The sequence below is a fragment of the Lichenostomus cassidix genome, chromosome 1 (assembly GCF_008360975.1).
Source record: "Lichenostomus cassidix isolate B80296 chromosome 1, HeHo_3.0, whole genome shotgun sequence".
In the NCBI taxonomy this organism is placed as follows: Eukaryota; Metazoa; Chordata; class Aves; order Passeriformes; family Meliphagidae; genus Lichenostomus; species Lichenostomus cassidix.
The window spans coordinates 86,710,634-86,854,812 of record NC_139479.1 but is presented as its reverse complement, the minus strand read 5'-3'; the positions used below and the strand labels follow the sequence as shown (position 1 = coordinate 86,854,812).

The 144,179-nt window shown below is 41.0% G+C and overlaps 1 protein-coding gene and 2 gene segments (V, D, J or C); all 3 read right to left on the bottom strand.

Moving 5' to 3' along the window:
- Nucleotides 1-36,280: 36,280 nt before the first annotated feature.
- LOC146445120 (ephrin type-B receptor 5) lies at nt 36,281-100,950 on the bottom strand. Of its 2 annotated transcripts, none has more exons than XM_085067807.1 (17): nt 100,805-100,950; nt 82,074-82,292; nt 72,161-72,225; nt 68,953-69,649; nt 57,610-57,765; nt 56,284-56,622; nt 47,647-47,771; nt 46,466-46,628; nt 45,571-45,685; nt 42,757-42,812; nt 42,522-42,641; nt 41,877-42,124; nt 40,820-41,035; nt 39,641-39,790; nt 39,300-39,493; nt 37,914-38,069; nt 36,281-37,000 (listed from the first exon to the last, which is right to left on the bottom strand). In XM_085067807.1, exons 2-17 carry the CDS (start codon nt 82,165-82,167, stop codon nt 36,892-36,894), a joined length of 3,003 nt encoding a protein of 1,000 aa, XP_084923933.1. In that variant the 5' UTR covers nt 82,168-82,292; nt 100,805-100,950; the 3' UTR covers nt 36,281-36,891. The 2 variants fall into 2 exon arrangements, with proteins under 2 accessions (XP_084923933.1, XP_084923922.1); XM_085067796.1 differs by lacking the exon at nt 100,805-100,950 and adding an exon at nt 100,320-100,736.
- Nucleotides 100,951-127,342: 26,392 nt separating this feature from the next.
- On the bottom strand, nt 127,343-133,855 carry LOC146445119 (T cell receptor beta chain MC.7.G5-like). The segment is given in 5 exon segments: nt 127,343-127,657; nt 128,481-128,587; nt 129,689-129,706; nt 130,081-130,416; nt 133,775-133,855. Coding segments are annotated over 5 exon segments (525 nt in total).
- A 3,460-nt stretch (nt 133,856-137,315) lies between these two features.
- The window catches only part of LOC146445116 (T cell receptor beta constant 2-like), a 54,907-nt gene continuing 48,043 nt past the window's right edge, over nt 137,316-144,179 (bottom strand). Inside the window, 5 exon segments of the C gene segment in view lie at nt 137,316-137,630; nt 139,387-139,493; nt 140,588-140,605; nt 140,980-141,315; nt 143,255-143,307. Of these exon segments, the coding sequence occupies nt 137,604-137,630; nt 139,387-139,493; nt 140,588-140,605; nt 140,980-141,315; nt 143,255-143,307 (541 nt within the window).

Below are 144,179 nucleotides of genomic sequence, written 5' to 3'. Positions count from 1 at the left end.
GCCTTGAACAAGTGGAGTGTATCATGGATATAAAGCTGCATTAGTCTTGGAGGAGTCATGACTTTCACAGGATATTTATGCATAAACAAGTGAAGGTCTGCTCCACATCAGTGGCTGAACTGCCATTGGAATGGTGATAAAGGACTTGAGTTCATACTGCCTTGACTTGACTCACAGAAAGGGAAACAACTTCTGTAGACAGAGATGCCAACAGAGTGAGGATGAGCTCCTGCTACAGATAACAGAGCATTGCTAACTCCCAGCATTCATTCTGTCTCATCCAAGCAACAAAGAACGTCTGAAATATTTCCTTTGTGAAAGGACAGCTTGGAGGAATCTCTAGCATCCCTTAAGCTTGCTCCAGAGTTGTATGTATGATTTATTTTTCATTTGAAAAAACACAAGAATCATTCCATCTGGAGATGTGGTTTCAATTATTTCTGTTCTTCTACTGCTCTGTGGTATCCTCTTTGCCAATTTTCCTTTCCAGAAACTGTTTCTTCTTCTGTTTGTCAGACAATACACCAGACAATAGACATTGTTTCACATTGTCTATTGTTTAATAGAACAATGTTGGGGGGCCTCCAAGCATTATCAACAGTACCCAGTACTTAGAAAATAAAGGCAATGGTTGCACTTTCAAGCTATAACTCAATATAAGTAGGTGGAAAAGGAAGGAAAGAATCAATGACTTGATATGTCCAACATTTCCCATGTTTGCTAGAATAGGAGTGTGAATTATTTGCCTTAATATACACTGAAATCCTGGCACAGCAGAGATCCAAGTAAATGGGATTAGGATACATTCTGAAATTTCCACTTGTGGCTGAGTTTTTCCTGATCAGCATCCTTGGCCAGCCCACGGCTAAAATGAGCAATGAAAGCTGAATCTCATGATTCTCTCCCAGCTCAGAGACTGCCAATACATATGTGAGAGAGGGATGTTTCCCAGAGACATGTAGCAAATGTGACAGGAAACCCTAAAACATTGTGACATGAGGATGGATCCAATGCATTTCATACATCAGATTTTGCCAGGTCTTTCTCTTTCTGTTTTCTGCTTAAGGCATAAATAGGAGAAAACAACAGTCCTCAGTAACTGGTCTGCCAGACACAGTGTGAAGTATTGTTTTGGCTTAACCTTAAAAAGTCTTAAAGATAAAAGCAGAAGATAACAGAGGATCAGAGGGGTTAAAGGCAGATACACTATTTATGTTTCTCCCTGTGAACTCAGTGACTCCAAAGAATGCAGAGATGAAAAAAATCCTGCACAAGCTTAAGAAGGTAAAAGAAGAAAATAGCTTTGATTTCTCATTACAGGCACACAAGTGGCCACGAGGACATGGAATGAAACAGAGAAATGCAAGCAAGAAAAATAAATGAATGCGACTCCTGGATATTCCCACAGTGCTTACTAGAGACAGCAATTTCCTTACAGAAGATTAAAAATATGAATGTTTCCCTCTAGATAAGGAGGTACAGGACTCTGAGCTTTGGCATTATTCATTTCTGTGTGCCTGTCACTTTGTGAATATTCATGCCTGCACACTCATGTGTATGAATTCACTTTCAGCTTCTGTAATAATATTTTCCTTTCTGTACTTGTGAAATGTGAATATCAGTCTGGTGGCAGTCTTTTAGGGATACCTTTATATCCTGATGATGGTTTTAGCTGAATGGAGCCAGATTAAAAGATTTTTCTCATAATAGCTGCCTAATTTACTTCATAAACTGTCAAATTATAGTTGACAGTTCCAGTACCTGTTCATGTTGGGCCATGTTAGTGTTCAGATCTCCCTGCTTCAAAGAGAAACAACGTGTTAATCAAGCTTTGAGGAAAATATGAATGCTGCAGAATAATAATGAATAAGTTGAACTGGAAAAAAAAAGAAGAAGAAATTAAATGCATTTAGTAAATTCAATAAAATAGGACTCAGAACTGCAAAGTTAACTTTGAAGTTAAGTGTGGGAAGGAAGAGAAAATAGAATGTGTATAAATATATATATATATATATATATATATATATATATATATATGTGGCTGCTGACTGTGCTGAGCTATTAGAGGGGTAATGGAAGAATGAAATAGAGAAAACAATGAATTTACATTTCTCCATAATTCCAATCTTTCACATCTTTGATAAAAGTTGCTTTGTAAATGTAAAACGTCTTGAAAACATTGAGCTTTTTCTCCTAACATACAACTCTTCTGCAGCATCTGTCTCTAATAGAACAATGTCAGAATTGGAACTTTTAGGCAACAGATGAAACTCATCAAAAGTCCTGTGCTATAGAGCTCCTATTCCCTGGCTGTTCTGCTAAAAGCTTTCATTTATAAGTAGAAGCATATGCAGATGTACAATGCTGGACACATGCTCCCAATTTGTGATGACATCTTGGTCTGTAAGACCAAACCATGTGGTCAGTTCAGCTGAAAACCTTCCTCATGTTTGGTTTCAGGAGTGTGCAAAATATAGCAGTCTTTCATCTACTTTCCTGTCAATTTATCTTGACTGTTGAGTTGCCATTAACATTTCACATTTCTATGTCCTTAGCCATGCAAAGATGTCAAAAGAACTGACATATTGTATGGAGTGGAATATAATTATTCATCCCAGCAATAGTCAAATTCAAGGACTTGAAAAGAAGACTCATTTCGAATTCCCACAGCTTAGAGAGAGCTTGCTTTTAAATCAGGCACACACAATTTGAAGACCCTTGAGTGTGCAAACTAAATAATGTCCAAAATTGCACAAGAAATTACTACTAGACCTCAACACAGAAAATTGCATTTCAGTTTGCTCTTACGTGTTCCAACAGAACTGTCTTCCCATCATGACCTTCTACAGCAATGTGGTGAGGTCCAGTTTTACTGAGATTTGGTTTTTTTGGGCTTTGTGGGGAGTTAGGTGATCTATAATGAGACTGACTATCACACTCATTAGAAATGAGCATTTCCTGCACCACAGCATCTGACTGAACACAGCAATTTGGCACTTTCCAGGGGCAGCAGGTGGGGTTAAGTTGTTCAATGGCAGTTTTTCATGCTGACAATGCTCTCTTCAGTCCATAAATACCCAAATACTGTACTGTACAATCCTGGCTCTTGCTCAAGATTGTTTTTCCTGTTGGACATACATGCAATTGGTAGGGCTGCTGTGCTTGCTGGAACGTTCTAGACCTGTTTCTCATACAGACAACTCTGTCTACATGGAATCTTTAAGGAATATGTCTTCTACAGTTTTCTATAGCCAGATCTTGGTTTTTAATATTAACAAAATTCCAGACACCACTGATGGCTATCAGCTTCCAGCTGTACTAGGCAAATGATGCTAACAATGCATAGCTAAGTGAATAAGTTTCTCTATTTAGAGCAGTGATGTCCTAACAATTGTTCAAGTGAGGCTGTTTCCTGCAACAGCCCCTTTGTATTTGCCTTGTCTAAAGCCTCGTTGTCCAGGAAAGTGACGCAACTGAAGAACACATTAAGATGCTTTTCCTTCATTCCTTTTATACGGGTGATGTCAGTGTTTGTTCACCTCATTATATTTAGAGCTTGTTTTCAAGCTGGGAGGTATGTTAGCCTTTTCTTTTGTTAGTGCAGAGAGGTGAAAGAGTCAGTGGTGCTAAATTATATGTACTGTGTGCCAGAAAGGGTCATGGAGTTTGATTCTTCCCTCTAACACCCTATACTACCATATCATCCTGTTCATGAACTTACCTAGCTTTAAAAAAATCACAGAAGCAGAAAAAAAAAATCATAAACAAATGCAGGATAATGAAAAACATACAAACAATTACAATGGAAACCAGGCATGTTTCTACACACAAGGCCATCTGCTTGATTCCAACTAAAAACTAAAACTGCTCAGTGAATTCCTGACATCGGGCAGTGTGCTTCCCTTAACTTTAATCATGTAAACACTAGGCAGCTTCTCAATGACAGGTTTTCTCAAAGATCAGTAGTGGGAGACTGCTCCAGAAAGGAATTCAGCCTGCTTTGAGTGCCTCTCTCAGCTATAGAGACAACTTGTTGGCTCTCTGACTAGTGACATACAGATATCCACAATTTAGACTGGATGCCTGCCCCCACAGTGTTGAGCTTCAAGGAAATTTCTTTCCTTACCACTCACTTGCTTAGCACGATCTCCCTGTGATAAGATATTTTTTACTTTTAAAAGATGCATGTGTGACCAGTCTGTATTAACCACAACTGCAAGTTAGAGACTTTAGTGACCTCTGAAAGCAGAAATAGTTAGAGGTGCACATCTCAATTTTAATTTTTCTGCAAGTAGTCTACTTTTTAACAGCAATTTCATCTGCTTGAGAGCCTTTTCTATGTTACAGTAAATATTTAAACAGCTGCATTTCAATCAGAACTACAACAGCATTGAGATACTGCATAAAACTTAACGTTTCATGGTTTTCCTTTCCATTTCTCTATAAGAGAGGTTTATTGTTTTTCCCCCTTTTAAATGGAGGCATAACACATCTAAACAGGTGACATATTTGAGATTCCAGTGAAAGTGTCCATTTTTTTCATATACTCACTTCAGATAAATTGCAGTTATAGAAGAAGAAAGGAATTCAACTCTGTTGCTTGCCTCAGTATCACTTTGGAGATCTGCCATCTGCTTTGACCCCAGTAGCCTCATTTGCAATATGAACTGAATGCTTTCAGATCACAAAGTTGGGGCTGCTTTTCAATCAGAAATCCTGAAGGGATTTTTAACATGTCAAAAACACTTACTGGAAATTGCTGGGCCTGTGGTAGCTCAGTTCTAAAGCAGAACATGATTCCATAAGTATGAGGTTATTATTTACTGTAAGAAGCCCCCTTCCAAATGAGATCAAAGTTTCTAATACTTTAACTCTCTAAAAGCTAAATGAGAGACTGTAGTTACATTGACTTTCAGGGTTATTTCCTCTTAATATTCTTAATTCTTTGTTGTTATTATTGTTGTGGTGGTGGGTTCATTTGTTTGCTTTGTTTGGTTTTTTTTAATTCTTTCAGAACTTTGGAGCTCTTTTACTTCCTTTTTTTTTTTCTGGGCTGTGTCTTCACTTCTGTTTAATCACTAAATATTTTCCTTGTTCTGAAGGTCTTTTGCTTTCTTAAAATCCCCCCATTACTCATGTATTTTTCATCCTCTCAGCTTTCTCTTTTTATCCTCAACCCATTATAAGAATGTTACTTTAGCTTGTTCTTCTCATCTTCTACTTCAGCAAACAGCAAGAGTTGCAAAGGTAACCTGAGTTATCAATATGGCCAGAGCTTCACCCCTTTTGGGAACCTGGCCATAGTGATTTTCAATTCTGTTATTCAACTGTTGAGTATGGTGTCTAGAGATAGTGCTTGAATTCTCCAGAGAAGGATTTGTGCATATCACCTTCTTCATTCCATTGTTATTCCTGGAATACTTTTTTAATGAAGAACAGTTTGTCTATTTGAGGTATTTGTTATTTCCATGCTTTAAAAATGTCAGTAAGCCTGTCAGAAGGGAAATCCATTACTACCTAATTTCAAAAACCACCACGATTGAATATATTTAATTGTTTTCCTATCTGTCATATTTTACAAGGCTTTATTTTATAGGTTGACTACATTTGAAGAACATGAAGCAAAATTTCTTGCCTCTTAGACCTCAGGTTAAATTGTAAAATAACATTTAATGTGGAGCTAGGCATTTTTAATTTTCAAATAAAAACGTTGACTCAGAGATGGGTCTACCAAAGAGTAGATTATAAGTAAAGAGTTCTGTGTGTGCTCCATATTTAGGGTTCACTTACCAAAGCTGAACTACACTGGAAAATATCTGAACAAGAAATTAATGAAATCAGTATCCTCAAATATGGTTAAAAGGGTCTGGGAGGAGGGCCACAAAGATGATCAGAGGGATAGAGCACCTCTCCTATGAAGACACGTTGGGAGAGCTGGGGTTGTTCAGCCAGGAGAAAGGAAAGCTCCAGGGAGACCTCATTACAGCCTTTTAGTACGCAAAGCTTATAGAAAAGAGCATGAGTCACCTTCTACACAGGCAGATAGTGACAGGATAGGGGGAAATGGTTTTAAATTAAAAGAGAGAGACTTAGACTCAACATTACAAAGAAATTCTTTACTGTGAGGTTGTTGAGGCATGGGACCAGGTTCCCCAGAGAAGCTGTGGATGCCCCATCCCTGGCAGTGTTCAAGGCCAGGTTGGAGGGAGTTTTGAACACCCTGGTCTAGTGGAAGGTGTCCCTTCCCATGGCAGGGAGAGTTGGAACTGGATGATCTTTTAGGTCCCTTCCAACCTAAACCACTCTATGACTTTATGGTTCTATGAAATATGAAATTTTTCACTTTTGACTGTGTTTATAAAGGAAAGGGAGAAAATGGAATACAGGAATGAATTTTCATATAAAGTTAACTAACTCATGATAAAATCCTGAATGAGAGAAAGTTGTTGTTAGTGTGTTAAGAGACAGTACCATAATCCACTTGGACTTAAACATGCATTGCTAAATCCGTGGCAAAGCATATCTCCCTACCTTCTGCAACAGTTGATCAACGCAGCAAATTCAGTATGTAATTAATTGATACTCTTTCTTTGCCATGCACGATAACTCTTAGGCATTCCCTACATCTCTTGCCTACGGACACTTGCAAATACTAAGAACATAAAAGTAATTTACCATGGTAGTGTTTGTGATTATCATTGAAGATTGGGAGCTAATTGGTCACACTAAGACAAATAAAATTTAGTGTTAATGCTCCTATTTTGTATAAGATGGAATTGAGATACAGAACTGAAGTGCCCAAGGAAGTAGCAGTACTTGGCAGCATAGCTGCTGTCAAGTTCATGTCACTTTAGTATATACCTGAGAGAAATATGATGAAAAGAGACATCTTTTCCTCAATCCAGCCTACGGCACTTACTGGATGGGCTCAGATCAACTTCAGGGCCATCCAGAGGGGCCTCAGCAGGGTGGAGAAGTAGGCTGACAGGATCTTCATAAAGTCTAACAAGGGCAAATGCCAAGTCCTCCACCTTGGGAGGAGCAGTCCCATGCACCAAAATATCATGGGAGCCACCCAGCTGGGAAGCAGCTTTGCGGAAAAGGACCCTGAGGTTCTGTTGGACCCCAGGTTGACCTTGAGCCAGCAGTGTGCCCTTGCCACAAGACAGGTTGCTTAAGCAAAGTATTACCAACAAGTCAGGGGTGATGATCTTTCCCTTCTCTTCAGCTCTGGCAAGGTCACACTTGGAGATCTGTGTCCAGGTTTGGACTCCCCAGTACAAAACAGACATGGACATACTGGAGAGAGTCTGGCAAAGGGACATGAAATTGATAAAGGGACAGGAGGATCCCTTGTATGAAGAGATACTGAGATAGCTGGGACTTTTCAGGCTGGAGAAGAGAAGGTTCTGGAGGGGATCCATCAATCTGCACAACTACCTGAGGAAAGGAAGCAAAGAGAACAGAGCCAGCCTCTCTTCAGTGCTGCCCAGCAACAGGACAATAGGCAGTAGGCACAATATGGAACCCCAGGAAATGGACATTTCTGAGTAAAGGTAATGGGCCAGCTCATACAAAGATTGATAGAGAGTGAGAGGGAATTTGTTCTGAAATGGCAGGACAGGATTTTACCACTTCTAGCCCTTTTCCTTGTCAAAAGCCAGACCCTTGATATTTAATTGCTTTTCAAGGGACTCTTCTTCAGCTAAGAGGACTAAAATAAATTATGTTTGTCTGATATTTCTATTAAGAGCTCCTGAGATCACAAACATCACTGCTGTCCCTAAAGGAAAAGCTGGTCACAACCACCAGCAGAGCAATGAAACATAAGTTTGCTGGTGTGAACACATGTTCCTACCTAACCTGAAACCGAAATTAAGAAGACCTTTATGTGAGAAACATGACAGGCAGCTGTACAATACTGAGTTACATAAGTTCCCCTTTCCCCTTCATTCACCTGTTTGGACAAGGACAGATCCCTTGTCCTGACCACCCCAGAGGCAAGGAGGCAATAGAGGTTTATGTTCCCAGTCACTAAGGTTCTCACTTGTTCATAGATATCTCCCTCCCACTGGGCAATTCCTTTGAGAGAAAGAATCAGTCTTATGTCCACAGGGGCAGAGAGACTCTGAGTTCATGGAGTTTATCCTCATGCACTTCAGCAGACAAGCTGTACCCAGAGACCTTGCTCCAGCCAGCCTGCCAAACCTGCAGCAGATTACAATCAATCCAACTCATTCTTCACAAATCTAAACTAGGTTTCTTTGATTTCTGGTCATGATTAGAGGATGAAGGTGCCATCCTTGGTTTATGCTGACAGCTAGATGATACTGTGGTTTTGTTATGTCTTTTTAGCAGGAGACCTATAATCTGTAACCTGTAACATCAGTTTTGGGTTGGTGTGCTTTTCATGCTCATTCAGCTGAGTAGCATGAGAGACACGAAATGACAGACTCATATCCAGGCCCTCACATGTTTTTTTATTGCCAATTGAGCATGATCAAATTTTCATTTGGGGAAATCAAGTGCCTGCAGGGATTACTAAGTAGGCATAATAAAAATCTGCATTAAAGAGATATTATGGAGATGGCTCTTTTTCAGTCACTCTGCTGATATACTTTTGTTTTGATGACTCAAACAGGGGAAAAGAACATCTGAAGATTCCTGAAGGGCATGGGCAGCTGTTACCAGGACTGGGTTTTAAGCATGTGGATGTGGGGTTGCTATTGATGGAAAGAGACACAAGAGAGAAGTTTGCCTGCAACTTAAAGCAGAAGAGCTTCAAGAAAACCTTTACATTCACCTTTCACCAACATTGTTCCTCCTTCTGCAGTCAGGGTTAAAAATATACCTGAAAGAGAAAGAAAGTGAAAAGAAGTGGAGGTAAAATGGAGCCCCTGTCAATCTTTGGTGCCTCTCTTATAAATCTGCTGTTTCTCTTTGAAATCTACAGTTGCAAATATGTTCTGGAAGTCCCATGTGGAGTATAAACAAGACTATGGGGAGCACAGTAGATTTCTTACAGGCTCTGAAGAAAGCTGCCTCTCTTTATAAGAGGAAGTAGTTTGGGAGAGAGCTGTGTGCTTGCTGTCTTTCTCTCAGCAGCTCTCCATCAGGCTGTCTGTCCCTGAAGCTCAGCCAAGTTGCATCCTTAGCCAAGTGTTGCAATTCCCTGCCACTCTTCTGCACCAACATCTTCTGCAGAAGCATGTTTCCCGTTTGGGTAGTCTTATCCCAGGTGGAACGGGGCTAGAACCATTTACACATGAGAGGAAAAAAGAGATGGACGTGACAGACTGAGCTCAGCTGAGGAGGGCACAGAACCATGGAGATGGTCCTGCCTAAGTATCATGGGTTGCTCTGGAGCTCTTTTTTTGTACCACTTACAGGGTGAAAGAACTCAGGTCAGGTGTCTGGATGAAATCAACCAACTGCAGCACAAGGTGTATGTCCAAGGCTTGCTGTACCTGTTTTTACCTACCTGATGTTTACCTGTTTTCCTCCCTAAATTTCGACCCTAAACTTGCCCTAAACCTGCTGTTTCCAGACATCTTGGAAACAGTTCTTCCTTTCATATATCGTTGGGTGTTAGGAAAAGGGCATTCCAAAGATGCTAAAAGCAAACTAAAGGACACTAAAGCTCAGTGGCATAGGTAATTTGGCAACTGAGAATTCAGCAGCTCCAAATGATGAGGGAAAGCACAGCAGAGATCACAGGAATCTCTTGCCATCACTAATGGTTTGTGGTCTCAAGGGAGCCATACTTTGAACTTTGTTCCAATTGCAACCAGAAATTTAGTGTGTCACACCCATGATTATCACATATTATCTCTTCTCTGCTGAAATATTTGAGGAGAGGGACAAATTTTTAAAGCATTTTAAAATTGTGTGACTGCAGAGAAGAGTAAAACAGAGGTTAGAGGAATGTTCCACCATCCCCATGCAAGGTCCTAGGGGAAGAAAGTAAGCCAGTGAAAACCTGTGTAACCCTTTTAGCTGTGTAGACCTTTTGTCAGGGCAAAAAATATTTCACAATGCTAGTATAGTACCTGCTGTGGACCCTGTTCTTGTGAGGTATTTGGGGAAACTGAGCACTGCAGTGTGGGTGACTATTTCCTGTGGGTGGCCAAATAGGTGAATCACAGGACTGGCTTGATCAGTTATTTATTCTATTAAGGCTCAGGGTGTGCATACTGTAATTTTATTTGGTTTAATCATGATTAAGGCTCTCACCCAACGAGCTCATGAGCATGGAGGCAGTAAAACTTGGCTCCAGAACTGAAGTCCAGAGGGCCAGTAATTGTACAGTAACCAGAAGGTTAGCAACTGGAAACCTTTCCTCCAAGCCCTCCTACTCTATTACCAATTAATGCCACTGAATTAATGAACTGTTCAAAGCAAATAATGAAATCAATGGAATGTGTCTGAAAACAGGAAAGGGGTGAGATGTTAGAATACTTTCATTGTTAGCAACTTCATTTTTAAAGTTTTGGCCTATTTAAGAGTAGGAAGAAAATAACAATGGGAATATTGTAATGCTTAGGGCTGGAAGCAGCCACAAGCTGAATGAGAGAAGTGAACAGTTACAGAGCCAACATCCTTCAGAAAATTTTTCCTGTTGCAGCCTGTAAAAGAGTTTGGCCTTGGTTATTTCATCTCAATAAATGTGAATATAAGAATGGATACAACAACTTATTCAAAGCATAAACAAAATGTGACATGAGGCAGAGTTTAATTTGTTTGGTTTAGGAAAATGAGAAAGTGAGAGGATGTGTACATAGAGGGAAGATTTCCTAAAACAATGAATGAGAAAGTAGAGGATGATTCTGTCCTTCATATAGTAGAAGAAATCATAAAAGGTAACTAAAACAAAATTTGCTCTATATAGCAAATGCAATTTGCTGCTAGCACAGTAAGATTTCTGCAGTGAAAAAATGAAAGTGTAGAAAATATAGAGCTTGCATTTTTCCTTTGTTTTGTTCAGGGGGTTTTTTGGGTTTTTTTTTATAAGGTAGATTACATTCATACCAGTGTCCAGCAGCATGAATCTCCTGCGCACAGTGGGAGATGCGAGAGACCAGTTGAGCAGCACTCTCCAGGTGAAGCTCTGCCAGGAAAGGGACAGTTAAATGTCCTGCAGATTCTCCCATCATCAGTGCTGTTATGTGCTGGTTCACAGGACTCTGCCCCCCAACAGGCACACTGAACTGCCTTACACACCTGAGTGTGTATGTAAATTCATCCATGAGTGGATCTGATCCTGATGTTGGCATTTAAGAAGCCTCTGTCATCTTTCTGCCTCATATATGTCACTGTTCATTCTCTGACAGGACACTGAGTGAATGAGATGCCATTGTGCCACTGTATGGCCAAGGTTATGTTACCCTAGTTTCACAAAATAAAAAAGGAAATCATTAAAAGCATTGTGTAACCCTGAAATTTGATTGTGGTGAATTCAAGCCTTGGATAACTTGTTATACCTCTCCCCATTTTCAACTGTATAACTTGCAGGGTAGAGATTCCTTTTTCGTCAACTCATGTCCTCCAGTGGGTCTATCTTGATTAAAAGCTTTGACTATATCTTAAGTGATAACATATTGTCATTCTTGTTTGCATTAAAAATAGGACTAGGTTGATTTTCCCCAGGATTTTATTAATTTAAAATTATCATATGTACTTTGATTATTCACTTTCAAATTATCAGGTACCATTACATTATGTATATATCATTAGAAAATGCATAATACTTTTTTCAACAATATGTGCATTCCTGATGTAGGGAAGGCCAAGTGCTATCAGTTCATGTTTCATGTTACACCAAAGTTGTTTATTCAGATATCTAAAAAGCACCCCACTACCTAGCAGGAACTGGAATTTCATGTAGAACTGTCTGGGACATTCTTCTAGATGATTACACAGATAACATGCTGAGGAATGCAGCACTGCTAATAGAGTATTAGGAAAGTAGTCATTACCATAAATGACTGTATTTTTAAGAGTGACTTTTTCTAACAGCTTTATCTAAAGGGTTATTATGTAACACAAACAGCCCACAGCCCTTGCATTTTTATGAGGTAAATCCTACTCTCAGAGACACTGTCCAAACTCATTGACCTCAGTTAGCCTGTTCAAGTGGGTCTGAGAACAGATGACCTTTTGACCAGCACTCACCTCCTCTTCTGTTGTCTCATGAGGCTGCACAAATAGTTTAAGGATTCTTTCATGTTTGAAATACAGTTTGACTTTATTTCAAAATTAGAATAGAATTAATTCTTGTTGGAAGGTGGCAATCATCTATGGCAGTCATCTAGTCCAACTGACTGAAAGTTAAAGCATGTTATTAAGGGCATTGTCCAAATTCCTCTCAAACTGACAGGTTTGTGGCATTCACCCCTCTCTAGGAAGCCTGTCCAGAAGGATGATGTGAGAAACAGCATTGAAAACCTTCTTAAAATCCAGAAAACCTTCATTCACTGCCTTCCCTACACCCACTAAGCAGCTGATATTACAGTAGAAAGACAACAGATTAGTTAGACAGGACTTTCCCTTTTGAACACACTGACTGTGCCTGATGATTTCACTGTTTCATTGCTCTCCAAATGCCTTTCAATAGAACCCAGTATGATCATAATTTTCCAGGTACTGAGGTTAGAGTAACAGGTCTGTAGCTTCCTGGATCTTCACTCATACCTTTCTTATAAACTGGGATAATGTAGGTTAGTTTTCAACTTCCAGTCAGGAATGAATTCCCCAGACCCCCAAGGCCTTTGATAGATGATTTCATCAGGTAAATGGACATGCATGTTAAGTTCAGTAGTATTTGTATTGTGGAAGGGAACTCTGATCTAGTAAGGAAAATCGTGAGTTTTATTTGGAACTTCAGAAGATTTAAATTTTCATTACCATAATAGAGGGGTATTTGGAATTGTTCCTTAAAATTGTTTTAATCAAAGAGATCTAGAATTATGTACAATTATTTTAGTGATTCTAAACTTAGACTGACTGTAGCTTTTCTAACCCAGTATACCATCTGCTCTGATAGCCTGTGTTACATGGTTCTGAAGAAGCTAAAAGACCACTCACAGTTAATACCTTGGAAAATAATTTATCCACCATTAGCTTTGATTTTGAAACAAGGGCTGTGTTTTCAAGGTTTACTTAGATTGTCCCTAAAGAATTGCCCCAGATTTATTATTTTCAATAATACACTGAATATAACATGTTGGCAATTCTGATTCTGTTGAAAAGCAAGCAGATATGATCTGCCTTGTTACTTGTTCCATAGGAGATGAAGGGCTGAAGTAACAGATTGTCCATGAAGTAAATTTGGCTAAAATAGCTGCTATAGGATGCTCTGCTTGGCACTTATTCCTGAAAGGCTCATGGTGATTTAATGCTACCTTTTCTTACAAAACTCTGTACACTTCCAAAGCACAATGTTTATTTATTTATATCTGTGAAAAAGATCCATGCTTTTCTGGGATAGAATAGCTGCTACATGAGAGTTTGCTAAGACAGTAGTTCTAATCAATGTACTTCCTAAATTACATGTAGGTATGGAGAAGCAAGACAAGGAAAGCAGCAAGAGGAGAAAGGCTGTAGATAGGTTTGCTCAATTTCATTCCAGCTGAGTCCCCACAGCATATTCAGAGTAATGAACAGAAAGGCTGAAAGGAGACATTAATACATAAAGAGATTATGTGTTTTGAGCAGAAACAGATGTGCTGAAATGAGACTTGAAAGGGCTGCTGGCATCAACATCTTGCTTAAGATTCATCAACATCAGTCAGTATGTATATGTTGGAATTGTTCCTGATTGGAAACTGTATGGACTTTGCAGGATCACTTTGCAGAGAACACTTTTTGCTGCAAACAATGGCAGTGTTGGAGAGACACTTCTAGTCTTTTTTGTTATGACATGGTAAATGTCATTGTAAATCCAAAAACAATAAGGAAGGTTTTTTATTCATCTCGACCAACAGAAGAGTTTTTGATGGAGGTCTTCATTTCACTTGAAATGTGTACATATTTTACCTGTATATTATTGTTGTTTACATTGTGAACTTCACAAGTTTTATAAAGTTCTCTTCCCTGAAAGGAAGCAAAAATAAAAAAAATTCTGTAATACAGACTTCTGTCATCCTACTTTTGTTTTTGTTTTTTCGTTTTTTTTTTTTTATTATCCATAGGGAAGCCTTTAACTTCCAGGACTCTTGCAACTTGTTCGGCATCTATGATCAACTTATTCTGCAAATTCTTAAAAGTATTCACAGAAATTCTATTTGATTAGCAGCTGGGATGTATCCAAGGATTCTCTGCTAAAACCCCTGGGGTTCTAAGGAATCAGGTTATCAAGAAGTCGTGGCGTCACCAGTGATCTCAATGGAGCACAGAACATTCCCCAGCAGCAGAAATATCTGATAGTGTGGTGCTGCTGGTATGTTTAAGCATCCAGTGAGTTCTCTGAGGTAACAGCCACATGATCCAGGGAAATTGCTCTTGAACTCTGTGACTGGCCTGGTGACCATGAGGAGCAGAGCAGGGGTGCCTGCTGCACACTAGAAATTCAGTTCCTTTCTGGATCCAAAGCTAGACACGAACTGGAGGCTGTGGCTATTTGATTCATCATTCTGTTCATGATACAAGATTACAATCAGGAAGACAAGCTGATTTGGGAAGAGAACACATTATTTTCACAGTGTTTTTTATGTCAAATTCCCAGGGTGCTTTTCAAGGGTTACCCAAGTACCTCAGATTTAAAAGGACATGTCCTGTACCCAGAGCTGAGAAATCTTATAACTGGTTTGGGTCTTTTCCAAATCCAGTGTGTTGTGGGAAATAGCAAGTCTTTTCTCAAGGACCTTGCTGAGTGAAATGTTAGAGGATGAATGATGTGACTTAGTCCCATCCCAGACACCTGGTCGTTTGTAGACTCCACTGTTCTTCATTGGTGAATCTCCTTTTAGATGGAACAATAGCAGGATTGTGCTATCCCAGAGAAAAAGTGTAGGGCAAAAATTCTATTGGAGAGGTACAATCTACACTTGACTGAAAGCACTGTTGATAGTTTTCCCTCCTTCTTTCTCCCTTTCTTTTTTCTAAAGAAGTTTTGCCACAGGCCTATGGAAATATTTTTTATTGGCTACCCAAAAGGGCATCAAAAAACAAAACTTCAGACACATCAGTTCCATTGGTTGCCATTTGCCTTGGGTGCAATTAAATAACTGGAATTACTCAAGCTCAATAAGTGCCACTGTGTTTGTGTGTGTTTAAACTTTTCCAGACTCTGTTTGAAAATCTCTATAAAGGGGGAAGAAAAACAACTTAAAATACAGTTTCATGTATATAGGGAAATACCTAAAGTGGAAGGAATTAATCCTTTGGATTAATACAGCAATTGACCACATATGAACACAAATTACAGGGCTACAAATGGAGAGCAAACACTAACTGCTGATTTTCAGAATTAATTATTTTATTCCAGAGGGACAGAGAACCATTTCTACTGTGGTTTCAGTCAGTGCAGGGTGGTGAACAGGTTATGTGGGAAAACAGAAAACTCCAGGTCTATGCTTGCTTATAGCAGGACATAAGGTGAGAAGGCAGCAGATAATATCTGTGGATAAACCTTTTAGGAGCAGGGCATTGCTCCCGTTATTGTTTAGTCATTCTGCTGGGAAGATGAGAGAATGGGAAATGAGACCATATTCTTGTGCTCCCAGGTTCCCTTTCAGGTTTCACTGTGAGCTTAGTGTAAATCCAGATGACTTAAAATTAAGGAAAAGAGACAAGAAGCATGTCACTGCTGTTCACTGTGTTAACTGCTGCAACAAGAAACAAAACAAAGAGTAAAACAGAGGACTTTTATAAGACACAGGGTTTTTGGCAATCTGGATCCATACGTAGAGATGTCAATCTTGTGTGGTTGTTTTCCTGTTTTTAATAATACAGTTAAATAAGCCAAGATTATCAAAGAAGAAAGCTATCTGTAACAATGGACGGGGTGTGAGGGGGAGCATGGACACTGAAAACCATTTTGGGGTAGTAGAGGACAAAGCAATCAACATGACAGTCAGTGTGAAATTCTTGGCATGCATATTGAAAGTATTACGCAAGAGAAAGAATATAAATTGTTAATTAATATGTAAATTGTTAAAGCATCTGAAAAGCTAAAAAACTTGTTGACGGGAACCCTAGCAATGAATCGATGACTAGGGAAACATGCCTGACATTGAAAAGCTTAAAAAGTACAGTCCATATAAGCATTAAAATAAAAAAATAAAAAAGAGAAGTGGCATGTTATAAGTGTTAAGTATCTCCACAAGGAGAAAATGCCAGCTTGGCAACAGCTCTGTAAAATACTTGACAGCGACGTAACAAGAAGCAGTGGCTTGGAGCTTAAGCTGATGTTAATTTTAAACAAAAGAAGTGATATTATCTGTAACAGCAGCATTGATTAACCGGGGAACAAAATTCCCAACAAATGGTGAATTTTTAATCCTCAATACTTTCTTGAAGACAAGCTCCATCTAGACACCTTTACCAGACCCCTGGTATGAGGAGAGTTATAAGCATTTAAGATGTTTTGAAGGTCAGGCTGTGATTTTTGGGTTGCTTCTGGGCTTAAATTCTAACAATCTCGTTTATTTCAAAGAAGTTGTGAGCACAAACTCAGTACACATGAGAACAGGGGTGGAGAGGAAGGGTAATGAGAAAAAAGGAAGGTAGGAACAGCTACACAAAACCAAGAACAGAACTTATTATGTACAAGCATCACCTTCTGCCAAAACAGTGATAAAGCACATTTTGTTTTTGACCTTGTACTTGTCCTTCTATCCTGGCTAAAGCCAGAGGTGGAGAACACCCTGTGTTCTGAGGAGGCTGTCAGTGCAGTGCTAGTCAGCTGGAGAACTATTTAGTCAGTGGGAAAAATGCCTGTGCCTCATTAAACTGTTCCTTGTATGTGACAGCTGAAATAGTTTAGTGCTGAAATAGTTTAGTTTTAGTCTTTGTGCTGCCACAGCAGTGTGTCCTCCCCTGCTTTATAAATGGAGCAGAGTTCGTAGAATCACAGAAGGTTAAGGGGTTGGAAGGGACCTTAAAGATCATCCAGTCCCAAACTCCCCTGCAGGGCCATCTCCCATTGGACCAAATTACTCAAAGTCCCATCCAGTCTGGCTTTGAGCACAGCCAGGGTTGAGACATCCACAATTTCCCTGAGCAACCTGTGCCAGTGCCTCATCACCCTCCCCATAAAAAAGCTGCTTCCTAATATCCAGCCTCTGCTACGACTGGAGATCATCAGTCACATGAGGTGTTTTACTTGTACTTTGACTCTTTGAAGTACTTGTGTGCACCTTGCTGGGTTAATCATTGCATATGAAGTTACTTCTTATAAGATTGCATCAAACAGTGATAACCTACATATTTAAAAGATAATAAATCTAGGGAAGAATTTCTAGTCTCTGTTTAGATAGTATATTGTGAGAGAAGGGGTTGCCCAACCAGTGCCCAACCAGCTAAAATACACACATCATCACAGGCTTTTGTCCTGTTTCTGGATATTGTGAGTTTTAGGGACTGGGGCTAAGATAATTAGTGTCTGCTGTCTCATAACTCTTACATGCTCCTTTACCTCACATGTTAAAGGGATTTGCCTTGAAAGTCACAATTTAGGATTCTAGGCACAGCTCTGTGTGACAGAGACCATCCTATGTTTTATCGGAGAGTGGACTGACTACAGTAAAACCCATGCATGAAATAACTTTAATTTAGGATAAAGTAAAATCTAATTTTAGATAAGATTTCTAATTTCTGATATACAATATTTGATGATCTCTCATTTTCTAGCAATGTTATTTTGATCTGATCTGTGCTGTGACTGGGGATACCTGCAGAGCACAAACCAAAAGCAGACTCCAGTACCAGAGCCCTTTGGTCTCTTTTGTGCAGGAGCCCATAGAGCCATGCATTGAGCTGGTCACTCTTTCCTGAGAGAAATTCTGTGCAAATATATAAGTAACAGCACTAGTATAAGTGAAAAATGGACCAAAGACAGACCAATATTCTTTTGTGTTGCTGTAGAATTTCTCAATCAGCTTATTTTTCTCAGTATTCTAAAATGCTCCAAACTCATTTGCAAGCTCTATTTTCTCATTTGCAAAGGTAAAATCTCATCTTTTCCTTCCTGCATTTCAAGGTATATGTGCTAGCTTTCTGAGGGTTTATCTGATTATGGGTTTTTTTAAGCAAAGGACTAGACTTCCAAATTCAAGGCTGCAGCCTTGAATGCAGTAGATCACAAATTAGGAAGACAATAGAACCAGAAAGTGTGAAGAAACTCCCAGCGGGAAAGTTTTTATGCAGGAATGTTTGTGGTAGGTTAGGTGCCTGGGATTTACTCAGCTTTTTGAGCAGGTTTTCTCACCTGTAGTGATGTCTGTGCTGCCTTGGTTGCACTTAAAGTCTGCTCAGGTAGATAAGCTGGAAGACACAGTTGTGACATCAGTTTAAAATCCCCAAGTAGGATAATATTTTCAGCTACTCAGAGAGAAGAACAGCTGTGTTTGCTCTGAGCTTAATAGTTCAGCTGTTTGTAAGTGCAGCACACACAGAGCAGAGATGTGGAAGTCTTAGGACTATGCAGCCTGTGCTCAGAGCCATGATTGAAAATTGGTTTGTATCCCCACTGAGAAGCAGAATGTGTGTGCATCAGGTTCCTGGCATTGACTTGAATAGTTCTGTGATGTGTAAGAAAAAGGGTTCATGCATCTAGTCCCTTAAGAAAAGGGCTGAACACATTCATTCCTGGCCTTTGGCATCTTGGACAGGTCCACACTCACTTTCACTGAGGGAATACAAAAGTCTGAAGGTCTCGCCTGGATCACAGTTGATTGCAAACAAATATATATTCTGCAACTATAATCAGGCAAGTAGGATTCTGGCACAAATTAGTGTAACTAATCTCTAAGGGATTGGCCTAGATGAGTTTCCTTTTGTGTAGAATCAAACTTCTTAACTCTGTACCAGAAATATAACTCTGATTAAGTAAAGGGGGGGTCTCAGACCTCTGATTTGAGAAGAGTAGTTTTTATTTCAGAATTTCTGGAATTTTTCTAATTGTTGTTATTCAGAATAAATTGCCACAGAATTATTAGAGAGAGTATCTAATAAAACAGCAGAGCTTTATATTCGTTAACATGGAACCATCTTGGATTAAAAAAATAAAACCCAGTTCATGTTGTGTTGTTATGGCTTCTGAACCAGAACTGCTTCAAGGGGAAATGTCATTTCAGCAGGTTTGTAGGACATAGATATCAGAACTTTTCTATGTCCAAGTACAGAAAAAATAAATTTCTGTTTGACAGAGCATTTTCAGCAATTATTATCTTTATATTCAGCTGATTTGGTTTTCAGAAAAGCTGAACTCCTATGAATTCTGATGGAGAGCTTAGCCATAGAGAAATAGATATCAGCCATACAGAAAACTTTTTGCTATTTACAAGGGGTGCATGTCTGGGAACTCACTCACCATACTATGAGTCAGTGGAGAGAAATTATGCAGCAGCTGATGCTTATCATTATGAGATTGAATCACCTCTATCATTCCCTTCTGCTGCTGCCTGGAAAGTTCTATTGTGGCTTCAGAATCTTGAGAACAAACCCAAATCATCCGCTCATCTATGTATGTGATTTTTTTTTTTTTAGTTACAAAAGAATGTAATATGTTTTATTCAAAGGTGGCAGGATTTTTGTGGGGAGAGATGAACCTCACTGAACACTCTTTTCAAGGGGTCCTTCAGTGTCTCAGAATGCAAATCATTATGTACAGCAAGACATTATTTTCTTCTTAAAGATCTTTTGGGCAAGACTTGCTCTTCAGCTACCAGCCCTCCTTTCATGCAAATGGCTTCAGTCTGAGCAGCCTGCAGGAGTTTGTACTGAGAGGCTCAGGAGCCAGAAGTGTGGCACAGCTCAAGAAAATGTAACTAAATCAGGCAGACAAAGAATGTTACCTTAAAAAAAAAAATTATTTATGTTACAAGAGCTCTGTTAGCTGATGTAGTGTTTTCAAATGAATCAAGAGAGACTCATTGTCTGAGCCAGGGTGCAGTCAAGCCTGGGAATGAGAACCAGGTGTGCAGTTTTATGGACAAACTCCCTGACATTTACAGGTAGCAGCTGCATTCCAAGGTTGTAAATCTTGCCTCATAAAGTCTGTGCACTTTTTATACATGGGGTCTGATATACCCCCAGGTGTCAATGGTTTAGCTAAAGAATAGAGTTTAGGGGGGGTTAGGTGGATGTTTGTAGCCACTTGAACTAAAACCTAGTTCAGACGGCTTGTAATTAATTTGAGTTGGCAAATCCATGCCTTCTCCAAAAGGAGATATGCTGAGCAAGTCTTCATATGCCAAGTTTAGGCAGAGATGAATTTCCTCAAGCCCTCCCTGTACTCCACTCAAATCTCTGCTGCTGCCTTGTGTTCATTTATTCTCACTGCAGCAGAATGGCTGCAGCATCCTCACCACAAGCTGCCCACAGTCCTAGAGTGACCAGCAAGCCTGAGAATTTCAAGTTTAAATAAACATTTGGGGTAGTAATTTGGGTTAGGCCTTTTTGTGCTGAGTCAGACTATGCATCTCTCAGCTCAGCAAATTTATTTTTTAAGTGCTAGGAAAATAAAATAGACTGTTGCTCCTGTCCCAGACCAAATTCATTACATTTACTTTCAAAAACGTAAATCACCACCATATGCCATCAGATCTGCTGCCATTTCAATGCTGGGCTTGTTTTCTCCAGGACAATATCACTGAGTCTTTGGGGAAGGGAAGGGAAGGGAAGGGAAGGGAAGGGAAGGGAAGGGAAGGGAAGGGAAGGGAAGGGAAGGGAAGGGAAGGGAAGGGAAGGGAAGGGAAGGGAAGAACAGGACAAAAAAGAGAAAAGAAGCCTCTCCAAACTAAAGCACTGCAAAAATAAACTGTTCAATATATGTATCCTGCTGTTCTTCTCCTTGAAAAATCCATGTTGCTCAGCTCTGTGTCCTGGACAGAATTACATGTTTTTCTTTCACAGGCCACTAACACACCTGCCAGAAATGTTGTTGCCTAAACTATCAGCCAAGCCAATCCTAGCTGGATATCACAAGGCAGCTACCAAAGGGAACAGATGCTCTGTTTGTTCAAATAAAAGCAAGTGAAGTTCTGTCTTTGTTTAAATACTGTGACACTGTTATGTGGGATGACAGCCTCAAAATCTGGAAAGGCTGTCTCGCAGTCAAATTGAAATCATAATTAGTGACCCACCATCAGGCTTTAAGGATTGCTTTAAGGATTAATAATTAAACAATAAGAAGATTTCATAATGGTATGAATTTCCAAGAAAAGTGAGAGAATCTCATTGCTTGAGTCATCTAAACATGAATAATTGGTGCGTAACACAATCAAACATGTCTGGAAAGAATAAGTCTAGTGAGGCATGACCTGAGATTAATTGCTGTATTGAAAGGTAAGAAGGACAAAAAACCAGGGAGCTTCTCCTTTATCTCTTCTTTTGTTGAGTGGGACTTCATTACAGACTAGTAATAACATTTCAGAACATGGAAGTACCAAGTCAAGTGGTATTTTGATACTCTTCAATATAATTTTAACCAAAATAATGTTTCTTTACTAAAATTACTGGACTTTAACCACTCTCAAAATTTGGCTTTAGCAACCTGGGGAAAAAAAAAATCTGTAACAAAAGAATTTTGATTCCTGAATACTTTACAGGTAGTACATTAACACACACACACACACTTCTACAGCCCTGTCACAAAAGTTCACGAGATCTGTAAAACTATCCACTCTTATGTGAAATCTACATTAGAAATAATTCCTAATAATATATAATATATTTTACAGAAGTTTGATTAAATTTTTAATTAAGGGGTATTGCATTTACGGTGTCTTCACAAAATTTTAATGGTAGACTTAAAAATTCATTTTAGGCAATTTAGCATCATGAACATCCTGCTGAGACTAAAAACAGATATCATGTTAGGCACAGATGCAAACAATTTTAAGGCAAAGGTAGAATTATAGAGACAGTGATATTATCCTTAAAAAGATAAAGCAATAAAACTGGTAAGAGCAGCTTGAAAACACAGGGAACTAGAGAAAATAGTTAGGCAAACCTACAAGATTCAGGTAGAATTATAAGAGATCCTTCTGCACAAGTACAGCTCTGTAAGGCTGCAAAACAGTCCCCTCAAGCACATTAGCCCAAGCATTTGTAATCTAAAGGATTTAGACTTCCTCAGTGGCAGAAAATGTGAGTTTTGGACTACTACTAGGGTAGATCACAATGAAATGACATTCCAGACTTTCACATATATTTTCTTCTGACAAAAAATACTACCTTAAGCTTGACGTTTTCCAATTTTTTAATTTCCAGCAAGTTCATGTCCAAAATTTTAATGATTTTGTAATCAGCTGCCAGGTTTGTTTTTTTTTTTTTTTTTAAACTTATTTTATAAATATTTCAGACTTGATCCGAGTTAATTCTTGACTCTTTCTAGCAGTAACAACTGACAGGAAGGCCTGATCAATTTTTCTGAGGAACCTGCTAAACCAAGGAACACCTAAATTGCTGCCATCTACATTACAGGCTGTTCCTAACACTGAGGACATCACAGTCTGCATGGAGAGAGAAAAGATGCAAAGACTTCAGAACAGTTCCCTTTTCTCAGAAAGCATGGAGAAACACATGAAAAGAACTTACAAGACTTGGTGGAAGGGATTCTCCCCTCTTTTTGTGGGATACTAATGGAGTATCAGGACCTCCTTTCTACAATGGGTTTAGGGTAAACGATGAGCCCTACATCTTCTTTCAATGTTTTATTGAGATTAACATCCAAATACATGTGCGTGATACCTCTGTTTCCTTGTGCTGAAAGGCAGCAAAACAGAGGTCCTGGGTTGTGACTGCAGATGTTTGTATGACTCACTGAACCATTGAGGAATTATTACAATCATTTATCTTATCTATCTTTTTAATAAATGAGGTATTGCAGTGCTGGTAAAGACAAGTAGCTGACAGCACTACCTAGTGTTGTGCTGAGGCAGGGAATGATGAACAAGTGCTGACTATATATTCAAGCATACTCCAATCTCTTTACCCTTTTCAGCTCTTTCTTCCTTGTTTTCTGTATGGCATTTTGGAGATGCAGGTCAGAGAGACACAGCCCTTTTCATCTGTGGTTACCTGTTGACAAGATTTGCTGCTACCCCAATCTTGCCCTTTCAGCATGTTTGTCAGTAACTGCAGGCTTGACTTCTCAATTTCTTAAGCACAGCCCACCTCATTAAGAGCAGGCAGAAGAGTTTTCATTCCCTTCTTATTACAAGCATTATGCTGCTTGTTGTTAGCACATTTTCTTACAGTATCACCTTATTTTACTTAAGTTAATAAACTGATGAAGAAGAAGCTTCTTATATTATTATTTGGATTTTTTTTCATTTTGGCAGATTAAGCTGGCTGGGTCCTTACAGGCAGAACCCCTGTGGCTCTCAGTATCAAAGATAATTACAATGGGCATGCTGCCAACCTTTATGTTACTTAAAAATTATTTATTTCTCTTAACAATAACATCTTTATTTTCAAACTTTCCAGAGGGGTCACTATGTATTGTATTGAGCTGAAGCTCTCATGCTGGTATGGAGCAAGATGAAAGGTTTGAATCTTTAATTAGCATTCTTTTTTAACCCGAATTTCCTGGTTAGAGCAGAAGGAGGAGAATCAAAGAGACAGCTTTGTGTTCTGGCTGTGTATTTCCATCTGTCAGAAAGAAAGGATTTGGTTACTGAATTTTGTATTATGACAAGAATCAATGATCCAGTCTACTTGAGACTGGTTGATGAACTTGAAATGTGAACAGAAATCCAGAAAAAATGCCAGTAATATGTGTAATTTCAGCAAGGATCTCAGATGTCCTGTGCTGGGAAATGCTGAGGCCTGGCAGTGTAAGACTGGAAGGTAATTTGACACCTTGTACAAAGTCTAGTCAAGTACACTAAATTTGCAATAACCCTGGAATGCTGAATTACCACCTGAGTCAGAATTATATTTCCTTGGTGACATCTTCATTAGCTCCCTAGTCATGTAAAAGCTGAATTATAGATCTTCTGGTTATGCAAAATGTCTGATCTATAAAAGGTGGATCATTTATATGCATGTCTTGAGAGTTCTCAAAGTGTTTGCTGCCTTGAGAACAAAAACCTCTAACCACCTCTGGTTTGCTGATGCAGCAAAACTCATTTCCTGTAACAAATGTATTTATTTTAAGACTATGAATGCACAATTTTTATTGTTCCAGGCTTTCAGAATCTCCCATGCTCCAGGCCTTGGAGGATAACAAGCTATTCTGAAACTTCTTGCTTGTAAAATCTGTGGTACTCACCAGAGGGGTAATGCTCCTTCTTGCACTAGTCTAGGCTGTGATACTTTTTTGGAAGAAAATTACTGGGGCCTGCAGGTTTGGATAATGTGTACAAGACTGTGGCTGTAGCAGAAAACAAACTTGCCAAGGTGGAGGGGAAATGGCTGAAGGTTGGGGATTCAGCCCTGAGATGGTAAATTTATCACTGTGTCTCTAGGTGCAGAGAGAGGCAGCCCTTCCTGGGACTGCCTTGCAGGACAGTGTGGGTGTTGCTGGGCTGTGATGGACACAGCCCCAGAGCTTGCCAATGAAACAGTGACATCTGAGCTGGAAACAGCTATAAATAAATGAAAGGACACGATCAGGACATCCAAATGATCAAAAATGGTCCAGTACCATGTTAGGGATTCACTCAGGATCCCAAAGATCTGGTGAAAATTACCTACTCGAGGATGCTCTATTTATTTACCCATAGCTCAGTTTCTTGATACCTCTGAATACTTTGCTTTCACTCCAAGAGGTGAACTGTGTACCTATGCTGTCTAAAAACCCCATGTCCCTAAATTGTGTACTTATGATGACCTAAAAAGCCTGTAAGTCAATTTTGTCCTTGGAATGAATCCCTTTCTCAACTCTTTTTCTCCATTTTTTACTCCTATTATATTGGTCTGGATTGATAATTGAGAACAACAATATTGTGATCACCTCTGCAGATGTGTTTCAGTGCTGAGGGAAGAAGTATGGATTCAGATGATGCTTTTCCTTTCTGAAGCTTGTTCTCACAGATGTTGCTACACAGACCTGCCAGAGAAAGCAATGTAAACAGTCCTGGGGAATAGCCTTCACACTGAACAAACACAATTCATGAGAGGAGAATGCATCTGAAGTTCTTGTACATTCATGTACAAGAGCAGTGGTATTTATTTTGTGGGTTTTACCTAAATTTCAGGGGGAACACTATTTTTTACCCTGTGATTTTTTGGAGGGGGATGTCACTTTTTAGAATGCTTTCATAGGAACTCTGCATTGTGTGAGAATTGCATCCATCTATTTCAGAAAAAGTCTAAAAAAATGTAAGGAATATAGTGATTCATGTGTGAATCCTAGTTATGATCAATTTCCCATCTATAAATAAGGCTCTTCATTTCTCTGTGCTTCAGTTTCTCCATCTGTAAAAGATCATTAATTATTTCAGAGCCATAAACAAAGGCTAATTTGCCAAAATTTGGTGAAGTAACATTTCCAAGTACTCGAGATATTCACACAGAAACTATTATAGAAGTGTAAAAAGATGAATGGGAGCAGAAGTGGAATAAACAAAGTGCTAAACCACTTTAATGAGAAATGCTGACAGTGAATTTGTTCAATCTGAGTGGCAATTCGTTTCACAGATGTAATGTCTGCCTTTGGGTCCAAACAAATTGAACACTGCACGGATGAGAAACTAAATCAGATCTTATGGTCCTTCTCATAGGACAAAACCCAGACTGTCTTCTACAAAGTCACTCCTAACATGAAAATGAGATGAGCTGAGAATTTCCTGAGACTTGAAAGAAAGCTTATGCTTCATCTCTCTTGTTCCATGGATATTCATTACTCATTCTCATGGAAATGTTTGAAAATCCTGTATTTTCCTAAGCATCTCTAAGTTTTTCACTAATAAAATACCTGTGGCTGTGCTGTGGATTTCTAGCTGTTGAAGTGCTTCTGGCACATTTTAGATGGTGTGGGAGACAACGAGGAAATTGTGTGTTGCAGGAGAGATTTTCTTCACAGTGCTGTGGTGAAAGCCATCAGTTTGGTGAAGGTGATAATGGAAAAGGGAGGTGATGTCAAGAATCCTCGGGCCACTGAATAAGTTTTCAGACACAAATACTTCAATCTCATCTACTTTGGTATTCACCTGTGGGCTAAACTACTGTGTTGTCTTTATTTCTGATATGGGTGTCTTTGCATCTGTCCTCCTTTTCTTCCTCTTTCTTTCAACCTGTTGAATCAGTAGCTTGTCTGTGTGTCTTCCATAAATCCTGGCTTCAGAATTGCCCAGGAAGGCAAATCTTGTCAGAGAATTTTTCTGCAGAAGTTTGCCCTTCATTAAAAAAGGAAGCAGTTTTTAGTCTCTGTACCCTTATGGAACTGTGACCTGTGGGGAAATGCCTGTCTGAGCCTGCAGGCAGCCTGATACAGTGAAAAGAAGCACCAAACTTTAATCCTGTAAGATAACGGTACTGGCAAGAGCTGTTAATGACTTCACTGTCACCCATTACAACACTAATACAACTAATCTGAAACTTCATACCACATTTTCTCTTGTGCCCAAGACAGTCAGCACTTCATATGCAACTATGAAAATACTCTGCAACCTCAACTGTGAACAGAAATAGGCAATGCAAAGTCACGATGCCTGTGGAAAGTAATTCTAAACCAAAGTCAGCATAAAAACTATCTAAAAACCACAAAAGGGCAGACTGTGCAAATGTATCCATATTAATAATGTTTTCTTTTCAAATGGAACTGTTGTTCTGTGGGTCCAGATGTATTGAGAGGTAACATTTGACATCAGCCATGGCTTCATGGTTTGCCCCTTCAATTAATATAGATGGCTTTGTGGCAGTAATATTATTAATTTAAAATTCAGATGTCTGAAAGTATGTGTATATGAAATATTCATATAATTTCTTATCTACCCTTTTGAAATTGAAGAGCATTGCTTCAGAGTGCACAGACTTGTGATTTTCTTTCCAAAGCCGGCTTTCCAATTTCTTTCTCATGTGGATGCATTTCCTTCTTCCATTCTCTCCTACAGTCTTCATGTCATGTCACATCACAGCACGTCGCATCGTCTGATCTCACCTAATCATATGCTTCAAAAAAGCACATGACAGCCACAGAGAGCAAATGTTCAAAAAGGCCTCAGAAGTACAACAACAAAAAAGGGGGTTGAAAATTGATAAGCAAAAGTGTAGGCTGAGTATCAGGAAATATTTGTGATAGAATGGAACTGGGGATATAAAGTGTTAGGCACTTAGCAGACAAATCCCTGCTCACTTTAAATTAGCGTAGATAAAGAAAGGAATTATTATTAATACGCTAACACTCAGTAAGGGTCTCTCTTGACAGAAAATATCTATATGACTATGATGAAAAAACCCTCTTTGAAATGCTGGAACACCTCTGCTGCCAGGATTTGGCAAGGCGGAGATGTAAGATCAGCATAGTGCCTTGTTGCAGGAGAGAATAATCTTTTCATTATACAGTTAATCTGAATTACCCCTGAAGAGCAGAAAATCTCTGCAGGACAGGTGGAAAATAATGCAAATCAAAACCAATTTTTTAAATTTCTGTTTTAATTTCTTCAGATTCTGTAGCTTGCTTGTTGTATTGCTTCTTCCTATAATGTTGGGTTTTTCCCTTAAGATGCTACTTGGCTGAATTATCATTTGATAAAAACAGGAATAATGCAATAAGTGCCAATATTTTGTTTATGTTAGTCAATGAGCTGGCCACTGTATTTAGTAATTGTCAATACCACAACCTATGAGTGTAAGGAAATAAGTTTAGAAGAGAAATTTACTAATGTTTTTATACTGACAACTCCCTTCCTTTTCAGCCAAACATCTGTGTGGTGCATATATGTCTATGCCTGTAGTGTGTATATAAACGTGTATTTTCTGTTTATACATGACAGTACTATGTGTATATTACATTTTTACTACCATTTCTTTCCTGGGAATGTCAAAATCTACTCCTACTGAAACTAACATCATAGATCTTTCCATCCCATTGAGTTTTCAATGTTCTCCTTCAAAACTTACTGGTCCATTTTCTAATTTCCAATTGAGAAAGCATGAAAGTTTCCAAAAGAGGCTCACTTATCTCTCCATGTAGATGCTTAATAAAAGCAACTTTTCAGAGAGTTAGACATTTTTCAAATCAAATCTGCTACAGATGGTGGTCTAATCTTACTCTTGATTACTTCACTGTAAATATAGTGACATTTCATTGAAGTAAAGGCATTTTAAGTGAACCACTTTTATGAGGAGAAAGAAATCCATGTAAATAGAGCCATTATGAGGCTGATGAACTCCTTTACATCCTACTCACACTATAAAATAAGATTGAAGTGGGACGTAAGCCTTGCACTGTGCATGATGAACTTCTCTTACATGATGAATGCTAAGTAAGTACATCCACTCGGGTTCTGGTTTGCCCTGCTAATAGAGACCATAAGTAAGAGCTAAGATTAAAAACAGGAACTAAGATTGGTATAAATGATCCCTTTCCCCTTTTGTTTGTCCTTTCTAATGCTTGTAAATAATTTTTTTTGTTAGGTTTCCACTTGTATTTCATTATATGAAATTCTTTCTCTCCATCACCCCCAAATCAAGAAAATATTTCTCCTTTAACTCCTGCACCAAAATGCTGAAATGCTGAAAAAAAAACCCTGTTATAAATTATGCCTCTGGCTGCACGGCTTTGCAGAAAAGAGACTGGGATAATGATGGACCACAAGTTGAACATGAGCCAGCTGTGTGTCCTTGCCACCAAGAAAGCTAATCCTGGGCTGCAGTAGGCAGAATGCTGCCAGCAGATCGAGATATTTGATCCTTCCCCTCTGTTCAGCTGTGGTGAGGCACCACCTGCAGTCTTGTGTCCAGATCTGGGCTTCCAAGAGTGAGAGAGACACGGAGCTGCCACACAGAGTCCAACAAAAGGCCACAAAGACAATTTAGGGACTGCAGTTCCTTTCCTATGAGGTCAGGCAGAGAGACCTGGGACTGTCCAACATGCACAGAAGTCTGAAGGGAGTGTTTAAAGAAGGCAGAGAAAGGCTCTTTCAGTGGTGTCCAGTGACAGAAAAAGAGGCAATCAGCACAAACTAAACCACAGGAGGTTCCATCTGAACACCAGGAAACATATTTTACTGGGAAGGTGGTAAAGCACAGGAGCAGGTTGCCTAGAGACTTTGTGAATCTAGCTTTGCTGCATTTTCAATCATTCTGAGGCTCTAAGTCCAAAGCAGTTTCTTACTTTTAAAATTCTTCATGGATTCGCTTGTTGTTTGTGTCTTATGTTTTCTCTGCTCAGCCTGTGACATCTTCTTACTCCCTTAACATTCTCCTCTGAAGAAAATAAATCTTTCATGTGCTCTGTCTTTATTCTGCTATGACTTGATTCTTGTCAAAATAATTTTCTCTCTTTTTAAGGCAAAGCCCCTAGATTCCTCTACTGTTTTTGCCTTCAGCAAATAATTTTGGAATGTTGTGGGAATTTCAAATGAAGTGGTGGTGTGTAAATGGAGACATTTTCTGACACAGAATCCTCCTTTTGGATCATTTGAATGGTACTTTTCAACCTCATGGTGAAAAATATTCAGTCTTAGGCACTAGTACACTACAAACTTGAAAATGAAATTAGTTCTCCAGTTTACATTCATGGATTAGGGATAAATCTATACTTCCTTTTACCTATGCCACCATCTAAGCAGATGATTAAACAAGAGAGAGGAGATCCAAGAATGGATCCTTGATCTGACTTGGTATGCCAAAAGAATGAAAAAACAGAGGAGATTGGTGACTAGGATGTTATGGATACAATTGCTTAAGAAATTAGGAGTAGTTCAGTATTGTGGGATCTTGACTATAATGGATCAGTTTGAAGAGAGGACTGAAGGGGGTGAACATTATTTTTTAAATTTTTATCGTCAGATTAAAAGACTTGGTAATTAACATGGTTATCCCAAGTGAGGTATGGACAACAATGGAGTTCCTAAGATGGAACACACACATCACAGTCCTGTGCAACCCCAGCAGCACAGTCAGAGTTATATAACAAAAGACAGGATAATTTTACAGCATGGCCAGATCCAGATCCATGAAAAGACTTGAACACCTAAATGCCTGAGCCTGTGATCCATAGTTGCTCCAGCTAATCTATTTCACTGAGAGGATGTAATTTAAGAATTTCTTGACTGAGTTATTTTAGATGCTAGGATACTGCTGCTATGCTTACCCATCAGATCACACATATGTGACTTAGTGTTTATCTCATCTAGCTTTGCCCTGGCTGTACCCTTTAAGGGACCTGATAGTTACTCTCAAAGCAGACATGGAAAAATTGATAGAATACCAACCAGCAGTCATGAACCAGCATTTGGCAGGTGGTGAGGCCTGTCTTTGACATGGCCATTAGGGAGACACAAGTTCTGGATCACTTTCATTTTCAGGTGTTTTACATTTGTAAATTCCTAGTTGTAATTAAAAAATGCTATAGCAATATGGCCCAGGATTTGTAAATCCTCTGCCCTTGGATTTTCACAAAATGGAAGTCACAGGTTTATTCCTTATTGTATTTAAGAAGGGCTTACAACCCAGGAACAGGATTCTTCTGACAAGGTCCTGAACAAGCAAGGGAAAACTGTGTCTAGGGAGGAAGTGGCAGACACTGATACATTTTCCTTAATTCAGGTGGTTCTAGCGAATACTTACTTTGAGATTTGTATAACAAAGTGCTCATGAGATCAATCTTATGTTTTCCAAACTTTACTTATGGATCATTTCGCAGTCTACTGGATTGAAAATACTAATTAAAAACTGCTTAGAGTTGTAAAATGCCAATATGAAGATCCATTTTTTGAAAACTCTCCTCTAAGGGTAGTGCTTGACAGCTGGGAAAAAAAAAGAGTGCACTTTCCATCTACATAGAATGGGTTTCCTAAAAAAACACTTACGTCAGAAGGATCAGAGTGTCCTGATTGAGTCAAAGAACTCAATTGTGAAAGGCTTACTGTGATCTGTGGGTGAATAAGCAGCGAACAGTCAGTGTGAGAGGCTGGTTTCCTGTCCATGTAGAGTATTAGTGAGGCTGCTTTTGTCTGTTCTTCATATTCTCATCTTTGAAAGGAAGCCCAAAAATGTGATGAAGAAGAGAACCATAACAATGATGGGAGGAGCAAACAAGATGTGTGACAGGGGGGCATTTAAATATTTCATTTTTTTTAGAGTACAAAGAAGCAAATATGTGGCCCAATGATTGTGGAAAATGCAGAAGTTTCAGATTACAAACAGCTCTTTATCCAAACTGGGTAATATACAAAAAGTTCCAGGCAAACAGCAATTAAAAATTATCACAGCCATGGGAAAAAACAGTCCAAGGTACCTTGCAGATTCACTGTTCCTGAATTAACCAAGATTAGATGCCTTTCTAGCAAAAATTCTCCAGTCAAATGTAAGTTAAACTCAGCAGTGGGTCAAGAGGTGAAGTGTACTGTCCTGGAGGGTAAAGATCAATGCTCCCTTAATAGCAGAGACAGTAAGGTACATTATAGTTATAGTCTTTTGTAACAGAGCAACAAGAGCTATTTTTAAATAGCTCATTTCAGATAGTGCCTTGTCATTCACATCCCTCCAACTAGCTGACTTCTCTGAATAAACTTCATTTTCTTATTTTTAATCTCCTGTTCACTTGCAGAGCTAGTATGGTTCAAAGAGGGCAAGAGTCTGTTCTCAGCAACAGAATTGTTTATAAATGATCAATCTGTTCCAGCTGTCCAAAAGTGTAGGCAGTAGTAAGTTTGGCTAAAAGTTGCCAAAATGCAATGAGAGAGAGTTGCATAGATTCAACTCAAATTCCAGTTTTAGCCAGCAGCCTGTGAAGTTTCTAGTGTCACTGTAAACTGGAAAAAATCCAACCTTACTTAACATGGCCTGAATTTAAGGAATTAGTTTTCAGAAGCAAACAGCTTTATCACTGTCAGAAAAGCACACTTGGTCTTGTATATGATACATAAATAACAGGCCAAACTATCAACTATTTGAGGCAGAGATGCCAACCCATTGCACTCATACTTTTGACTTGCTCTTGTAGCAGTTGACTAAAACACCACATTACTCTGTTCGTTCAAGGAACAGAGGACATGGAAGAAACCAGAAGGAAATCTCAATGTTTTCATGAATCTCCATGTCTCAACTGAGAATATTTCAGGAAGAGAGTTTTCTCATCACCCGGGAAAGGGAAATGAAATAGCTAATCTCCAAGGCTTTTTGAGGGCAGTTCTGTATTTCAGCACAGCAGGACACTTCAGTTCTGTATTTCAGCACAGCAGGGGGAGCGATTCCTCTTTGAACAGGTCCCAGTTACAGCTCACAAGGTCTAGACGACACCGTGGTTTTTCTTTAGCTCAGCGCAGCCCTTTCAGCAACACTGAAGTGGAACAGCTTCATACACAGCACGATGACCTTGAGTGCCACAACAAAATGTAGATTCTGAGAGAGGTGCCATTTTTTCTATAGATTTGAAATCTATAGATTTGAAAAGTAAAGGATTAGACTAGATTTTTTTGTAGAGCATGTAGAGGTTTGCTCTTCCATGCTGTCTTTTAATGACATCCAAAGATTCAAATTTACATGTGATCTACAATCCTCAGGATGCCTGCTACTCATGAATAGCTGCTAGCACAGAACACATGTTGATTGCACTGCCCCTCTAGCATCACCTGGTTTCAGGAAAGAATCACTTTTGTCCTGAACCCAAATCTACTGTCTAGCTGTTTCTCTGTGTGTAAGAATTGTGTAGCTGACTGGTGAGAAAATGTGCCAAAGGCAGGATGGATCCAAGCTGGTTACCTTCACTTGGAGTAGCCCTCAGGTGGACTTGTTGGCTGTAATCCTGACCAAGGAAGATCCAGTGGTAGGGACAGCTCTGCTTGTTTGTTTGTTAAAGGCATGTTCCTTGGTGGTGTTCATAATTTCCCACCACACCCACAGGTTTCATTCAGCTTCATAACACATGAATTGTCTGGGACTAGCTACAGCAGCTTCTTTCTTTCTAGATAGCCCTAGGTGCTGAATATATTTGTGCTAAACACACAGACTCTTCCAGCATTTCCCTCCACTAAACAGCTTGTGCTCCCTCAATCAGCCCTAACACAACGTTGTTGAAGCATGCACTAAGATTACACCCTTCAATTCTAAAAAACAAATGAACAAACAAACAAACAGGAAGGGAAAGACTTCAGCCATTTCACCTGCATGTGCATTGAAGCTACCTGGGTGCGAAACACAGTTGTACTGTCATTGAGCCTTTCCTTAAAATAATTTCAGGCATGGAAGAAAAAAATCTTTGCTTACGTGCTTGTCTTTGAACACTCTGGTGAGCAGGGCCTGCTTCTAACAGAAACATGCCATGGCTTAGTGAGGCAGGAGAGCACAGGCATGTAGCTCCTGGCTGAGAATTTCCCTTGGCTGCCAAAGCAGCATAGGTGGGAACTTGCTTGCCCGATGTGCTTTCTGGCAGCACAGTACATTCACTGACATCCTGGTGCAGCTCCAATTATCTGTCTGGGAGGCTGTCCAGCAACAGACACCAAAAAGACAGGCTCAAGGAACCTAATCAGGAATAATTACAAAACAGCTAGCCTTAAGGTGAAGTTTCTTCCTGTTTCCAGACAGTGAAAAGTTGGTGTTCAAGCACAAAGGACATTATTCTTTGAAATATATTCTTTCTAGCTGAAGGTATGACTCTTCTGAGCTTTCATACAAATGCTAAATGCCCTCAAGAAGGTCTATGCTCTGATCTTTCTGCATTTAATGTATTCATTACTCTTATATACTGCATATTACAGAAATCATGTGGAGTAAAGGCGGGCAATAAGTTGATAGTCTCCCATGGCTTCTCTGTCAAAGAATACAGCTCTGTAAGACTTTTTCTGGCATTGTTTCTCACTCTTCTGGTGAAGGGCAGGTATCAGGCATCTAGGTGAGCCCTCTCCTTTCCCCCCTCATTCCCACCCCTGCCTGTTGAGGGTTCTCATATACTGCAGGACATTCCAGATGACTGTGGAAACAGAATGCAGAATTCCTGGTTTCAGATGATTGAAAAAAGTAAGATCAGGGTGTTTCTAATGCTTTTGCCATGACTGCCCTTCCTCCATGCTTGCAGAGTTAGGAAGTAACATGATGGCAAATAACACAAGCTGCATTGCCACTTGGGAACCTTTGCATCCCAAACTGTGTAAGAAAATAAGCACCTGAAAATAAGGAACACACTGGGAATAAAGAGAATGGAGAGACTTCTTAAAGAAAAGAATTATCCATTTGCACTCAAATGTGAAGCCAAGCCTGTCCCTTGTGCAGTTCTAAGTCTCATTGTCATTAGAACAGGATTCAGACAAAGCTCCCATTTAATCTCCTGTGGCATGAAGAGAGACAATGCATTTTCTGCATGGAAGTTTCTACCAAGCTGAAAAGAGGCCACAGCATTTGATCTAGATTGCAAGTCTCTCCACTAATCCTGACCACTCATGGCATGGAAAAGAAAGGCTGCCTTGTTTCCCCAAACAGCACACAGAACTTCTAGAATACAGTCATATATGAAGATGCATACATGCACTGTTGTCCTTTGGTGAATATATATGGAAGGTGCTAGAGACCACAGATTCCCCTCAACATCTTGTGCTCAATATGCTTCCTGAAGAGGACAACACTTGTTCTGTCTCAGATGCCGTGGGTGGAGCTGACAGCCAGTCAGCATACATGTGACTGGATGTGTGAGTATTGCAAGTTTCCAGAAACCGCTTAAAAAGCACAGACTGAAATTTTCTAGGGTTGGACTCTAGTCTGATGTGATTTGGGGTTTTTTTTGTAGTTTTCACACTCACTTTGTACTGTCATCAATGTTTTATTCATGTTTCCTTTTATTGTTTTTGAATTGACTTTTTATATCTTGAAAAATGCACTGCTGTTCTCCCTCTTCAGCTAAAAAAAATTAACAATAATGTTCCTCTAATGGTGTTATGAAGAGTCTGAACTGCATTGGTTATTGTAGTGCAACTATTCTGGAGCACCTCCTATCCCATTATTGAACTCTTCAACCACTATTAAATGAGGCTTTTTGGTCTTCAGTTGCTGGGTGAACTGGGGGAATCCATAAATCCATACAGGAGTAGTACGTGAAGAAGTTGTGATGTTCTAACCTTGACAGCTGGAGAAATACAATAGGTTCATGTCTATTTCACAGTGAGCCAACAGATGAGCACAGACCAGAACAGCTGGGGTTATTTCCTCTCTAGTCACAAAGCAGTATCATAATTGGGATCTTGTTTACCAGGGCCATTTCCATTTCCCTTCCTATGTGTTGATGAGGTAGACAAGTGCATAGTTTATGAGTTTTCCTCTCAAGCTCAGCTTCATAGGGATAGATAAAGAGATACAGTCCTGAAACTCTGCTTCTTCTTGAAGCAGATCTCTCCTTAAGCAGGTACTAGTCTGTCTGAAGGGATACATAAACTGCCATTCTCATGTGCCTGTACCAAACATAGGTGATCCCAAGAACATTCTTAACCCCTTTTTAAGGACTAAAAAAGGGGGCTGGTACCATTCCCTGATGACTCTTGACAAAAACTTGCGAGCAAGTTTCACCTCCCTCATTCCAACTCTCTGTTTGGAGTTGACTACTGCATTTTCTTTAAAAAAAAAGTCTGCATTTTCTTCAAAAACAATATTCAAACAACTATGCCCAATGGCTAAGGTGAGAAAAAGACGAATTATTTTTCAGCCGCAAAGGGCTTAAGATCTTTTTGTTAAACTTTTCACTGTAAGGGGCTCAGAAGAGAACAAAACCCAGATTCTGGGTACTCAGAATTTTGGAGTATCGCAGCTTACGACTTTCCTCACAAGAATGGGCTTGTGAGAACCAGAAACTACTTGCTTCCCTCTCCACTTGCAGATCCTGGAATTCTAGGAATCATTATTTATCCATTCTGTTGCAGTCCCATAAACAGAGATGGACTGTTCCTCACATCAGCACAAAAGACTAGTAATTCCCATCACGGAGCAGACCCAAGAACTGCACACGAAATAACACTGAATTTCAAACCCTTTACTCTGAACCTCTTTACCAGGTGACATCTGTTTTTGCTTACCACATATTGTGCACTAGCTGGAACTTCATTTCCGAACTGAGCTGGCATACCAAGTGATAGCCTGATGCTCATCTCCATCTGAGGAATAATCTCTCACATCACGACAGCATTCTTCTGAAAAAAATGCTAATTTTTTGTTGCCTTTATTATGCCTTTGCAGCTTTGCTGGGCTCTCAGCCATAAATAAAGCCGGCTGATGACTTTGTAAAGTTGTCAGATACCTTTTGTTGGCACACAAGAGGCAACAGGTGCTTGTGATCTGTCCAAGCCATTATTCCATCTCCTCCCCGTGTTACTATAACCTTCCCACCCCAAACCCATTCCCAATGTATGATGTCAGCCACATTTAATTGTCACCAGTCATTTAGCTCTGCTTTCAAATCACGGCAAGCCTTTCTTTTGTTCATGGAACAGGATATGTAGTGTGCACTCTCTGGGTGCATTAAGTCTTCAAGTAGAGTACTGACATCTTTTTCTTACATTGAAAATCCCTCTGAACTCCCCCAGAACCTGTCCAGAGTTTGAGACTAGTGGAATAAGGATGATGTAAACATCACACTTCAACTGGTTCAAGTTGATTCAAATGGACTCGCATGAGCTGGATGCTGTTTAGAATCTTTTTCTGGTGACCAACGAGGGTGATGCCAATCCGCTGGATGTCTCTGCAAAAAAAAAAGAGGACGTGGAAGTCATGAAAATGGGCTGCTTGTTCTGAACAGTCTCAGTCCATTTTGCTGTAGATGCAAATCAATGTGTGTGAATATGTGTGTGTGCCTATCTATGTCTGAGAAACAGCTGACAAGGCTTCTGCTTTTGCTTGATGAATGTGTGTGGGTGGAGGGGGTGTTGGCAGAACTTGGTAGGTACAAAAAGAAGCAGTGGAATTGGGCCATGAAAAGGATCAGAGGGCTGATCTCCCACGAAAAAAAGAAAGTTGGAGCTGTTCAGCAAGAGGAAGAGAAGGCTCCAGAAAGATATTTTTCAATATATAAAGGGGGCTTACAAGAAAGACAGAGAATGACTTTTTACCAGGCCCTCTAGTGAAAGGACAAGGGGCAGGTTTAGGCTGGAGACCAGGAAGGTTGGTGACACACCGAAACAGGCTGCCTGGAGAAGCTGTGGATGTCCCATCCCTGTATGCATTCAAAGTCAGGTGGGACAGCGCTCTGAGCAACCTCATCCAGTGAAAGGTGTCCCTGCTTATGGCAGGGGTGTTGGACTAGATGACTTTTAAAGGTCCCTTGAAACCCAAACCATCCTAGGATTCCAGGAATGTTTCTTTTCCTGGATCCTGTCTCCTACATAACACTTCAATCTAGTATATGGTGTGTCTGGTTCTACATATCTGCTTAAAAGTGGTTATTATCTGTGCTAGCTGTCATGAACATTCTGATGTAGCAGGCTCTCTGCAACACTGACAATATGTTCTCTGATGCACACTGGATCAGTGTTAGTGCTTACAGAAACAGATTACAAGTGTATCAAGGCATGGAAGCTTTAGCTTCCCTCCCTTTTTCATGTGTATGTATTCTCCACATAGCCAACACACCTGTTGCTCTCTGCCCTGCTACTTACTCAAGAGTCATGCGTGATATGACATCGAAAGTAGCCAGACCAGCCTGGTCAAAATTGTCCTTGTAGCGACCCATCTTGATAGCATCCAACCACTCATGGGCATTGCTGAGGGAAGGGAAATCTGGAGGACAGTTGCTCAGGAGAGGCTGAGATGGTCTGCAAAAGAGGCAGATTCTAAAACCCAAGTTATCAACTTCAGCTGACCACACTACTAAAGTAAGAGTTACTAGAGGCAGAGAATGCAGCAGCCTCTGAAGAAGACAGAATGAAGAACAGTGACATCTGCTCTTCACACCCTGACTTCTAAAGTGCCACCTTGCTGTGCTGTTTCTAGGCTACCGGTGTCCCTTTTTCTGCCTCATAACAATCAACCAACCCAAGAAATTGATTCTCCCTTCCCATTGCCCATACACTCTCAGGCACATTCTCTTCTTGTTGCCCAAGATCTTTCCACACTTTCTTGGTCTAGACCTGTTGGCTGGTCAAAGAGCTGCAGTGAGGAGACCCTGTATATTTTTTTACCTCTGTGACAAGGTCTCCCTCTCCTAGATGTTCTCTTTGGGTCACATAGTGACCTGTGAGACCATGAGTGCATTGTTTCAGCTCCAAAACCCATCAGGGTAAAGAATTGCAGTAAAAGGCCACAGAAATGACTGTTTACATATGGCACTTGCTCTTTTCCTCATCACCTGAATCTGTCCCAAAGCTATAATGCTCTTTACGTGCTGCTTTTAGTAAACTGGGCATCATTGGCTACTTTTCCCCTCCCCCAGCTGTGGAGTACATTCCACTGAGACAAGATTTATAACCACAGGGAAAAACACGCCAGGCCAGCAGGATGTAATTTCGTCATCAGCCCAGCGGCCAGCTAACCTTGGCACCATTTATCCCTCCAGAGACTTCTCCTTTGCTGACCTCCTGCCTCTTGTTCCATCAGACTGCAAAATGCAGTTGGGAAAATATGGGATGCAAGCTGTAGTTCTAATTACTCTTATCTAGAGACTTCCTTTCCCCCATAAGCTAAAGTCTTCTTTTCCTTCATCATCTCTTGTGGTCACACAATATGGTGTGATCACAGAATATCTCATGCAGCTGCACCCAGATGTGTCCCTCCCTTCGTTCCCTATGATCCCTCACTCATTCATCCTCAGAGCAACTCACCAAGATTTATCTCCTGTCACATTCAGCACTCACAACTCCCCATTAACTGAATCAGGATACACAGTTCTTCCAACATGCTTCCGCTTTCTTTTCCCTTCCTGTTTGTTCCCAGTCTCAAATGAGAGGGTTAGAAAAAAAACCATATAGCCTTATTTATTGCTTTTTTCCCTCATGATGCCTACTGAGAGACAAGTTCTATTATTTTGCATTAAATCCCCATCTCACCTGCTGGTCCCAGTGCCAACGGCTTTGAGGGCTGATGGCTTGCGAATCATTTTATCCAGGGCACTGACTATTTGCTCAAATTTGGGTCTCTGGACCCTCTCCTTCTGCCAGCAGTCAAGCATCAGCAGGTGCAAAACAGTTGGGCAGTCTGGGGGTGGTGGCAGGCGATAGTCCTGGTCAATGGCATTGATTACCTGCAGGAAAAGAACAAAGCTTTATCACAACTGGGAAAACAAAAACAACCAAAGAGCTTCAATCACTTGGTGTGTATGGGTTTCTTCTGCTCAAATTGATACAGGACAGAGAGGTAGATGTACATCCTCACCACTTCTGAAACTTACATCCTGATTGGACATGTCCCAGTAAGGCCTCTCACCGTAGGACATCACCTCCCACATGACAATGCCATAGCTCCAGACATCACTGGAGGAGGTGAACTTGCGGTACTGGATGGCTTCAGGGGCAGTCCAGCGGATGGGGATTTTGCAGCCCTGGGAAGCAGACAGAAAGCAACCAGAATGTAGTGAGGTAAGGACTGCTTGTGAAAACAACATCACTGAAACAATCAGATGTTTGTAGCACAACCCAGCTCAGAGCACAGGGTGACAGTCCCATTGATTCTGTTTTGGAAACATTGCCAGTTTAAATTCATATTATGTTCGAGGTTTCTACCTTGTTTTACTGACAAGTATAAATGAAAAGAGAGAATCATGCCTCCTTGCTGCAACAAATCTCATAATTTTATACTTTCACAGCTTTGCTTTGCAGCATTTGAAAGTGGCATATAGCAAAATCCTCCTGAGTCGCAATCATTTGGAAATCTAAAACGATTTAAATAAAACCAAACTGCAGCACTAAACACAGAGACTGAGTAGCTAGCATTAACTCCTTTCTACTTCCATCTTGACCTCTCTGACTGCAGGTGTGACCTGCAAGATGAAATATAATTCAGGTGCTGGTCCTTCAAAATGCAGAGATCTAAAAATTGTTTCACTTTTCAGTGACTGAATTCTTGATCTTCTTTTTCAACCCACCTATTATACTCCCACCCCTTTTGTCATATGTGTGACAGGTGTCGTAACTTCATAGTCAATAAACTCATTTGATGATTGGTTGTAATCCCATAAATACACTTAGGCCATTTATCTTTTCTGCAGGAAAAAACCCAACTCTTTCTTCAAAGAGTGGTAGGACAGGATTTCAATCTCTGCTTCAGTCCTTTATCATTCTTATCAAAAGCTAATGAAAGGGGGAAGATAAGAGCTACGTCAGGCTGTGAGGTTTGACCTATTCACCATCATGCCACAAAGAACAGCACTGAGACTTCACATGGCGGAGTGGCTCAGTTATTTTTACTTCTTATTGCTTTGCAACAAATAGCCCACAAGACAGAAGGCTCTACTCCACTCTTCTCTATGGTCTCAAGATGGACTAAAGAGGGTACACCAAACCAAGGAGGAACACAGGGAAACATTCAGTCTGTCAGCACTGCAGTAACTCCTGCCACAGCAGCAACTCACCAGACCTCCAGTGTAGGTGGGATTTGAAGCATCATCCTCCAGGAAGCGGGACAACCCGAAGTCTGACACCTTGCACACCAGGTTGCTGTTGACCAGGATGTTCCGTGCTGCCAGGTCACGATGCACATAATTCATGTCGGAGAGGTAGCGCATGCCGGCTGCGATCCCCCGCAGCATTCCCACCAGCTGCAGCACGCTGAACTGCCCTTCCTTCTGCTGCGAGGGAGGAGGCAAACACAGCCTCTTAGAACCACAGAACATAAAGCCAATGGGGGAGACTAACAGACAGCAGGGCAACAGGGGGGATTTATGAAGTTAGAGAACACACATCTTAACTTCAACCAAAATCCGAAGGTTCGGGGACAGCAAATAAGAAAGGAGAGTGGGCTTAAAGCAATGAATCTCAAATGAAAATCAGACATTGGTGATCTTTTCCTGAAGGCAAACCTCCTCTTGTGGCCACATCCTCCTCTAGCAACCTATACCTAATCTCACTAGCTACTAAAATGGTTAAATGAACGTGAGCAGACAAATCTGCTTTCAATAAGATCTTTACAAGGGGTTCCATGCAATTCTACTCAATGGGTTCATGTGCCCTTCAAATTGTACCTGTGAAAGCATTTGTGGCTGAATTAGTGCACGAATCAGTAAAAAAAGAGAAGTGAAGCAGCTATACTACATAGGTTGTCCATATTTCTGTTCCATTACTAGAAAATTTGCAATCCAAAAATAACTGCAAGTTTTGTTACTTCATTACAATGTTGAAAAGATTCTGTGAAATGAAGTCTGAAAAACATTATTAGAAAGAAAGACTTCGGAACATGCATGTCAGCAACGGAGAGTTCGTACAAAGATGAAAAATTTGGTACTATTTTCACCATATTGGCCTGAAAACACTTACTCGGGTAATTTTCTATCATTTCTATTGCACCTGAAGAGGGCAACTGAGGACTTAGAGAGACAGGAGTGGAAAGGAAGGACAGACAAAATTATCAGATCTGAGACTGGCACACAGCAAGATGAAGAGGTTAATGGTTGTGGGAGACTCTCGTGGTACCCTGAGGAAGGAATCCAGTGATCCGTTCTCCATGAACTCTGTGACAATCATGACTGGCCGGCTCTTGGTGACCACCCCCTCCAGGTGGATGACATTGGGATGCTCAAACTGCCCCATGATGCTGGCCTCGCTCAGGAACTCCCGGCGCTGCTCCTCTGTGTAACCTGACTTCAAGGTCTTAATAGCTACCATGTATTCACGCTTCCCTGGGTGTTTTAGGCGCCCAAAGCACACCTCTCCAAACTCTCCTGTCAGGGAGGGAAGAAACACACCTCAAGTAAGGAAACACAGCAGTGAATTTTAGCCAGATGTACTAAAAAATTCTACTATGGACAACTTCAGGAGCTGCTTGGAAATGGCATTACAAAAACTGTCTAGATTAAGGCAAAGCTTTTGGTGAAGGTTGGAGATGACATCTTCAGGGCTCAAATGAGGAGTTCTGAGTCTTCAAAGAGTGTTTTCAACTTGGTTTAGAGCCAACATCTAAGCGTTAGCAGGTTAAGATGAGTTTTGGTAAAAATGAAGGCTTAGGTATCCTGGGACACTTGGTGTGCCATGGATCCATGGGTCCATTTCAGGCCAGTAGTATGCCAGATCTCAAGGTCAACAAGAAGACACTTTATAATCTGCAGATTCTCACACTACCTGATCCAATGACCTCCTCAATCTTGATGAGGGACACATCAATCTCCTTGGCAAATTCTCGAATGGCTTCATTGGGATCTTCATAGGTTGACGGATCAATGTAATACTTCACTCCAAGTCCTGCAGTGGGGGAAACAGCCCAAAACATCACCAGAATCAAACCCTGAGACACACAGGTGTTAAGGAGTCCTGAAAAGAGACAGGCCCTTGCCATCTGTTGCTGGAACACACTTACCTCGTGCACCGATATACTGCTGCAGGCGGTCTGTGTATGGAGTCTCTCGCCTTTTACTGCAGGACACAAAGGAAAGGAAAGTCAAAACACACACAAGAGTCTCTCATCAGATGCTGGGGTAGGCTTCTCAGTGCAAGGCTCAAAGAATCCTTGAAATTAGGGGTAGCAGATGGGTGTTAAGATCCTGCCCATCTCCTGGTAACCAGTGCATGCTTGTTTCCTATGTGGTAGTTTTTACACCACTGTTTGCATCCCCACTTTAGAAATGACAAACGACAGGGCTTCCACCACTACCCTGAAAGAAAATATTACAGTTTAACATTACTGCCTTGGAAGTTTTCTTGCTATTCAGGCTAAATTTGCATTTAAATTTCATGTAATTACAACAAATTATTCTTTTCAGTTATAATCTAAACCATCTCCTGTGATGCCTTTTAAGTTCTTCAAAAATATTCTAAGACCCGTTTACTCTAATGCTCAATGCTTGTAGATTTCCCCCAACTATTTTTCCTCCTGGCTTTGTTTAACAGCGTTTACTTTGGCCACTCCTTTCGTAAGTATGGTAACCAAACCAAACCACATAGATGGAAATAGACAGATGGAAATCTGTTCTGTGATGTGATTTTTGCATGTGTAGATCAAAACATGGTATGGTCTTTATTATTGTGATGTTTATTGCATATATGCATCTCACTTCCAGTAAGTGTAGGTCCTTCTCATAGGCATTTCTCAGATTTCATTCTCCTTCTAAATGTGTGTGATTCAAGCATTTATTTCCCACACAATCTAATTATTTTAGACATTTCATCCCATTCTTTGTTTGCTCTAAATATATTTTCCATTTTCAAGCTACTTCCTTTGTTCCAAACAGTCTTTATTTTTTTTTCCAAAAAATGTACAATTCATGCTAGTTTCCAATCATCCTATTAATTAGACCAGATTGTAAGTCACACCCTACAGTATCCTGCAGTACCCCTGCTGTCTGCATGGATTTGTGTCAACTCACACATGTTTTGCTGTTTCAGCACGAGACCTTTTAGCTGCTGATTCAATTAGCATTTGAAGACAAAGTATCATGAAACATTATGTTACTTTTCTTTATGAACATAAGTAATTCTGACATTCTAACAGCTGACTGTATTATTCTTACTTGTCAGACTTATCTCTGTAAATTCTGCTTTCAAAACCACAGACAGTTCTACCTTCAAAATTTTTCCTCCTGTGCAAAGAAATTTGCTTTACTGGTGGCCTATTCCTAAGAGATCTAACTCTGTTGTTGAACCTGAAAGTCAGGTCTACATTAATGTTTTTAATAGATTATCTAACAAATTAATTGTTTTCCATATAAAATCACAACAAAACAATTAGCTAAAATAGGTGTCTCACATTGCATATCACCAGAAAAATGTGTACCAGAAATATAAAAGAACAAGTTAAAGTCATAGCATTTGACTCTACATATGTTCAACCTTTTAAAGAACTACTAATTTCATCTGGTGTTCCTCATTTTCTACATCTTCAAACTTACTTTTCTTATCAAGGACAAATTTAAAATAGGAATTTGGTATCTCCACTTTTTCTGAAAAGCTGTCTATTAACTGTACATAATTCTTTAAGTATAAATGAACGTAATTTTTATGATATTTCCTCATATGTATATTTACAGATGCCATTAATGTCTTTCCCCAACACAGTTTTGGTAATATTAACTTATTCTGGGTTTAGTTTATTTTTTTAGAAAAATATATGCTTTATTGAGTTGTGCACATAATATCACATTTCCAGCTGTAACAAGAATTTGTATTTTTAACAGTTCAAAGCTACAAAAGGAGGCAACATTTCAAATATAACAATATTTGATAATTCTTTTCTTTCCAGATAGAAAAATATTAAAAAAGAATTTACACAAGAGGAGAAAACAAATGTAAAAAAGGGAAGAGAGCAAAAAGGAAATCATTAAAACTAGATGTCACTTTTTAAAGTTAAGTAGTTTATACATTTTTTAGGTCAGCAGAAAAAGCTAAAAAGTCCCTCTTGTGCAAAGGCACAGTAGAGCAAAGATACAGAAATCCATTACTGACAATCTAGGGGGATTAAGTTCAAACCTCAGTAAACTCAAGGAGAGGGTAATGACTGTTTCTTTTCTTCAAATAACAAAACCCCCATTGTTTACTTTTGTACCTCTACAAAAATAGCAGCCCTTACTTTTTTCCTCTTTAAAATTTTTGTCCTTTATTTTTGTTGTTGTTACAGATTATGTCTACAAGCTCTTATATGCCCTTTATTCTTTCCAAAATGGAAAGTGGTATTTGCTTTCTTTAACCTGTATTTAATGAGTGTTCCATGGAACCATTGGGGTTGTACAGATTTTATTCTCCAGCAAATGAGCCCTTGTCTCTTGGTCCTTGGGGAAAGGGTATTTATCAACTTCTAAATAACTGGATATGCATACTTATTCCTCCAGTCCTTCTCCACTACATTGTTTCATTCTCCACCTGCTTGCCTAAAATTCAATTTACAGTCCCTTCTTTACAGCGATGCATTTAAATACCTTTTGAGTACCGGCTTTGAAGTGCTTTCCTTGTGTTCATATTGCTAACTAGCCAAATATCAGCTAAGTACATGAGTGGTTTACCAAAGGAGGGGCTCCTCAGATAGGAGTAATGGGGCAGGATCTTTCCTTAATTAGAGAATGACATCTCAAGGACATGTGGATAAATGTAGATCAGGCTGTTTCCCTTGGGACGGGGTTATGTTGCAGGGGTAAGAAAGTTCCACTGTCTGAAGTGCACATGAGCAGGTCAAGGAATTCACCTCTTGAAGATGATGGCAAGGATGGCAATGGCAGCAATTACCAAGAAGGCCAGACCCCCGAGCGCTGAGCCCACGATCAGCGGCAGTCGGTCCTGCGCCATCTCCGAGCGCTCCCCTGGCAAGGAAGACACACATATATCCACACAAATGCAGACGACAGGAATTGTGAAGAGTTTCCCTTCTACTCATCCAGACCTCACCCAAAATTCCATCCCTACCAGCCCTTTGCTCCCCAGACACTGTGATTCTCCAGTGCCTTCCTTCCTACATCTGAAAAGCCAGTGCCCCCAAGTGAATCCACTTCTTCTTCCTCTGGTCCACTGACACCTGGCAAACCACTTACGTACAGGCTAGCTCTACACCTGGGCTGTAATCCCACTGTCCCCCATTAATTTATCTTGTTGGTGACATACTTGAGCACCTTCAATCCATACCCAAAGGATGGTGATCCTGCTGGAAGGGAAGCTTCTGCACACATGCCTGTGTCTCATCTATCTTTGTGTCCTGTGTCCCACCTGTCTTTAAGACACAGAGCTTTCAGCTGTAAGATGTTTTGTGACAGCTGGGGACAAAACTGTAGCATGCAGGATGTGCTGTGTACTGCCACATCCCCCTAAGGAGATTTTTACTGGCACACTCTGAGCTTGCTGGTCAGAGGCACAGAGGGAACAAGGAGCAGGGCTGGGGAGTTTGGCAGTAGCGTAAACAATGCCCTCTGACAGCATGAAGCTTCTCTGAGTGAACACTCTGCATATGCAAATTATTATACACAGAAATACAAGTTGAGGAGGAGTCTCTAGTAGCAGTCCTCCAGAGGATGAGCCAATACACTCAGGGACACACCCAAGTGACAGATTATCCTGTGCAGACCTTGGTACAAAATGGCAGCACTTACCTCCCGTTGAAGTCTGGAAATACATCTTCCCACTGTAAGGGCCGTAGCCCACGGCTGTCCTGGCGCGCACTTGGAAGGCATAGATCTTGCCTGGGCTCAGGCTGGATATGGTGGCCATGTTGGTCTCACTAGTTAAGGTCAGTGAATTATCCTCATCTTCTGCCTGTGAATGTCAATGACCAAAAAGGAATGTGAAACTTCTGCCTACACTGCTTGCTCTCCTCATCAAGGCATCATAGTTTCCATGTCAACCCAATATGCTTTGAACCTCTCACAGAGCCTCCCAACAACAGCTGCTATTCCAGACCTCACTTCCTCGCACGCTGCTCATTCCTCATTGCTGCTTTCCAGGCCTGGGCTTCCCACAAAGCTCTGCTAAAGACTCTCAATCTAAACAAGAGTGAGAGACAAAACTGCTTTGCCCTGTGGTTTGCTTTCTACAAACTCCAAACGCATGTATTCCCCTAGGAGAATTCAGAGCAAGAACACATGGAATGCTGTATCCCGGAAGCTGCTAGACACGTTATCACAAATCGCAGTCCCTTTTACCACTAAAAACAGGAGCCCTGCAAAATCCTGCTGAAATATTTGTGTGAAAGACCAGTAATATGGAATGGGAATTTGTCTGAACAGCCCCACACATCCCTTCCCCTCAAGTCAGACAGATTACGAATCACAAGAGATGTGAATCTAAGACAACTTTGTATTTGCCACCCTGTAATTTCAGCACACAAAGAGTTATTTGCCACTTAGTGACCTAAAGAGTGCATTCCTCCTCATAAAATTTCTTTGAGATGTCTGTCCAGCCATAACTGGAGACATGAGACTTCCCCTCACATACAAATGACAGACTTGCAGTGAATCCAATTGCGGTAAACATATTTAGAAACTTCAGCTCCTTCTGCTGCTACCTGTGTCAGATGATGCTAAGCGTATTGTTAGCCACAGCTTTTTAATCTTAAACAACTGTCTTCTCTTTTTAAAAATTTGTATTGTCCCTAGATGTTTCCAAGTTGGGAAATGCAGATGGACTGATATTAGATGACATGTATATCACAAACTTCCGGTATTGCTACAGTTTGTTCCTTCGTCATCACTGAAGCATTATTCTCCACCTTGTTCATCTGGATGCAGGGGTGCATCTCCCAGACAGAAAGTGCACACAATCACTTTATGCTCACCTTATCAAAGTAGCGTAGCTGGTAATCCAGGATGATCCCATTGGGCTGGTCTGGCTGAGGCCACGACAGTGTGATGCTACTGGTAGTACGACTCACCTGATGCATCATAGGGACAGCAGAGGGAACTGGAATAAAAGACAAAAAGGAGAGATTGCAAAGGGATAAGCTTAAAAATGAGTTCTAATTGAATATTCATTATGATGAGTTAATAAGTTAGGTCAGCTCTTCCTTTAATTTTCCTTAATTTGCATTATGAAGTATGTCATAAAATCACCAGAAGAAATCCAGGCACAATACTGCTCTGCTGTGAGATACAGTCATTGACAACTCAGACAGAAAGAAAATGAAGAAAGTCACATCCAACTGAGTATGCACAGGAGCTATGAAATTGTCTATATTGTAGCTGGAATATAATTCTGATCTTCAAATGTACAATTTTTACATGCAAGTTGAGAAGGTCCTCCACACTACTGCTTTGTTTTAAGATCACTCCTGGACAAAGAATGGGATAGTAGTCAGAACAAAACCAGATAATTTTACTTCTCTTCTGCTTCTCCCCCAGACTGTAATTCTTTTCCTGGGGGGAAAAAATCAGCTATGGGTTGCCAGAGTAATGGAGGCCTTGCACGTGAGAATGGAAATCCACTTCTACCAAAACCATTCATGAACCCATGTGCACACACATGCACACTCTCCGGGTTCATCCAAAAGAGAAGAGAGTATGAGTTTCATCCTAGGAAGAGATTTCCAAGAAAAAAATTTCAGGATAATTTTAGGAGGATCTTTCAGCCTGCCAGCTGTCTTTCCACAAAGCTCTTCTCAAGTTTTGCTTTCTCTCTGCAAACAAAATGTCATGTTGCCAAGAAACCTACAGGTAAGCAGCTAGGGAATGCTCATTTTCCTAATGGATGCAACATTTTCAGCAACATTTAAATTTTCCAGAAAAAGCGTGCCAATAAGAAGCTGCCACCAAACCCCACTGGTTTTACAAAATAGACATAAAACTTCCTTGATGTGAGGAATGAAGCAGAGATGTTTGGCAAATGATCAAAACCTGCAGAATTGCATTTTCTTCCCTCATTAATTGTGCAAAAGATAAAAGGATTGTTTTTAATAACAAGATAAAATTATTCTGAAGAACGTATTTCAGATGGGCTTCAAACAGCTCAGGCAAGTGGGAACTAATTTAAAAATGTAAATGAAACAAAAATGTAAGAGTCTAAGCAATAAAATGCTTTCTCTCCTCCCTATTCCTTCTATTTTTCACCATTGCTTGTCCTTCAAACAAGATTACACAACCACCTCACCTGCCAATGAGAATGTTGTCACAAGAAAGAAATACAGAACAAATAACCTAGACCATATGTAGCATTTAAGATGCAAATGAATAACACTGTATTCAAATATCAGGAGGTAACTGGTCAGTTAACATTTGATCAAGACAGATTCTGCTACATGTAATGTTACAAAAGGTTTAACTCCCTTCTGCTGAGACAAAAAGCAAACACACAAGGAGAGGTGCAGACCTAAAAATGCAGTCACATTGCCAGGGAACAGCCCACTTCCTTCTAGTTTTGGATGAAGATTTTACAGAATGATCAGAGTTAAATCTTCCCTCAATTCCTCTCCTTCCCACCTTCAACAGTTATTTGTCCCTTGCTTCTCATTTCTTCCCAATCCCCAATTCTTCCCTACCTGGAAGAATTAATCAAACAAACAAATGACAAAAACATCACTCAAGTGTATCTCTTGATCATGTGCCACAGCATTCTAGAATGTTCCTATTATCCAGATATGTCCATCACTCAGGGTAATCAGATGGTGGTGGTGGGAGAAATAATGCAGTCTGTTGTATTAAAAAAATAGTAATTTCAGTGATTTTTACCTAATAAGCAGACACTTCTTAGGGCAAAAGCCATTAAAAACTCTCAGAAATAAAACCAGATATGAATCACTGCAGGGCAGGTTGTCTTTAATCTTTCTCTCTGAGACACAGTTTAGATTTCATATGCTTGCCTCTCTTTCAAGGATGTAAAAAAAATTATGAAATGGAAACACTGGCCAGTGAGCTCTTTCATCACTTCAAGTAAAAGAGATATGAAGATTTCTCTTTTGAAAAATTTCATACTAACATGATGTGAATACTGTTACCATGGCGATGTGTAATGTGAACATAATTCTTGGCGGAGTAAGTACATATTTCCTGTCAGAGGTGTATTACAAGGTTATGCTCTCAGTGTTAATACATTAGGAAATATAAAGTTCAAGATTTTATGTCAATATACATTCAAAGTACCATGCCTCTGCTGCAACAGAAGGGCTAGAGATGAGTATTCTATCTAGTTTGCATGCCAGCTATTAAAAATGTTTATAACAGAACTTTGCTTTCAAAGCTTTGTTTTGCACACACAAATGTGGCCAGTTCTATATTGATTTGTCACTTCTATTCTTTCTTTTCTTTTTACATAGGGTTTATAGATATAGACATGTTAGGTCCTTGTCTAATAGCAGCTGAGATCACAGGGCTGGATTCAATCCAATCTGGGCAGTTGGACTGGATGATCATTGCAGGTTAATTTCCAACTATTCTATTCTATTCTATTCTATTCTATTCTACTCTACTCTATTCTATTCTATTTGATTTTTCTATTTACTGAGAGCAAAAAACACTCTGAGATCAGACCTCTAATTAAGACTGAAAAAGTAATGCTCTTTGTATACATTTTAATTAATAGCAAATGTATGGAAAATTCTTGCCCCTATAGACCTAGTTAAAGCTGCAAAACAGTCCAAACACCAGAACTCTCAGATTCTACATTGTGTGGGTTGTCAGTTGCAACTCTTCTACATTGCAGGACAAACTTTTTCCTGGCAGCAGGCATGTGCCTGCAAGACTAAAAATCTATCTCAATCAACAGACTAGGCAAGGAAGGAATGTGAAGGAAGTGCAGACTCATTTAACAATACAAGGCAATCCCCACTTATGCAGAGCACAGCCAAGTGCCAGTCTCAGCAGACCACAAACATCTCTGGCATGACACATTCAGTCCATATTATCTTGCATGGAGACACTTCAGGGGAAACAATGGGACCCCTGTGCGGTTCTGACTGAAGGAGTCCCATGAGATAAGGCCCTGGAGGGAAGAGTGACTCAAAAAAGCTAGTTCATTTGCAAAGATTACTTCTTCCAGCTGCAAAAGCCGTCCATCCCAACAAACAGCAATTCAGGCAAAAAATGCCAACAGGGCTGCATGTTGGGACAAGGAGCTGCTAGCACAGAAAGGAAGTGCATGGAAGGCGGAAGCATGGACAGGTAGGCTGAGAGGAACATAGAGGCATCGTCCAAACACGTAGACACATGGCAAGGAAAGCCAGAGCCTACCTGGAATCACATCTGGCACCACATGTCAACAGCAAGAAGGGTTTCTCTAAGTACAGATGTGGTTCAAGGAGGAGGGAAAATGTGGGTTGACTGCTGTGTGGCACAGGGGTCCTGGTGACAACAGGACACCTTCTTCACATCAGTCTCTACCAGCAAGACCAGCCTTTAGGAACCCCTAAGTTCTGCAGCCAGGAAGATCTTCTTCTTCATGCCAGATCAGGTGACAGAATATTTAGGCAAACTACATCATTCCATGGGTTCTGATGGGATGCATCCATCAGGGAGCTGGCTCATGCCATTTTGACAATCTTTGAATTATCATGGTGACTGTGAGAGGTGTCTGAGGACTAGTGGAAAACAAATGTCACTCTGTTCAGTAAGGGAAAGAAAGGATACAGGGATATGCAGGCAGCTAAGCCTCACCTTCATCCAAAGGGGTTGTAGAGTCTCCAACCCTGGTAATATTCAAAAGTGTTCTGGATGTGGTCATGGACAATATGCTTGAGGTGACCCTGATGAGCAGAGGGATTGGAGAATATGTTCTCCAGATGTGTCTTCCAAGCTTAGCCACTCTCTGATTCTGGAGTTCAGATAGTTGGCTCATGGGTCACCACTCCAGTGGGATTCAAGCTAAACCCTGCCAAGGCCTGTGTGTTTTACCTAGTTATTTCTGTATTTTCTTCCCCTTCCATCTTGCCCCACTACCTTCTGAAATTATACAGTTTGATCTAACTCAGCTAGGCCTCCAGTGTTCTCTGACATGCCTCTATATTTTCGAATAGTAGCCCCAAATCTACCACTCCCACATTCTTATTCCACTTTTGTTACCTCTTTGGGTATCCTATTTTCCTCATATTCCAAGCAGATGACATGAAGACCCTAGCTTTGTTCCACACAGCTTCCCAAGTATCATCTTCAAGGAAGATCAGTCTGAATGGAAATTCCCTTCTTGACATGTTTATTATCTGATCTTTATTTTGAAAATGTCCTACATCTTTTCCATGGATTTCAATTCAGTTCTGGCCCTTTCTCTAAACCCCTGAAAATCCTTTAAAAGTATTTTGGATTGTCTTCTGTCATAACCTTGTACTTTTACTCTGTTTGGATGAAGAGTGCTTTAAAAGGGCAAATTAGTCAGTTATTTTAACTTCCCTTACCTCTATTATTAGTTTTTTGTGTATGCATTCCACTCATGCTTAATAAAGAGGAAAATAGCCTTCATGACATACGGTGCCACATTTTACTTTGTACTTTCTACTTATACTTGCTCAAAAGGTTTCTGTCTTCATTTAAACAGTAACCGAACCCTGAATTGTGAAAACAAGCACATTTGTTCTCTGCTCATGCTGCAGAGATTGGGCATAGCAAAGAGAGAAACTGGAATAGTTCCTTTTTGTGGAATGACCATAGAAATTGTTATTAATTCCCAGTCATAGCTGGGCAAATTCATTAAAAATGGGTAAGTTGACAAATGTCACTAAGGGAAAAATAAAAACTTAAAAGAGTATTTTTGTTGTTCCCACATGAATAGAAAACAAAAAAGTTGAATTCTTATGGAACTTTGGTGAGTGCCCAGGGCTGGCAATTAGATCATAAATAAGCAAACAACTCACCACTTTGAAAAACAATGTATTTTATTCAGAGGACAATGAACACTCACACTCTACTTGCTGTACCTGCTGGCTTTAGCCTGGCAAAACACAGTATTATGTAGCTTTTGACAGCTCTCTTATTTCTTTCTTTTTTGAACAAGAAAATGCCTTGCCTTTGGTCCCTAATTTTGCCAACTAAGTCTACTGTACCCTTGGCTTTCTTTGGAAAAGCAAACATCTTCAAGCAATTCATCATTTCCCTTCATGATCTCCTAATCATACTTGGCATTTAATTCCTTTCCTCTTCTCAAACCATTTCATGTGAAAATCTTCTGTCAGGTCCTCTTAAACTTCCTGGCACTTTCCAAAACTGTCCTTGTCCCCATTCAGCCTCTTACACAAGCCTTCAGACTGTCTAGCACTCATTTCTGCAGCGCTACAGATTTTTGGTATCGCCAGGTCCCACTGCTCCGATTCCCACTGATGCAGAAGGCTAATACATATATTTTCACAGGTACAAGGCAACCTGGTCAAATACCCTTTATCCTCACATACCTCCATTAGCTCTCAGAATGTCTGGATTCAGTTAAAAAACACCCAATACACTTGCTTTTAAAAGTCTGCATTGATTTGCTCCAACATTTAAATCTCTGCTGCCTTTCTCTTTTCCTCTTCTTTCTAGGAATGTAACAACTGCCTGAATGAATAAGTTCAGTAGCATGTCTCTGGCAACAGACATTACTACATGCTTCAGTAAAAGTAGCCGAGGAAAAAAAATGGTGGTTACAGGTAGTTACAGCTGTGCCTAGGAAAAGTTTTTTCACAGTCCTTTAAACGAAAAAATGAAAACCTGACTCCTGTCCTGAGACGTGAGAAAAGATATTTGTTTACCCTTAAAAGTACACTTGAAGATGTTAAAATAATGAATAAAATTTTGGTCAGTCGTTTGGGGTTTATTTTTTTAATAATATGGTAGGAATTTAAGTTCTTTGCATTTTTGTGTATCAGGTTCACACCTGTGAAGAAATATAACTTCATTAGAATTACATAATTGCCTTTCATCATGTGGTTCCCACTATCTGGAACTGCCTTCCAACATGCCTCTATACATCCTGACATTTATTTAGGTATTCATTCTCAGCATTTCAAACCTGAGCTGAAAGCAATTCCCTTCTCTTGCCTCATCTCTGTACAGTTCTTCCGGTGATTAGCATATCATATTTGCATTTCACACTATTACTATCCAAACAGGTTTTATTATTGCTATCCAAACAGGTCTCATGTTTCAGGCTATGTCTTATTATAGTAAAGGATATTTCTCAGTGCCAGCCCTTCTTATTCTGATTTCAGGCACATGGTCACTGAAGAGTAGGAACATCATAATCAGTGTGCCACAGAAAAATGTGATTGTGTAACCAAAGGATGCTATCATGCTCTGAAGAAGGGGTAGAAGACTGTGAGGGGCAAGCAAACTCTTACAGGAACAGTGTTTTGGAGACAAGGATAAAGAGTGAATAGGTATCATGGGAAAAAGAAAAAAATAGAACTGTTTCCACAGAATATTGTCTAAGGAAGGAGCAGGAATATTTTTTGGATCAGAAATTGGAAGAAGAGGAAGAACTCTGACTGATGTATGAGAAAGAAGAATCTTCAGAAACTGCCAGGACTGGAGGTCTTTTTTTTATCATCTTTAATTGAATGGAGAGAAAATTTTTGCTACAGCCCTTCATTCTGAAGGTATCTTTTTCCAGGTATTTTTTTTCATACCACTCATGTTTTCCTGTACCCTTTTTGTTTCTCTCAGCATGTAAAATCCTGAAATTTCAATCTCTGTTTGTACAATAATAATAATAATAGTAATAGAAATAGAAATAGTAATAATGGTTATAGTAACACAACAAGCAGTGGTAAAGTGAAAAGCTGCTGAAGGGATTAAAAGGAGGGGGTATGGATGAGACAGGCCACGTGATGCAGGAAGCAGGGACTTCTTAGTGCGAGCTGTCAGCACAAATCGAGGGCAGCTCATCTCAGGCTCACTCCGAACAATCCCAGGGAAAAGCAAGGAAAGAAAAACCGCGACCAAACACAAAAAGAAGCCACTCAGTACATACTGATTTTTAAGAAAGTTGGCCTCCCCTTAAACTCCTTTACTCTGCAAGAGAGGCACCTTAGAGGCACCCAACATACCCAAGAGACCCAGAGACACCAAAAGACACCTGGAAGAGCAAGAGTGGTCAGAAAAATCAAACAGAAGCAGAAGAAGAGGGCAGATTTGATGATTCCGGGAAGGAGAAGGAAGCAGCTGCTCCATTAAGTTGTCTCTGATATAGATAAAGAAGGCTGAGATGAGTAGCATGAAGAAAGAGAATTCTGTAGGATGTTAACAGAACACCCACCTTTCTCCAGGAGAAGCCAAAGGGACTACCTGGAATTACCATACAAATTACCCAGCTACATTTTACTGTAAACACAAACTGATCACCCACTTGCAGCCAGCCTCTTAAGGGGACCAGGGATCCTGTAGATGCTCTGCTACTCAATGCCTGCCAGGTAACATATCAAAGGGAACTAACAGATCAACCCCCTGGCATCTGCTAACAGCAGGAAATTAGTTGGGGGTATATATATATTCCCTTTCTTTCCATATAATAGAAGTAGAAATGATAAGATGTCATTTAACAAAGACCATGATGCTGTGTTTGGTTTCACAGTACTTCTCTGGAGATTTACCAAAACCTTGATTTGCAGGGGTTTCCACACTACACTCTAAAATCTCATAAGGGATTTGTTTCAGTTTAACATTTACACAACTCCAAATGTTTGCAGACAGTTTCTGTCACTCAGTTCAAAATGTTCCCCCTCTTTCTCCTCTTCATCACATTACTCCTCATTATATCTTCTTAAACAAGCTGTGTATAATTCCTCTCCACATTAGCTTAAACATGCTTATGAAGAACAACATATGCCCAGTCTCTTAATGCTGACATTTAGCAGAACTCTATGCCTCTATGTATGTGTCTCTCTCCAGCTCCAGTCCTTGTAAATTATATTTACAGGAAATAGAACTCCTCTGACTTCCCACACAACCCATCAGTATCTTAGTTTAGTCATCCCCACGGTTTAGTTTCTAGTTACAAGGATCACGACATCTTTGAATATAACAGCACAACACATTTTAGTATTTCTACCATGTAAAAAGAAAAAAAGCCCTTGTCTCTTATTAACAGGGGAATAAGAAGATGAAATGGAGAAGAGCAGGGGATAGAGAAGATGAAGAGGAAATGAAGAAATGTTCACTAAGAGCTTCTCTGGCAAGCTGGTGCTCACAAAACCCTGATAGTGCCCCCTCTCCTGCACAATGAAACAACAAGCTTAGTCTGACCCACAGCACTACATCTCCCATTGGAATCTTCTCCAGGGCAGCTGCTTTCCCAACAATCACATCAGATGCTAAACTTGAGTTTTTCTGCCAAGGGGGAAGAATGGAAAGCCCATTTAGATAAGGCAGGAAAGAAAAAGGCAAAAGTGAAACTAGCAGGGCGAGATAAAAAAGGGCACAACACACAAGTAAAAGGACAAAACTCCGGGATTCAAAAGACGCAAGCAAACCAAACGAGAAGGAGAAGCAGAAATGTTGGTACTTGGATGCAGGGGTCTCCTCACCTGACTGGCTGGTGCTCACGTTGATGGTGGCAAAGTGGGGAGCTTCTGAGCTCAGCTCAGTTACCAGGTTGACAGCCTGTATCTCGAAGGTGTAGTGCACGCGGGCCAGGAGGTTGGAGACCTGCACGCGGCTCTCGGTGAGCCCCACCTGGCGCGGCTCGAACTGCACGCTGTCCCCGCAGCGCACGCACGGCCCCGAGGAGCCTGCCGGGCACACCTTGCAGATCACGTTGAAGAAAACATCCTTGCGCCCACCCAGGTCCTTCGGGAGGCGCCAGGTCAGCAGCACGTTGGAGCCAATGATTTCATAGCTGAGGTCGCGAGGAGCAGAGGGGATGCCTGGAAAATGGAATGGAAGATCAAAATCCCATGGAGGAACGAGAGAGAGGTGGGGGAAGGGAGAAGGCAAAGAGGGGGGAATTGCATCCCCTCTTCTCAAGAATAATTTTCTTCTCTAGCTGCTTCTCTGAGCAAGGCTAAGAAAAACATACTTTTTGCTACAGTAAGCACACACTTACATAAACAACTGCATTAGCACATTTTAGAGAAACAAATTTATAAAAAGTGTCTTTGTTTCAAGGGTGTGACTTGTTCATTTCCCTAAAAGAACAGCCATTGTTTAGGGAAGTGCCAGTCCTTTGAAATTTTAAAATTTACACAAGCTTAGTAAGGATTTGTCTCTACTGAGACCTCTAATTCTCTCCTTTGGCACCTAGTATCTCTGAACTCCCTCAGATTTCAGCTAGCCTGTTCCACCTATTGCAGGAACTAGACAACAGTTTTGCCTGCAATTACTTCTAGTGCCAGCCAGATTCCTCAATGGCATCAGGGGTAAACTCTGACAGCTGAAAAACTGCCCATTCTGTGCATCCAGCACTTCCCTTGCTGGCATAGAGACAGTGAACAGAAGGAGGAAAATGCAGAGAGTGAGAAGAGAGCATGGGGATTAGAATAGAACAAGATGCTGCAGCTAAGAAGTGAAAAGTTCAGAAAGGTAGAAGTAGGCAGCAGAATTGCACTGCTAAACCTGGGCACAGACACAAAGCAAGACGGGAAGGGGAGGGACTGAGAGGCTGAGATCAGTAACAGGGAGGGGCAAGGGAAACATTATTTACAGAACATTTCCCTCTGAGGGCTGTAATGAAGCCCAATAATCCTCATTCTCACCATCACTGTAATCAGATGCAGGAGCAGAGGGAAGTTTTGGGTTATTTCAAAAGCCTTGAGAAGAGGGGAATGGCAAGCCCTCTTCTCCAGAATCATTTGGGCACATTCTCTCTCATTAACTGCCCTTCTTGTTTTCAAACACTTAATCCAAACACTTACCAGTGCAGGGAGCATCCGAGTTGTCTGAAGCAGATCGATAGTACCGGTTCTGACACACACATTCCTGGGAACCTGGCAGAGGAGCGTGGCTGTGGGCAGGGCATGGATGGCAGGGGTCATCTCCCACAGACACTTTAAAGAAACCAGGGGCACAGGCTATGAAGAAGAAAATGAGAGAAGTAAAAGCAGGGAAATCATTAATTCAGATTTCAGAAACACTGTAATCTTACATTTAAGTTGTGCTGCTGCTGGGAGAAGTTATTGCATAGAGCTACTACTGGTTTTGGCTCTTTATGGAGCATATATTGTTCACATTGTGACTTCAAAACAGTTTATTTTTTTCTATATGTAAGTGCTTAAATTGGTTCACTGGCAGATGAAAGAGAACCAGCCCAGAGACAGCTCTGGCTGCCTCAAATAATTGTCTTCTTATTGTTCACTCAAAGAGATTTTAAATTGGAGAAGCCAAAGAACCCAGCCAAGTGATCTGTCTTGAAATCTCATACAGTTACCCACACCTCCTTCCCCCCACCCAACACAGCCACAAATTTGGATTTTTTATGCTGCCTACAACAGTTTCGTTGCTTAAAGTAATATACACTACCATGGCTGTTTTTGCATTAAAACTAAGAGCAGACACTAAGATTGGCAGTGTTATTTTTTTTCCTGTAGGTCTGAAAACTTCCCAGTAATGGATAAAAGCATGTTAATTAGTCAAATTTAATCTGCAAATGCATAGGAACATGTATATGCAACAAGCTGAAACAGGGATGGAAAACCATCCTACAGGGAAAGAAAACGATAAAATAACTTATTAACAATATGGGAGTATGGCACATTCTTAGGTTTGGCAAAGATGCTGTGTTGAATTGCCTAATAGAAGATGCTTGGATCTTACACTGAAGTGCTAGGATACAGCTTTTACTATTTTTATGTAAGTTTTCTAAAATGGATTTTCTACATAAATAGATACAGCTCTTCTGGATTTCATGGACTAACAAGCTCAGGTGAAAGTTCCTTTGCAGCTGACATTTGTTTGCTAACTTCACAATAAAGAGCATTTACAAGGAAGGGGAAACTTTCAGATAGACCCCAGATAAGCATTTGATGTCAAAAGACAGAAGGGACACCCTTTAAGAGCAGAACTGTTCTCGTGGTTACCATGAGCAGAATATTCCAAAGGACTGTGGATAGCAAAAAAGTTATCTAAAAGATGAAAAGCAAGTCAGAGAAGAATATGGTATAGAGGCGTTACATCAAATTAGGATCATATGTGTTCCATCCCCCTTGGCACAGTCCAGAATTAACAGCCAATAACAGCTGTGGAGTCCCATCAGGTTTATGCCTCTTAATTACTTCATCTTCTCTGTCAAAATTCTTGGATGCAGAGCAACCTCCACATGTACAGAGATAAGAGTGGTAAGTCCTGGAACAGGTCAGACCATAAAGGGGACTTCAATAACTCTGAATGATAGCTATTAGATAGGGGAGCTCTGTTTCTTCCCAGCACTCAAAAATGACAACAACTGTGTGATACATTGCCATTTGGAAAGGAAAGGGGAAGAAGAGACTGTAATTTTTCACATGATGGATGATGGTAAGGAAAGTGCAACTGCCTTTGCCTTCAGGCCTTTATCCAGCAGAAAATCAAATTATCCTCATATGGAGAGATATGTCCCTATGTTTGTATGGACAAAAAGAAGTATGTAAGATTTTATCCACTTTATAAATTATACACCTTTCACTCAATTTAAAGCTCTTCTAACAGCCACAGATGTAGAATACAGTTTTCACATTTCTTGGCAAATGCACCTGTACTGAAACTACAAGTAGTATGAATGGGAAGTTCTCATCCAACGCACTGCATAGTCATTCAACCAAAATTTCTGGGATCTTTCTTTCTTTCAAATTTGAGAATGCTGAACTTGAAGTGAACGTCTGTATTTTCTTAAAAGTAATTTTATCTCATCTGTTTTTTCATGCATCAAGCTCCTTCTTGAGCTTTTGTCAAGGCTTAGAGCTAATGACACATTCATTCTATTTGTCAAGGTAGACCTTGTAGAATGGTTCTTTTCTTTCATTCAGTATTACAGCCTGATACCAAGCGGGACAATGACCTTGCAGCAAGTCACAATAATGAAAATGAACAGATAATGGTAACGTCTGCCATCTATGTGATGCTAAAAGGAAATCTGTAGAGGGTACAGACTTTACCCCTTTAGTGGAAACTACCTGGACAGTGCTAAAAGAATTAAGGTAGATTCACCTTTAGCTCAATTGCAAATCATACGGAAAGCTAGTGAAGCTGTGAGTGAAGAATTTGTCTGGTATTTAGTAAATAAAATTAATTTAAAAATAAACACGTGTTAAACAAGCATTTATTTTTACACAGCTCTACTACAGTACACTACTATAGAGACAACACTTTGGAATATGTATACATAACAAGTACTAGTGATCAAATATTACACCTGTTCTTAATTGCTTCACAAAATCCAATTTCACTGTCCATCCACTGTGCTTGACATTATATACCAGAACCATATGCAAAGGTAGGCTATTGCTGTTTTCCCTAGCACTGCCCAGTGTCCAATGCCTTCTGTCTTGTCACACTTAGGTGATTCCTTGCAACTTATGAGGTCACTTACTCACTGAGGCAGCATCTATTTTTGAATGCAATCCCAGAATTGTAAGAGTCACTCAATGAATAATTGTTTATTTATGCTCAAGAATAATGACAGCATGAGAACAGGTGCCTTCACAGTAAATTACAGGTTTAAACAAGAAAAAGACTTCAACTAAAGTAGCAGGCTTCTGAGAAAAATCTTCAAATATGAGCAGCAGACAAAAAAAAAAAAAAAAAAAACCAAAACAAAAAAAAGCAAATTAAATCCTAACCACATTTAACAAGGAATCTGTCTGTTTTTGAAGTGATTTTTCAGCTGCCATTTACAGCAAAGTACCAGAATTAATGTAAGCATATCTCCTCCTTCAAACATCTCCAGGTCAAATATTACCTTGTCCTTTATTTAACTGAAGCAGAGGGAAGCAGCCACATAGGGTCATTGATAAACACTCCACTAGAGCTGAGTCAACTGAAGAAATAAAACTTCACTGCAGCTGTTCCATCAACAAAACAAATTTCAGTAATATGTTCACATGTCCTATGTGCTAGCCCAGAGTAGATTGATATCTTGGCTACACCAGGGTGTCTTGGATGGCTTTAGATGCTTACCTGTGAAAATCTGGAAGGAACTAAGAGCTGACAGCTGGAATTAGCCTCCCATTCAGAGGAACTGACCTTCAAGGGGGACTACAACCACCCTACTATCTACTGAAGGAGTAACACAGCAGGACATAAGCGTTCCAGGATGCTCTGGTAAAGCATCAGGAACTACTTCCTGACCCAAGCAACAGAGGAGGCAATGAGGGGAGGTGCCCCTGGACCTCAGGCTCACAAACAAAGAAGGGCTCACTGGGAATGTGAAGGCTGAAGGCAGCCTTGGCTGCAGTGACCATGACAAGTTCAAGACCCCAAGTGCAGTGAGCAGAGCAAAGGCAAGCTCACAGCACTGAGCTCTGGGAGAGCAGATGTGACCACTTGGGATGGTGATCTGGAGAAGTCCCACTGGATAAGGCCCTGGTGGGAAGAGTGACTCAAAAAAGCTAGTTCATGTGCAAGGATTACTTTTTCCAGGTGCAAAAGCTGTCCATCCCAACAAACAGCAATTCAGGCAAAAAATGCCAACAGGGCTGCATGTTGGGACAAGGAGCTGCTAGCACAGAAAGGAAGTGCATGAAAGGCGGAAGCATGGACAGGTAGCCTGAGAGGAACATAGAGGCATTGTCCAAACACGTAGACACATGGCAAGGAAAGCCAGAGCCTCCCTGGAATCACATCTGGCACCACATGTCAACAGCAAGAAGGGCTTCTCCACAGAAGCACTCAAGGAAGACTAGAGAAAATGGGAGTCAACTGCTGTGTGGCACAGGGGTCCTGGTGACACAGGACACCTTCCTAACATCAGTCTTTACTTGCAAGCCCAGCCTTTAGGAACTCCAGGTCCTGGAGACCTTTTAGAGTCTCCCTCCTTGGAGAAATTCAAAAGTAGTCTGGACCTAGTGCTGGGCAACTAGCTAGAGATGACCCTGCTTGTGCAGGGAGGGGGTTAAAGTACACTCCAGAGTTCTCTTCCAAGTTCAGCTGCTCTGTGTTTTTTCTTAAACATAAGCCAATTAAAATGTGTGGATAGAGCCCTGTGGCCTTGGCTGCCTCACTGCCAGATCATTCATCACATACATGATTGTGGGTGGACAGGGAACAATGAATGGAAAGCTCTTGACACTAGACTACATCTCATTTCAGATGTTCAGCAGTGAAATGAGAATAGGATTGCCAGGTTCCCTCTGAGGGAGGGGCCTGAGAAAAGATTTTAAACAAGACAGAAAAGTGTAAAGAAAAGCAAAAAAGGAAGAGATTCACATGCACGGTTCCACTCACATTACAGAAATTGCACCTGAAGAACTACGGAGTGGAATCCTGAGCAACTTAGGAGGAAAGATCTCTCCACAGTGATTATTTTTTATTGTCTAGTGAAAAAAATAATTACTACACAAACCTATAATCTCACACTGTTATTTCCAGGAGGGATGGCAGATAGAGAGAAACAATCATGCTTTGAAACTCTCATTCTGCCCCTGGGTATTTCTATTTCCAGAAGAAAAACAGCAAAATTAAATTATATCGCATACTGCAAGCAAAGCTGATTTACAGTGATTAAATGTGATTCACATCTCTCTCACCTTCCTAATGAAAATATAGCTGGAAAAAATACACTGTGGCCTAAAATTTGCTGTTGCTTATATTTTACATCTGTAATTTTGGCCAAAACAGCTGGAGTGACTAAAGCAGACACTAACTGGCCTCCAGCTAAAATAAGCTAAAGAATAGCCTGCAAAGGCAGGAATTACAGCTATCGCAAACTTTCTGCTTCCACCTGAACCGTGCCTCTGCATCCAGTCATCGAGCTGCTTACATTCATGAGCACCTTTATCCTTTCCAAAATTGCCTAAGATAGGCTAGCCCACCACTCAGGACTTTAGCCCACAGATAGCAATAATAATTGTTCCCATGTCATGGAGCTTTTCCTGGCATTGCCTAAGTCCAGTCACTATAAATAGTATATCGAAGGTCAAGTCAGGAGGAAAGAGAAAAAAAATTCCCTGGCAATCCAACTAGGCAAAAGCCACTTCCTTTTATTCAAGCAGTTACAGTGAGCCTAGGGCTGTCTTTACACACACAGACAGAATCCATCTCTCATTTGTTTCTGAATGCTCTTACCTTGCATTCCCTCCTTACTGCAGATCATGGCATCAGGTCCACTTGCCATGGTCCTGCAGTCTCTGCAGATGACTGTGCTCACTGGAGACAGTCGTAACAAATATTCAGGCTGAAGCAGGCCCACTGTCACTAGGACTAGTATGTTTTCTTTTTCAGGACCAACCCAGAGAAAGCCTGAACAAGAGTGGCTTCTCCTGAAACACCTCCACTGTGTTGCTGCAGAACAACTTCACACAGAACACCAACACCAGCTAAGCCACAGGCCTTGTCAATGGACGACTTAGCATGCCTTGGGCACCACGGCTTCCCAAGAAAACACAGATCTAGCTCTGATTGATTCACAATATCCAATGCAAGGACAGAGGGTTGCAGAGCCAGCACCTCAGGGGGCAGAGCAAGCTGCCACTTCCCATCAAGTCAAGGCTACTATGAAAGGAGAAGGCAGAGTTTGGAGTGCGCAAGCGCTTTTCCCTCAGCTTGTCTCAGTCATTTTTCATATCTTGGCACAGTGTCAGAATGCCACAACAGTTCAGCTGGGCACAGCTCATCTCAGACACTGACCCACTTTTCCTCATCTCCCCCTACAATGCTCAGCCCTGTGCTGCCTGTGTTTGCCTGACTGGAGACAAGTTCCACCCGGGAGGTCAGAGGAGAAGCTTCTGACAGACCTCTAACAATAACAAATAGCAAACCCAGCTGAGAAAAGTGCTGGAATCATGGAGTGGCGGCAGGGAGAGGGATAAAGAAAATGAAAATGAGGAGAGGACAGACCAAGAACCAAAGATGTTAAGAAAGAGGAATCAATAAGCTTATTCCGACAGTAAGAGCAGAGAGGAAATATTCCAAGAACTAAACAAAACACAGTAAGGGGAGAAGGACCAGGAAAGGCAGTTGGGAACATCAACAGAGCTTTAGGTACACCCAGCAGTGACTTTAGGGAATGTGATGCAGGTGACACTGACTTTTTGTACTCAGATATGATTTGGAACTGAAGTCGGACACAGGAAGACATTTAGAAGAGCATAAAATTGCTCTCTTCTTCACTGAGACAAGTGTTCTGTTTCTTATATGGGAGTTCTGCTCCCAGGTGTACTGTGGGGAAGAAAGAATAAATACTAGATGTGAGAGTATTGAAAATGAACAGTGTCAAAGCTGGCATTGGAGTCAAACTGGGAAGGATGAATGGATGCAGATGATTTTGAAGCCTAGGGAAAACTGATGTGCAGAGCTACAGAGGGCCTCAAATGAGAATGACTCTAGGCAAAGGGATGGAGTTTGGCACTTGGAGGGCAGTATGATGGAAAGGAATTAGCAACCAATAATATAGCAGAAATATGACGTAGGCATTTAGACATTACTTTTCTCAAAATGCAAGGAAGATAGCATCATTAGCATGCAGAAGACATACTAGAAAATAAAAATTTTAGTGTTCTTTAGACAAAAAACTCCTTACCCCTCCTGCACCCCAAATATGTTTATGGCTAGCTTATGGTGATAGTACATTCCTACCATGCCAGGCTGTTCCACAGTGACTATTACGGTGCATCTTGCATCTTGTTCTGAATATGGTGGGATCAGCCAGAGATAGAAGCAAGGCACAGTGATGCAATAGGGCCCTGGGTTGATCTAGAGTTTCACAGTTACAACAACTGTTTGGGTGGGGAAGAGAGAGTGGAAAATGAAAGAAACATAAGGAGAGAAAAGTGTGTCTTTTGAGTTATAAAGAAGAGCATCAAATCAACTGAGATAAAATAAATGAAGTGACTAAGAACCCTTTCCTACTTAACTGTTGATAGGAGATCAGTTGAGTAAGGGATTTTTTAGGTAAAAGAGGTGGAGCTGAAGCAATTACTGGCTAATTATATATGGGAGAACTGCCAGGAGATGGGTTGTGTGAAGGAAAAAACAGGCAAAAACACGAGATGAAAGATTTGGGCAGGGTAAGGATGGAATATGAGTAGAGAGCACGCACTTGATACATGAAAAGCAGCAAACTACTTGAAAAGCACCAAAATGTGTGTGCATGTAGCAGTAAAAGCCGGGAGAAGCTGATGAAAGGAACAATATGGAAAGACAAAAAAAGGTAATCTAGGTCAAGGCACCAAACTGCGAGTATACCTTGAAATTAAAGCTCTTGCCCAGGAGAGGCTAAGACACTGGGTTTGTTCATTTTGAAGCAGAGCAGGCTGTGGGGTGGGAGCTTAGGGCTGTCATCAGCCACCTAATGGGAGGATATGAACAAGGTGTAGGCACAAGGTGGCACAACAGGAGATAACAGACATGAGTTGTAATAACCTCTTGCTACATCTTACTAAAATCTTCTTCTACATAGGAAAAATTAATTTCACCACGGGTGTTGTCAAATATTGGAGCAGTTGCCCAGGGACATTGTGTAATCTTCATCTTCATCTTCAGTAATAACTAAAACTAGACTAGCACAGGCCTTGAGTGACCTAACCCAATTTGGTCCTGCTTTGAGCATGGGGCTGGGGCAGATGACTTTCACAAGTCCCTGCACTGTAAATTATCCTGTGGTTTTAAAGGAGGCATCTTTTAAGTCATTAAAATTTAAGAAGAGCTTATTGTGCTTTTTTCTTTTCTTTGATAGTAGTAGCTGCATATTTTTAGCAGACTATTGAATCTTTAATATAAATCTTAACATTCTCTTAGCCTCACACACTGGAAAAGGTTTATCCAGGCTGGTGAGAAAAGGCATTTTTTAATAATACAAAAATAATCATGCAATATTCTTCCCAAATGAGACCTCCAACAGCTGCATGCACAATTGCTTGCTCCTGTAGTTATCAGTAATACAGATGTGATTCCTTCTGCAATCAGATGGGACTACAAATAGCTAAAAGACATGGGCAATTTCATGGAATCCCTACAGCTGCTACAGATGACAGGCAGACCTTTTGCTTGCTTCATACTCTTAGAAACATCCAGGGAAAGAAGAGAGGAGAAGCAGCCGTGTGGATGGCTAACCTTGGTAAATACCCAAATGCCCACCCAGCCACTCTCTTACACTCCCTCCTCAGCACGACATAGGGAGAAAATTGGATGAGAAAGCTCGTGGGCAGAGGTAAAGAAGTTATAAAGACGGGGAGCTTGTTTACCAATTACTATCACACGCAAAACAGACTTGGCTTGGGGTAATTTAATTTATTGCTGATTAACATAGATTTGGGTAATGAGAAAACAAAAACAAACATTAAACCAACACCTTTCCTCCTCCCTCTCCCAAGTTCAGCTTAACCCCTTCCATTCCAAACTTGTTCCCTCTTCCTCTTTCTGGCTGGTGTTTTGTGCCTCTGGTGGAATATGTTTGTACAGAGGTGCTAAGCACATGGCTAATCAGCTCTGCTCTGTCTTGAGCTCTGTCCTCCTTTATTTGGAAGTCAGCTTAGCACTTTATCAGGCAGTCCTTTCTCTTCTCTTTTTTGTCTACACTGTCACTTTTGAAATATTTTTTTGAATGTTCTAGTCATAAATTCTAAACATTATTTTCAAAGGCACCTGATAAATTAAATCCTATATGACTTGAAAAGCAAGGCACCCTTTGTGTATATGTCTACAGAAAGAAAAGGAGCTAAGGTCCCAACCTTCTTTTTTCCTCTGCAAAAAGCCATTCTCCTTTCTGACTGCTCATCATGAGAAGTCTACTCAGATAAAGTCAAAAGTGAATCCCACGCAGACTGCAACCCACATCACCTAAAGGGCTTAATACAGGCTGTTGTTTCACTCTCCTATTTAGCTGGAGAAATTTGTCGTATAGTAACAGAGAGCAGGCAGTCTTATAAAAGTAAAGAAAGCAAGTATCTTAACTCATTATAGGGGGCAGGGGGGAAAAAAGGGCTTTCTAGCTATCTGCTCAGAATGGCTCTTGGCAGATTTGTTGTTCTAAATAAAGAGATAACAGCTGGTCCAGGAAGGACTCCACAGGCTTGCATATGGTGAGGGGGAAGGCAATGCCCACACACTCTTCTACTAAAGTGTAAGAAGGAAACTTGCTTCTCCTTCTTATCCTTGGTTGATTCTTCAGTCTTATTAAGAACACCTCCTTGCATTATCATCAGTAGATATCTGCCCTTGGGCTATTGCTTTTGTTCTGTGTTTCATCTAGAACACTGTGGCAGTTCTGTATCATGGTGTATTTCTGTTCTTAGGAACGGAAAACATGTCTACAGAGGAGAAGTGCTGGCAAGAACTCCACACAGGGAAACACCAAGCATGGGGACAAATTACATGAGCTGAATGTGGCTCCATTCAGATAGGACAGCAGCATGTTAGCAGGAGAAGAGATCAGGAAGGATGATCAAGCCAGAAGAGTTTACAAGAAACATGAGGAGAAAAAAGTATCATCAAACATCATGATTCGTATTTGGTTGTCATTGGCTGCTCTAGGCTGCTCATGGAATCTTGGGAGGTAAATGATGGGAACTGAGTTTTGTAGCTTGATAAGCTGTCATTATTTCAGTTACTCCTTATAAGATTAACCATTTTCATCTATCTCCAGCTTCTATGACAATGATGCTGAAAGGAAGTATCAGCCTTCACCGAATACTACACAAAATGGAAGACAGATTTTTGAAAAAAATCCTTATTTTTATTTGGCAACCCTAATTTCTTTTTTTCTTTTTTTTTAACGTCTTAAGACTACTATCCAATACCAAATTATTGACTGGCAGTTTATTTAGACTGTGAACTAGTCATGCTACTGATGCAGACAACAAATTTAGTGCCATACAGAGCTGCTCTACGTCAGAGCTTAGTGTCTCTGGAGCAGCACTAAATGAATGTAGTTACATTTCTCTCAGAATGAGCAGGATAAAAAGGCACACATATTTTAATTATTCTCAATGTTTAAACAAATGAAAAGCACTTACCAATTTTAATTGCTTTAGAAGTCTCCAGCACAATGACCTGTATTTTAATAAAGCTATTTTTCATGACCCAAATCACTTCATGAAGAAGGAATTTAAGGTAACATATTGACAACCAGTAATTGTTTGTTGCATTCACACTTGGTGTTAACCAGAGTATTTGTATGCTCAATGTCCAAACAGAATTCTTGTTTGAATTAATCCAATTTTAAAATTTTGTCTGGAGCCAAAACTGGGTTCCACATTACATACATTTTTTAGAGTACTAAGTGTAGCACAGCAACATTTTACACTGCTGAGAGATTTTGAGTAGATGCATATTAGAACAAAGGAAGCACCAGAAGAACATCATACACAAAATTATATAACCAACATAAGCAGCTTGCTCTAATGAACTGTCTTAAGCTTGAGATAGGAACACAGTCATGACATTAGACTGGGTGTTCAGGCTTGGCCAGATTTTAGCCCAACACCACTTCTGGGTGATATGTTATGTATTCCACTTCCTCCTACGAATATTTCACAGAAACACCAAGGGCCCTGGGGCAGAGAGTACATTACTGGTGATGATGATGCCACTATGACTGCTTTTTCTAGCCAGAACAGGCTCACAGAGCCCTGCCACATTTTCTCTGTCCCATGACCAGGCTGCTGCCACTTCTGCTTTTTGTCGGGAGAAAAGGTGGCGGGAAAGAGCCGACTGGAATTTGATTATTGTCATGGACTTCCTGTGTAAATCATTTGTCTTACACCTTTTGTTAATAATACTGTTGCTGTTACTGTTCACTTTCTTATCTCATTGCTGTTTCCAGTAAATTGTTCGTATATTAACCCAAGATCTTTGCCTTTTGTGCTTCCAGCTGGAGGGGAAGCGAACAGCAGCATGGCTTTAGCGGGGAACCAAATTGGAGAATACCATTCCTAAACCATGACATGGGGTCACTCCAACTCCAGTCTGAGGACCCAAATGTATCAGAAGAGGTGCTACGAAGTGATCTCTGTGAGAAATTATTTACTCTCCCAGCTCTGTGAAATTTTGGCTAGTGCCAAATATTGCTGATGCAGAGAACCAACAAAAAAAAAGGCTGCTTAAGTGGGAGGGGAAAAAAGTTCTCTCACCTTGGCAGGCTCGTTCCTCATCCACAGGCTGGTATCCAGCCTTGCAGGTGCATCGTCCAATGGCCACCATCCACTCCCCTTCTCCATTGCAGTGCAGCCGGACACTCGAGGACCCCGTTGTGCTCGTCTCTTCCGCGTTGGGTACACATGTCCCTGGGGACTCCACCAGTGAGGTCCTCTCCCCGCCAGCAAACGTTTCAGGAAAGGAGGCAAATCCTTTCACCACAGCTGGGCACTTGTAGAAAAAGACTTGGACTGCTACCAAGGACATGCAAGCTCCTGAATCCTGGAAGGCCAGGTAGAAGCCATGCTTGGTGAGTGGCCCAAAGCTACGTACTTTGACATTCATCTTCACCACCTTCCCAGTGCTGTCCACCTGGGAAAAGCTTTCATCAGCCGCAATAGTATCCACTTTGGTCCAGGGGCCCTCACGCCACTCTGGTGTGTCCTGAGAGGCTGTGTCAGCCTCTGACTGGTGGTAGTAGAGTGTGAAAGTCTCCTTGCAGGAAGAGGCCACAGTGCGCATGCTGGCACAGTCTCTGACTGAGAAGCGGAGGCGGACGTGCACTCGGTGGGCTCCGCGCCGCTCGATGAAGTGAGTGCGCAGCCAGTTGTTCTGACCTGGTTCAGCCACGTTACACACTTGAAAGGTTCGGATCAGGCGCTTCTTGTCATCCAGGACACTTACCTCATCCCACTACAGTGGATATAGAGCAGAAAAAAGAAGCATTAAGAAAAAAAGGATTCAGTGTTCATCCGCACCAAAAATAAAGGACAGGTCTTTGTCTTCCCCTTCCCTCTCCTTGCCATGCCTACAAGACTTGAACCTGCTGCTGCCACATGCAGCACAGCATTCTAGACAGGAGAAAGTATGACCCTGTAAAGAAGAGCAGTCAACGCTTTGAAGTAAGAACTGTTGTGACAGAAAACATAAATCATGCAAACTTTTCACACGACATTGAGAATCTTAAAATGAGAGTCACACGTTCTTCCTTTCTATTCCTCCATCTCTTATCTCCAGAGGCCAAACACACAACACAAACAAATTAGACAGTGCAACAAGGCACTTCTTTGGAAAACACATTAAGGCAGAAGTCCCTTCTACCCAGCTTTACCACAGTGGGACCTATGCTCTGACATCTCCTATGCACACAAGCCACGCGCCATGGCCACTGCAGGGTCAGGTCCAGATCTGGTTTGTGCCTGGAGGAAGGCACAAGGGAGGGTTAAAGAGGTGTGGAAGCAGGTTCCTGTACAAAGCTGTGAGAGAAACCCCTCCTTACCCCTCTCAACGAGATTTACAGAACAGGTACAAAGCCCTGGGTGTAACAGAGGATGTGCACAGTGAGATACAAGAGAAAGAACCTTTTCAAGCAGTCTCGTGAAGGTCTGATCAACCAGCTCTTCACAACAAGATCTGCATTAAGAGCATTTGTCAAGAAGAAACAACAGCAAGTTATGGCCATTAGTGACTCCCTCCTGCATGAAACAGAACCACCCATTTGGAGACCAGAACATCTTTTTAAGCAAGGGGTGTCTCCCTGGGGCCCAGCTTAGGGATGCCACCAGATGATGGAACAGCTTAGTACAGACTTCAGACTGTTCTCCACACCTGCTTTTTCACATAGGTACAAATAATGTCCCAACAAAAGGCTCAAATTTGATCAAGAGAGTTTTCAGGGCCCTGGGAAAAATGTTAAAAAATTCAAGAGCACCGGTAGTGTTTTTGTCACTCCTTCCAGTAATGGTGCGATATTATAGAAGAAACAAGTGATGCCAAGGTATCAATTCTTGGCTTCAGGACTGGTGCCTCTGCCAAAATGCTTGGTTTGGTAAGCACTGAAGAATCTTTGACACACAAGGTATGCTGAGACCTGACAGGATACACTGTCCTGATGGGAGAAATGTATCTTTCCTTATAAACTGGAGGGACTGATTGGCAGATTTATTCTGGAATTGATGGAGGAAGGGCATGCCACCAGGAGAGCTGAAGGTAAACCAAGGGTTGGCATGGCATAGCCTCAGGGTGGCAGTGCTAGTTGAGATCATGTATGCTGCTCCTGGGAGCATGGAGGGCTCAGGAGCACAATTGCAATGTTTGTATACCACTGGAGCATTAGGCAATCATTCATGGCACAGAACTTAACAAGTGCCAGATCCTCCACCTGGGATGGAGTAAGTGCAGGCACAAGGATAAACTGGCAGAGGAGCATCTGGAGAGCACCCTGCAGGGAGGGCCCTGGGCGTGCTGGTGGGCAGCAGCTCAGTGAGAGTCAGCAGGATGTGCCCGGGCAGCCCAGAGGGCAAAAACTGTCCTGGGATGCATCAAACACAGCAGCACAGCCAGTCAGAAGGGGGGATCATCCTGCTGTGCTCAGCGTTGGTGTGACCTCACCAGGAGTGCTGGCTGCAGTTCTGGGCGCCACCATTTCAGAGGGGTGTCAAAGTCCTTGAATGTGTGCAGAAGAGGAACACAAAGCTGATGGAAGGGCTGGCAGCTGTCCTGTGAGGAGCAGCTGAGGGCTCTGGGTTTGTCCAGTTTGGAGAAAAGGGAGGCTGAGAGGTGACCCCCTTGCTCTCTGCAGCTTCCTGAGGAGGGGAAGAGGAGAGAGAGGTGCTGATCCCTTCTCCCTGAGATCCACAATAGAATGCATGGGAATGATTCAAAGCTGCCTCACCAGAGGTTCAGAATTGACATCAGGAAACATTTCTTTACCTAGAGGGTAGTCAGTCATTGGAATAGGCTTCCTAGAGAGCTGGTCAATACCTCAAGCCTGTCAATGTTTAAGAGGCACTTGACAGTGCCCTTTATAACATGTTTTAACTTTTGGTCAGCACTTAACTGGTCAGGCAGCTAGAATAGGTGATTGTTGTAGATACCTTCCAAATGAAATACTTCTATTCTATTCTATTCCATTCTATTCTATTCCATTCTAGTCTATTCTATTCTGGAGGGATGGCTGGAGAACTCTTTAGTATTTCTGGAGCAAAGTGGAAGGAAGAGGGTAAGGAGGTGGTGATAGCATCCCACTCAGCATCCTCCTCTCTTAACAATCTGGCTTTGCACAACACACTGTGTTCAAATTGTTCACATGCACAAAATCCATAAACCAAGTCTTACTGCTTCCAGTTTCCCTTTCTTCATCAGATGCACACATGTCTTCCCAGCAGAGGTACAGTCAAGAAGAGGACAAGGGACAATGCTTACCCCATCAGAAGGGTGTGTGGTCCAGCCAATCTCTGAGGTCTCTCGAGTTGTATCCAGAAGTATTTCTGTTTGTATTAAAAAAAAAATAAATTAAAAAAGTATTTTGTGCTATTCCAAGTCAGACTAAAATCTTACCCGTTCCTCACAATATTGTCTTCTAGAGGGCTTCCATACACCAAAAATAAACATTCATGTTTTGAGATTAAATACAACAGGCTATGTCCATACTAGTAAATTAAGAAGGGCTAAGACAAGGGCAGAGGCCCTGGGCTAACTCTTGATTATCGAGTTGCTTGGCAATATTTTGACCAGACTTTCCCAGGCAAAGTGTAAACACAGTGACAGCATGGAGCAGAGTTATCATAATGAGCAGTACAGATGAGGCCACTCTCTTTTTGGCAAAGAAAAGGTGCGACACAAGATGAGTTACTTAAATGCATTGCAGTCTCCTTAGGACTACAGCTTCCCATTTTATTTGCAGATGTAAATGTGGACATGAGGCCAAGACATGGATGTTTCCAGTTCTGGAACCAAATTTCTTTGGGGGTTTAGGATTATGACTCAGCTGATCCTGTAAAGGATTTTCATATTTTGATTTTCATATTTCTATCTTGTTGCTGTAAAAAAAAAACACCTCAAAAAACAGATTTAAAATAACCAACCCGAAACCCAGCAACAACAGACAACTTACTTACAAATAGGATTCATTATTCCTATTTCCTTTGCAAAGGTTTAATAATAGGATTGTTCCATGTTTTATGCTGGAGAGAGATACGAGTTTTATTTCCAATTTATGGATTGGTGATGTCACTAGTCCTGCCAATACACCTGGGGATTCACTCCACATTTATACTGGAAAGGAAAGATTAGGCTCATCCTAAAGCAGACATGATCAAGTGAGCAAGTTTATCCAGAGCTCAGCCTTCACTGAACTGTATTCCCTACATTCCTACAGGAGACTTTATACATTTTAGATGTCCCCGAGGGGCTGATGCAGTTCCTTGATTTAAAAGCAGTGCAAAATACCTGGGCTGGCTTGCCAAAACTGTAAAGAGCTACTGGTTACAGCTGAAGCACAACCCCACTAAAATTACGTAACAGACCTCAGGAAATGCCGAGCAGCTCAGTTCTCAAGGATAGCTCAGCTCAGACAGCCCCTCTGAGCAGCAGAACATCTGCAAAAGGCCTAACACTCCCTGAGGCACAGTCTTCCCTAGGCTGTCCTGGCAGCAGAGGAACTTGGCATTCCCCCATGCCCATTACCTTCTCAATTGCAGTCTGGCACAGGGATTGCACTGTGTCATGTCATTACTTTGCCATTGGGTTCCCAGACACGGCCTTGATATGCTGAAATAATACACAAGGCCATTTTTCAACACTGAAAGAACTTCTTTTCTTATCAGGTCTGTCTCCCATTTACCAAAGTATAATGCATCTACCCCATGGAAACTCTAGAAGAAAGTAAAATAGGCAAAAGTTAATCAGGGCATGGAAAGCCATATAGAAAGTCAGAAAAGAATGGAGAGGAAAGAAAATAGAGAGGCTCAGCAGCCTATACTCTGCCATGTCAAGCATATTCTCCAGACAGCTTCTCACCAGTGAGCAAGGTAATATATATCAAGCACTCAACTATTTCACCAGCAAACAGAAATAGGCAGCGTGAAGCAGACAAAACTGTCCCTTTCACAGAGAATATTTTAAGTTGGAAACCATTAAAAAAAATAAGAAAAGCACACAAGTATTTTGAGAGCATAAATCTCAGTTTGCAACCTACAGTCAAAAGTCCCTCACTATTTTTCTTCTTTCTCCCTCTCCCACTGGCTGTATGCCTTGAATCACATCCCCAGTCACACTCACTGCATGAACACTCATAAATCTAACAAGCTGTTAAACACTCTCTAGCTCTGAGGACAACAGGCACAGTGTGGTTCATGTTCCCATAGCTAAAAACTCCAGCCCCACAGAAGCGCATGGATGCATCCAAACCACCTCTCAGGAATGGTCCTTAGTCCACCCTGTCCTCTGAGCTATGTATGGGCACTCTTTGTGATCAGATTAGCTGGCATGGGCCCAACAAACCCATGGCTGTGCTAATAATTGAACAGTAAGGATGACTACACATGTACAGGTACAGCCTTCACTCTGACACTTCGTTAACACTGATGACTGATGTAGCATTCCACATCCTCACTGTGCTGGGCCAGAAAAGCATTCTGCTGCTCTTCAGTGCAGATAGAAATTATCTGTTCTGCTCGATTTACCACACTGGGAGAAAAATGACTTTCAACCTCATCAAAAATCAAGGGTCTTGCAGGATCAGGTTCGACCCAGGCTCAGTCCAGCCCATGACACTGCTAGATGCAACACTGGTTGAGTTATCTCAGAGTATCAATGGAGCAATATTCAACTCTACATTAAAAATGAGGAATAGGCACGATATCTGAGCAATCTAGATGATTTCAAACAGATGAAATTATGACAATTCTTTGACTCCTTTAATCTCAGCTTTAAAGAATGATATTCCAATTTCATATTACAAATGTTATTTTAGTTCAAGGAAGATAAAAATAACTGATGAGAGATTTTCCTGTATTTCTCTTTCCTAAACTAAAAAGAAAAAACATAATTTTTTTTAGAAGAGTCATACGGGTTCATTACACTCTTCCCAAAATCTAAACTCTCATTTCAGTATTTTCAGTTCTTGGAGGTCAGAAGGGGTGATTTAAAAAGCCCAAATACTTAAGCTAGTAATGTTCTATACTTACATCACAAAGCAGTCTCTTGGGCTACATTATACTACACTGTCAACATCCAGATAAACTGGGCAGAGGCTGTAAGTTATTATTACAGACCAGACTGCTCAGAATAGACATGTTAATAATTTTCAGATTTTGGGCTGCCTGTATTTTCAAACAAGACTATTTAGCATTTGTGTTACAAACAAAATGTTTTCCTGATGCAAGAGGATGACAATTCACCCAAGGATGATTTACCTTTGGACAACCTCCATGAAGGCAGAGATGGCCTAACAGCTATCTGGATTGAAGAAAATTTGCCCTCAGTGTCTTAACAGTGCAGTAGTGCAAGAGGGAATTATACAACTGAAGCCTTGCAAACTATAGCCACAGACAATAGAGTTGATCCTGAGAAGAGAGAAAAAGAATTCCTCTACCTGTGTGATGAGAACCTGGTGCTAAGACTGCAGAATCACAGAATGAAACAAGTTGGAAGGGAGGTACAGAGGTCATCTTGATCAACACCCCGCTCAAGGTCAGGCTAAATTACAGTAGGTTGCTCAAAACCTTGTCCAGTTGAATCCTAAATATAACCAAATGTACATTGGTAGAAGGCAAAGGGCACTACAGTAAAAGGTAACATTCAGAGAGGTTGCTTTGCTATGCAGCTGAATGCCCCAAGCAGCAAAACCTGCTCCTCAACAGACTTCTTGAAAAGAACTGAAACATTACTGAGCTTATTCTGCCTTCTATGACCATGCCTTGAACAAGCAGGAAAAGTGTGAATGCTCTCTAAGAAGGCTGGAAAGAGAAAGCATTCCCTGGGCTTGTGCAAAAATAGTTTTCAAGGTTGTCAAATCCAGTAACTTCACATAAGACGGGCTGCTGCAGCTCCATGGCCCCAGGTACAACCACCAGCAGGGCCAAGTGGGTATTCCCAACAGGCACCACACCAACACATGCAGGCACTGCACATCTGTGAATGGCCAGCCACAAAGACCAACACAGACAAAGCACCCACCAGCCCTGCAAACAGAAAAAGCACCACCAACAGCCTCATCCTGCTCCCCTTTCTGGTTGGCCAGCATGAAGGTCTGTTAGTGGGAAATACATATGCATTGATATACAATATAGATCCCTGTGATAACTGTCCTTAAAAATTCAGCCTCCTGACCTCTGGATCTGTGTTCTCTCCATCTGAAGCTCACAGCCCCACTCCTGTTGAGAATATTCAGACAGCTCGCTCACTGATACATCCCTTCACACCCACAGAGGCATGCTATGGATCCTCGATTAACTGGCTTTAAGGATGCAGCCTACCCAGCAGCTAGCCCTGGGTGCTTGTTCTCCTGGATTACTATACTATGGGTCTCTCCATTAACCGGTCTTACACACTCAGACTACCCAGGAGCTGGCCCTAGGACCATCTTGTCTCCTGTTGCACAGAGAAACACAACACATGGACAGGATTTTCAAAGAACCCCCCGAATTTATGGTGATCAGAATAGCTGACTTGGACCTCCTGATTGCTGAACTTCCCTCACCAGATAAACCCCTCCATTTGTCTCATTCACAGAGATACACACACACAAAGTGCTGTCTCCTTCCTCCTCCAGACTCTGGTCTTTCCCTGGCTTCCCCACCCACTAACTCTACCATCAAGCTAGTCTGGCTTGATACAGAGATCACAGACTCACTAATATAAGCTCACTCACTCCAGTTGCTTGCATCACAGGTGCACAGATCCTATGACCTGTGGTCCACCTTGAGTTCCTAGCCCTTGATTTTGATCCATTCCATGATCTCCAGCTGCTGGTAGCACTGACTCATGGGCCACTGTGACCTGTGATTCAACTCCATTTGGCAGTATATAAATGTCCATACACACACAAAACAGAGCCTTCTCATCCAGGTAACTGGTGAAAAATTGAATTTAATAAGAAGATAGGACAGACTGTGGTGTTCAGATGCCTGACAGCCACACTGACCCGCAGCTGGTGTACGTGACTGGCCTCTGATCTCTCTACTTTCTCACACTTAATCCTCCCTTTCCACACCTACAGTTACTCCCCTTAACAACCCGCAGTAAATTTTGCAGATTATCTTCCCTACATCCCATGTCCCTGTTGGCAATAATCTCCTCCAATCTGCAAGGCCTTGCTGAGAGCACTTCCACTGATTGAATTTAATGGGTTCCATTCCCACCCCATGGACTGATCACACTCCTGTGATAGCTCTGGGAGAGGCTAGGTCAGGGCAATTATTTCTCTGTTAGATTATTCAGGTCCCCTGCCTTTCACTGTTCCTCCATGCTCCAAGTGTGGGGAGAGGACCCTTTTATCAGGAACCCTTTATCACTCAGATAAACAAATGTATTTATACATGTGGTCCATCATCTGGAGATGAAAGGCAGTAAAATCTTTGGAAAACCTTAAATACACCAGAACTTCTTCCAGAACTATACAGCTATTGTGGTGAACTAAATAATATATCAACAGCTAATGACATACGCAACTGTAACAAGTATTCTATTTTTCAAAAGTGAGTTGACGAAACAAGTAAAAAGCCAAACAAAAATAGCAAAAAAAATCCTATTTGTTCATAGCTATCCAACAGAAAGATTGCTGTTATTTTATAAAATAAAATGTTTAAAATTTTAGTTAAGACATCACATGAAAAAACAAGCTACAGAGTTATAGAATATGCCTCTTAATATAAGAGAATATATACCAAAAAATCTCTATGAGACAAATGACTTTGGATTTTTTCTTGTATAAATCTGTATTGTCAATTCTGCAATGAATGATCCTGTATTACTTCTGCAGTGCTACTTCTCAAATGCAATTAATTTTAAAAAAGCTATTTGGAGTTACTGGGATATGTGTTTAGTAAGTTCCATGAAGTATAATATAACCTAACTACTTGCTATGTCAAAGCAAAATGCTGACACTATCAGAACATCAAAGTTGTCATCTGCAAGGAGGAATTCTCACACTCCAACCAGGAGTTTTATGTACCATCTGTGAAAGAGAGAACTGACAGCCAAATGGTCTAGGATATGGAAATACACAGCTTTTTGCAAGGTAACACAGTTTTTAAGCTTTATGAATGATTGTGTATTTTTCTCTTCCCCAGCCCCTTTCTTTTGTTAAAGCTCTAAGGAAACTGCCAGGATTAGCATGTTGCACTACTACTGATGTCAGAAAATGCAGACATCAAGAAATTAAAATTAAGAAAGTTTCACTTTGCATATGAAATCAAGTCAAATTACTATTTACAACTTTCCTAGAGATACAATATAATACCTACGTTTCCACAGCTTAAGAAGTTCATTCTGCAGGCACCCACTATTGAGTCTAGAACTTGGATCCAACTGCCACTGCCATCAAACTGGTTACTTTTGATGACAGCACAGTGTGACTTGTAATGCTTATCTGTGTTTTTCTGCTTCCTTTTTTTCATGGACATTAAAAAGTGAGCTTATGTCTTCCAAAGTTTTACCAAAGCATATACTGAAAGTCCCGGATACCCTACATTACCGGAATGCCGTTGCTTTTCTTTGAAGCTTTAACTAGCTCTGAATATAAGCAGTATTAGTTGAAGCATGAATAGTCTCTACTGTCCTACTGGCCTCCAAGCAGCACTTTGGAAACAGATTCAACAGAGGGCATGGTACAAACCTGGGAACAGGGATGTCCTAGCACAGGAACTACACAGGAAACTATTATAGAAGAAAACAAATCCAGTGGAGCTGCTGAGATTGACCAAATGGATAAACCCTTTTCTATTCCCCCTTTACAAACAAGCTGTGCATCCAGCCCATTCTCATTCACCTGCATGTCTACAACAGGATATTCCCTTGCCCTGGGCTTTCATAGCATGTGGCAAAGATTTTGGCATGCAAGAGGCTGTCAAGAAAGAACTGTGAAGAAAATGTTTCCTGGGATTTTACTAACTCATGTGAATCACAAGCAGTCAAACTAAAAAGTTAATTTCACTCTTTTTTCCCCCTGAAGTAAAATAACACTAATTTAAACCTTTCTTTGTGTATACTCAGCTACATATAATAAACCAAAAGACAGTGGTAGTTTTCACTCTGAAGATTCCCTCTGAGGAAAGTATATTTTCCTCCACCTCAAAGGCAAGCCAATTTGAGCAATCAATACATTATTTTCCACAGCCCAAGATGACAAACAGTAGAAAACACAGGGGAAAAATGAAATAAGAATGTCTGACCTCACAACCTTTTTCTTCCATATTCCCTTTTGCCAAGGAGATACTTTAAACGCAAAGCGGTTTTACCAAAGCAGAAGAATTATTCCCTCTTTATCTTGAATTTCTGGAAGATATTTAGAAAGATTGTCCAGCCATTCTACAGGCTTGAGAGCTTGTTGTAAAATAAATGCAGTCACTTACATGCAGAACACATCATTCCTTTGGAACATATTTAATGAGTTCTGCAAAATGAACTCTGCCTGTGTTTACAGATGCAGACATTTATAACTCCATCAAAGCAAAACCAATATTCCACATAAAATTGATCTCAGTGCCCTAGTAAGAGCTTTTTCATTAACAAGTTATCACTTGCTCTCACCTGTCTTGACTGCAGCCCATCAAGCATTCTTAAATTCTATTTTCCCTAACTTTTACAATCAGAAAGGTTAACCTAAGATGTTAACTTAAATATTCCATGATAAACTGTAATTACATATGTATATAGACTTTCAAAGAAATGAGACGATTGTATTTCTTCTTGTGGCTTTGAGAAAAGGAAAAAATCCATTACTTCACCCAGCATGTAGCTCAAAAATAATGCTCTCAAAACCAAATCCTCAAAAATTCTTGCAGAGCCAAAAAACCACTGAGAAGTATAATCTTCATGAAAACTTTTGTGCCATTGGGTTTCCTTTTATAAAACTAAAGTTATGAGTCTACAAATGTCTTCTGTTTGCAAAGCAGTCTTTCCTCAGGTTTCCATTCAGACTTTTTTTTAGTGTAAAAATCATGTCTGGAAAACTTTGCACAGACATGCTCATTCCTAGTGAAATCAGTGCATCCAAATACTAGAGCTCTATCGAATAAATTCAGCCTAATGATTCCTTTTTATACATTAAAACCAACACCAACAAAAACACTTTCAATTGCTTACAAGAACTCTTTACTTCTGAGTCATGAAGGAGTTTAAAGTCCCATTAGGTCCTGTAAAAGCATGCTGCCTTCTTTATATCTGAGAGGCATTCTGCCTAAGAAGCATTTGCTCTCTTCATAATGCATATAAAGATGGTTTGAATATTCTGACTACTTCTCTTCCCCTCTCTACAGCTTCTGCCTCTTTTCTTAATAAGTAAGGTTTAGAAAATTTCAAACAAAGTTTTGACAACATTTAGTTTGAGAATAAATGTGATTTACATTCAGACTTTAGATCTAACTCAAATGTCTGAGAAACGCTAGGAAGAAAAATTACCTTGATTGATTTTCCCACTCAATCAACTCTCTTCAGTTAGAGTTGAGATATATTTTAGACACCATCTAAAACTTCTAAGAAACTCTACAAAGTATAAAAGCCACACTGGATATTCCCTATATTTTTCAACTTAAATCTGAAACCTGAATTTCAAGTTTCTGCTACATATAATAATGAGTCAACAAACAAGCCATGGGCCTTTTTTCTTCCTTATGGACAACTCTGCACTACAGCAAAGCTTTCTACATAGTTATCATCAGACTTTCCTCCCTTACCATATAATTTTTCTTTGACTTTTGACCACAACAAAAATACTCACCTCTGAGATGCAAATCAGCTTTGGAGTGCAAACTTAGGACCATGCAGTACAGTCACAATGAAGATGCTGACTGCCCTGACTCTCAATTGAGAGTTGAAGTTTGGCTCATGGGCACCTTTACTGTTTCATCTCCATAGGCAGAATTTTACTGTCCTGTTTTAATCCAGGCAGTTTAACTATGTAATCTGTGAAACTCTTTCACACAGTGCTTTCTAAACTCTTTTATCTCTGCAAACTTACAGGAGTGAGCATGGAATTAAAAAGTGTTCATTTGTACAGGCATCACTCAGTTCCTTCATATTTGCAGAGAGAATTGACATTTCCCCCCCCTTTTCTATCTCAGTTTCTCTACCAGTTATACAAGGAATTACATACCAATTTGTAATACAATTTAAAAATCAGTTATTCACAGAATTTCAGAGATTTAGGAATTTGTATTACAATCTCACACCATTTATTTAGTCTCTGAACTTCCCACACACACTGCATTCCCCTCCTATTAAGAGAAGGGATGCTTTAACAAGCTTTCCTCTTTTTATTAGATCTCACACTATTCTCCCTTCCTTTCTTCTAGGCCTTTCCTTGCTTTCCTTTGATTTCATCTCTCCCTCCTCTCCTTTTTCAGAGGCTTTCAGAAATGCTAGAGATGAACATTCATCACAAAGCAGTACAGTTCATTGAGCACATGTAGCTGCAAGGATATTCTTGGAACAAACAAGGGGACTGTTTACAGTACCTCTGCCCTTCTCTAACTCCCTCCCATAGCTCTCATCTTATCTCCTGCTCTCATCGCCCTCCCTTCTATCATCTATTCTTTCTTCTACCATTTTCTTGGCACCTCTTTTCCCCTGCCTACCTTTTCCCTACCCTGCCTTCACTGCTCTCTCCCTCCTCTCTCTGCTGGCTGAATGTAAACTGACTTTTCTTGTTAATGCAAAGCATTCTCCCCGTATCTATCACTTGAGGCGAGATTTTCAGATGTGAGACAAAGACTCTTGATCTCAGCCCACTGGGTGCTGTCTTCTAGAACACTATAAACGTCCAGAGATCATTTCACAAAGCAAATATGGTGCAAGAACAGGAACATAAGAACCAAATGCATGCAAAGTATAAACAAAGACCTTATTCCTGAAGGAAAAAATCTATTATTTGAGGCAGTCACTTCTGAAATAGTTAGTAGTAATGTTGACTAATAGTCCTTCATAAAAGGGTTTGCATTTCCCACCAGAAACAATACTAATAACTTTTTAAACCCCAAAAGATAGTGATTAACCATCAAACAGAAAGACGTGCTCAGTGCTCATCTGGACTAGGATACAAGCACACTGGAGAGCACACTTTTCTTTTTTTTAACCTCTACGGAAAACTTTGTTGTTACAAAACATCTGCACTTACCTTCTAGTGAGGTGACTAGACGAAAGAAGAAGACCATCCAGAGCCAACCCATTCCCGACACTCTTCTTGCACTGATGCCAGCATTAGAATCCATGAGGATTCTCTGTAAATACCACCATCTTCAACAAACACACACCACTCCCTTGAAATGGTCAGAGATTTCTTGGAGTGTTTCAATATCGTCCCAAATTAAAGCACAGAGGCCTTCACAGAGAAATACTGTTTAAGAAAAAACAGAAGGAAGAAACAGAAATCAGGTCACACTGACACGAAACTGACAGTTTTATACACCCATCCCATCCTTTACTGCTTCCAAGATACAGGTGAAAAGGAGTAGCACAGACCCAGCATTTACCATACACCCACCCCTCAAGACTTCAATCAGTCACACGTGTTTTGAGCACTGCCAGTACACACAGATTTTGGGATTTTCACAGCATCAGTGACAGTGTGGTTCCCAAATCAATGTTAATCCGTACCACAGTATGGCTGTACTATTACTGAAGTCCTGATTCTTTTTGCATGGTTGGCAACGTCTCTTGGAAGGTGTCCATTCCATTTCCGCTGTAAGCTTCTCAAATTCTGTCTTGTAATTTACACTTTGCCTTTTCAGGGCAGTAGCCATGACAGGAGAGTTTTTGCCAACACAAATCTGCACAGCTGACACACTTATAACTGCGTTTCAGATGCAGGCATTTGTCCCTTTAAGCATATGACTGCACAACACTACTAAATTGGATAGTATTTTTTCCATTGATATGTTGTACGTGAGGAAGCAAACGTTGTGATATTTAAGGTCAAATAGGGAGCCTGCATTACAGCCAGAAAAAGCACACAAGTCCAAGTTTATTATCTTAAGTGGGAAAAAATCCAAACAAAACTCCACTACCACCATTAAGAACCTGTCATAAAGGCTTATCTTACAGTAAGGGAGCAGCATGTAGCCTAATCCAGCATTGCATTAGATCAATACAGCATAACAATTTTGCCAAGCAAGGTAATTCTAGCTCCATCTGTCCAATTCTCAGCCTACCAGAGAAATATCACAGTAGTATGTAGGTTGCATGCAAAAAGCCAGTATGTTTTGTTTCTTCAGGTGCTCTTTGAGCAGAGCATTGAAAACACTCCAACGTCTTCAGTGAGACAGTGAAGCGTAGCTAAGAAGAAAGAAAAATGTCTCAGGCAATATACAGAAATGGCTCAATAACTTGGCTGAAAGAGGAGAGGGAAGAGTTTTAATTAAAAGGGGCAGCCTCTGCGCAATTTTCTGAAAACCTTGCAATAGGGGATTTGAGCAGGTTGGGCATTGCAGAGAAAAAAGCAGCCTGGCAAATATGCGAAAAGGCAGTGGAGTGCAATTAGATTTGCTTTACTGGAGAGGCAGAGGAACACTGGACAGGATTGAACAGTTCTCTATTCTGCTGCCCCCAGTGAGAACCTAGAGCACCCAGGACAGACGAACCAAAGACACTCTGGGCATCACTAAAAGGTAAGGAGAGTAAAGGGATCACAGCAAGAAGCAAAAACTTTGATTCATGACTTTCAAGGAAAGAGAAAAATAAAATCTGTTAAGTATTACTGAGGAAAAAGGAAGATCAAATGTGAGGATGGTATAAAATAATAATGCAGGTATTGCTTATTAGTTTATGAAGCATGTATGCAACACGACATATCACAGGATAAAAACACCACTGGATGCAACAGTAAAAAGGAGAAAATTTCTTGGTGAATGACCAGCAAGTCCTTCTTGGATAGAAAGAACTATCCAAGCACACAGCAGTGTTCTCCTGAATGGGTCTGAGGACTGCTGTCTAAGCCACCAAATCTGAGACTGGGTACACCAAAATCAAGCCTGAAAGACAGCCGTACATGGAGATATAACTACTCACCATTTGTACTGCCAGTCAATCTACAATATTAAAATATCTAAAAGTTTTTTATTAGGCCAGTAAAGTCCTAAAAGATGGGGACTTTAAAACATTCATATTGAAGGCAAATAATTGCAGAAACAGAGTCCAAACAAACTGAAGGAAACTTTAATTTCAGTCACTGGGACTTCATTCATTTGCAGAAGGTTTGAAAACAGTTCACAATTCAGATTTTCACATGTCACATAACTTATAAGTGACAGAGCAGAAAACAGAACCTAAATATGCTTTGGCTGCTGGATCTCAGGCCAAAGCATTGAAATTACCACAAAACAGATATAAATAAAAACCGTCATACACAAAACCAGATACAAAACAATTTCTGTCTCCAAGGAAACCAATTGTTCTACTGCCCTCCTGACCTGCACATCTCTCTTACAACATCTGTTTGCCTTATCCTGGTTGATCCTGTATCCCACCAAAGTTACACTGCTCTTCATGCGAAATCATACAGTCTTTGTCTGGATTAGACTGGTAATTATTTTCCCCTGAAATAAACTGTGGCTAAATCACAAAGCTGGCTGGAAGATTTACTAGCTAAAAAAGGTAAATCTGCTTTTTATTTTTTTTTCTTTTTTTAATTTTTATTCTGCCTCTTCCACACCTCAATGAAAAATGCTTACTCCACAATGCAGGATAGAGAGAACATTATGGAAGCATTTAAGGGAGAGTAGGAGGGAAGCACTAGCCTCTGTGAATTAAAGAGTACCAAGCCCCTAAATTGCTAACCACTGCCCTGCCTTTCCCCCTAGCATTTGATGTGTACACAATCTGACTACACCCAAAGACGCTCATCTTTCATCCTTCAGTTCTCCTACTACTTCTCCCCTACACCAAACTACGTAAACAGAAACCTCAAACCATCCCAACTTTTAAACCACCCTCTTCTCTTGTCCACACAAGCACCTTTCCATGGCCTTCTCAGCTAGGTGCTTCTTCCAAAACTGCTTTCAGCAAGATTACGTCTCCTTGCTATGGAATCCACTACTCCCCATTCTCCTCCAAATCCAACTGCAAAGTAATTCATCTTCCTTGCACAGGATCCTTTGATAAACTTCCTTAAATATCCTTTCTCATTTCTCTCTCCTCCAACTACATGGAGTTGCCACTCGTGTACCAGCTATCAGTCCTCTTATGCCACCCTTTCCATAAAAGATTTAACCCATTCTTAGGCATGTATTTCCTTAGCTAGTGGAATGATCTCCATCTCCTTGGAAGTCCTGAAAAGCATAAAGCATCTAAAAGGCATGACAGCTCCTGAAGGTCCAAATGTCTTTTAATGATTCAACTTTCTATGAAACTTATATATTAGTCAGCCCCATATTAGTTTTGCTGTAATACCAAGCTCCAAGAGATGGCAGATGGAATTTTCTGGGTTATCTCCATTCATTATTCACCAAAGCAAATATGACTGCTTACTTTGGCACCATCACTGCAGCACCCAGATTACCAAAATTTATTTTCGAGATTCCAGTTAGAATACAATCATCACCAGCATTTTCAAGAATCCTGGTTTCTTAGCTGAAAAACCAGAGAGAAGAGTTCTTTGGGAAGCTTGTCAAAGCCAGTTTTGAACATCACCAAGGATGGAGATTCCTCAGCTTTTTTGGGCATCTGTAGCAGTGTTGAACTAGGTATTTTTTAAAAAATTTTACTGGGGATTTTTTTCTTCCTTATATATAGTCACAATCTCCTTTGCTGTCTTCTGTTGTCTATCTCAACAGAAGAGAGGCAGCTCTTGTCCAGTACCTCAAAGCTTCTTCTCCCCAAGACTGAAAACACAAACCGTTTCAGTTGGAAAGCCTTGAATGGGAAGCAGCATGCCTGGCTTGACTGGCACTGTTTAAGTCCTGTTTCTTCTCACCAGACAGGACCGATGCTGTAACTTCTCACTTTTTCTGAACTCAATCTTAAAGTGGGAACACTTCAGTACAATCTCCAGGCAAATGATACTCAGTGCAACAGAGGAGATGGTGATAGTGCTCCCACATGTGCTAAAAAAACTGACAGTAGTACAGCCCTGTGCTTGTGAGATTTCTGTCACAAAAAGGGCTGCTGTGTGCCCATGCTGTATCTAAGCTGTGGCAAAGTGTTTCATGCAGCAGCTTCTTTATGCAAATAAAGGATTCCCTCAAAGTTCGAGCACCGTCAGTGATGACACCTGAAGAGCCATAGGGCACCAGTGATGCTAAACAGGTCAGCATTAATTCAAAATTCTTTTCCATTAGTGCATATGGTTTTCTTAGAAAGTAAGCAGGTTTGCTCCTAGGTTTGTGTAGTCACTTATTTTAGAGTACCCCAATGGTTTATGTCTGGAGTCTTGATGGAACTGCTCATGCCCATGACAAACCTCGGGGTCTCCTTAGAATGGAATTTTTTTTCTTCTGGGGTTTGCATGGCACTCTGAGACTGATCAAGTGCAGTGACAACTGGATAAACTGTGTTAATTCTGTGCTGGCCACAGGCTCTTCTGGACCTAAGCTTTCAACAAAACCCCTCATTTTCTAAGCCTTTTGACGCTAACTGTAAAACTTCAGAGAGACCTTCACTGAAGCATGTTCTAGCTTACTACACAGAAAATGTGTATCACAGTTCAGAAAGTAATGCAGTGAGCCTCTGACAGATACCACCTGCAGATCCTGACATCAAATAGCATTAAACATTAATCTGAACCATGCATCTGTCTGGCTTCCATGGGAGGAATTCAGGCATGCATTTAGGATTAAGTAAAAAGCTAGGATTGTTCAGGTACTGCACAAGCCTTCTGGAGAAAAGATGAGGACTTGACAGGTTCTTCCTCTCCATTAATGGAATGGAGCTGTTCCTTTGAGTTCTACATTTCAACACACAAGAAAACAAAGAAGCAGATCAATGTCCACCTAAGCCAAGTCTTCTCTGTGTTTCCAGTGCCAGGAAGAGGTGCTGGGTGGAGATGAAATGTAAGCTTGGCCTCTATGTGATCCACTTCCCTACTCTTCTGCCAGTATCCACAGATATAAAACAAAGGTTACCAGAGAATATCCTCCAATCCATTGCCTTTAGTATCTCTTTAGGAATTCATCCAATCCCTGTTTTGAACTTGGAACAGATTTGGAAAGATACCTATCCTCACGCAACAAAGTATTTTTATGTATTTTAAACTGTTCTACTAATAGAAGCTGAAATCCTAACAGTGCCAATTTTTTTATGCGTTCAATTCTTAACTGTTCCAAGAACTTTTCCAAATCATCTTGTTTCCTCCCACTGGAACAATGCTTCTTCCTCGTTCATTGTTAACTGACTCCTCTAGGCTTATTTCACAGTAGAAATCATTATATGTGTATAACTTCCCTCTGCTATACTTGATTCCATAGATTTTCCCTGTATTTGTCATAGTTTTTCTTCACACAAAGGATCTAGATGCAAAATAAATCTACCTCTAAAGTTCTTCAGGGCAGAGAAAATGCTGTACCTTTGCAAGCACAATCTTTCCCCTTGCACATTTTGCTCTGTGACTCATATCAGCTTAATATTATCTCTCAGCAAGAGCCATTAAAAAGATAAATGAGCACAACATCTGGGAGAGTCAATAAACTACCATTCCAATTAATTTGTGCTGCACACTGATTCATCACATTTAGGCAGAGTACAAAGAGTGAAATTAATACTTCTCATTCATGATAAACAAGGAATCATGATAGTGTTACACATCAAGCAGAGGCCTCCCTCCCCTTCGCTGTCCCCAATTCTGCCCTACTAAAATTGCTCCTTTGCCACTGGGATGCCCTCACAGCCATGGTCACGCATCTCACTGGGATAAATCTCACAATGCCATTGTGAAAATCTGTCACTCAGTGCCTGTCCAACTCTGTGAGCATGACATAATACTGCCTACCTTCTTCCTTAGACAATAATTACAATAACTGCTATTCATAGCAATCTTTCTACGCCCCAAACAGGAAGTGAATGGGGGGACAGCAACGCATAATTTATCGCTCGGGGTTTTAATGTCATGGAGTCAATGTGTTTTCTTCAAAAAATTCTATTACCGGGGCACATGAAAAATGATTAATTAAATAAATAGTTCATTTTGATAGTTGCTGTATATCCTTTTATCCTCTGTTACTAATTGAGATTATTTTTAATGACTCCAAAGTACTTTGAAATTATCTGAGAGTGGAATTTGTCAAAAAAAAGCCTTGTGGATTTTTTACAGTCTGTTCAGTTTATTAATTCAATTTTGAGAGAAATGCTCTAGATGAAATGTATAGCTAAGTTTAAAAGAATTCTTCCTCAAGAGCATACTTCATAAAATATTTCTTCTAGCTGGCTTGATCATTTTCTTCCTACAGATTATCTGGATAGAGCCGTGTCTGTCTCTTGGGATCCCTTCAGTTTACAATGATGATCCAAAAGCTGATTCTGAATGTTCTCCAAAGAAAGGCATTTATTTCCTTGTTTACCATGGAAACACCAGGAGGTTTAAAGCTGATCTTCCATGCTCTGATTATACATTTCCTAGTGGGACCCAAATGAAGAACTTCCCTAGCTCTTAAAGGGAAGAAAGAGACGCTTATTTTCATGAATTTTTATTAAACCCTTGAGGCTCGAATAGGGTGCCCAAATTAGAAGCATAATCACTCAAATGACCTCTACACTCAGTGAGCTGAGCTGAATCATCTTCACTAGGTAACTAAGATCTGTGCTAATTAAAAAAGGGAGCTACGGCCAGCTGAACAGCTCTCTCCCGACACCTCCCTAGGTGCAGCCTGAAGGTATCTGGGGAGATTCCGAGCCTCTGCGAGATCTCCCAGCCCACACAGGTGGCCACGTTAGCATCTCTTTAGATAACTACAGTGCTTTCCCTTAAATCTCTCTTCTCTGCAATGACACATACTTGGCTGGGGTAGCCTCACAGCTTAGCTTGTCACTCTAGTCTTTCTTCCTAAGCAAAACTCATTCACAGCTACCCTGTGTTTCTGCAGACTCTCCTAATGCCTCCACATCATGTTTTGCTATGCCTAACAAAGATGGACACTGATGTCTTCAAATTACAGCAATTTAAATAAATATTCCTATTCAAGACACAAATTCTTTCTCCCACCTATTCGGTACCTGAAATACATACATATTAAACACAACTAAGTTCTTGAAAAAAATCTCTTCCCACCTCACAAAATTTGACTTCACTGGCAATTTTTATAGTGATTTGAGCAGTTTTCAAATATTGGCAATTATATTCAAGTTTGTAACATTCTCACCTAGAAGCACAATCCTGGTTCTAAAATATTAACAACATTATAGAAAGAAAAATGTGAAGCAATTAATTGTTTTGTATGTTATCCATAACTTGCCTGATAGAAACTGTCCTAAAAAATACAGGAATTGAAGTGATACAGAAAGTACTCCCTTGAATTTTCATACAGTAAATAAATGAGACTGCGCAAACAGGGAGAAAAAGAATTAGCAGCTGTCAATCATATTTATCTTCTTTGATGGAAAGAGAAGATGACAACTGTATCCACTGGGTATGTCCTGTTATTGATTTTACTCTAATTTCTCAGGATACTTCCCAGCATAACTGTACACAGATCATTGCACTTTTAGTTATGTGGAAATAAACATGATGTTATCAATTTCAAGTATGATTCATCTTTGACAATCATACTTTCATCTGTACAAAAGGAAGACATAAGGCTTCACAGGGGAAACAGATATGCAATCCACAAACTCTAGGGCACAGCAGCAAACCTTTGTCAAGCACTGTGTAAAATGCTGTATTTCCAAACTTCTAAGCATAGAATTTTAAGTTTAGAGTACTAGACTTAGGTATCTATGAAGATCACCACATTATTAACTTCTAGGTGAAAATAATCTGTGGTAGTAAAAACTCTTTGAAAATTGACGCTTCCTTCTCTAGTACAACTGGCAATAACTAAGTTTAAACAAACACCCCAAAATGCACTAAAATTTTATGATAGAACAAGTTTGAAAAAACAAGGAAAAAGATGCATGCTCTTTTGGCATTTAATAATGGAAGGAAAATGAAACATTTTCACAAATGGTAATTAAACAAAGGATGTGTACTGGTTTTGGCTGGGATAGAGTTAAATTTCTTTTTAGGAGCTGGCACAGTGCTGCATTTTGGATTCAGTACGAGAATACTCTTAATAACACAGATGTTTTAGTTGTTGCTAAGTAGAGCTTACTCTAAATCAAGAACTTTTCAATTTCCCATGCTCTGTCAGTGAGGAGATGGACAAGAAACTGGGAGGGAGCATGGCCAGGAACAGCCGACCCGAACAGGCTGAAGAGATATTCCATACTATGGAATGTCACACTCAGTATATAAACAGAGGGGAGGTGGCCAGGATCTGCTGATCACTGGTCAGGGATGTGCTGGGCATCCATCAGTGGGTGGTGAGCGACTGTACTGTGCATCACCTGTTTTCCTTGGGTTTTATTCCTCTCTCTCTCTTTCCTTTTCATCATCATCATCGTCACCATCACCATCATCATCACCATCACCACCATTATTATTATTTTATTTCAATTATTAAACTGTTCTTACTGTTCTTATCCCAACTCATGTCTTTTACTTTTTTCCGAATCTCCTTCCCATCCCACTGAGGGGTGGGAGGGTAGGGGGTAAGCAAGCAGCTGTGTGCTGCTTAGCTGCCAGCTGGGGTTAAACCATGACAGTGACGTAAAAAAAAAGTCCCTAAAATGATGTTCTTGTCTACTCAGCAATGCTGATCAGGCTTTTTTTTTTTCCCCAAGTGAAATTAAAGTTATTATATGCCAAGTTCTGAATGCTGATGGGTGGAAAGTGATAAAGAAGCCAAGCACAGTGTTTGCCATGGCCAGACAGGCAACACCACAAATCAGAAAAATAAACTTGACATTTGCTGACCAAGTCTGCAAATGCATCTGCAAATCTGCACAGACAACCAAACACAGAGCTGCAAAATAGCCTTATAGGCACTCTCAGGATGCTGGAAAAGAAATCAAGGGCCTGAAGGGTTGAGCAGGGGGAAAAGTGAGAGTGGCTTGCAAAACTAAGATATGAATCAGTCTAAGAATAGGGATGTTTCATACTAATGCTCTTTCCCATTGTGACTTAAGAATGCAGCCTTACATGGCAGGACTAGAAATATACGAACCAAGATCTATGCACAAACACTCAAAAGATAAAATGGAGGGGGAAAAAAAGAACAAGCTGAAAATACTTTTCTTAAACGGTGCATTGTGGACCAGTTTGCAAAATCCTTTAGTAAGGATTAATATTTTCTTCAGCTGCAGTAAAGAACTTCATTTTTTGCAAAAATATGCTTACTGTCTTCATATCTAATTTTGCTTTCAACTTCATGAGGGTTTTATAGTGAGAAATATTTAGCATAAGCAGAAAATGCATGTTATTCGTATTCACAGTATCCAAGGTTCTGTTGTCTATTGGGATATAGTGGCAGCACTGACAGCCAGCTAAAAGATAATGTTCCTCTTCTATGGGAATTCCCATCATTTTGAAATTGCCTTTCATTCCATGAGAGAAACTGTCATTTCAAAACAGATTATAGAAAGAACTAATAATATTAAAGCATCTTAATTTAAGTGCAGCTCTTTTCATTAACCTCCTTTCTGGCTTCAATGAGGCAGCTTGGGTTTTCAGAGAATGTGCTTCATAATTTAAGGGTTAATTAAAACTACTTTTTTCCATTTTAATCAGTTTCACAGCCTTGGGCTGTCATAGAGCTTGGTTCACAAATTGTTGGCTTCATGCATTTGCAGATAGAGGCTACTTTTAAAACTATTTAATTACTAGCATTATTTATCATCACTGTTTTTATTCCTGTTAAGAGAAGCAAGAATGCTTCTTTGTAAAACAACAAGGCAGAAAAGCACTGAGGCAAGATCGCTTCACTGACTTGTTCACTGCCTTGACCTTGCTGTCCAAACCTACTCTCCCAGCTTCACTCCCTGCAGTTGATTACCAGGTAGCTTCCATCTTGTTATACCCTCACAAAATTGCAAATACCAGTTTTTGAGCTCATAATGTTGCCCCAGCAGAGGTCTGTAATGTAACATATTCCCCAAATGGCAGTGGGAATAAATAAAAATTATCTTCAGTCAAGCTGATTCCCTTATGTTTTGCTGACTGCACCAACAGGCTGTACAGTAGACAAGCTTTAGCTCCAGCACATAAATTACAGCGTTTGATGTGGAAATAGATGCACAAAACTAGGAAGCTCTGAGGGAGGAACAAAATGGCTCAGAGAAGAGCTCTACCAGTTTTCTTTCTTTTATGGCCACTGTTTGCCTAAATGGGAATTCTGTCTGTTCCACCATCAGTTTGAGTCTCCCCTTCACTTTATGCACTAAAACACTACAAAACAACCCTGCACTGCCCTGGTCATAGTCTGAGAACTGCTCACCAACACTTACTAAAGTCTGTCCACAGCCATTTCTGCAGCAGGTGTGACTGCACTGTGCAGTAACAAGCAACTAGGGACTTACCTTGGCAGCAATCTCTCAAGAACACAGAGGAAGGAGCTATGAGACCTAGAACTTATTCTGGAAAGACTTTGAGAAAACAGATGGTTTTTCCAGTTTGCTGTCTTCAGTTCCAGTCTCAAAATCCAGAATTCTGATTCAGACTCAGCTGCCTTTCCTCTTAGTGCGTTGGTCTCATTGTTAAAATGACTGAACTGAGCAACTAGGACAGACACTACAGGGGTCCTGTTGAACTTCAGAAGCATCTCACTTGTCTTTAACACTAAGTTTCTTTTAACTTTTGTCAGTATCTAGATATTTATTTATACTACAACAGTAATGATTCATGCTGTTTAAAGACTTCGACCAGGTCTTCACTTTGATTTTGGGAATTGGGTTGCCCAAAATTTGCTGTCATGTACAAGACAATTGAGAGAAAAATGAAGCAGAAATGGTAGCTTGAAGAAAAGAAGTGAGATGAAGGTGCAAAGAAGAGATGATCTGAATGGGCATGACTGCTTGGAACAATTACCTGAGTTCAGTGAAGCATCACAAGGAGCCCATGTGTAGCTGAAGTGGGTTAGAAAGCTCCACCAAAAATATGAACTTGCCACTAGCAGAGCCTGAAGAGCAGCCAATTTTTTTCTCAGGTCCTTCCCTCCTCCTCCATCCTGCATTTCCAGTTCGATGTTTCCACCCTCAGGAAATGGGAACATTATGTGCCACTAATACTTCAGCAGAACAGAAATAGTCTTAAGAGGAAAGGGGAAGGCCAAGCAGGTTACGGTAGGAAGATATTTCAGGCTCACAGCATCTTTTTCTAATGCATGTTTGTATTATTTTTCGTGCCAGAGATGAAAGCAACAACACATAAATCTCAGAGTTCATCCTGCCTCCTCAGTGTCTCAAAGGCTTATTTATATTTCAGTGTGGATGCTGGGGCTCACTGCTCTTGTTACATCCACCTCCAACCTCAAAACCATAGGATTGCATTAAAAATTTAGTGAGTACAATACACTACTTCCTTTCCTTGGATATCAACCAGTCTTGGTTGTAACACAGCAGATCCAAGATCCATGTTCTGTCAGGAAGGTAGTCCCTCCCCCAGCTGTTGATGAGACTATAATAATAGAAATAAAACAAGGGGGATGGGCACCTTTATTTAGACAACATCTGACCTAAAGTCCCCGGTCAACTGCAGGATTTTTGTCTGTATATTTCTTTAAGCTTTCCTAGTCATATTTTTAAATGTCTTTAGCAATAGGGCTTCCATGACTTTCTACAATCTATGTGGACCTTTGCTGGAAGAAACCACAGGTTAATACTGAACGCAAACCCATCTACTTTGGACAATTTGAGCTGGCACTTTTACTTTGGCCAGCACATTGCCTAGGATCCCATCAGTAGTCTCCCAGGTACTCTAGCTACTCCAGAGCAAACCCTTTTCACTCATCAGTGAGCTAGTTCTTTCTAATAGCATTTTAAAAATTCCCTATAGTCACCTAATCACTTCTGTTGCTCTTCACTGAGCTCCCAGCTCATCAGTGCTGTGGCAGAGAAGTCACAGTCAGGGACTGTACAATTTGAACACCACAGATTCAGAGACGCAGGAAAAAAAAAAAAAAAAAAAAGAAAAGTAGAAAACAGCAGCAGGGTGATCTGCTATCATCTGGATGGAGGAAGGGAAAGCGAAGCATTTTTGTTTTTTAAATCTTCTAAAACCTAATTTTAAAAGAATTTTGTGAGGGCTTAGGGCAAGTTCCCCCTTCCCCCTTGGATTTCTATACACACAACTCTTTACAACACTATTAGACACAGTGACTAGCAGCCAAGTGAAGCAGGAAATATACAGCTATTCAATGAGCCTATTCTGATCCTTTCAATTAGGGTCGTCCAGTAGGTGTTAATTTATCGGACAGAGTAACATTTGTTTTAGCTTAATTCTTCTAAAGAATTGAACATTTTTTATTTTTACTCTGTTTCCAAAGATTGATTTGTTTTCTTTACACTCTGTCATCACACACACTTTTTCAGGGGTAACCCATTACACATAATCAAAAGAATCTATTCAGGAGAAAATTTTTTAAACTATTCTTCACAGTTGACAGGGATCTAGTCACTAATTTCACAGAATAGCAGAATTACAGAATGGTTTGGGTTGGAGGGGACCTTAAAGATCACTCAGTTCTGATCGCCCTGCCATGGGCAGGGACACCTTCCACTAGAGCAGACTGCTTCAAGCCCCATCCAGTGTGACCTTGAACACTTCCACAGATGTCTGGGCATCCACAGCTTCTCCAGGCAACCTGTTCCAGTGCCTCACCACTCTCTGAGTAAAGAATTCCTTCCCCTAAACCAACCCTCCATCAGTTTAAACTCTTTCCCAGATGTCCTATTGCTTCATGCCCTTGTCAAAAGTCCCTCTCCAGCTCTCTTATATCTGCTTGAGGTAATGAAAGGCCACAATAATGTCTCTCCAGAGTCTTCTCCAGTCTGAACAAACCCAGCTGTCTCAGCCTGTCTTCACAGAAGCTCCAACCCACTTCCTGGCCTTCTCTGGCCCTCCCCTCATGGCCCTCCACCTTCTACCTCAAGACGTCCTAAGTTCTTGCAAGAACGTGCAGCTCTCTTGAGACCACCCAGAGCCACTTCTAATTCAAGACTGGTAAAATTATCCATGAGAAACACACTGCTGTCAACACGACTCCTGCAGTCAGAGTTAGGAGGACTTTTGACTGAAACAAGGAGCACAAGTCATGCATCATTCCCATTACGTTATTTCACCAAATGTCTTTCTGGTGCTCAGCCTGGGGCCCCAAGCAAAAAGGTAGCTACAGTGAGGCTCAAAATGAAGACTAATTACTCTTCAGCATCTGACTCCACATACATGTCCCAGCAGAACAAGGCACGTGCAAACTGAGAAAATTCCCTCTGTCAAGCCTCTATCTATCTCCTGGATTTTAACAGACTGCTGATTTATACTCAGGTCTCCAGAATTTGTTCTCACATCATGTTGTACTGTACCTTTACATATTTGTAACATGCTTATATCTGGAAGAGGAGAGGGCCACTAAGATTCTCCCTGTGCTAGCAATGAAACAAACATTCCTCAAGAGACCTATTCCATTCTGGATACCATAGTGATGGCAGTGGTAACTGTTGATGTGGTAGCCCCTTTATGGACAACACATGCACCAAACGGGATTAGTAAACTCACTGAAAAATGAAAATGTCAGTACATATTTGCATTCCCATTGCTGCTGGCACCAGCTGAAAGCCTACTGACATTAGGAAGGGAAGGGACCATCTGGGAGACAACTGTAGGCACGCATCCCAATCCAGCTGTGCTTCCAGCAGCTTCTTCCTGGCTCAAACCCAAGAAGGGGTAATTTTAAACATCTTCCTGGTGCAGAAAGCATTCCAAATTCTGTGTACTGGAATGAAGTTGATCCTAGCTGTGAGTGAAACTTAACATTTGGAAATTCAAACAATCATAGAAACAGTCCAGTTTGAATTTCCAAATCGAAATTATTCAAAACCTGCCCAGAAATTTCTGCAATATTGTCCCTCTTGTGACATCCCACCCTCTTCTTAGAGAACAGTCAGGAAGATAAGAGAGTTCTGCCAAGGAACCATGCTTCCATTTGTAGACATCCTCAGGATCTGAGAGAACCTGTGGTAAGCCTGATGCTAAAGGCTTCCACACAGGCGTCTGTATCCTACACACTGCCTCTGAAGTGGTCAGCTGGGCCAAACAGATTCATATCATGTGAGTGTTTTGCAGTAAGTGGGAGAGAGATCAGATCATTTAGGGAGCTTTGAAAGCTTTACAGTAACTTGGAGAAACATCAGTATGCTAAAACAGAAATATGTTACAAAGAGTCAGTAGTTCTCAGTCTTTAGCTTCTAGGGTTTAATTACATGATTTAGACACGTTGGATATTTTCCAGAGACATGGCACAGAGCAAAAAACTGCACTTGGAAACTGCAGAATCAGCAGAGGAATCATTTACTTGGCAAGCTTAAGGAGACAGGGAAAAAAAAAGCCTGCCTGAAAATGAAGTCATGTATGTTTCAATGTGCAGGTCTGGGCTGGCGAGAATTTCCATCCTAAGGTGAATCAAGACCTTAAGGATTCAGCTTCCATAAGTAAGACTGAAGTTTTCAGGCTGGATAGGCTGTGTTCTTGTAGTATCCAGCATCTTCCCTGCTCCCAGGACAGCTCTTTTTTCCGCTCTGTGCCCGTAGCTGTGTGCACACACGGACATGCGCACACGCGCGTGCATATGGGAGTGGGGGTGTGCATGTGAAACCTTTGAACAAAAATCTTCTTGACAAGCAGGCCAGAGCAGCAGAATGCACAGGGGCCTCTGGAGGCATGGAAAATTGAAACCAGTGACCAGAAGAGCTTTCATCAGAAGTGGTCTCAAGAATGATCTTCAAGTAGGACCTCTGTGACAGAAGCATCAGCTTGCTCCATGGTGACTTTTAAGAGGCAAGGCAGTGCCTTCAGTACAAAATAATGTGCCAGGATCTCCAAAAAGTACACACATTTAAATTGGATTTTTTTAAACACAACATATATTAACAGTACACTTCCAATAAAATTCTATTTCTGGTGGCAGAGGAATATTTCTTGAAAGCACAACACACACCTCTGAGAAGGAAGTACTAGTGTAGTTCTTTGTTAATTTTCAAACCCCTTGCATAAATCAAGTGTGAGAAGAGTAGCAACATGAAATGGCTTTTTCTTACTCAGACTTGCTGTTCACATGTTCGACATGTGGCTGTTCGACATGTGATGTCAGCCGTGGCTGACATCAGCAATTAAGGAGGTTTTTATCCTTTTGGATAAAAATTATCCTTTTGGTCTGTTTACGTAGCACAGTTGGCAGCACCGAGAGCTAGTTTGCCATCGTACAACATCTACAGAACTATTTACAAAATACACCTGTGTTACACTTGTGTACACCCCTGAAGCCCATGACACTTCATGGTTGCCAAAGAGAGCAAATATGGAGAGAAGAGCGACATCCAGCTCACGATTTAACAGACAGAAGTTAAATTATAAGGTTGTAATGTGTTGGAAAACTGCTGAATGACTGGAGTCAGTAGCTGAAAGAAGTACATTACCTGAATTTCTGTAAGATGATACAAAAGTTACTAACAATTTTTTTTTTTTAAACAGTAAGATATAATAGTAATGTAATATTAAATCAGATTTAAGGGAAAAACCCAACAAAATAATGACAATATTATAGGGGCTCATTAGTTTCCCCCTAAACCTTTTTAATCAGCTTTTCACATAAATAAGGCTTTGAGCTTTTTGAAAAAAATCATCACATGTTTATGACCAAGACCAGCCAATATGGAATATTCTTAATAAACACTTCTTCATGATAGCACCCTTTTTGGGAGATTCTGCCCTCTTGTTTGGTGTCTGAACGACATTATAAAGCTCTAGCTTGGCCATCTACACCAATTTGTACTTCTTCCACCTTCTATTGTTTATGTGTGTAGTAAACATATGCAATATGGCCACAGCAATGAGAAATAAAAACATATTGTGCAACTTTAAGTGTGGTCCAAAAGAACTCTGCACTAATCTGTAGGGACTTCAGGATAACCCTCCACACAGGGACTGCTGAGGGATAACTCACGAAATACAGGGAAATGAAGGGTTTAGGGAGAGCAGATCTGGAGAGAGGAGCACTCCTGAACCAGAGGAAAAGCATGCATAAATCTTCTAACAATCCAGGGAATAAGAGCTGACAAAAAAAACAACACTACCTTAATTGGAGGCACACAAGATAAGGGAGGAGAAAATACACTCATCTCTTACATGATTCTCTGCATATGGCACATGCACTATCAGAGGGAAGGGGCAGACATTTGCACCTGGGCACAAAGAGGGATGTACACAGTGAATATGAACAGGCATAAAGAAGACCATTCTCAGGGGACTGGGGGATCAGCTCCCTTGTCAGACACATCTGCTGGCAGCCTATGGGAGCATGCTGGCAAATAAGCAGCTGCCTCCTTGGAGGCACCAGCTGCCTTCCCCCCAAAAAGGATTTACACTGTGCCATTGGTCAGCCTCCAAGTAAAATACAGAAGGCGAAGACAGTAGCAGCCTTGGGCAAGAGAAAAGAGAATAGACATCTCTTCCCCAACTGCCTCCAAAAAGTCTCCATAACCTAAGCTGTTCTTGCCACAGATAACAGCTCGGAAGAGCTGAGAACCCCAGAACAATGCAAGAGAGCATGTCTTTCTGTAGGGTTTCAATGATTAAATTAGAACGAGATACAATCCTAATCCATGCAACTTCCAGTGCCCCAAAGTAATGGTATTTCCAAGTACCAAAACACATGGCCATGTCATCAATTCTGACCACCTCAGTACAAGTGCCAGAAAGTCAAATAGGAGAGAATTCAGAAAACAGGAAAAAATGCTAAGTGGCTAGAGGGGCACACCAGTCAAGGAATTAAAAACTGCACATGCAATTTGGCTAAGAGACGATACATGCAAAAGGCAGTAAAGGGAAGGATGCAATTATGTGCAGTTATCTGAAGCTTGCCAATACATTAGCAAAGAAAACTGACGTAGTGCAAGGTGTTGAATGTAGGGAAGAACTTCTAGAGAGAAACAGATTTTTTTTTCTGCAATGAGATGGGGTAGCATCAAAATAGAAGGATTATTAGATTATGGACAATCTTTTCATTTCCTTCTCCCAAACGAACATCAGCATTAGAATTATTTCAAACTGGGAATGAAAAAATGCCTAAAAATAGCCAATAAACCTTGTATTAATGACTTAGGGCAGGTGGATCACTGTGAGTAAACAAGAGGTGCACCCACATCCAGTTCTACATTTCTGAATAGAACCTATATAAAACAAAGCAAAAGGAAGCCTCCTCCTTCATCCCATCCGAGGCTACAGATTTGTCTCTCTTTAACAGATCTGTCTGGTGGCAGCCACTCTTCTTGACTTTGTTGTTTCCATTTGCCCTCTCACTCCCTTTCATCCTGTAATCAGCATGACTCGGTATCACTGCTAGTGCAGGATGCCCCTTGGGAGATTTGCTTCCCCATCTTTACTCTCCGATTCCTGGAACTTGTAGGAAAGGCAGGTGATACTGACTCTCCTCCCCGACCAAATGAGTGTGGTAATAGCAAGAGAAACTTCAGAGTAAGTGAAATCATCTCAGTGGATCCCGCAAAAGGCAAAATTAAAATTACCCATAACAACAGCCCCTCCCACATTCACAGATTTATTTAGCTTGAGTAGTAGTAACTTGCATCATCTTGAAAAATAGCCTAACATGGCTTTTCTCTGCCACAAGCACTCATACAGCCATCTGTCCCCCACAGGAGTGCTGAGCAACCCTACCCACAGCCGAGGCCACCCAGCCCCCCTGTGTGCTTCCACGAGCATCGGGATCGACAGCAGCATCCACCAAACCCTACTTCACACACTTCAAAGGCAGCATTGCCCTGTGGCTCCTCACGGGGCTAGAAAGAGGGGAAACACCGCTCGTGGGCGCAGAGCAAACGCAGCACGGCCGTGTGGCAAGGGTCAGGGTGTGATGGTGATACCGTGAGCGGAGAGGCCGTGACCCGATCGCCCACATCTGCCCACAGCCGGCACCTGACAGCAGCGCTGCGCTAGGGGCACAGTCCCAGCAACGCAGCCTTTGAACAGCATCCACCGGGAAAGGCGGAAAAAAATGACCCGAGGAGTTTTAACCCCTTCCGAAGTAGTCCTCGCGTGTTCCGTGCCCGCCCTCCCCCGGACGGCACAGACCCGCTGCTCCGGCCGCACTCACAATGCCCGCCCTCGCCACGGTACCTTGTGCAGGACTCCAGCAACACCCCCTCCACTTCCCAGCATTACTCGAGCCGTGTTCGGAGCAGCCCTTCCCGCTAGAGCCGTGCCGCCCGGCCTCCCGGCGTCAGAAAAGTTGGACAAAGAGCATTTTCACGGCGCGAGTTGCACCATCCCGGCGGGCCAGCGCAGCTCCCTCTGGCTCCGCGCACGCCGCCGCTTTGTCCCCTGGCCCCGGGCACAGCTTCTGGCCTCGCTCGACGGCTTTCAACAAGTCGGATGCTTGCGAGCGGTCCCGATCCTTGCGCTCCCCTCCGGGCCCTTCGCTGGGAATGTCCTCTCCCCGCCCAGGTTCCCCCTCCTGCAGGAGTCTCTCTTCCTCTCGCTTCCCAGGATCTGCCTTGTCCCTTTCTCCGGGCTCCTCTCTCCCTCTCCCTTTCTCTCCCCCGTCCCTCCCTCCCTCCCTTCTTCGCCGTGCCCCTCCTCCATTCTCTCTCCGCCCCCCCGACCTGCTTTCCTTCGCGGAGGCCCAGCGACGGCAAACGGGGGTGGGGGCGCTGCGAGATCCCGCACTCGGAGGCGGCTGCAGCCACTGCTGTCACTTCCGCGGCCATCGCCATCCTGCACGCCCCGCCGGCTCCCCCGGCCGCAGGCAGCCTCCCCTCGGAGCCGCTCGGCTGGGCGGGTCGCTGGGCGGCACCGGCTTCCCTCCGCGATCCCTGCCTGTGCTGCCGGGCCCCCTCCCGCTTCCCCTACCCTGCCTCTTCCTGAGGGGGATTTTCCAAAGGGTCTTCCCTCGCCGCCCGCTCCCTGGGGATCCCGAACGTGGCTACAGTTGTACCTGCCCCAACCTCTGCCGCAGCCCCTGCCCCTGTCAGGAAGGACAGTGTGGCTGTACAGGACTGATCCTTGGTCAGTCTCTCTTGACGTTGTTGAAATCCATGTGCGGCGTCTCCTGTTGTTCTGCATAACCCATCCTAACGCTGGTGCATCTGTGCTTGCTTGTACTCCACCTCCAAAGGTTTCCTCTCCACTCAGCCCTGGTGAGGCACATCTGGAGTGCTGTGTCCAGTTCTGGGCTCCTCAGTCCAGCAGAGACATGGAGCTCCTGGAGCAGGTCCAGCCAATGGCTACAAAGATTGTTAATGGACTGGAGCATCTCTCTTATGAGGGAAGGCTGAGGCAGTTGGGCTTGTTCAGCTCCAAGAAGAGATGTCTGAGAGGGGACCTCATCAATATCTATCAGTATCTACACAGAAGATCTCAGGAGGATGGAGCCAGGCTCTGCTCGTGGTGCCAAGACTAGGACAAGAGGCAATGGGCAGAAACTGAATCACAGGAAGTTCCACCTGAACATGAAGAAGACCTACTTTACTGTGCGGGTGATCAAGCACTGGAGCACATTTCCCAGAGAGGCTGTGGGGTCTCTCTCACTGGAAACATTTGAGAACCATCTGTAGGCAATCCTGTGACATGTGCTCTAGGATGAGCCTGCTTGAGCAGGGAAGTTGGACCAGATGACCCCTCCTGTGATCCCTTCCAACCTGACCCATTCTGTGATTCTGTGAAATGTCACAGAGGCAAGGTGCTTCCTTAAATCTAGGTACTGACAAACCTCAATCATCTGAGTGAATCAAACAGGGTTCCTTAGTTCTTCCAGAGACCCTTGGTTTCCAATGTGGAAACAAAGGACTGGAAGCATCTTTCTTGAATCTTTCTGTGTGTCTCCTGTTTCCTGCTAGTGCAAGAACAAGAGTCTGCCTACTCATTCTGCAAATGCCACTGGGCTGAATACAGAGAAATGGTAGAGGATGAGGCACACAGCATAACCCTCTGCTCATTCCTGCCATTCAGTGAGTTACATAGCTGAGTGGCAGAACATGAGGGAGGCTGCAGTGAGCTACGGTGTAAACACAGTGTGCATTAGGACTGAATGGAAAAGGTATCAAAACTCAGTGCCTGACAATTCATAAATACCTTTGTGATAACACAGAGCAGAGTTTTGGGCTTGTGCTGCCAAAGTAACTTCCTTTGGTTTGAAGTATGAGCTTCACAATACACACAACAGAAAGCGAATGTGATTCGCTTCCACATAAGACACAGGTACACGTGCAAAAGGAAAAAGCACACAGAATAAAGTTCTGCTTAAAAGAGGTACCACCAGCAGACAGTGACACATCTCAGTGTACAAAAAGCTAGGGCTAGTTTCCACAGAGTGCAGCCCTTTCTAGCAGTTCTGTATATATGCAGAGTAACACAAATACCTACTTCTTTCCAGACAGCATAGTTTCTTTCTTAATCCTCTCTGTGGGGGTTTCTAGACACCAATTACAACAGACCTCTTTCCTTCCAACTTCCCTCCCTCTCCCTCCCCCCCAATCTGATTCTAAAAGAAATTTACTTTAGGAGAAATTGCAGGTATTGAGCTCCTCCTGGAATCTGGTCCTTACTCAGTTGGGTAGTAAATTTTTGCATATATGTTTTCCTTTCTTCCTCGTTTTACTACTATGAGGAGCATCTGGCCCCTAGAAAGGAGCAGTGGGACTGTACCATTGCACCGGGGTCGGGAAAGAGGTTAACTAGCTGCTTTGTTCAATAGCTGCAGAAACACTTCCTCCCCTTTATGGTAACGGAATATTCCCCCCAAAACCTCCTCCTCCTCCTTCTTGTGGAATGAAAGCCAAGCATGAGCGAACTGCTACACTGAATGGGGAAGTCTGGGAAAAGTTCCTGTGCACGCGTGCACATGCAACATTCAAACCCTCTTTAAAACCTCACCTGGTGAAAGGCGAGCTGACAGTCAATCTTTTATGAGGGATTAATTTTACCTCAGTGTTTAAATGTTCTTCCTTCAGTGTTGCAGCATTTTGCAATGCTGCAGAATTTGTATCTTAAAAAAAAAAATCCAGTTTCTGAACTCTCCCTCTGCTAAGCAAATTATCACACCCTCTCACAGCCCTCTCAATATGTAAACAATCCCAGCCGACATGACAGAAACAGAGAAGAAAAAGCTCTCAATCCCAAACTACCACGGATGGACCAGATTTTCAGGACAATCTTAAATGTGACAAAACCAGCATATCTCAAGCAACAGTGATGACTTTCATGATACAGAGCTGTGATCTCCAAAGTGGGATGCATGCACCCCAAGGGGGTGTGCAAGGCAACCCAATAAGGTGCAGGACAAAAATACTAGAACTTCAGTAGTACATAATTTATAAATAAGTAAATACATGCATAACAGGGGTGTATGGTAAAGCCTTTTACCAAGAGTGGTACGTGATCAAGAAAGCTTGGAGACACTGATAAAGACAATTATATGCTCCGAATTACACAGACAGACATTCATTTTATAGACATGTGATTCTATGCAATAGAGTTTCAAATGTCCAGACACACAAACAGATCTCGTAATATTTAAAGTTGCAGTTATTAAAACAATGGTCAAAGCAGCAAAGCATAATTCATTTCTCAAATACTCTCCTCACTGTGTGAAACGTGTTAGGTCTTGAAGAGAAAAGAATTGGAATGTGCAGGGCAGACCACACAAACCAAAGAGAAGAAAACCACCCATGAGAGAATAGCTGAGGAGGATAAAAGGGAGGGGTGAGGCTAAGACAAGGGGAATAGAGTTTCAAAGAAAAAGGAGAGAAAAAGGAGGGTTAGAGTGAGAGAGGTGGGAGACAGAGGTAGAGAAAGCAAGATACACACAGAGCGACTATAAAAGACAGACAAGGAAAGAAAGGATGTGAAGAAGAAAGGGAGGAGCTGGGAACAGCAAATAGAATAGCAGGCAGAGGAAAGAATAAGAAGGGTACTATTTATACATGAGAGGACATGTTTGACAAGCAGTTTTGAAGCAGAACTATTTAGTGGATAAAATCTTCAAGACGATTTTTTCAAGGGCAGATTTATCACTGCAAGTGTCTGAAATAGCACATTTTCCTTCACAGACTTCTGAAAAATAATCATACAGATCAGTAAACTAAAACCTTATAATATCCTTCTGTATATCCAAAGCCTTGTTGCTTTGTTGGTGTGTTTGGTGAAGTAAAAAGGTATTTTCTCCCTAAGAAAGCCTGGCATAGAAAGAGAAGAAGCTTACAGAAAATTCATAAGAGATAACTGAAGATAATTTGGGGAATCACAGAAGTGCAAAAAGACTGAAGGGCAGCTCAATATGGAGTGTGAAAAACCAGACCCTGCACCTTTACAGTCTCCACGCTGGCTCTTGGTAACCATTAGTATACAGTCATGCTTTCTAATTTTTTTTTAATCTTTATAAATAATGTAATTTTCTACAAGCAAGAAGGCTTCTGGATCTCAGTTCTCCCTTGAAACAAGCAGTGTGTTTCTGTTTACATACCAGACTTGTTCTCTGCTTTGTTCCTTCTCTGCCATCCTTCACTTCTTCTCAGAGCTTTACTTGATAAGCTTTAATGGAAATAAATGCCAGAGAGGAGAAAAATCCCAATCTACATTAGCTGACTATTCAACCAGCTGTATTTTTAATTATTATTTTCATTAAGTGTGTGTATCAGTTGTTATTAATATTATCTTCCTTGACTATTATATCAACCAATACTTATTGTGTGACAGTGTAATTATTTTGTTTATATATATTAGTTAACACTGTACACTGTGTTGCCACAAAGCTGTGAAATTTTATTGAAGTTGGTATTGTTCCTGCTTAAGTAAAAGAAACTAAAGGATGACCTAGTCTTGGAAATATGGACTTTGACAACCAACATAGGAGCAGCATCCTAGACCACATCTTCCCAGCATCTTCTGGCATCAGATCAAGTAATTATAGGAAGACTGACTCCAGGGATGTCTGGATCAACAGATAAGCAGTAAGAATTCTGCAAAAATGCAGGTGCTTTGCAGAGATTTACTGTTATTAATAATCAGTAGTGTGGGTGTAAGTGATTAGTCAAATCATGTAGTACCTGAATGTTTGAAGGGTATAAGAATTGTGTGTAAAACCACATTCAGGTTGCCCCAATTTGGCTGGGATGCCTCATGCACGTGAATTAACATCTGCCCATTGTAATTCTGTGCTTTGCATCCTAACCTCTCTCCTCAGTTCGCACAGGCCAGTTGCAAATTTTCACGACAGTCTCAAAGGCGAAGAAAACAGCTAGACTTGTGCCAGTTCACTGGAGCTGCAATCTAAATGTCTATTTTCCCAGAAAGAAAAACAGTCATTTATGCTGTGGACCAGGATTTGGGGAGCTTTAAAAAGAGAAGTAGCTGCCTGGGAATCCACGACTGGTTTTACACTAAGCCTAGTTCCATGCTGGGACTGGACACTCTTTAGTCAATTCTGTGCAGACCTGCAATCCAGCTGTGTAAGTTCAATATTGCTACTAGGTTTTACCTGAATGCCCAGACCTTGTAAATTAATTTTTTGCTTACTGGGACATGAGACGCGACAGGGTTTCTGAAGCTGCCAGAGGGGGAAGAAATAAAATTCGTGAGCCCTACAGCAATGGCCCAGGAACAGAAATGTGCAGTGAAAGAGATGTGTATTTATCTTTTATATGTTATTATTAAAGTTCTATGAACTCCTTAGACAAGGTTAGTCTCAGGTGCTTTATAGAATAGGGAGGAGATTGCAAAACACTCAAGTTCACAACTCCAATACCTTTCTAAAAGATATACTGATACATTCATGCTTTCTATTTGCTGATCCATGTTGATCCATGTTCCAAGCTTCACTCATTTCCTTTGGATGTGTGCTGCAACCAAAGTTCTTGACCAAGCATGAAATTTCTAATTTCTGCTTGTGAAAACCAGAAACTGCGAACTCCTCCTGGAATAACACAAAGTACCACTGTATTTTTTTTCAGTATTGTCTGTTTGACTTGGAAGGAAGAGGGGCTCAAATAAATTGTAATTATCCTACTGTTTTGTTGCTTCTATATGAGTGTTTGGAAGTATTCCATACTTAAAGGAGACCTGTGCTAGATTTGGGTGACTGTTGCTCATCTGAAGAATGACTCCAGAAAGCTGCAGAAGATTCCAAAAAGCTCTGTTTTCTGTCGCATGCTTATGCTCTAGTGGAAAAAATGGACTAACAGTTACGTAGATGGAAAGGGAAGTTGCACTTCCTAAGTGCCCTGGGATTTAAGCAAAATTGCCCTGCTGAAAAGATCACATAACATACAACTTATTCTTGGAAGTCCAGCAGAAAAATAAGGACATTAAGTTACTGGCATTAAAAGGCAGAGAGGTGAAGGCTCCACACCCTCAGGAAGCTGCAAGGAATGGAGCTGAGGTTCTGGGAGAGAACGTAAGGTACCCACAGCATTTTTCTTTTTGGCTGCCAGAGAGGGTAGCTGGTGCCACCCTATGTCCAGATCCATCAGTAAAGGTCTGTGAGCCTGCTCAAACTTGCAGCAAGGGGTTGCATAAATGACTGCTTTTTTCATTTAGCTCTTGGCTGAAGAATGACTAGGAAAGGAGAACTACAAATTTAGTTGGGAATAAAATGATTTATTTTCTTTCCAAGAGAAAAAGAACGTGGGAAGTGTTAAAACAATTTTGTTTAGCATGAAACTCCATTAAACTTAATTATTTCAGGATTTCTTCAGAGAAGGGAACGAATGGCTGGATACATCTCCTGGCAGAAAAGGTGTTTAATGAACAGAACCAGTCAGTACCCTGGCAGTTCCTGGGTCTTAGTCTGTTGCCTGAGTGCCAATCCCTTCCCCGAGGAATATTTAATTACTTGTAAGATACAGAATCATCTCAACAGAAAAATTAATTTCTCATTTAATCTCCCATGCACAGACTGGCATGTTCAGGAACCCAAAGGTGGCAACATATTTGTGGAAAACAGTTTAAAAGCACGGTAGTGCAAAATGGGAATTTATTTCTAAGGATGTAATCCCACAGACATTTCAACCCCACAAGAACATGAGCCTCTACTGAGACAGATAACCTTACACTCTTTTTCTCTGCCCTTTCCTCGTCACCTTCCCAGTGCTGTCAGCAAAGATTTGTGCAATGATCTGGATCAAGAACCTGATCTGTCTGAAAACTAATGCATCAAAAATTATATGTGCAATTTTGGTGTACACATAGGAGACTTTATAGAACTGGATAAATGCGACAGCTATACAATGGATGGGAAGGCAAAGGGTGTGCAGGTTGGGGAGGGACAGTCAAGAGAGTTCATGTTTGTTTTAAGTGGACATATGCCAGTCCCCAGAGTATGAGGCCTTTGAAACTGAGTATCCCATAACAAGGATGTATTTTCAGTACCCCTTGCTGTTGCGGTCTGTTCTCTTCCCACCAAAAATAAAGCTGCAAAAAGAAAGGAAGAAAATCGCTAAGAAACTATGCAAGAATATTAAGTTAATCCTGAAATTGTCTCCAGAAATTGTCTAAATGCCCTTGTTGAGTAAATTTGGAAAACACTGAGGGTGTGGAGGTGTGAAATCACACAGGTTTAGCCACAGGGTAACATGAAAAGAGTAAATTCCCTGTGCATTAGGCAGCACACCTGCAGAAGGTGAGTAAGCACCTTGAAGGTAACAAAAGCAATGAACAACTGCGTCTCTTCATCATGTTGGGAGTAATCTGTTATAATCACATCAGCTCTTCTGTTTATAACCCTGAATCAGAGAATTATAGAACCACAGAATAGCTTGAGTTGGAAGGGACCCATAAGGATCACTGAGTCCAACTCCCTGCTCCTCACAGGACTGCCTAAATCTAAACCATATGACTAAGTGCTCCTTGAACTCCAGCAAGTTTGGGTCTGAGACCACTTCCCCAGGGAGCCTGTTCCAGTGACCATGCTCTCAGTGAAGGAATTTTTCCTAATGTCCAATGTAAACTTCCCCTAACACAGCTTCATATAATTTCAATGGAATGAAAAGACAATAAAACTGTTTTTATAAATATATCAGCAACAAATGGAGGGCTAAGGAGAATCTCCATCCTTTACTGGATGCTGCAGGGGCAAACGTAGTGACAAAGGATGAGGAAAAGGTACATGATAGGCCTTCCTTGCCTCAGTCTTTAATAGCTAAACCAGCTGTCCTTCAGGAACCCAGCTCCCTGAGATGGAAGACAGGGACAGGGAGCAGAATGCAACTCCCATAATCCAATGGAAATGGTCAGTGACCTGCTGCACCCCTTAGACACACACAGGGCTTTGGGTCCAGATGGGATCCACCTGAGAGGCCTGGATCACCAGCGAGGTCCCAATTGACTGGATGTTGGCAAAAGTGATGCCCATCCATAAGAAGGGCCAGAATGAAGATCCAGGGAACTACAGACCTGTCAGGCTGAGCTCAGTGCCAGGGAAGGTCATGGAACAGCTCATCCTGAGTGCCATCACACAGCATGTGCAGGGCAACCAGGGATTCAAGCCCAGCCAGGATGGGTTTGGGAAAGGCAGGTCCTACTTGACCAACCTGATCTCTTTCCATGACAGGGTGACCTACCTAGTGGATGAGGGAAAGACTGTGGATGTTATCTTCTACCTGGACTTCAGTAAAGCCTTTGACACCATTTCCCACAATATTCTCTGGGAGAAACTTGCTGCTCATCACTTGAACAGGTGCACTTTTCACTGGGTTAAAAACTGGCTGGATGGCTGGGACCAGGAAATGGAAGTGAATGGAATCATATCCAAGTTGCAGCTGGTTACCAGTGTGGTTCTCTCCCCAGAGCTCAGTATTGGAGCCAGTCCTGTTTTAAATCTTTATCAATGATCTGGACAAGGGGATCGAGGGCACCCCCAGTCAGTTTGCAGGCAACACCAAGCTGGGTGGGAGTGTTGATCTCCTGGAGGGCAGGAAGGCTCTGCAGAGGGATCTGGACAGGCTGGATCAATGGGCCAAGGCCAGTTGCATGAGGTTCAATAAGGCCAAATGCTGAGTCCTGTACTTGGGTCACAACATACAGAGTTACAGGCTTGGAACAGAGTGAAAGGAACATTGTCCAGTGTAAAAGGACCTGGGGGTGTTGCTGCACATGAACTGGCAGTGTGTTCAGGTGGCTGAGAAGGCCAATGGCATCCTGGCCTGTATCAGCAACAGTGTGGCTAGCAGGGCCAGGACAGGGGTTGTCCCTCTGTACTCAGCATTGGTGAGGCTGCACCTCAAATCCTGTGTCCAGTTCTGGACCCCTCATTACAAGAAGGACATTGAGGTGCTGGAGTGTGTCCAGAGAAGAGCAGTGGAGCTGGGGAAGGGTCTGGAGCACAGTCCTATGAGGAGCTGCTGAGGAAGCTGGGGGTGTTTAACCTGGAGAAAAGAAGGCTCAGGGGGACCTTATCACGCTCCACAACTCCCTGGAAGGAGGGTGTAGCCAGGTGAGGGTGAGTCTATTTTTCCATGTAACAGGCAACAGGACAAGAGGAAACAACCTCGAGTTATGCCAGGGCAGGTTTAGATTGGAAATTAAGGACGATTTGTTCACCAAAAGGTTTATCAAACATTGGAACAGGCTGTCCAGGAAAGTGGTTGAGTCACCATCCCTGGAGGCATTTAAAAGATGTGCAAATGTGGCAATTAGGGACATGTCTTAGAGACACACTTGGCAGTGTAAGGTTTATGGTTGGATCTGATGATCTTAAAGGTCTTTTCCAACCTGAATGTTTCTAGATTTCCTTGTGTCCTATCTCTGGTCACCAGATAGAGACCAGCACCTCCCACTCTATTTACCCCATGAGGAAGCTGTAGGTTACCCCTCAGCCTTCTTTAAGCTGAACAAACCAAGTGACCTCTTGCTGTGGAGACTTTTCATCATTTTGGTCACCACTCTCTGGACACACTCTAATAATCTGATGTTCCTCTTTTATTGTAGCACCTAAAGCTGCACACAGAACTTGAGGTGAGGTCACATCATTGCAGAGCAGAGCAGGACAATCCTCTCCCTTGCCCAGCTGGCAATGCTGTGCCTGATGCCCCCAGAACATGGTTGGCCCTTTTGGCTGCCAGGGCACTGCTGACTCATGTTCAACTTGCCGTCAACTCAAACCCCAAATATCTCTTTCCACAGGGCTCTCCAGCCTGTCATCCCCCAGTTTGTATGTGTTAGAGCCCAGGCTGCAAACAACGAGGACTAAGATTTGTGAAAAAGGTAGGGAAAAGAGTTGCAGAACAACATGGAGTAGGGAGTGCAACTTTGACCTAGAGCTCAGAAGAACAGAGAGCCGGTGAATATGCTTTAGAACGAGCAACCAATTTTTCCTTGCCCTGAAGTCTGAATACAGGGTAAAGATACTGCGGTGGAGGGCCTGGCATTTCTCTGGCTCTTTCAGGAGAGCATGGAACTCTAGTTGCCTGAGGATGTAAAGCCACCCAAGGCAGGCGATTTCGGGGGATTTCGGGGTATTTCGGGTCGATTTTGGGGCGATACCAGGGTATTTCGGGGCGCCTCTCCCCAAGGCTGCGCTCCGTGGCTGGCTGTGCGGCTGAACAGTGCCGCCCGGTGGCCACGGCTGGCATTGCCGACCAGCGGAGCCCCAAAGCAGCGGCTGAGCCGCACCGACCTGCAGCCCAGCCTCACTCAGTGCCCTCACTGGAACCAGGGCTGGAAAAGCATCGTGTGTTCTAAATTTTGGGAATTCCCTGGAAAAAGAAGCCCCAAAGCTTGGAAAAGTACTACCCGTCTCTTTTTCTGTGTGCTTACTTGCACTGCACAGTTCAGGGTACTGAACTCGGTAGGGAAAGTAATTTGAGACTACCAACATAATCTCTAGCATTTCAGGGATACTCATGCATTCTAAGTGACTTTGATTGATCATTAATCATTAACTACTACCCTGATGGGGTTTTATCTGCTGCAGAAAGTATCTTGAAGCAATGGGTGCTCTCTGTTTAAAGTCAGCATTATTCTACTGAGGCAGTGTGATGCTACCTGTGGTTTAACTAAGTCTTTTTTTTCTGAGAGTCTATGATTTCCTCTGTAATGCTTGTTGAAGCTGTATTCTTTCAGCTGAGACAGTCAGGATTCTCAGTGCACCGATAAGCCTTAATTGTCCTGGACAACCTCACCTGCACCCTCCAACAATGCAGTTTCCATCCCTTGCCCTGAGAGCTGCATTTAAACTCAAATATAGGCACACATACCTTGTTTAAGCTATGTTGTGGGCAGGGCCTCACCTTTGGTGTTGGTAAAACGGGTGAAATGCCCCACTGCCCTGCAGATCCAGCTTTGCATTTGTTAGAAAAAGCTCCAGTGATCTTTTACGGAGCATATTTACAAATTACCTGTTCTTATGTAGACAGTCTCCCTCTGGCTCATCTAAAGGCTTTCTCTCCTACTTAGTGACCACTCGATTGATACTTAAAGGCTCCCGGGAGCCTTTTAAAGGCAGAGTGTCATTCAGGAAAGGCCAGCTTAAGGTCTTTGCCACTGACACAAGTGGCTATGTTACTTTGCCAAAATGCAGACATTTTTCTCAGATCCTGTCAGCATTACCGAGACAATAAATCAGTCCTTGTACAGACAAGAGCAGGGAAATGCCATCTTAAAAATACTTCAGGTTTTGTGGAAAATGTCATGGAACTACTTCTACAAGGTCTGTCAATCAGAGTCAGGCTTGTGAGTACAATAGGTAGTTAGATCTCACATGCACTGCAACTCACTTCCTGCATAAAAGGAGTAACAGTTTTGACAAGGTATAACCAAGTGAATAATAAAGACCTCTATAAATAAATACATGAATTTTATTAGTATTTCCATTTATTATGTTTCTATTATATTTAAATTTACACATTATTTATTTATTATACATTTTATAAACTTTATTTATAAATAAATAAAAAGGAAAAAGATGGGGAACTTGCTGCTGTGCCTTGCAGCAAGATTGGATAAGTCATCCAAATAAATAAATAAATAAATAAATAAATATGATTTGTGCATGCAAAATGTGTCATACAGTTGTTGCTTCATGACAGTTGGTCATGTGTGTGCTCAGAGAGAACACAGCAAACAGCTTGCCTGGGCACAAAATGCAGATGAGGAAGGGGACACTTCTCCCAAAGCAGCTAATGTAGCCTGCTTGGAGTGAGGTGCTTTCTGGTTTCATACTCAACAAGATGAACATGGATGTGGTTGAAAGATTTCTGTCTGTAATTGCAAGTTTGCATCCTTGAGTAAGAATTCTCTGGCCCAGAGAAAAAAAAAATACTTTCAAGAAAGTGCTGCAACTTCAGAAAAATGCAAGACTGTTTTTGAGGGTCAGTTCTTAGACTGTGGCCTGTAAAGGAAGTAAAGCTGTTTTGTCCACAGTAAGGTAGGTTTGCTTTTGTTCCATAAATAAACTTGCCTAATGTCATGCTTTTACCTCAGTGTCCTAGGAACAGACCTTAAACCCAGATTACCTGTCTTTTGCTTTCTACAAATCCATTTTTCTTTCTCATTCACATTTATCCTAAAACATAGCCTGGGTCAATCTGCCTTACAATGAGTCTGTGATAGTCTAATCAGGCAGTCTAGTGTTTCTATCTGCTGACTTCCTGTCATTCCCTTGATATGAAGTGCTTTTTAATGAACTGCTGAAATTCGTCATTTTCCTGGACTGAGCTACTGCCTGAGCAAGACTAAATCGATAAATGTTTTGAGCCCTTCCTTTAAGAGAAGACATAGTTGCTACATGCAAAGAGGTTAATTCCTAGTCAGATCAGGGTTCAGTCTCCTGGGCTGTAGTCCATATGTAAAGAAGAGAAATTAATGTGAAAAATTAATGTTTAAAGTACATTTCTCTCTTCTTTCAAAGATGGAACATAACTCATAAAAGGAATACTCCAGGAAAACAGGACTGATTTCCTACCCAGTTTTTTGCTTATTCTCTGGTAAAATGATTGTAGAAGTGGAATGTTGAATAAAGCCCCATAAGAAAAGTATTAACTTCTGATTCTTTTTCAGGAAATTTAAAAGATTATTAAAGAGGGAGGATTGGGAGTAAAGGGAGACTAGTAAAAGGAGGAAAAATCAGAGCCACAGCACAGCATGGCCAAATAACAAATCCAGAGGAATGAGTTAATGGAGACTGGGAAAAGGAAGGTTTTGTAGGAAAAAATAAAATCCAGGCAACACATAGAACATCTGGCTTCAAAGTGCCTGATATCTCTTGCTGACATCCGTGCAGTTGCAGGACAGGAAAGTGCTGACATGGTTGTTGTCGTTGTTCCTCCTTACAGCTGCTGAATGTAAGAGCACGCTGGAGCTGTCGGGATCAAGAGGTGTGCCTTCTCTTTTCCCCTTCTTTCAGACGAGTGCTCTCAGACCTTCTAGCAGCCTCCATCTTTCATTTTCCAGCTCCAGGGGTCATCAGCCCAGCTTCCTGGAAAGTGGCAATCAATGTTCCTGTGAGGCAGCAGTCAGCCCGTGAGGAAGCTTTCGGATGGAGCTCCGGATGGAGCGAGCATCCTGCACAAACATGTCCCGGCTGGCTGGCAGGAGAGGCTGCTCCCGGTGAGCACAGGGAATTTCATCAGCAGTGACACGGGAGGTGGTGTTGGTGCCTGGAGCCTCGAGCTGAGCCAAACCAACACAGCTCTAGCACTCTGTACCAGCTGAGCAGAGCTGTGCTGGTTTCACTGCCACTTCCCACCCGCACTGGAGGGAGGTGCCCCAGACTGCTTCCTGATAAACACGGGCTGTTTGCCTTTTGTTAATCATGGAAGCCAAATGAAACAGGAGTCCTCATTAGTACAGTCTTTTCAGAGGCTTTATTTCAGATCACAAGTACAATTGCTCCCAAGTTCCAGAGAAAAAGCTCAGTCAATCAAAAGGCTTTTTATTGATTTTTGTCAATATCTCCGATAACTCTTGTTCATTTCTTCATCGCTATTTTCCATGTAAAATATTTTCACTGGAAAATGATTATAAAACTGCCCTCTCCTTGAGAGTGTTCTTAAAACCTGCATTTTCAGGACTATGGAATGTGGTTCGTCCACCTCAGTCTAAGGAATGCTGATCAGTGAGAAATCCACAGGAAAGTAAGCCCTCCAGTGTGTTCATGCCCTAGGGGAAGGGGAAATAGGATCAGCTCACAATCAGTTTAATTACATGTGGGAGGGACAACTGCTTTTGACTCATCCTGCACTGAGATTTTATTAATGCATAGGGAACAGGTTGTTCTTAAATCTTGTTTAGGCATTGTGCCTGTTCACTCAATTCCTGCTCAGGAGTCACTGGCACAGCTCGTGCTCAGGCCTGATGTGTACTGGAGGCAGACTTTGGGTCCAAGAGAGCCCCAGAAGGCAGGACAGATGCCCAGAGAGGCCAAAGAGCCATCCTGCAGCCATTGTCACCTGCAGAGTGCTGGCTCCTGCAGCCATCGGCTCCATCTGGCGCTTTCTTCCCAATCTGCCAAATCATGAGAATTATTTAGACCAAACCTTCAAGCTGGAAGACATAAAACCATCAGCTTACTCAAGATGCATTTGGTGCAGACACAATAGCACCTGGATTGCTGGGACTTTCACGCTTCCCAGTGTTTTACAGGGGATGAGGAAGGATGACCATTCTCACTATCAGCTAGATGACTAATTTTTTTCCTTGTAAGGGAATGAATTAACAATTATGGGTTCTAAGTTTTGAAACCTTACTATTTGAATGCTGAATACATGAACTTATATGGTAAACTACTCTAGGAAAAAGGGGGTTGAGCCTGTTTGTCAGACGGGCTGCACTTCTTAGTGAGCTCATGAAACAAAGTTTAGATCACAGGTATTTTATCCTGTAAATGTGAGAGATCCCAAAAGACCCTTACCAGACATTTGATCTGGTAGCTCCTCAAACACTGAGCATATATACATATATATTCTAATGCTGCTTTATATGCAGTCTTTTCTAGATGTACTTGATATCTTCCCTCAGGTCAGGGAAAACAAATGGGTAAATGATGCATAAGAACTTGCATTAGGGGCCGAGAAATGTGAAAATTGTCAAGTAGAAAAAAACAAGGCTATAAATTATGTCTTCTCTGGTCTGCATTTTAACAGTTTTTTAATACAAAGAAACTTTGTCTTCTGCTTTCTTTTAGAGTATCTTACTACAAATTTAACTATGGTGAATTATATGGAAAAGGAAAACGTCCTTTAGCCCTACTGCTGGTAGAAATGCAACCTAGTTCTTAAATCATCTTATGTAACTGCAGAAATAAGAGATTAATTTATTTTGAGTATTTTATATTCCTATTTGTATGCATATACAAATTTATTGACACATATTTGATGCCAGCTTTATTTCATAGTTTGAGAGAAAATTGTGTTATCACATTTTTCATGTACATCAATACAAGTTCATTCCTATAATCACACTGCTCCCTGAACTCTTTTTTAGCTTCACTGAATAGCTCCAAAAGCTTGTGAAGAAAATATAATAAGCCTTTTTCTGTGGATTCAAGTATATTTGTGAAAGTCAATAGTGATAAAGCAATCGAGAAGCTCACATATATCTTAGGTATGGAAGTTTATTAATGCTTATTTAAAATCCTTTATCTTTCTCTATGAAAAAGTCAAGATACTCAAGTTTTCAAATGGAGCAGTAAAGTTCATTTGTAACTTACTGCTCTGGTTTCCACTGGGGTAGGGTTAATTTCTTCTCAGTAGCTGTTGCAGTGCTGTATTTTAGATTCAGAAAGAGAATGGTGTTGGTAGCACACTGATGTTTTGGGTTTTTGCTAAGTCATGTTTATCCTGAGTCAAGGACTTCTTTCTTTTTCTATATCTCATGCTCTGCCAGTGAGGAAGTACACAAAAGAAGCTGGGAGGGAGCATAGCTGGGACAGGTGACCCAAACTGACCAAAGGGATATTCCACACCATGGAACGTCATGCCCAGTATTTCAGCTGGGGGAGTTCATGGAACCACAGCCAGTCTGGGTTTGGGAAGTGAGGTCTGGCATTGGTCAGAGGGTGGCGAGCAATTGCATCGTGCACCACTTGTTTCCTTTTTATTATAATTATTATTGTTGTTATTGTTGTTGTGTTCTACTTTATTTTCAATTAGTAAACTGTCCTTATCCCAACACACAAGTTTTACTTTGATTCTCCTCCCCATTCCACTGTGGTGAGAGGGAAGAGAGTGGCTGTGTGGTGTTTCATCTCCAGCTGAGCTTAAACCCACGACAGTCCTTTTTACCAGTGTGGGACATGAAGGGTTGAGATAAGGACAGACCCAACCAGAGCGAGTTATGAGACTTTTTTCTTGCAAGAAGTACTCTCATAACCAACAGAACATCAAATATCTAGTCAATTTTAGCCAGTATGTAATAACATTTTTGGAATAATCTGAGAATTCCAAAAATGGATAGTTGTGACAGATATAGAAACAGTAGTATTCTTTCTCAATCACATCCTGAGTGTACATACTAAATATATAGTTCTATCATTAATTAAAACTACCTTAATTACTGTTGGGTTATACCTATGTCTTCTTGTACCATCAGCCAGAAAGATTTTTTCCTTCTCCCATACAGTCCTGCTAGCATCATAAAATGCAAGCTCTGTTTCTTGATACTGCCAGTGTGTGACTCTCACTTTATTCATACGTTATTTTTATGTTGTTTGCGAAGTCAAATGCTTTGTTTGTTTGTTTGTTGGGTTAAGATTGGGAGCAAAGAAATTAATTTCATTTGGTGGTTATATGTGAGATTTTGTATGGATGTGCCAGAAAGAAAACTCTGCTGTTAAATACGTTTATCACCATGTGATGAAGTACAGTTTCAGGCTTGTTTTAAGGTTTTGCTGACTTGTCTTCTTTCCTTGGCTTTTCATTAAACTGTTGAATAGTTAATGAGCAGTGTCTTCTACTCAAGAATGTGTGGCAGCCAGCATCATTTAGGTTTTATTTGCAGCTGTGCTGTAAAGCATGCTTCTTCACTTACATGAGAATTTAGAGGTCTATAGCTTTTGCTTCCTCTGCAAAGTATTTTATTGACTGCATTGACAGCAAACATACTCAAAATCAGTGCCTTGAATATTAGGCATTATTTAGGTGAAAGACAAGGAGATAAAATTGCTGCATCTCAGTCCACAGCATTGCAAGTTGACTAAACATCCTTACCTTGACTTTCTATTCTTTTTATTTGAGCCTCCACCTAACTCTCTTCTGGCTGAGGCAATACACCTTCCTCTGCCTGCTATTTCCAGTTCTATCTTTCCTCTCACCAGAGTAGTTGCACTGTTAATAGACAAGAGGACTTAGCTTTATGCCAACCTTTCTCTTACCATCCAATTCCTAATTCAGCTTGTTCTCCCACTGGATCTCCTTTCTAAAGCACACACAGCCTGGTCTGTTAGTCAAAGCAAGGGATCAGTAGGCCTGCAACATGCTTGATGCTGGCAGCTAAAATAGGAAGCAGACTAATAGGAGTTGGGATCAGCTGCCCAAGGAGTCACCAGTACTGCAGAACAGGATGTTCATGGCTTCTGAGCAGCATGATATGAAAGTAAAAGCCTGGATAAACATGACAATGTGCTTTATTCTGGTATTAACTGCCAGACTGAAGGAGGCCTTCAGTATAATGCCTTTCACTCTGTGTCTTTGAAAGAGCAGAGGATAAAATTTGCAGGACAAGGCTGTATGGTCCACATGATTGGGTGGGGGAAGCCTGAGAGTTTCTTGTGCTCTTGAACTCTTAAAAGATGACAAAAAGTAGTCGTCTGAAGGTCTAGTAATGGAAATTGTAAAAGGTAGCTTTTTTATCTGGAGACCAACATAAGTACAGTCCGATCACAGCTGTGAGGTTTATCAGGCCTTGATGCAAGAGGACCACATAGTTGGTACAGGCACAGAAAACTTGTTTAGAAATGATGAGTTTTAATAGAGGAAAAGTAAGAAAATGGGAAGAAGGGAGAACGGAATTAATCTGTAAGTGTGATGTATCCAAATTCTAGAGAAAATTAGGGATAATCCTAAGGTTAATACGAAAGGCAGGGGAAGATAGAACGTCTGAAATGGTATGTGATGTAACTGATCTGTAGCTTTCTCCTGCCCAGAGGAAAAAATTATCCGAGATAATTATCTGAGATAGATTTTCTGAGGAAAGAAAGATACCTGGGTAGCCATTGCTTCTTCTTTTTATCATGACATTCACTACATACATGAGCAGAAATTATCTGTTGTGCATGAGAAGATTTTTCCTTTCTCTGGTTTTGTTTGTTTGTTTTACTCCTTCCCTCTTTCTTTTTCAGGTGTATTCTCTGATTCTCCACCAGGAGGGGCACAGAGACAATCTTGCATTTATTGCTTCCAACAACCAGTTCAGGGAGTTGAGGCAGCATGTTTTAGTGCAGGCAGCAACAGAAGTTTACACTGAGCATAAAATCACTTTATCAGAAAAAAAGGAAAAATCAAAGCATTGGGGTACATGACTGTGACAGGGGCCTTCAGTGTGACCAAGAAAATGCATGTCCTGCAACAACAACAAAAAATCTCCTTTGCTCTCTATTGTGAGTAGCTGAACAGACTAAGTTTCTTTAGTTAGTTAGTACTCCAGTTTCTTTCCTTTCCACCCTCCCCAAGGATGTTCCCGTGATAAACAGTCCATTTCTTAATTCCATTATGTCTGCGATAAGAATTTATAACTGGTTCAAATGAAAACAAAAAAGAAAAGGAAAAAAAGAAGGCATCCTGAAAAAAAAAGGATTGAAATTGTAGGCCTGAGTGGGAGGGGGATAGGTACCAAACCTATGTTGCCAGTGGCTTAACTGTAATGGCAGCAATCTTGTGCTGAGCTGAAACTTCCATGAGCTTTACTGAGCAACACAAAGGGCTCTGGAACAGAGACACCATCAAGGAGTTTGGGATCTCCTGAAAGAAAACCTGAATAAAAGTAGCATTGAATATTCTGGCAATAAAGAGAGCTAAGAGACCCCTGATTTATGACATAAAACAATTTTCAATGTCTCTGGATGTTATAAAATGCATGCTGAAACCCACACTGAAATCTTCTCTTGTGTAACTCATCCTCACCAGAAGTGTTGTCTGAAATTGAGCTGACCAGAGAAGAGGTTATGGAGTACACAAATGATACTGGATGCCATTATCATATCTTTTCCAAATAAAAATGCTGTGACAACACAAGTTTGAAACAGTTGGCTTACAGGCAGGAGTGTGTATTCCCTCATGTAAAATATTCTTGATACCTGTGGCTAGAAAGTGGCAAATGTAACACTAATTTTTAAATAAATTTGACAAATCTAGGGAAAAAGGGACATGTTTTCTACATTTCATCTTGTCTGTTTTCCTGACAGGATAATAGTCAGGGCATTCAAACAAATAATTTTTTTTCTCACAAAAAAGAGGAAAAAAAAGGAAAAAAAAAGAAAAAATGAAATAAAAGGGAAAAAAAAGCAGGATTTTTCCTAAATTGTTTTCATTGTAGGTGTAATAATATAATTTTTTTCCTGAAAGATGAATTTGTATTTACTGGATCAGTTCTATTAACTGCTAGTAATTAATTGCTAGTAACAACTTTTTTTCCACATCTTGTAATTCCAGAGTCACACAAAAAAAGCCCCATGACTAAAAAGATAAATATGACATTTGTTGAGAGTGAAGCCCATGTCACAGATGTTTGTTCCCACTGAGAAGAAAGAAGAAAGCTTATCACAGCACTGAGCTGCTGATCAGGTGAATAGGTTATCAACCATGTTATGCTCAGAGCAACAAGAAGACATTTTGATGCCTTTATTTTTACAACTTCATCAGGAAGATCAACCTCCCAACAATCTCACCACCAGGATTAGGTGATGAGGTCTCTCCCTCCAACTGCCCACACTTAACCACTTAGACTTAACCCCTGGTGTGTAACAGCATGTTGTGAGTCAGATTTTCCTCTTGAAATTATTTCACTTTGTATTAAATACTTAAATATTTATTGATCAAACATGGAATCTGTTCTATGTGGAAAGTCTAGACTACAAATTTGTATTTTTTTTAACAGTTGAAAAACATTAGTCATTACTCCCTTTGTCTTACCCTACGACACAATGCACTAGAGAGTTGGGTTGTCTGGATTCAGATCCTGTCTTGAAAAAAAACCAACATGGGATTAGAATCAAAGAACAATAATCAAATTATTGTTCTCAGAGGTTTTACCTATAATATTGCTGTAACCCCTCCTCTGCCCCCTGTACCACATAAACCCAGAGGCAAACTCTGTTCTGAGTGAAAAGAGGTTTCTCTTTCAAGCCTATTTACCTGGATCTTAGGACAACTTTTACAGCATATCTAGTTAGGTACATCATCAGCTACTTCACACACTACTTCCCCTCCTCATCTGTTTTATGTTGGCTTTGTGAAATCCCATTCTCAATATCAGCTCTGAGATTTTTCTCATCCAGATGAAGAACCTGTGTACTTGTGAGTCAACACTTTCAGTGCAGCATTTCACAGTCTTCAATTTAATGACAGACATCATATATCTCTGGTACATTAGTTCCAATCCCTTTTCCATGAGTATCTGCTAATGCAAAAATAATGACCTGTGAAAAATAATCCTCTAAGAATCACTGTAAACACCCCCTCACTCCACCAGATGGTATCCTTTCACTTAAATAAGAAAGAATAGTTTTGGTAGCACAGATCATGGGTTGCTTGATATGAGCACTGGTCTCTGGGGCAACACTTCAAATCTGTAAATGGCAAATATGACTACTGTGATGGTTCCCACTGTACATCCAAAATACCATGGTGGGACAGCGATCAGTCTCCTTAATACAGGTTAAAAGATTGTGTCAGAATCAGTGGTATCAGTCTGGATCCTGCAAGATGCACTTAAAATTAGTACAGGTACCACTGGACGAGAAGCTTTTAAATATTTGCTTCAGGAATAATCAATTTTCCTTCATTTTTGCTGTGTGCTAAGGCTGCAGCAGGCTCCCACGTAAAGCTTGTCACAAAATAATATCATACATGCTTGTTTTAACAGGTGGAGAAGGAAGAAAAATAATTAAGGTCTGAGCACAGGTACTGTATTTTTCTAGAAAGAAAAATCCAGCAGTAACCAACACAAAGCAAAACCACCTTATTTGATTGCACTAAACTTTTTCTGGTTTATTCTGCAAACAAAATATCAAAAGTTAAAATAAGACATGCAAGGGTAAATAAAACCACAGTTCTCATATATGACAACATCCTGTGTGGTAGAGTAAGAAAAGCTTCCAGATGAGTCAGTTTGAAACTTTCTGTGTATTTTCAACACATGCACTTCAAATAAAGTGTTTGCTTGAAATCCTGCAGGAAGTAGCTTGTTTTTCAGTGTAGATATAGCTGTTACAGAGATCTCTGCTATTGGTTTAGGGGAAGCAGATGAAACAGACCTCTTTAAGTCCCATACAGGGCTAAGTTCACTGACTACCAAGGCAGAAATGAGGATGTGGACAGCTCTGTGTGTGGCCATGTACTTCTTTGGAACAGGTAAGGAATGAGTAGAGCCAAAGTACCTGCTCTGCTGCTGGGAGAATGTAGCTTACTTGTTTTACTGTGTTTTTGCTTTGTTTTTCTTACAGGAGCTGAAATCACACAAACCCCAAGTCTTGTGGTGAGAGAAGATGAGAAGGCTACTCTGAAATGCAGTCAAAATAATGGTCACAATTCTATGTACTGGTATCAGCAGCAGCCTGGGAAGGGGATGCAATTGATTTATCTTTCCTTTGGAGTAAATCAAAAGAAAGAGGGTGACATTCCCACTGGATTCCAAGCTAACCGGCCAAGCCGTGAAGAATTCTATTTGGATATTTTGTCTGTGAAGTTGAACGACTCAGCCACCTATTTCTGTGCCAGTAGTTTGGACACAACACTTCAAAGTCACTTGCTTTCTTTACATAAACCTCTCCCCTTTCAGCACCTTCCCTCCAAAGGGAGCTGCTCTCAGCACAGGAGAAGAGTGTGTGGGGCAATCAATTACTCACAAACCAGATGTTACTGAGAAGGTGGAACAAGAATAGGTAGAAATAAGACACAGGAAAAATAGGTATTTGAAGTGCAGGTTAATTGCTGAACTCCTCTTTCCTGATCAGCCATTTATCCTCCATCTCATCAGGACAATCAATAAAGGTGGTTAACCTAATGCAAACATAAAATAAAGGAAATGTAAATTGTAGTCTACACAGACACAAGTTATTGTCCCCTAAGACATCTTCCTACCTGACACAGAACAGGTACCTGACATACACAAGTCTGAAATACTTTAGAGATAGTGACTTCTATGTGCACTCTCATCCCTTCCTGAACCACAATGTTTTTCACTGTGCTTGGAAAGGTTACCCTTATCACAAGAGAGCCATAGAATTACCATTGCCATCAGTGATGAGAAGGAGCCTGAACAAAAGATGATGCAGGAATAGAATCTAAACAAAACTGTGCAAGAGATTGGATTAAAATGACAAAAGAGGAGTCATTAGCATGGCCTGCAAGTGTATAGACAAATCCTGAAAAGTTTTATGTATATGGAGGGTATAAAGTGGAAAGGGAGATAGTCAAAGTAGTATGCAGTAGTATGCAACTTAGAATGAATTCACATCCAATAAAATATAACATGTCCACTTTCATTTGTTCAGAAATTGTTCTGGCTATGGAGTTTACTTCTGGCTGCATAGTGAAACCCATGCCACTATGTGTGTCACATCTATCTCTTTATCTTCCTCTCTCACAACTCAATAAGCAGCAACAGTCAGAATTAATCTGGTTTATTCCTTCTCTCTGTGGCTGAGTTCTGAGGGTTTTGTTTATCCAAGGCAACTATGCAATGTTTCTCAAGGTCTTGTTGCTCTTTCTGACTGTGAACTAAGTCCTGATATGAACACTGCTTCAGAGAGCATCCATATTTTGAAGACAAAAATATAGAGGGATGAACAAACAGGATGTGAATGTAAATTTATTTACTACATAACCTCTCCCTGACAGGATATTTCAGGTTTGGCATGAAGAGTCTTGTGTGTCACACAAAAAGACAAACCAGTGCCTTTCCATCACCACCATTCTCCCAAATAGTGTAGTTGATGCAGTGGGATTAGTCATAGCTTAAAATACTCTTAGGTGTAAACTTTTCATGCTGATAATGTAACAAATTGTCTTAAATCGTTCTGAACAAAAAAGCACTAAACAAGGTATAAAAGTCACCTGCATAATTTGCTAGTTCTGAAATAAAGAATAATAATAATGTGTTTCTAGTTTTGGAAAGGTTGAAATAAAGGCTGTAGAATGGGAACATTCCATAATTAGACACAGCATCCACACTGTGAGGTTATTCTTATCCCAGTCTGAATTTTATCAGATTATATTGTAAATGTTGTGGGGCAAAAGAACATTACCTCACATGCAGGATACCCATGCTGATCTTCACGGGAAAATTTCAATTTGTGATTATTTGTGCCGTTGTTTCTTCATTGGGAAGGGAATTATTGGATTATAGGCACATCCCTGGGGGAAAAAATGAAAGAACCTTTATGTGAGCCCTTTAAATATCAGCTGACTGGCTAGGAGAGCAACTCTGCAGAAAAGCAATTGAACATGAATAAGCAACAAGCCATTTCAGCAATGAAGGCTTGTTGCATTTTTGGTTGCATTAGTGCAGTTAGCATGTTGAAGCTCTCTTGAGACTACATTTGGAATATGTCTATAATCCAGATACATCCCTGCCCTGCCCCAGCCCCAGAACAATGGAGATATCAAAAATTGTGGAGCCCAGCAGAGGGTCAGTCACTGAGATGATCAGGGAACTGGAGCAGAAACATAAGAAGAGAGATTGAGGGAATTTATTTTGTTCATCATGGAGAGAAGGCTAAAAGGTGACTAATTGCATGACTCCCACTGCCTGAACAGCATTGTAGTCTTAGAGGAGCACAGTGGAAACAAGTGGAAATAAGCTTCAGCAAGATAAACTCTGATTAGACATAACAAAAAATACTTTCTCTCACTGATGCTTCAGCACTGGAACAAGTTTCTTGGAAATCTTGTCAAATCTCTGTCCTTGAAGATATTCAGAAATCATCTGGACAAAGCTCTGAGCAACAGGAGTTGGAGCATTGGAGTTAGCCTGGTTTTGAACAGGAATTTGGATTGAGACAACTCCAGAAGACCCCTTCCATCATAATTTTTCTACAAGTCTATGATTTTTATTATTCTGCTTTGCTGATTTGAGATGCCTAGAAAAAGCAATAGAGTTTTTTTTTTCATTTGTAAAAGTAGGCCAGCAATTCCCCCAAACCCACAAATCTTTCATTTTTTTGTATGTTGCACAACAGAAACAGCAGCTGCACATGCAGGACCCATCTGCAGACTTGGGTAACAAGGAGATTGTGTGATAACTTGAGGCAAAAAACCCAACAGCTTTCATGAGGCCGTTTATGTGTCACTTTTTCTGTCCAACTGCAAAATGGTGAACAGAAAGCCACATCCTGTGCCTCGTCCTGAGAAGCTGGGGTGGTGGTGTGGTAAGAGAGGCTGATGCGTTATCAAAATGTTTTTTTGAGTAAATGTCAAACCGCATCCTGTTTTGCTAAAATTTAACTGCTGTTCCCCTAAAGAGATATTTTCCAGCACATCTTGGCACATCACCTGCTCTCATTCTGAGGTACCATTTTCTGCTGAGGCCTTCAGAGATGTTTTCCCTTGCTGTTGACTCTGTGTTGGACAGAGTCAACACAGACTCCCTTCAGAGTCTTCACTCTCCATTCTGAGCCTCCTACTCCTTCTACCTGGCTATTGCATTCTCAGATCTTCTGCTTCCAAAGCTCCATAAGTGTTCCTCTACCTTGGCCTGCGTTATTCCTACGTCTATTTAGCAAATATTTATATATGAAATATATGACTCTGTTCTTCATTCAGTCCTGTGTGACCTACCACTGAATTAACAATTGTTTAACTTGTGGTGTGAGGTAATAATGAGATGTAAAGTGGATGAAAGATCTCCAGAAACTGTCCAGCTTTAGTAATCCCTTGGTTTTATAGTTTATGGTGCACAGAAGAGGTGTCCACAAACACAGCTTTCAAGAAACACACTCTGGTTCCCTTTGCTCCTCCTCCACAGATTAGATTGTCTTCCCTATCTTTCAATTATATCTGTTTTCCCTATAAATTGTATCTATTTTTTCATTCCTTCTTTGCTTTTCTTGGTCTTTATTTCTTGTTTTCTTACTCTTCCTAATTTTCATTTTTCACTCTTTTCTTTAAAAGGCCCACAAATTTGATAATATTTCCTCACGTCTTGTTCAGAATCTCCCTGGAATTTATTCTCTCTTTTTGTCTAAACTCCTCCTGTTCATTCTCACTGTCTGGTTCTCTTGAAAATTATAACAGACACAGTGTAATCATAGAGAAGTGGACTCAGATAAATATCAACTTGAATAATTCACTTTATTGAAGTGGTCTCCTGTGTGGTTAGAATGAGTGATAATAAATGTTTACAGAGCACAACTCTGCTCCTCTGCTTGAACCTAAGCATCAGCCCCACCACAAACATCCTCTGCACAAAACACTCTTGAAAACAAGCTTGATGGACAAAACCTCTTCTTTGAAGATACCTCAATGCAAAAGAAAAAAAAAGAAAGGAGATATTATTTGAGCCCAAACATGTATCTACCCATCTTTCAAATTGCTCTTTGCAAAGTCACCTGTAGAACAGAGGGAGTGTGTGGAAATGAGAATTACATGGCTTGTTGGAAGCTTGAAAAAGAACAGGGTTGGATTCCTGTGCCTGGTCTCAATTTCCAGTGACTGACAGATCAGAAGTCAGTGTCGTACCATTCTTCTTATTCCAGAATCTCAAAAGAAGTCTCTGTTATTTGCCATAGTTTTTTCTCACATAGAACCACTTAATTGTGTTCCCTCCTTCAAAATGTAGCTTGTCTGCTCCAAACCTCCCATGCCCAAGATTGTCCTCTGTTCACTTTAACTAAGTTCTGCCATGACCACTCTGAATGTCTGAGTCTGAGGACAAGATAGATCTGGGGGGGGGTTTGTGACAGCCTTGATAAATGCAGCCATTTTCACCCAATGTCCTAATAAATTATATTCATCTTAATGTGTTTCAGACTGAGCTGGAATTATCCTTTAATATTCCATTCCGCTGTGCTCCAGTGTATTCTAACTGCATAGAGCATGAATAATGAGGCATCTTGGGAAAGGAGCTCATCATCTGAATCCAAAGACTTCTCTCTTTGTTTACCTTTGTCACACTCCCTGAAATGTGCCCCTTGCACAACCTTCTCACAATTCCCACTTGCTGAGAACTGTTCCTTTTGATTCTTCCCCAAAGAGGAAGGGGACACCCTTCCCTAGACCAGGTGGTTCATGTCTGGTGAATTTAAGACCCCTAGAAGCATTTCTGTAGAAAGTATTTTCCAGGAAACAGTTTTCCTTTTTGTCTGAAGCAGCCACAAGACTGCATAAATAATTTCTGCAATAAGAACACTAAATAAATCTCATGGTTCAATAGGATATTTTCTCCTGATCTGAAGTGTTTTGAGAAGATTAAAGGAGTGACAAGCACAGAGCAGGAAAAACAACTCCATTTTACAGCATTATACACATCTGTCCTCTAGCACTACCATATAGATTCTTTCTTTTAATGGCTTTAAAAAAGGTATGCTAGATTCCTCTCAAAGCTGTCATCAGATCCTTCTGAAACAAATGCATTAAGTGTCAGGTGACTTCCAATCTATTCACCAAATTTTTCTTCACTACCACAGTGAGCCTGGTGCCATCATCAAGCTCATCTGAATTAAAAACACAGGGAGAGAAAAAGGAGCTCCGAGGCCTCTCCCGAGAGGATGTCACTTCTCATCTGGCTGAAATTCTGTTTCCTTCTCTACCACCTTTGAATTATTCATCTATTTTGGCTCAAAATCAGTCCCTGGAGAGGGGAAGCCTCTAAAGCCTCAGCCCTGCTCCAGTTGTTGGTACACAGTGTAAATCCTGGCTAGCCCTCTATGTTCCCATAACAGATACGTCATTCCTGTAAGGCTTGTCAGTGAGTGATCTTTAATGAGAGTTCCTTAAGACACGGTAGATCACTGGAAATTGTGTGGTAGGACATTATTACTATGAAAGAATAATTCACACTTTTCCAAGGGAAAAAAGCAAAAACTTTATTCTCAAATCAAGGAGATTTGTTCCCATCCTCTGAGCATTAAGAAGGTGCTAGATTTAAAGATATGTTACAATAAAATATGATACAATAGGATATGGAAATACAAGGAAAATTCAGCAGTGATTACAACAAAGTGAAGAACGGGAGAAGGACAGAAATTCAAAAGAATATTCAGAAGTTCTTAGAAGTGTAGATTCTTTGCTATGGAAAGGTAGAGAATTTGCTGTGATCCTGCCCATGTGATGAAGAGGACTCTTCATTTATTCTCTAGATAACTTGCCACCAGTCTAATAGAAAACAAAATGGAATGAAAAAAAATTAAAAGATAATAATATAATAACAACAACCACCGAGCAAAAGAAACAAATACAGGAATTGGCTGGATGCCCTTGCCCAAAGAGTTACCATCAATGCTTCAATGTTCAAGTGGTAACCAGTAACACATGGTTTCCCTCAAGGGTCTGCACTGGGACCAAAACCATTTAATACCTTCCACAGTGTGTCATTGATATTGGGATCAGTTGTACCCTCAGCGAGTTTGCAGATGACACGAAGCTGTGTGGCCATTGATGTGTTTGAGGGAAGGGATATCATCCAGAGGGACCTGGACAGACTTAGAGAGTTGGCCCATGTGAATCCCCACCAATCCCATGTAGAGTTCTGTGTCCAGCTCTGGAGGCCCAGCACAAGAAATACATGGACGTGTAAAACTGGGTCCAGAGGAGGCCCACAAAAAATATTCAGAGTGTTTCAGGGTATGAAGACAGCCTGAGGGAACAATGATATACTTGATATTTCCCTTCTATATGTTCTGGGTAATTTGTCCTTAATTCTCATCTTTTTCATGTATTCAGAGATGATTGTGATAAGGAATTTCTCTGCTAGGTAGCATTGATTTTTCTTTATTTTTTTAATTTCTTTTTTTTTGTTTGTTTTTAGTTCTGGAAAAACAGTAATAGAAAACCTATCAGTTGTGAATTTTCAAGCCAGGCTGCACAAAGCCTGGCAGATCACCTGCAGAACAACCACACCTCTGAGAAAGGTTCAGACTGCATCCACTGATCCTTGACTCGTGGGGAAGTTCAGCCTTGCAGGGACACTCTGACTTACCTTGGCTGTCCACACCAGACCGCTCACCAAAACTGCATAGACCAAGGCTTTGCCACAGAGGATGAAGTAAGTGAGCTTCAGAGAATTTCCATACCTCAGGTATGACTCTGCAAGTCAAACATCATTTGTGTATTCAATCATCATCATCATCACCACCCCAAGATGCTGCATCTAACAGAGCTTTCATCAAATATGAACTCTTGAAATGTTTAGCTAAGCAACTTAGAAGAGCTAGAGCCAAATAAGTGGCTCTGTTGACAGCAGAGAGCAGGGGATGGGACAGAACATAGTGACTCAAAGAACCAAAAGAGAAATCAAGTTTAGGAAAGACACAGATTGGCTTTATGCTGGGAAAGTATGGTGTTGCCACACACACCTACTGATAAACTGTGCTATTCATGTGAATCTCCTTCTAGGAACACAAAACAGGCTGAATCACAAGACACACATTTTTGTTTTGTCTCATAATTGTCGGTGGTCTTATGAGTGCTGCTGATGTACCAGGAAAGTTTTACACAGCCCAGGATAACATGGCTTCTAGAAACTTTATTTTTGTTGACTCCTAATTCTTATGGAATTTCAGTAGTATTGACATACCACCTCAGTTTCGGTTCAGCCTTAAGATTCCTGAAGCATTAAAGAAGTTGGTGAAAAAACAGGAGTGTGAAAATATGTACACAAAGAGGAAAGAAATGTGATTTGTAATATGGATATCCTCCATATGTGACTCCACTGTAGAGGGGGATGTGACCTGTCATGAGAAGTATTCTGAGATTCATACTAAGAAATATTCAGAATTTCAGATCCTGAACCTTGATGTCAAGATCACATGGAAAAGTAGGGGTTGTTACTTTCACGGCTGAGCAAGAATCATCCCAATGGAAGTCAGGACTGGAACAAATTACACCCTGCAGGAAGGTTCCACGATGTCTTCAGTTTTTTCAAAATGGAATCATGAGAAAGAGCTAAACCCCCAAACACTGCTACATACAATATGCACAAACAACCCTCACAAAGAATGATCTTCCAATTTTTTTTTGTTTTTAATGTCACATACAAATCACTTAGATGAGAAAGTAGAAGCTATTCATACAGTAGATAACTCCCACACATTGTACTTAGTGTCAGTAAAGCTGGAATTAAAATACACACTGATATTTGCCTGAGAGAAGAGGCAAAATTCTCCTTACGTGAGGAGACACACGTACCTTCTGTGAGTGCACAACCTGAAAGACAAAAATAACTGGAAGTCATGTTTCTCTTCAAAGCAAAGAGAATGCAGATTTTAGAAGTTTCAGTTTACAAAATATTGCTTCATTCACTTTACTATACTATAGGTTTTATTACAGTATAAAATTTACTATACTGCAGAGATTTCTCAGTGGAAAGCCTGAGGAAACGATAGATGTTCTATGGTAATGTAGGCACAGAAACCCAGGAATATGAAGAGACATATGCTAATACCTACATATTTATATATGCATTTGTGCCATAACAACATCCTGTATGGAAGTTGTATATAGATGTGTTTTATAACACACACTCTTTTGACTCGTGATTTCTATTCTGTGCAGCATGGTGATAGACTTTTTTTACTCACCAGCATCACCAGAGATAAACTTGTGCATTGATTGAATTGTTTCATTCTGAAAAAATCTGGCAACACACTCGAAGCGATTGAAAGGGTTGAACCATTCCCAGGCTGGGATCCTGAGCCGGCTGGTCAGGGAGAAGGTACTCCCATTGCGTGTGGAGAACTCGTCTGTCCCCACCCCTTCGGTCCTTTTCACACCATTCACCATCCAGCCCAGAGTCAGGTGGTCAGGGTAGAAACCAGAGGCCAGGCACACCAGCGTGGCCTTGCTCTTCTCCTGGATCTCCTGCTTGGATGGGGAAAAGATGGCCACAGCTGGAGGGATGATTTCCTCATTCTGCCCTGAAACACAAAGCAACATGGTCCAGATTCTCCATCACTCTATGTAATCAGAAACCTCTGGAAATGGTCCTGAGTTTGTGCTGAGTTAGTCCTGAAATACCTAACCTTTAACAGCTGTCTATTGGACAATAACATCCATTGGATATGAGACACCAGGAAACTGGAAGCATTTGTTTTCACTCCTTACATGGTAACATAAAGGGTCTGGCCACAGAAATGCAAGAACAAATGAATTTCTAGTATTGCCTTCGGCAGAAGTACAGGAAAGCTGGAAAGAAGCTGAGCAAACAGGTGGGCAGAAACATCCCCAGTTATGCTGTAATGTATTTGTAATATTGTATTAATAGAAAAGGGAATATTTTATAAAGCACAAACATCATCAGTAGGCTGTGTTACATTCCTGGGGATGCAGTTAAGACATGGTGGTACTGCAGTGTTCAGAATGACACTCTCACGGGATACCCTAGTTGGCCCCCCAGTGTAGAGATGACTCAGAAGGAAGGAAGGAAGCAGCCAATCCTTCTCACTCTCTGAAGTGAAGAACACTTGGGGTAGGTGTTCTTCATGAATCTGCCAGAGACAGGTTTTGCTTTGTGTCTTAACTTGCCCTCCATTTTTACGAACATTAAACTCCTCTTTATGTAATTTATTACTTTGGTTATCGTAGGTATGAGAAGCCCTTACCCTATGCTGTCCACTTCCCCAAAATGAGGCAAGATTCTATACACTCACAAGCCAAAAGTTGTTCCCTGTCCTAAAGTGTTTAATACCTACTTGTTAGACTAATGAGAACAGACTTCAGTCAACAGGATGTAGGAGGCAGCAATGAGAAGTTACTGAGAAGTTAGGCAGTGACCCTAAAAGCCAGGGGTTTTCCCCTATACTATTTTAGAGTGCCTTTTTTTACTCATATAGCATGAGAAACCGATCAGGTCTGTAGAGTGCTGTTAGAAAAAGAAATGCAGAGAAAGCTATGGAGCCAAAGAGAAAATTATTACTGGGGTTGGGGTTTTTTTGTATGAAGGCACTCTAAATTGTAGATGCTCTTCCTGCTCCCTCTCTCTCCTTTGTAGAGGAAGAGAGTTAGCAGAATTAGCAGAAATTAATCTCTTGCATAGATCTTGTCCTCTAAACCCCAATGTTTGCATTCAGATGTTAGCCTTAATTGTGACCACCAATGCTTACTCTGCAAAGATCCCTGGGTGCTTCTCTGGAAATGTATGAGCCTGTGTAGACTTTAGATGACCTAGATGTTAACAGAGAGAACTCCCTAGAATGTTTAGCACTGCTCTGCTTTCCTTTCTGTGGATATCAAGAGAGGCTGATCACTTTTACTTTTCTCTTTTAGCACCTGGCATTATGGTTTTTCTTCCTATCCTAAAAGTATCTCTGACAAATTCCTCAGCTCATAGCCTAAACAGGTAATGAGTGAAGAAACGGAAACAGACAGGAAGACACAAAAGCAAAAGGTGAGATTTAACTGACTAAACAATGAAACAAACAAAAGAAGAACAAAAAGGAGGAAGGTAGATGAAAAAGGGAGATAGAAAGAAAGAATAATGATATAAGTGAAAAGACAAAAAATCCCCAGAAAACAAGCAGCATGCTCAAAATGGAATAAGGAGACTAGTAAAAGCAAGAACTGGGAGAAAAATCTATTCAGTAGCCCCTTGGGTTCTCGTCTTCCACACTGCTCACGGTAGAGACTGACACAAACCTTGATCACTTCCATGCATTCCCTGTCACACAGATTTCACCCACCTGAGCGAAAAAGCACCACAGTTCCTCCATTCCCATCATGGCAAGGTCCGTTTCATAATTTCTTGTTATCTTTCGCTCTTACTCTCACTTTGAAATCACCAGTGTACATGCTACATATCATTATTAATGCTAGGGAAATTTTCAAGTGTCCCCCACACTATTTGGATTAACTCCTTACCTATTACTCTGAGCACAGTGCCGGCTCCAAAGCTGAGCTCCTGGTTTGCACAGCTGTACAGAGTCAGGCTATAACCTGCAGTGTCATCATGCTCTTCCCGCAGCCCCATAGTTCCTTAAAATGGCACTGTGTAAAGGAGCAGGCAACAGTATTTCTACAGTTTGCTATCAGATGGGGCAATAGCAGATGGAAAAGGTTACTTTGCCCTGGATTCCAGCATGCCGTGATATAGGGGATGTTAAATCTTTTGCTGGGATGGGAGAAGACAGAGAAAGAAAATGGAGACAAGGAGAAAGAATAGAGGAGAAAAGTAGGCTGAAAGAAAAACAACACAGTCCTTGCTAAACAGTAGAGGTTGTGAGAAGGATTGTTAGCAGAAGCCAGCATTCCAAAGCAACTTTAGACAGCCTGCTAACCATCTATGGAGAGGCAAGCAAAGTGCCAGCAAGATTACTCTTTCCCTCCCTGATTCAGCACATAGGAGAACCCAGACTCTACCTCTCAAATGTTGCTTTGGATCATTACACAGACAAACTGCAAAAACCAGCAGACACGAGAAGCATTTTTCATTCCCAACCTCTGTAATATTTTCTTGGAGAACAGGAGGAAACAAAATTATCTATTTTCCTTCTCCCTTCATGAAGTTCCCAGAAATGAAAGACAAAGGCTGCAGACACAAGGACCTCTAAATTTCTGCCTGCAAAACCTACACTGCCATAATAGCACATCTCATTTTAATAAGCAACCAATAAAGCATTAATTCTGTTCATATGGCTGTATGAAAAATTTTCATTATTAAGCTTTTAATTAAGAATGTTCTTGTCCCCTAAACCAGTATCACATATATCATGGAAATATGACTTTTGACTTACCTATGACTGTAAGTTTTGTCCCGCTGCCAAAGAACAGTCTATCATTGTTCACACCATTTTGCAGCTGCAGAAAAACCTCTCCTCTACTCCCAGTCCTCTGAGCCAAGCCTGTGGACTAACCCACCCCTCATGTGGTACCAGCAAAAGAAGAATCACAAAGTTTCAGGTCCCCTAAAAAATCAGGTCTGTAAGGGAGCACCACCAAATCTGTGTGTCTAAACAGCTGAGATCAACATCAGAAATACACTGTCCTGAGCCTTTTTTCTTCATGTTTAGGTGAATCAGTTGTTGCAGCTTCCACCATTTCTTTAGAGGATATTTATCTATTTATTTAGGTGTAATATTATGCATTCATTCAGTTCTTCAAAATGAAGGGTGTGTCCCTACCTAGTGTACTAGACTTAAATCTATTCTCCAAAGCAGAGTGGGTTATTAGCACATCAGGAGAACACCAGTTTAATAATGAAAGGAACAATAATGATGAAGCTCTCTAAATGGAGGACATGGCATTTGAAGTGAATTAAAAGAGAAAACAAAAAATTCTTACCAATTACTGTAAGTTTTGTGCCAGAGCCGAAAAGCATATCAGCACTGTCACAGTGACAAAGTGATGTGCCATAAGCTATGGGAAGGGATGCACAGCATTACTATAAGCAGAAGCTTAAGAAATTGTTTCTGTATTTAGGATGTCAACATCACTCAAATCTCTACCTGAGATGTTTCACCTTTGGCAGTGAACTAAAACAAATCCCTTTGTTTTCCATGGCAGGCCAGCTGTCTTGAATAGCTTTTCAGGATCCCATTCAATTTTCTGATAGGTTCAAATAATCCACACAAGGAGAGCCCAGAAGAATCAGTTGTCTGCTCCCAGACAGACCCTTGATATCCATTAGGAAGAACCACAGTGAGACAGTGGGCAGAAGGATTAGAGACACCCTTTGCTCTCACAGGAGTCATTCAGCAGACCCTGGAGGCTCATTTAAGAGAGAAAACCCCAATGCATTTTATGTAGTGCCTCTGAGAGATACCTGCTACATGTCAGAATTCTTTTTCTGGCACTTGGATCACATTAAGAAAGAGCCATTTTGTTGTCTGTTGCAAACATCAGTGTATCAGGAAAAATATTTATTCCAGCCTTGCATACTCTGATAGATTTTAGGTACACCTGCAAGAGACTTTGGTTTGCTGAAAATTAATTTCAATATCTCAGAATTTCCTAGCTTGCTTCCCAGAGATGGCAGGCTCAGTTCTCAGATGATGAGAGTAAGTCCCAGCACAGAAGGTCTGTTAAGAGATACCAAGGCAGAGCACAGCTGCTCTGCTGCAGAATGTTCTGCAGCTGCCTTAGCACACTCTCTCACAAGGCTCATGCACTTATGGGTTTTTGTAAAGGCTTTCTGCAGAATGTATCATCGTGCCCCCCCCCCGCTGTTCCCACAATGATATAAGTTCGTACAAAAACAATCCCACCCATGACTCCACCCCCTGTTTTTGTCAACCAGGAACAATTGCTGTGAGAACCTGTGCTGGTTTGGACTGTGGTAGAGTTAATTTCCTTCACAGTGGCTACGGTGGGGCTGTGTTTTGGACCAGTGTTGGCAGTGTTGACCAGACAGAAATGTTCTGGTTATTGCTGAGCAATGCTTACACAGCATTGAAATCCTTTTCTGCTTCTCATAGCACCATGCTGGCAATGAGGCTGGTGGTGCATGGGAACTTGGGAGGAGGGATAGCAAGGAAAGCTGATCCCAACTGATCCAAGGGACATTCCATATCCTATGGCATCATGCTCAGTATATAGAGGGGGCAAGAAGGGGAAGAAGAATTGTCTGAAAAGTAAGGGAGAACTATATTTTAAAGAAAAAAAGCAGAGAAAACAAACATTTATTTAGAAAACTTGAGAAGGCAGATTTTTTTTCCATTCAGCTGATTTGAGAACTTGTTTAGAACTCATTTGCACAAGTTATAACTGTGCTGTCCTTAGCTGAAATAACATGTTAACTAGTAATTGTATTAGACTTCCAACATTCACATCTGTGTGACTGATCAGCAGTTGGTCTGAAGAATGAAAAGTTGGGGTCATCAAAAGAAACTGCTTTTGTAGTCTTTCTCATGGCAATATCATTTCTACCAATCTGCAGTATATTTGAGAAGATGGCACTCTGTAGAATGTGGAGTCAGCGACTTAAGAGAGTGCTCTACATGCTAGAATATCAATGTACATCTTTATGCTACAGGTAGGTTTGCTGAGTCTTGTGGAAAATTTCTTGAGAGCAGTTTTGATTTTCAAATCCATGTGTATGCATTCAACAAGGACATGATCAACACATGTACCCCAACACATGTGCCCCAACACATGTGCAGTCCTGCACCCAGGAATACAGGCAGGAAGAGCTGTGCCTGACAGCAAAAGCCAACACAGGACTCACAGACACACACACAAGTCACATCTCTCTTTGCACATATGCATGTATATATAGATAAACAAACCCACTGTCAAGCGAGGAAAACATTAAGCCCTTAACTTTCCTTCAATCAAAAAAGAAAAAAAAGGAAAAAGAAAGAAAATAAAGGAGCTATTATTTGAGCACAGACATGTATCTGCCCATCTTTTAAAGTGCTCTCTTTGCACAATACCTTGTAAAATAGAGGAAGTGTGTAGAAATGAGAATTACATGGCTTGTAGGAAGCTTGGAAAAGAACAAGATTGGATTCCTGTGCTTGGCCTCAGTTTTCAGTGACTGACAATTTTGAATTCAGTGTTGCAACATTCTTTTTATTTCAGCATCTCAAAAGAAGTCTCTGTTATTTGCCATAGTTTTTTCTCACATAGAACCACTTAATTGTGTTCCCTCCTTCAAAATGTAGCTTGTCTGCTCCAAACCTCCCATGCCCAAGATTGTCCTCTGTTCACTTTAACTAAGTTCTGCCATGACCACTCTGAATGTCTGAGTGTGAGGACAAGATAGATCTGGGGGGGGTTTTGTGACAGCCTTGATAAATGCAGCCATTTTCACCCAATGTCCTAATAAATTATATTCATCTTAATGTGTTTCAGTCTGAGCTGGAATTATTCTTTAATATTCCATTCCGCTGTGCTCCAGTGTATTCTAACTGCATAGAGCATGAATAATGAGGCATCTTGGGAAAGGAGCTCATCATCTGAATCCAAAGACTTCTCTCTTTGTTTACCTTTGTCACACTCCCTGAAATGTGCCCCTTGCACAACCTTCTCACAATTCCCACTTGCTGAGAACTGTTCCTTTTCATTTTTCCCCAAAGAGGAAGGGGACACCCTTCCCTAGACCAGGTGGTTCATGTCTGGTGAATTTAAGACCCCTAGAAGCATTTCTGTAGAAAGTATTTTCCAGGAAACAGTTTTCCTTTTTGTCTGAAGCAGCCACAAGACTGCATAAATAATTTCTGCAATAAGAACACTAAATAAATCTCATGGTTCAATAGGATATTTTCTCCTGATCTGAAGTGTTTTGAGAAGATTAAAGGAGTGACAAGCACAGAGCAGGAAAAATAACTCCATTTTACAGCATTATACACATCTGTCCTCTAGCACTACCATATAGATTCTTTCTTGTAATGGCTTTAAAAAAGGTGTGCCAGATTCCTCTCAAAGCTGTTATCAGATCCTTCTGAAACAAATGCATTAAGTGTCAGGTGACTTCTAATCTATTCACCAAATTTTTCTTCCCTACCACAGTGAGCCTGGTGCCATCATCAAGCTCATCTGAAGAAAAAACACAGGGAGAGAAAAAGGAGCTCCGAGGCCTCTCCCGAGAGGATGTCACTTCTCATCTGGCTGAAATTCTGTTTCCTTCTCTACCACCTTTGAATTATTCATCTATTTTGGCTCAAAATCAGCCCCTGGAGAGGGGAAGCCTCTAAAGCCTCAGCCCTGCTCCAGTTGTTGGTACGCAGTGTAAATCCTGGCTAGCTCTCTATGTTCCCATAACAGATATGTTATTCCTGTAAGGTTTGTCAGTGAGTGATCTTTAATGAGAGTTCCTTAAGACACGGTAGATCACTGGAAATTGTGTGGTAGGACATTATTACTATGAAAGAATAATTCACGCTTTTCCAAGGGAAAAAAGCAAAAACTTTATTCTCAAATCAAGGAGATTTGTTCCCATCCTCTGAGCATTAAGAAGGTGCTAGATTTAAAGATATGTTACAACAAAATATGATACAATAGGATATGGAAATACAAGGAAAATTCAGCAGTGATTACAACAAAGTGAAGAACGGGAGAAGGACAGAAATTCAAAACAATATTCAGAAGTTCTTAGATGTGTAGATTCTTTGCTATGGAAAGGTAGAGAATTTGCTGTGATCCTGCCCGTGTGATGAAGAGGACTCTTCATTTATTCTCTAGATAACTTGCCACCAGTCTAATAGAAAACAAAATGGAAAGAAAATAAATTGAAAAAATAATATAATAACAACAACCACTGAGCAAAAGAATCAAATACAGAAATTGGCTGGATGCCCTTGCCCAAAGAGTTACCATCAATGCTTCAATGTTCAAGTGGTAACCAGTAACACATGGTTTCCCTCAAGGGTCTGCACTGGGACCAAAACCATTTAATACCTTCCTCAGTGTGTCATTGATATTGGGATCAGTTGTACCCTCAGCGAGTTTGCAGATGACACGAAGCTGTGTGGTCATTGATGTGTTTGAGGGAAGGGATATCATCCAGAGGGACCTGGACAGACTTAGAGACTAGGCCCAAGTGTATCCTGCAACCACCAAGATTGGTACAGACTGGGGATGAATGGCTTGAGAGCAGCCCTGTGGAGAAGGAATTTGGGATACTCATGGATGAAAAAATGGATGTCCACCTCCCATGCATACTTGCAGCCCAAATGGCCAACCACATCCAGGGCTACAGCAAAAAGAGTGGGGCCAGCAGGCCTGGGGAAGTGATTCTGCCCCTGTGCTCTGCTGTGATGTGACTCCCACCAATGCCATGTGGAGTTCTGTGTCCAGCTCTGGAGGCCCAGCACAAGAAATACATGGACATGTAAAAGCAGGTCAAGAGGAGGCCCACAAAAAATAGTCATAGAGCTTCAGAGTATGAAGACAGCCTGAGGGAACAACTTCTCTTCAGACTGGAGAAGAGAAGCCTCCAGAGGGGAGACCTGCCTGAGGCCTTTCTATATACAAGGGGGACTTTTAAGAAAAACTGAGATCTTTTACCAAGGCCTGAAGAGACAGCACAAAGGGCACTGATTTTAAACTGATACAGGTGAGCTTCACATTAAAGGAAGAAATTTGTTCTGGTGAGAGTGGTGAGAGAGTGGAACAGGTTTCCCAGAGAAGCTGTGGATGCCCCATCCCTGAAGGATTCAAGGCCAGGTTGGAAGGGGCTCTGAGCAACCCGGTCTAATGAAAGATGTCCCTGTCCATGGCAGGAGGGTGGAACTAGATGACCTTTAAAAGTTCTTTCTCACCTAAACCATTATGTGGTTCTATGATTGTGATGCAGAAAAGGACAAATCTACTCCCTCCACTATATCCTTGCAAAACGACCAAAAGCATAACTGAGATTGTGTTCAATCTTGCCCTCAAATCTACCAGGTGACTTTCCAAATATATTTTCTGCTTTTAAGGGGACAAATGCTGGGGATTCTACTGCTCTCACAGAGTATATATTTGAGCCATAGGAAAACCTTACAAATAAAAAGCATTTCCTGGCAGTTAGTTCAAGTTCTCCCATTTGTTCAGACTGACCCCACTGTTCTTTGTAAATCTTTGCAAATCTCTGTAAATGTTTGATCAGATTTATCCCCTGTATCAAATCAAAAATCTGTGCATAATTTTCACTGCAGGCATAAGTCCCTTTTTAATAGCTACACAAAAGCATGATACAACTGATATTTTCCTTTTCTGGGTAATTTGTCCTTAATTCTCATCTTTTTCATGTGTTCAGAGAGGATTGTGAGAAGGAATTTCCCTGCTAGATAGCATTGATTTTTTTTTTTTTTTGGAGTTCTGGAAAAAACTCTTATTGCAAACCCATCACTTGTGAATTTTCAAGCCAGGCTGCACAAAGCCTGGCAGATCACCTGCAGAACAACCACACCTCTGAGAAAGGTTCAGCCTGCATCCACCGATCCTTGACTTGCAGGGACACTCTGACTTACCTTGGCTGTCCACACCAGGCCGCTCACCAAAACTGCATAGACCAAGGCTTTGCCACAGAGGATGAAGTAAGTGAGCTTCAGAGAATTTCCATACCTCAGGTACGACTCTGCAAGTCAAACACCATTCGTGTATTCAATCATCATCATCATCACCACCCCAAGATGCTGCATCTAACAGAGCTTTCATCAAATGTGAACCCTTGAAATGTTTAGCTAAGTGACTTAGAGGAACTAGAGACAAAGAAGTGGCTCTGTTGACAGCAGAGAGCAGGGCATGGGACAAAGAACCAAAAGAGAAATCAAGTTTAGGAAAGACAAAGATTGGCTTTATGCAAGGAAAGTGTGGTGTTGCCACACACAACTACTGATAAACTGTGCTGTTCATCTGAATCTCCTTCTAGGAACACAAAACAGGCTGAATTGCAAGATATTACTTTTTCTTTTGTCTCATAATTGTCAATGATCTTATGAGTGCTGCTGATGTACCAGGAAAGTTTTACACAGCCCAAGATAATATGGCTTCTAGAAACTTTATTTTTGTTGATTTTTCATTCTTAAGGAGTTTCAGTAGTATTGACATACCAGCTTAATTTCGGTTCAGCCCTAAGATTCCTGAAGCATTAAAGAAGTTGGTGACAAGCAGGAGTGTGAAAATATGTACACAAAGAGGAAAGAAATGTGATTTGTAATATGGATATCCTCCATATGTGACTCCACTGTAGAGGGGGATGTGACCTGTCATGAGAAGTATTTTGAGATTCATACTAAGAAATATTCAGAATTTCAGATCCTGAACCTTGATGTCAAGATCACATGGAAAAGTAGGGGTAGTTACTTTCACGGCTGAGCAAGAATCATCCCAATGGAAATCAGTGTGTCTAGGACTGCAGTAAATTATACTCTACAGGAAGGTTCCATGATTGTTTCGTTTTTTTCAAAATGTAATCATAAGGAAGAGCTAAACCCCCAAACACTGCTACATACAATATGCACAAACAACCCTCACAAAGAATGATCTTCCAATTTTTTTTTGTTTTTAATGTCACATACAAATCACTTAGATGAGAAAGTAGAAGCTATTCATACAGTAGATAACTCCCACACATTGTACTTAGTGTCAGTAAAGCTGGAATTAAAATACACACTGATATTTGCCTGAGAGAAGAGGCAAAATTCTCCTTACGTGAGGAGACACACGTACCTTCTGTGAGTGCACAACCTGAAAGACAAAAATAACTGGAAGTCATGTTTCTCTTCAAAGCAAAGAGAATGCAGATTTTAGAAGTTTCAGTTTACAAAATATTGCTTCATTCACTTTACTATACTATAGGTTTTGTTACAGTATAAAATTTACTATACTGCAGAGATTTCTCAGTGGAAAGCCTGAGGAAACGATAGATGTTCTATGGTAATGTAGGCACAGAAACCCAGGAATATGAAGAGACATATGCTAATACCTACACATTTATATATGTATTTGTGCCATAACAACATCCTGTATGGAAGTTGTATATAGATGTGTTTCATAACACACACTCTTTTGATTTGTGATTTCTATTTTGTACAGCATGGTAATAGACTTTTTTTACTCACCAGCATCACCAGAGATAAACTTGTGCATTGATTGAATTGTTTCATTCTGAAAAAATCTGGCAACACACTCGAAGCGATTGAAAGGGTTGAACCATTCCCAGGCTGGGATCCTGAGCCGGCTGGTCAGGGAGAAGGTACTCCCATTGCGTGTGGAGAACTCGTCTGTCCCCACCCCTTCGGTCCTTTTCACACCATTCACCATCCAGCCCAGAGTCAGGTGGTCAGGGTAGAAACCAGAGGCCAGGCACACCAGCGTGGCCTTGCTCTTCTCCTGGATCTCCTGCTTGGATGGGGAAAAGATGGCCACAGCTGGAGGGATGATTTCCTCATTCTGCCCTGAAACACAAAGCAACATGGTCCAGATTCTCCATCACTCTATGCAATCAGAAACCTCTGGAAATGGTCCTGAGTTTGTGCTGAGTTATTCCTGAAATACCTAACCTTTAACAGCTGTCTCATGAATAATAACATCCACCGGAAATGAGACACCAGGAAACTGGAAGCATTTGTTTTCACTCCTTACATGGTAACATAAAGGGTCTGGCCACAGAAATGCAAGAACAAATGAATTTCTAGTATTGCCTTCGGCAGAAATGCAGGAAAGCTGGAAAGAAGCTGAGCAAACAGGTGGGCAGAAACATCCCCAGTTATGCTGTAATGTATTTGTAATATTGTATTAATAGAAAAGGGAATATTTTATAAAGCACAAACATCATCAGTAGGCTGTGTTACATTCCTGGGGATGCAGTTAAGACATGGTGGTACTGCAGTGTTCAGAATGACACTCTCACGGGATACCCTAGTTGGCCCCCCAGTGTAGAGATGACTCAGAAGGAAGGAAGGAAGCAGCCAATCCTTCTCACTCTCTGAAGTGAAGAACACTTGGGGTAGGTGTTCTTCATGAATCTGCCAGAGACAGGTTTTGCTTTGTGTCTTAACTTGCCCTCCATTTTTACGAACATTAAACTCCTCTTTATGTAATTTATTACTTTGGTTATCGTAGGTATGAGAAGCCCTTACCCTATGCTGTCCACTTCCCCAAAATGAGGCAAGATTCTATACACTCACAAGCCAAAAGTTGTTCCCTGTCCTAAAGTGTTTAATACCTACTTGTAAGACTAATGAGAACAGACTTCAGTCAACAGGATGTAGGAGGCAGCAATGAGAAGTTACTGAGAAGTTAGGCAGTGACCCTAAAAGCCAGGGGTTTTCCCCTATACTATTTTAGAGTGCCTTTTTTTACTCATATAGCATGAGAAACCGATCAGGTCTGTAGAGTGCTGTTAGAAAAAGAAATGCAGAGAAAGCTATGGAGCCAAAGAGAAAATTATTACTGGGGTTGGGGTTTTTTTGTATGAAGGCACTCTAAATTGTAGATGTTCTTCCTGATCACTCTCTCTCCTTTGTAGAGGAAGAGAGTTAGCAGAATTAGCAGAAATTAATCTCTTGCATAGATCTTGTCCTCTAAACCCCAGTGTTTGCATTCAGATGTTAGCCTTAATTGTGACCACCAATGCTTACTCTGCAAAGATCCCTGGGTGCTTCTCTGGAAATGTATGAGCCTGTGTAGACTTTAGATGACCTAGATGTTAACAGAGAGAACTCCCTAGAATGTTTAGCACTGCTCTGCTTTCCTTTCTGTGGATATCAAGAGAGGCTGATCACTTTTACTTTTCTCTTTTAGCACCTGGCATTATGGTTTTTCTTCCTATCCTAAAAGTATCTCTGACAAATTCCTCGGCTCATAGCCTAAACAGGTAATGAGTGAAGAAACGGAAACAGACAGGAAGACACAAAAGCAAAAGGTGAGATTTAACTGACTAAACAATGAAACAAACAAAAGAAGAACAAAAAGGAGGAAGGTAGATGAAAAAGGGAGATAGAAAGAAAGAATAATGATATAAGTGAAAAGACAAAAAAACCCCAGAAAACAAGCAGCATGCTCGAAATGGAATAAGGAGACTAGTAAAAGCAAGAACTGGAAGAAAAATCTATTCAGTAGCCCATTGGGTTCTCGTCTTCCACACTGCTCACGGTAGAGACTGACACAAACCTTGATCACTTCCATGCATTCCCTGTCACACAGATTTCACCCACCTGAGCGAAAAAGCACCACAGTTCCTCCATTCCCATCATGGCAAGGTCCGTTTCATAATTTCTTGTTATCTTTCGCTCTTACTCTCACTTTGAAATCACCAGTGTACATGCTACATATCATTATTAATGCTAGGGAAATTTTCAAGTGTCCCCCACACTATTTGGATTAACTCCTTACCTATTACTCTGAGCACAGTGCCGGCTCCAAAGCTGAGCTCCTGGTTTGCACAGCTGTACAGAGTCAGGCTATAACCTGCAGTGTCATCATGCTCTTCCTGCAGCCCCATAGTTCCTTAAAATGGCACTGTGTAAAGGAGCAGGCAACAGTATTTCTACAGTTTGCTATCAGATGGGGCAATAGCAGATGGAAAAGGTTACTTTGCCCTGGATTCCAGCATGCCGTGATATAGGGGATGTTAAATCTTTTGCTGGGATGGGAGAAGACAGAGAAAGAAAATGGAGACAAAGAGAAAGAATAGAGGAGAAAAGTAGGCTGAAAGAAAAACAACACAGTCCTTGCTAAACAGTAGAGGTTGTGAGAAGGATTGTTAGCAGAAGCCAGCATTCCAAAGCAACTTTAGACAGCCTGCTAACCATCTATGGAGAGGCAAGCAAAGTGCCAGCAAGATTACTCTTTCCCTCCCTGATTCAGCACATAGGAGAACCCAGACTCTACCTCTCAAATGTTGCTTTGGATCATTACACAGACAAACTGCAAAAACCAGCAGACACGAGAAGCATTTTTCATTCCCAACCTCTGTAACATTTTCTTGGAGAACAGGAGGAAACAAAATTACCTATTTTCCTTCTCCCTTCTTGAAGTTCCCAGAAATGAAAGACAAAGGCTGCAGACACAAGGACCTCTAAATTTCTGCCTGCAAATCCTACACTGCCATAATAGCACATCTCATTTTAATAAGCAACCAATAAAGCATTAATTCTGTTCACATGGCTGTATGAAAAAATATCACTATTAAGCTTTTAATTAAGAATGTTCTTGTCCCCTAAACCAGTATCACATATATCATGGAAATATGACTTTTGACTTACCTATGACTGTAAGTTTTGTCCCGCTGCCAAAGAACAGTCTATCATTGTTCACA

Bases quoted from the DNA above. Each gene is read 5' to 3' on its own strand.
- LOC146445120 (XM_085067807.1), bottom strand. From the start codon at position 82,167: ATGGATTCTAATGCTGGCATCAGTGCAAGAAGAGTGTCGGGAATGGGT. The intron at 72,226-82,073 runs GTAAGTGCAGAT...TAATACAAACAG, and splicing joins TCTAGTCACCTCACTAGAAG to AAATACTTCTGGATACAACT. The intron at 42,642-42,756 runs GTAAGTGTGTTC...CCCCCACTGCAG, and splicing joins GCAGTATATCGGTGCACGAG to GACTTGGAGTGAAGTATTAC.